This window comes from Stegostoma tigrinum, chromosome 14, assembly GCF_030684315.1.
Source record: "Stegostoma tigrinum isolate sSteTig4 chromosome 14, sSteTig4.hap1, whole genome shotgun sequence".
Taxonomy (NCBI): Eukaryota; Metazoa; Chordata; class Chondrichthyes; order Orectolobiformes; family Stegostomatidae; genus Stegostoma; species Stegostoma tigrinum.
In genome coordinates, this window is record NC_081367.1 from 19,162,260 (window position 1) to 19,306,438 (window position 144,179).

The 144,179-nt window shown below is 42.6% G+C and overlaps 4 protein-coding genes and 4 non-coding genes across 12 annotated transcripts; 2 read left to right on the forward strand and 6 right to left on the reverse strand.

Moving 5' to 3' along the window:
• Window positions 1-20,262: 20,262 nt before the first annotated feature.
• On the reverse strand, window positions 20,263-26,429 carry LOC125457839 (uncharacterized). Of its 5 annotated transcripts, none has more exons than XM_059651037.1 (9): window positions 26,313-26,429; window positions 24,447-24,517; window positions 23,986-24,102; window positions 23,458-23,514; window positions 23,190-23,245; window positions 22,759-22,869; window positions 22,076-22,329; window positions 21,663-21,819; window positions 20,263-21,574 (listed from the first exon to the last, which is right to left on the reverse strand). In XM_059651037.1, the coding sequence occupies exons 7-9, from the start codon at window positions 22,322-22,324 to the stop codon at window positions 20,550-20,552; spliced, it is 1,431 nt and encodes a 476-aa protein (XP_059507020.1). In that variant the 5' UTR covers window positions 22,325-22,329; window positions 22,759-22,869; window positions 23,190-23,245; window positions 23,458-23,514; window positions 23,986-24,102; window positions 24,447-24,517; window positions 26,313-26,429; the 3' UTR covers window positions 20,263-20,549. The 5 variants fall into 5 exon arrangements, with proteins under 5 accessions (XP_059507020.1, XP_059507022.1, XP_048398463.2 ...); XM_059651039.1 differs by having other exon boundaries at window positions 22,719-22,869; XM_048542506.2 differs by adding an exon at window positions 24,947-24,972 and having other exon boundaries at window positions 22,076-22,869; window positions 23,986-24,064; window positions 26,313-26,407.
• On the reverse strand, window positions 23,317-23,389 carry LOC125458055 (small nucleolar RNA SNORD49). Its single transcript, XR_007248735.1, has one exon. It is a non-coding gene; the product is annotated as a small nucleolar RNA SNORD49 (small nucleolar RNA).
• LOC125458061 (small nucleolar RNA SNORD65) lies at window positions 23,584-23,653 on the reverse strand. The gene has a single exon (XR_007248740.1). It is a non-coding gene; the product is annotated as a small nucleolar RNA SNORD65 (small nucleolar RNA).
• Window positions 24,181-24,252, reverse strand: LOC125458059 (small nucleolar RNA SNORD65). The gene has a single exon (XR_007248739.1). It is a non-coding gene; the product is annotated as a small nucleolar RNA SNORD65 (small nucleolar RNA).
• LOC125458056 (small nucleolar RNA SNORD49) lies at window positions 25,043-25,111 on the reverse strand. Its single transcript, XR_007248736.1, has one exon. It is a non-coding gene; the product is annotated as a small nucleolar RNA SNORD49 (small nucleolar RNA).
• A 9,253-nt stretch (window positions 26,430-35,682) lies between the features above and the next one.
• Window positions 35,683-81,599, reverse strand: LOC125457850 (ubl carboxyl-terminal hydrolase 18-like). Its single transcript, XM_048542540.2, has 12 exons — window positions 81,070-81,599; window positions 72,736-72,877; window positions 69,495-69,591; window positions 56,792-56,937; window positions 56,132-56,211; window positions 54,326-54,475; window positions 47,772-47,867; window positions 47,014-47,172; window positions 43,340-43,471; window positions 42,556-42,617; window positions 37,513-37,564; window positions 35,683-35,797 (listed from the first exon to the last, which is right to left on the reverse strand). The coding sequence occupies exons 1-11, from the start codon at window positions 81,322-81,324 to the stop codon at window positions 37,522-37,524; spliced, it is 1,362 nt and encodes a 453-aa protein (XP_048398497.1). The 5' UTR covers window positions 81,325-81,599; the 3' UTR covers window positions 35,683-35,797; window positions 37,513-37,521.
• A 2,773-nt stretch (window positions 81,600-84,372) lies between these two features.
• Window positions 84,373-85,817, forward strand: LOC125457925 (uncharacterized). Its single transcript, XM_048542722.2, has 2 exons — window positions 84,373-84,796; window positions 85,397-85,817. The coding sequence occupies exons 1-2, from the start codon at window positions 84,562-84,564 to the stop codon at window positions 85,567-85,569; spliced, it is 408 nt and encodes a 135-aa protein (XP_048398679.1). The 5' UTR covers window positions 84,373-84,561; the 3' UTR covers window positions 85,570-85,817.
• A 7,358-nt stretch (window positions 85,818-93,175) lies between these two features.
• LOC132210505 (uncharacterized) lies at window positions 93,176-94,530 on the forward strand. The gene is made up of 2 exons (XM_059650865.1): window positions 93,176-93,598; window positions 94,199-94,530. The coding sequence occupies exons 1-2, from the start codon at window positions 93,364-93,366 to the stop codon at window positions 94,369-94,371; spliced, it is 408 nt and encodes a 135-aa protein (XP_059506848.1). The 5' UTR covers window positions 93,176-93,363; the 3' UTR covers window positions 94,372-94,530.
• Window positions 94,531-144,179: the final 49,649 nt, after the last annotated feature.

Genomic DNA, 144,179 nt, shown 5'->3' on the forward strand with positions numbered 1-144,179 from the left:
GGACCCCACTGATGTGCACGAGGGCCAGGCCGTGCAGGAGGGCCCAGCCCTGCAGGATGGGCCCGAGGCCAGCAAAACACCCCTGCAGGCTCCGACAACCCCCGACAACCCAGAGCCAATGGAGGCGGCGACAGGCACCCCAGGGGAGTGGACAACAGTCCGGAAAGCGAGGAGGAAGGTGCGTCGACGGGCCCAGGAACCGCAACCATCAGGCGGGGAGAGGCAGCTACAGGGGGGCTATAAGAGCTCCTCTGACGAGGAGGATTCGGAGAGGGCCCACCCGAAGCAGAAGTTAAATGTCTCGAGGGGGAAGGAAAGCAGCACCCCGCTTCCAGGTGACGGAAGGCGTCCTGAGGCTCCCTCCGACACCCAGTCAAGTGCCGCTGGAGCACTGGAGGGCCCCCCAGAACTTCCAGGCGGGAAGGAGGAAACAGCGCGTCCCCAGCCTGACCCAGAGCCGGACCCTCCTGCTTTCGCACCCCTGACGGGGGGATGCCACCCGGAAGGCAGGACGGACGGTTTCCTGAGCCTGGAGAGCATCCAGCAGTTAGCCCGGGCAATGGGCGTGAAGGGACAGATGGAGGGGCTGGACCTTGGACTTGGGGAGGGTACTGCGGTCACTGCCCACAATGGGGGTACGAGTTGCGACCATTAATGTGAGCAGCGTCAAGTCAACTGCGAGATGTGTGTCCACGTTGGCCTACCTGACCACCATCGAGGTGGACCTCCTGTTTCCGCAGGAGTGCGGGATACCGCACCTCAGCAGGTATGGGAAATGGTCCGGCGCCTGGACCTGTGGGCCTTCGATCTGGTCGGGGCGTAACGACTGTCGCTCCTTGGGCCTGGCTATTCTGCTGCGGGGGCGCGACTTCACCATCTCTCAAGTTCAGTAGGTGGTGGAGGGGTGCCTCCTAGTGGCTGACATCACCTACAGGAATGATCCCCTGAGGCTGATCAACGTGTACGCCCCAGCGGTACGGAGTGAGCGGTTGGCCGTCCTGCAGCGGCTTCCACCCCTGCTGGCTACGTCCAGGCCGGTCATCCTAGGCGGAGACTTCAACTGCATCATTGATGCAGATGGAAGATCCGGCGTGGGGACAGCGGGTGGGGGGATTCAACTGGGCACGGTGAAGGACGCCAAGCTGCTCGACGTCTTCAGCACCCCTGCAGACGGAGCGCAGCAGAGGTACACCTGGTCGCGGCCAGATGGGTCTATCCGCTCAAGGATAGACTTCCTGTTTGTGTCACGGACGTTCTCGGTCAGGTCCACCGGCGTCGAGCCGGTGTTCTTCTCTGGCCACTGCCTCCTGCTGGCCGACTCACTTACAGGACGACCAGCCGGCCGGCAAGGGGACGTGGAAGCTCAACACGACTCTGTTGACCCCAGAGAACGTCGAGGAGCTTAAGAGGGAGTACGCCGGTTGGAGAACCGTGAAACCCCTCTTTGAGTCTCCAGGCGACTGGTGGGAGATGGTGAAGGAGAACATCAAAAGGTTCTTTGTCCTCAAGGGTGTTCAGAAGGCAAGAGAGAGGCGGGGAAAGCTGTCGCGACTCCAGAAAAGGGTGCAGAACCTGCTCCTTCTGCAGTTGATGTGGGTCGATGTCACGGAGGACCTCCGCGAGGTGAGGGGCCAGCAAGCCTCGCTCTTCGCCGCGGAGGCCTCCCGGATAATCTTCCGGTCCAGGGTCCGCTCCGTGGAGCAGGACAAGACGTGCTCGCGTTTCTTCTTTCAGAAGGTGCACAAAGAGAGCTCTGTGCTTTAGCCGGCTGAAGGAGGACCATGGCTCGGTGACGTCATCTCGGCCCGACATTTTAAGGATCAGCAGATCCTTCTATGCCGGACTGTACGACACGAAGCCCACGGACAGCACGGCCTCCGAGTCGTTCCTGTCGTCTATCACGGAGGTCTTAGACGACGGCACGAGGGAGTGGCTGGACCGACCGATATCCCTGGACGAGCTGGCCAGAGCCCTCAAGTCCTTGCAGAGGAATAGGACTCCCGGAAGCGATGGCTTACCGGTCGAGCTGTATTCCGCTCTGTGGGGCCTGGTCAGCCAGGACCTGCTGGAGGTGTACGATAGTGCGCTTCCGGCAGGGGAAATGTGCAAGTCCATGAGGAAGGGCATCATCACCCTCATTTACAAGAGGAAGGGGGAGAGGGAAGAAATTAAGAATTGGCGTCCCATTTCACTTTTGAACGTGGACTACAAAATCCTGGCCAAGGTCATAGCCAACCGGGTCAGGTCTGTCCTGGAGTCAGTGATTCACCCTGACCAAACCTGAGGTGTGCCGGGCAGGAAGATCGCTGAGAGCCTCGCGCTCATCAAGGATACGATCACCTACGTACAGGACAGGCGGGTGGACACCTGCCTCGTCAGCCTGGACCAGGAGAAGGCCTTCGACAGGGTCTCTCATGCTTACATGAGGGACGTCCTCTCCAAATTGGGGTTCGGGGAGGGCATCCGCAATTGGATCCGGCTGCTCTATGCCAACATCGTTAGCGCAGTCTCGATCAACAGGTGGGAATCAGACAGTTTTCCTGTCAGATCTGGAGTCAGGCAGGGCTGCCTGCGCTCTCCTGCCTTGTTCATGTGCTGTGTGGAGCCCTTCGCCGCATCCATCAGGAAGGACGTGAGACTGAAGGGCGTGACTATCCCAGGCAGCGGAGGCCTTCAGGTCAAGACCTCCCTGTACATGGACGATGTCGCCGTCTTCTGCACCGATCGTCGGTCGGTGAGTAGACTATTGGACATCTGCGGCCAGTTTGAACTGGCCTCGGGTGCCAAAGCCAATAGGGGTAAGAGCAAGGTCATGTTCTTCGGGAACTGGGACGACCGCTCCTTCATCCCCTTCACCGTCAGGACAGACTACCTGAAGGTGCTGGGTGTTTGGTTTGGTGGAGCTGGGGCGTGCACTAAGACTTGGGAGGAGCGTATCGCCACATTGAAGCAGAAGCTGGGCAGGTGGATGCTCCGGTCCCTCTCCATCGCGGGTAAGAACCTGGTTGTCAGGTGCGAGGGGCTTTCAGTACTGTTGTATGTGGCGCAGGCCTGGCCTATTCCCTGGACCTGCACCGCTGTGGTCAACCGGGCCATCTTCCACTTCATTTGGGGGTCGAGGATGGACCGGGTCCGCAGAGACACCATGTACAAAGACCTGGGAAATGGGGGAAAGGGCGTACCGAACGCCACCCTCGCCCTGACGGCTACCTTTGTGTGCGGCTGCATCAAGCTGTGCGTAGATCCTCAGTACGCAAACACCAAATGTCACTGCTTACTGAGGTTCTACCTGTCCCCGGTGTTGCGAACGATGGGCCTGGCCTCGTTGCCGCGGAACGCTCCGAGTAGTTGGACCATTCCGTACCACCTGTCCTTCGTGGAGAAATTTTTGAAAGGAAACACCTTTGACCACAAGGCCGTCAGGCAGTGGTCAGCACGTAGTATCCTCGGGACCCTTCGGGAAAAGGAGAGGGTGGATCCCGTCATGTGGTTCCCCACGCAGACTGCCAAAGTCATTTGGCAGAATGCTTCATCGCCAGAACTTTCAAACAAGCACAAGGACATTGCTTGGCTGGCGGTGAGGGGGGGTCTGCCAGTGAGATCCTTTATGCATGCCCGGAATCTCTGCACCACCGCACGCTGCCCTCGAGGTGGCTGCGGGGGGGAGGAGACTGTCGATCACCTCCTTCTGGAGTGTGCCTATGCGCAGGAGGTCTGGAGGGGGATGCAGTGGTATTTGTCGAGGTTCGCCCCAAGCAGCTCCGTGACGCGGGACTCCGTGCTCTACGGGCTGTTTCCGGGGACGCACACCGAGACCAACATCAACTGTGCCTGGAGGACCATCAATGCGGTGAAAGACGCTCTTTGGTCTGCCCGCAACTTGCTGGTCTGCCAGCTGAAAGAACTGACCCCGACCGAGTGTTGCAGACTGGCGCACTCCAAGGTCCAGGACTACGTGCTGAGGGACGCGCTAAAGCTTGGGGCAGCCGCCGCCAAGGCGCGGTGGGGAAAGACCACCGTATGAGCCCCCTCATCCAGAAAAGGAAAAAGAACCCTATCTGGTAACTGGGCCCAGCTGACGCCTTCCCCAACTGGTCAGGGGGCCAAATGGGACTGTGCGGGGTGACGACTGCCGGGGTGGTTTCTTTGCTTTGTTTTTTTTCCTTTAGTTGGTGTATGTACCCCCTGGGTAATCCGGAGTGGCTTGCATGACGGGGTAGGTGTGTAAATATGTTTTATTTTTTGTACATCTTACGAATAAAGTATATTTTTTCAAATAAAACAAAAGGTGACAAAACATCTGGGAACACACCTTCAAGCTCAGTGAACCAGCTTACATCTGGAACAAAATAAAGACCCACTCTCTTGTGGACCGAGAGGAGGAGAGTGCTGGGTTGGAGGTCAAAGGAAGACATCGGGTTGGCTGTGCACCCTTGCAGCCAGTGGATCTTAATGCTGGCTTTGGCCTAATGCTGGTTCAGGGGAGCAGCTAACCCGCAACAATAGCTGCGGCAAGTGCTCGTGCCCCAGGTCAGGGGGTGCAGAACACCATCCGTGTTTCTGTGAAGAAGGTGGATGAAGGTGCACCTGTGGACTGCACCTTCTTTGTGAAGAGGGTCCTGTTGGACTGTTGTGGGTTCGCTGCTGCAGACATTTACTGCCTGCAGGATTTCCCCGGAGGAGGTTTTTACAATGTGACCTTCAGGACTGTCAAGCTTTGCGAGCGCTTCCTGGAGGTTTTCAAGGAGAAAGGAGGTGAGGGCCCCCTCTCTGTATTGACTGCTGTCCCGCTGTTTGTGATGCCAGTGCAGAGGAGCCGTATGGTGACTGTACATATGTACAACCCACATGTGCCTGCAGTTGATGTCCTGACCTTCCTTGGAAGGTATGTGAAGGTGGAAGGGGACCTAACTGACATCGTGGACCCCTTTGGCATCTGGACCAGTAAGAGGCAGGTCAAGGTGACGCTGAGGATGGGCGCGGATGGGAACGTCGTACACCCACCGTCCAGCTTCGCGATCGGTGGGAGCAAGGGCTACCTGACCTATGCAGGGCAACCTAAAGTCTGCCATGCCTGTGGTAGGTCAGGTCACGTGACGGCCGACTCCAAAGCCACCATCTGCAGGGAGGAGGGACACCTTGCAAAGGATTGCCCACAAGAGAAAAGCTGCAACCTTTGCGGGGAAGTGGGCCACCTCTATAGGGCATGCCCACAGCGGGGGACCACCTACGCCCAGGTCGCCGGCAGGGGCAAAGTGGGGCCAGCCACCGCTCCCCCCCCCCCCCCCCCCCCCCCGGAGGAGAGGAAGGCACCAGGGCCCTGCAAGGACCCCACTAATGTGCAGGAGGGCCAGGTCGTGCAGGAGGGCCCAGCCCCGCAGGATGGGTCCGAGGCTAGCAAAGCGCCCCTGCAGGCTCCGCTCCCCGGAGTCAATGGAGGCGGCGACAGGCGACCCAGGGGAGTGGACGACGGTCCAGAAAGTGAGGAGGAAGGTGCGTCAGCGGGCCCAGGAACCGCAACTATCAGGTGGGAAGAGGCAGCTACAGGGGGGACTATAAGAGCTCCTCTGACGAGGGGAATTCAGAGGGCCCACCCGAAGCAGAAGTTAAAGATCTCAAGGGAGAAGGAAAGCAGCACCACGCTTCCAGGTGACAGGAGGCGTCCTGTGGCTCCCTCCGACACCCAGTCATGTGCCGCTGGGGCACTGGAGGGCACCCCGGAACTTCCAGGCGGGAAAGAGGAAACAGCGCGTCCCCAGCCTGACCCAGAGCCGGACTCTCCTGCCTCCGTACCCCCGACGGGGGGATGCCACCCGGAAGGCAGCACGGACGGTTTCCTGAGCCCGGAGAGCGTCCAGCAGTTAGCCTGGGCAATGGGCATGAAGGGACAGATGGAGGAGCTGGACCTTGGACTTGGAGAGGGTACTGTGGTCACTACCCACAATGGGGGTACGAGTTGCGAGCATTAATGTGCGCAGCGTCAAGTCCACCGCAAGATGTGTGTCCACATTGGCCTACCTGACCACCATCAGGGTGGACCTCCTGTTTCCGCAGGAGTGCGGGATACCGCACCTTGGCAGGTACGGGAAATGGTCCGGCGCCTGGACGTATGGGCCTTCGATCTGGTCGGGGGGGTAACGACTGTCGCTTCTCGGGGCCTGGCTATTCTGCTGCGGGGGTGCGACTTCACCATCTCTCAAGTTCAGGAGGTGGTTGGGGGGTGCCTCCTAGTGTCTGACGTCACCTACAGGAACGCTCCCCTGAGGCTGATCAACGTGTACGCCCCAGCGGTACGGAGTGAGCGGTTGGCCGTCCTGCAGCGGCTTACACCCCTGCTGGCTACGTCCAGGCCGGTCATCCTAGGCGGAGACTTCAACTGCATCATCGATGTAGACGGAAGATCCGGCGTGGGGACAGCGGGTGGGGAACTGGGATGACTGCTCCTTCATCCCCTTCACCGTCAGGACAGACTACCTGAAGGTGCTGGGTGTTTGGTTTGGTGGAGCTGGGGCGTGCACTAAGACTTGGGAGGAACGTATGACCAAATTGAAGCAGAAGCTGGGCAGGTGGATGCTCTGGTCCCTCTCCATCGCGGGTAAGAAACTGGTTGTCAGGTGCGAGGGGCTTTTGGTACTGTTGTATGTGGCACAGGCCTGGCCTATTCCCTGGACCTGCGCCGCTGCGGTCACCCGGGCCATCCTCCACTTCCTTTGGGGGTCGCGGATCGGCCGGGTCCGCAAGGACACCACATACAAAGACCTGGAAAATGGGGGGGGAAAGGGCGTACCGAACGCCACCCTCGCCCTGACGGCTACCTTTGTGTGCGGCTGCATCAAGCTGTGTGTAGATCCTCAGTACGCAAACACCAAGTGTCACTACTTACTGAGGTTCTACCTGTCCCCGGTGTTGCGAAGGATGGGCCTGGCCTCATTGCCGCGGAACGCTCCGAGTAGTTGGACCATCCCGTACTACCTGTCCTTCGTGGAGAAATTGTTGAAGGGCAACACCTTTGACCACAAGGCTGTCAGGCAGTGGTCAGCATGTAGTATCCTTGAGACCTTTTGGGAAAAGGAGAGGGTGGATCCCGTCATGTGGTTCCCCACGCAGACTGCCAAAGTCGTTTGGCAGAATGCCTCATCGCCAGAACTTTCAAACAAGCACAAGGACATTGCTTGGCTGCCGGTGAGAGGGGCTCTGCCAGTGAGATCCCTTATGCGTGCCCAGAATCTCTACGCCACCGCACGCTGCCCTCGAGGCGGCTGCAGGGGGGACGAGACTGTCGATCACCTCCTTCTGGAGTGTGCCTATGCGCAGGAGGTCTGGAGGGGGATGCAGTGGTATTTGTTGAGGTTGATCCCAAGCAGCTCCGTGACGCGGGACTCCGTGCTCTACGGGCTGTTTCCCAGGATGCACACCGAGACCAACATCAACTGCGCCTGGAGGACCATCAATGCGGTGAAAGGCGCTCTTTGGTCTGCCCGCAACTTGCTGGTCTGCCAGCTGAAAGAACTGACCCTGACCAAATGTTGCAGACTGGCGCACTCCAAGGTCCAGGACTACGTGCTGAGGGACGCGCTAAAGCTTGGGGCAGCCGCCGCCAAGGCGCGGTGGGGAAAGACCACCGTACGAAACCCCTCGTCCAGAATGGAAAAAAGGGCCCTATCTGGTAACTGGGCCCAGCTGGCGCCTTCCCCAACTCGTCAGGGGGCTAACGGGGACTGTGCGGGGTGATGACTGCCGGGGTATTTTCTTTGCTTTGTTTTTTCTCTTCTTTGTTTTTTTTTCCCTTTTTAGTTGGTGTACGTACCCCCTGGGTAACCCAGAGCGGCTTGCATGACTGGGTAGGTGTATAAATATGTTTTTATTTTTTGTACATCTTATGAATAAAGTATATTTTTTTCAAATTTAAAAAATGTGACGAAACGTCTGAAAACTAACCTCCCAGCTCAGCGAGCAAACTCCCACCCAGAGCCCATGTCATGACAGAGCCTGGGGTTTGGGGATTGGTAAAGGACTTGGAAGAAAGTGTTTGGGTTACAAAATTATTGAATTTGATATTGAGCACAACACTGCTCCAGTGAGGCACAGTGCGAGCAACACAATCTATTTCTCTGCTCAGGGATCCTGTAGCCTGTAGGAGTCAATATTGAGTTCAAAAATTTGCGTTTGGATGTACTGTGAAGTCAGGTGTCAGGTTTGAGGGAGGTAGGATTGTGATTAGAGATCAGCTTTATTATTGCTGGGTCATAACAGGTTTATATCCTGCTAATGTTTTCTGGCTAACTACTAAAGTAAGCGAGACATACAAACAAGAAGCACACGTTAGTCATTCAGCTCCTTGAGCCTGAGCCTCACTTAAATAGATCCTGCTGATCTGATTGTAACCTCAACCCCATCCCTGTCTACTGTTGTCAATATTTCACCATTTGCTTGCCAAGAACCTATCCACCTCTATCTCAAAAATATTAAAAGACTCTGGGTAGAATTTTCCATCTAAGTGGGTATAGACAATGGTGAGAAAATTAGGTAAATATGGAGAAAATGATGAAATTGAATTCTTAAAGTCAAGGAATATAGTTCAGGTTTTCCCAATAAGGTTTAGACAATGAGTTCTGGAACTTATAATGAGCGGCAACCACTTGATTTCTTTTGTATTTGTTATATGTCATTATTAGATAATCCCACCTCATTTCTACACAGCTTCCTATTATCCCCTCCCAACCTGACAAACTAGACAAACTTCCTGGCATAAAGGTCAAAGCAAATACCTGCTGGCTGTAGCTCACTTTATCATAGAATCCCTACAGTGGGGAAACAGGCCATTCAGCCCAACAACGCCACACCAACTCTCCAGACCATCCCATGAGGACTAACCCCATCCCTGCATTTACCATGGGTAATCCACACACCCCTGGACACTAGGAGCAATTTAGCATGACCAATCCACCTAACCTACACATCTTTGGACTGGGGGAGAAAACCAGAGCACCCCAAGGAAACCCACACAAACACAGGGAGACATACACACTCCACACAGTCGTCTGAGGCTGGTATTGAACCCAGGTCCCTGGCACTATGAAGCAGCAGTGCTAACCACTGAGCCACCATGCTAGCTAGCTAATTCTAGGCCCATAGCATCATACACCTAACAAAACCAGCTTTTGCTTTCCACAATAACCTTTGATGTAATATTTTATCAAATGGCTTTTTGAAATCTAAGTACGCCTAACAATTTCCCTTTATCCACAGGAGGTTGAACTTCCTCAAAGAATTGTGCAAAAATAATAGCAGCATTGACTTAGCCTGATTATCTTAAATAAAGGTTATGGTCTGCTATAATGGAGCACAGAAAAGTACAGCATAGGAACAGGCCCTTCAGCCCACTATACTTCTTGCCATTCTAAACCAATCTCAATTACCTGCAAATGGTCCACATCTCTACTCCCTGCCCGTTCAGGTGCCTGCCTAAAAGCCTCTTAAATGTTGCTATTGCATCTGCTTCTACCATTTTCCTTGCAGCATGTTCCAGGAACGTACTACAGACTCTGTAAAAGCCTTGCCTTCCCCTATTATTTGACATTTCCACACTGAGGAAAAAGATTTGGACTATCCATGCCGCTCATAATTTTATACACTTCTATCAGGTCACCCTCAGCTTCTGACGCCCTAGCAAAAGCGATCCAAGTTTGTCCAATATCTCATTATAACTAATAGACTCCAATCGAGACAACATTCTGGTAAACCTCCTTTGCACCCTCTCCAAAGCCTTCACATTCTTTCTGTAGTGTGGAGACCAGAACTGCACACAATACTCCAAATGTGACCTGACTAAAGCTTTATACAGCTCTAACATGACTTGCCAACTTTTATACCCATGCCCTGATTGTTGAAGGCAAGCATGCTGAACATCTTCCTTACAATGTTATCCATTTGTGCTGCCACTTTCAGGGAGCTATGGACTTGCACCCCATGATTTCTCTATGTCAATGCTCCTAAGGATCCTGCCATTTACTTTTCTCCTTGCATTTGACCACCCAAAATGATTGGCACTTGTCTAGATTGAAATCCCTCTAGATTTGACATCTTTCTGCCCAGCTCTCCAACATTAGATCTATAACCTGCTCTATCATTTGATAACCTTCCTCACCATCTACAACTCTACCAATTTTCATTTCATCTGCAGATTTACTAATCAGATCAACAACATTCATTAATAGCTTCTAATACTTTCATTATGACAAATATTAAACTGACACACATGTTCTTGTTTTCTGTCTCCCTCCCTTTTTGATCATAGGAGTTGCTTTTTATCATCTTCCAACCTAATGGTACTTTCTCCACATTAAGGGAGCTTTGGAAAATTGCACCAGGTACCTCTCTAGCCAGTTCATTTAAGCCCCTAGGACATTGGTCAGCCTGCAGCTTCTACAATTTATTCAGCATTAGTTCTCGTGATTTTTGAATTCTCCCTCCCTTTTATTCCTGATTTATAGCGGCTTCTGTGATGATACATATAACCTCTATAGTGAAGACCAAGACAAATACCTGTTCAATTCATCAAATCTCTCATTTTTCTTTAATTCTACAGATTTATCCTTCATTTTAACTTTTCATTTTCAAATGTTTGTGGAAATTGTTTTGATTTCTCTACATAGCTTTTCTCCCATATTCTAATGTTTCCCTCCTTATTCATTATTTGCTATTTATTATCCTCTGTCCACTTTTCAGACATGCCGTCTAACTTTGCAATTATTTGTTTTTTCTTAATTTGAGAATGTTTTAGCCTCTAAATTAACCATGTATGGTAAGGCTGTGGATTTTTTTTTCACTCTTTGGAACGTATCTTGTTGAATAGTGGAAGGTAGTTGAGATAGACAAATGGAGCAGAAGTTGGGGATGGTCCAACACAAGTTTATTGAACGCTTTATCAAGGAAAAATGATATTTATCAAATTCTACTACTGTGCTTTAATTAAACAATATCAATCACTTCACAGGACTCCAGTAAACAGTCTTAGATTTCTAAGTAAACATCTCAAATCTACATTAGCGATGTACTTCTGACACGCACTTCCACAGATTTGCCTAACTTATCCACAGGTCCCTACTTCTGTATTTGAAATAGTAGTCTGAAAAGACTAATCATAGCTTTCAATAATGCTGGGAGAGGCTGTTCCTCTGTCTTTAAGGAATGGCTGATGTTTCAGGATCTGCAGTTGAGATTTGGGATTCCCCTCTCATCTAGGGCTGGCTCTAGTCTTTGGGTCTCACTAAGGTGGCCTTCTCTGAAGATGCTGTTGAAGAAACTGCAAAATGCAGTTTGAGCTGGGGCTCCAGGTTTCCCCTTTTTTTTCGCAACATTCTTAAATGATTCTATGGCCTGTATCTGATACTAGCATCAGGCAGGGGTGGGAAGATCCAATGAGGCCACCATTTTCTATATTTGGAGGTAGCAGAATAAAGTTTTGAACCTTCAACTGTCAAGAGCTCTCCTTGTCACACTATGTTTCTGAACTTCTACTGAGCTGGGGGCCATCAAATCCATACAGCATTTTTATAACAAAGCAGGTTCAGTGGCAATATAAACAACAATTCGTTCTAAAAACAAAATGGCCGTTAGTACTTGGCCAGGCAGTTCCAGGCCTGACTTGTTTTAAAAGAAAGTTGCTTGTTCAATGCTTGGCTGCATAAATACTATCTGTTCCAGCTCTGTGGTTTGCACATTGTAGACCCTGGTTAGGTTAAAATTTGGCTTCCACATTTCAAGTTTTTATCCATGCTATTGAAAATATGTCAAAATTTCGGTAACAACCCTGGATGTCACAGGTTGACTGATCACAATCTGCATTCTGAAATATCCCCTTTTAAATATCTGTCAATGTATCTCTACCAACCTATCCTTTAAACTATTTTTTCCAGTTCTCTTTAAAAAAGTAGTCTTGGACCAACCCTCTCCCTCAAATTGAATATATGACTCAATCATATTATGGACCTTTGTTGATTAGGGGTGCCTTCACTACAAGGTCATTAACTAATCCTATTACATTGTGCAATATCCAGTCTAGTGTAGCATATTGTCTGGTAGGTTCCAAAACATGTTGTTCTAAAAATATCTGAAAAACATTTGAGGAACTCATCTAGGCTAGCTTTACCCATCTGTCTTCCTGCTATATGCATAATTAAAATTCCCTATGATTTTGCTTTCCATTTCTGACAAGCTCACATTATTTTTTCCATTACACTCCACATACCATGTTTTTACTGTTAGGAAGTTTGTACAAGTGATATCTTGCCTTTATACTTTCTCATCTTTACTTAAAAATTCCATATCCCATTTGCTGAATGTAGGTTGATTCTTCTCTAATGTTCTATGATCAGCAAAGCCATCCATCTACATGTGGCTTAGCCTCCTCTCCTTCTAAAATATCCTGTCCTCTCCAATCATCAGTTTCCAGGTGAGTCAGAACTCCTTGGGTCTCCAAATCAGACTGAGAGTTGGGGAATTTTTCTGAACATCAGTAATTACCCATTGAAGTTTCAACTTCCCAGACAGGCAATTCCCAAAGTTAGCTATATGAGGATGTCCATGTGGTCCAACACATAATTTCGGTCGATGCTTCAGCAATGGCTACCTTTCTATCCGGAGATTTGGGACAAAGTGGCTGAAGAGGGAATACTGTTTTGTGATGGGGTTACTTCTTTGAATGCAATCTTTAGATATTCACATTTTACTGAAACCTGAAGATGCTCTACAATTCAGTCATACATAACTGCAAGTATTAGTATTCTTACAACTCAACCAATCTGTTAAAATATACTGTGTGGTGTACTGAGTATCATATATACGGATGATACCCCTTACAGTGGGATTGTTGATGATAAATGTACAACCTTTGGGTGGTAAAAATGCAAAGTAATACTAGTAAGAATTGAAACACATTTAATACTTTGAAGACAGCTAAAATCAGCCAAGCTTCCATTGAGGTATTAGATAGGCTGCCTATGCTTAAAGGTTCATAATGGACTGGTACAAAATGAGATGCATCCAAGGATAATGAAATAATTGCAGAGGCGCTGGCCTTAATTTTCCAATTTCCCTTAAACTCAGGTTGGATAATCAGTCATACCAGTGGTGGACAAAAAGGAATAAAATAATAAACTCAGGTTGACAAGGGCTCCTGTGATGCAGTGATAACGTCACCGCCTATGGACCAGCTTTGAGTCCCACCTCCTCCTGAGGTGTTTGAAATAACACTTCTGAACAGGTTGTTTGGAAATATATTGTGGTGTAGAGATAGTGTTTCCAGAAGATCTATGTTCAAATCCAGCTGTTCCAGAGGTGTGTTATAACACATCTGAGCGGATTAATTAAAAATATCGAAACTCAGGTTGGCGCAGAAGGCGCAATATCAAAATTTGTGGATAAAAATTGGGAAACATTGTGAACTGAGGAGGAAAATGCTAAATATTTAAAAAACATTGACGTGTTGGTGGAATAGGTGATACGTAGCAAATGAAGTTCAACATAGAAGAAAATGATTCATTTTGGCACAATATGGGAAATGGAGTACAAATTTAAAAAGTGCAGAAGAGATCTGGATGTAAATGTACGTTATTAAAGGATACAGAACAGGTCAAATCACTAATAAGGTGTCCAGTATCGTAGGATAGAATCGGAATTCATAGGCTTCATTAATGGGGGATAGACAGTATAAGAGCAAGACGGTCGTGCTAAACTTGTAAATTATATATTTTGTAATTCTAGATAATGGACGTTTGGAAAAATGTTAAGATATTGGAGAGAATCAAAAGAATGGTTCCAGGGGTGAGGAACTTCATCGATACATATAGTTGGAGAATTTGGGAGTGTCATCCTTGAAGAAATGTGGAGACTTGATGGAAGTATTCAGAAATCATGACCGGTCTGGGCAGAGCAGATAAGTGTCAGTTCCTCCCTGTCAATGGCTTTAGAATGCAAAAGCTGATTTGAAGTAACTGATAAAAACAGAGGTAGCTTGAGGAAAAGCTTTTTCACACATAAGAACTAGTAGGAGTAGCCAATTCTGCCCCCTCAAGCCTGTTCTCCATTACGATCTCATCTTATCCTTGACTCCACTTGCTGCCCGCTCCCTACAACCCTTTATTCCATTAGTAATTCAAAATCTATTTGCTCCTTTTTTTTGTCAATGTCCCAGAGTATACTGTACTCCAGTATATCTTTATCATGGAGCAATACACTAGTTTGAATAAAGGATTAGCTAACATCAAGCAGAGATCAGGAATCAATTTCTAGCTGGCAAGCTGTAACTGATGGCGCACCTGCGGGTTCAGCACTTGGGGGCACTGGAGTGAATTCCTGATTCATGATCATTTGAGAGAATTCATCTGTTAATTCTGCTACACCACATTCTTTGCCTAAAACTCTGACATCTTGTTATAGGTTGCCCCACAAAAGGCAACATTTACTCATCTACTTCATTAATACTGTTTTGCATCTTGTATACCTCAATTAGATCTCCTCACATCGTTCTAAACTAGCAAGCATAGGCTCATAAAACAAGCCTTTTATTTTTAGATTAATTCAATGAACCTTCTCTGAAATACCTCCAATACAATTACATCCATCCTCAAGTAAGGGGGCCAAAACCATACACAGTACTTGATTGAATCTTACCCATTTTGTCCAATTACAACTTTCCTACTTTTTTAATTCTGTTCCTTGAGCAATAAATATCAATATTCCATTAGTCCTCCTTATTACCTGTAATTCCTGAAAACTAGCTTTCTGCAAATCATGCAAGAGAACACCTAGATCCCTCAGCAATGAAAAGTTTTAAAGTTTCTCTCCATTTAGATAATAATTTGCCTTTATATTCTTCTGACAAAAATGGATAAACTCACTCTTCCACATTTAACTCCACCTGCTAAATTTTGGTCCATTCAACTAACCTATCCATACCTATTTGTAAATTCCTCATTTCATCTTTACTATTGTTTTTGTGTTATCTATAAATTTAGCTCCACAAAGTCTACCTTACCTCCAAGTCATTCAAGTAGATTGTAATTATTTAGGGAACCCGAGTACTGAACCCGCAGGCACGCCATGAGTTATAGCTTACCAACTAGAAAAAGACCCATTGATTCCTGATCTCTGCATGATGTTAGCTAATCCTCTATTCAAACTAATTTACTGACCCACAATAAAGGTCTACATTACAGTGCCTGAGTGTGTGGTGGAGGCAATAACAAGCCAGGCATTCAACAGGGAATTAGACTTACCTGCAAAATCATCTTGAATGATTATGATGTGGTAGGCATCACAGAGACATGGTTGCAGGGGATTCAGGACTGGCAGTTAAACATCCAAAGATTTACAACTTATCGAAAATACAGGGAGGTGGGCAGAGGTGGTGGGGTTGCCTTGTTAGTTAAGAATGAAATTAAATCTATGGCACTGAATGACATAGGGTCAGAGGATGTGGAGTCTGTGTGGGTGGAGTTGAGGAACCACAAAAGCAAAAATAAACATAATGGGAGTTATGTACAGACCTCCTAACAATGATCAGGACCAGGGACGCAAGATACACCAGGAAATAGACAGGACATGTCAGAAAGGCAAGATCACGGGAGACTTCAATATGCAGGTGGATTGGGTGAATAATGTTGCCGGTGGATTCAAAGAAAGGGAATTCATGGAACGTTTACAGGATGGCTTTTTGGAGCAGCTTGTGATGGAGCCCACAAGGGAGCAGGCTATTCTGGACTTAGTGCTATGTAATGAGCCTGACTTTATAAACGATCATAAAGTAAGGGAACACTTAGGAGGCAGCAATCATAATATGGTATAGTTCAATCTGCAGTTTGAAAGAGAAAAGGCAAAATTGGATGTAATGGTGTTACAGTTAAATAGAGGTAATTACAGGAGCGTGAGTGGAACTGACGAAAATCGACTGGAAGTGGAGCCTAGCGAGGAAGACAGTAGAGTAACAATGGCAGGAGTTTCTGAGTGTAATTGAGGACACAGTACAGAGGTTCATCCCAAAGAAAAGAAAGATTATTCCGGAGGTGGGGTAGGGGGAGTGGGGTGGGATTAGACAGCCATGGCTGACAAAGGAAGTCAGGAAATGTATCAAAGAAAAAGAGACGGCCTATAAAATGGCCAAGAGCACTAGGAAGTCAGAAGATTGGGAAGGCTACAAAAACAAAGAGGATAAAGAGAGAAATAAGGGTGAAGATCGAATATGAAGGTAGGTTAGTCAGTAATATTACAAATGATAGTAAAAGTTTCTTTCAATACATAAGAAACAAACGAGAGGCAAAAGTAGACATTGGGCTGCTCCAAATCGATACTAGAAGGCTAGTGATGGGAGATAAGGAAATAGCTGAAGAACTGAATAATTGCTTTGCGTCAGTCTTCACAGTGGAAGATATGAGTAGTATCCCAACAATTAAGGAAAGTCAGGGGGCAGAGTTGAGTATGGTAGGCATTACAAAAGAGAAAGTGCTAGAAAAGCTAAAAGGTATAAAAATTGATAAATCTCCTGGCCCTGATGGGCAACATCTTAGAGTTCTGAGGGAGGTGGCTGAGGAAATAGCGGAAGCTTTGGTTGTGATCTTTCAAGTCACTGGAGTCTAGGAAAGTCCCAGATGATTGGAAAATCGCTGTTATAACCCCCTCGTTTAAGAAAAGATCAAGACAAATGATGGAAAATTATAGGCCGATTAGCCTAACCTCGGTTGTTGGTAAAATTCTAGAATCCATCGTCAAGGATGAGATTTCTAAATTCTTGCAAGTGCAGGGTCAGATTAGAACAAGTCAGCATGGACTTAATAAGGGGAGGTCATGCCTGACAAACCTGCTGGAATTCTTTGAAGGGGTAACAAGTAGGTTAGACCAGGGAAACCCAGTGGATGTTATCTTTCCAGACTTCCAAAAGGCCTTTGATAAGGTGCCTCACGGGAGGTTGCTGAGTAAGATGAGTGCCCATGGTATTCGAGGTGAGCTACTGGCTTGGATTGAGGATTGGCTGTCTGACAGAAGGCAGAGAGTTGGGATAAAAGGCTCTTTTTCAGAATGGCAACTGGTGACCAATGGTGTCCCGCAGGGTTGGGGCCGCAGCTGTTCACGTTATATATTAATGATCTGGATGAAGGGTCTGGGGGCATTCTGGCGAAGTTTGCTGATGATATGAAGATAGGTGGACAGGCAGGTAGTACTGAAGAGGTGGGGGAAGCTTCAGAAAGATTTAGACAGTTTAGGAGGGTGGTCCAAGAAATGGCTGATGAAATTCAACATGAGCAAATACGAGGTCTTGCACTTTGGAGAAAATACAGGCATGGACTATTTTCTAAATGGCGAGAAAATTCATAAAAGCAGAAGTACAAACGGATCTGGGAGTGTCGCTCCAGGATTCTCTAAAGGTTAACTTGCAGGTAGAGTCCGTGATTAAGTAAGCAAATGTAATGTTGTTTCTCTCAAGAGGGCTGGAATATAAAAGCAGTGATGTGCTTCTGAGACTTTATAAAGCTCTAGTTAGGCCCCATTTATAAAACTGTGTCCAATTTTGGGCCCCACACCTCAGGAAGGACATACTGGCACTGGAGTGTGTCCAGCGGACATTCACACGGATGATCCCTGGAATGGTAGATTTAACGTATGATGAACAGCTGAGGATCCTGGGATTGTATTCATTGGAGTTTAGAAGGTTGAAGGGAGGTCTAATAGAAACTTACAAGATAACGTACAGCTTAAAAAGGGTGGATGCTGGGAAGTTGTTTCTGTTAGGTAGGGAGACTAGGACCTGTGGGCACAGCCTTAGAATTAGAGGGGGTAAATTTAAAACGGAAATGAGGAGACAATTCTTCAGCCAGAGTGGTGGGCCTGTGGAATTCATTGCCACAGACAGCAGTGGAGGCCAGGACATTAAATGTCTTCACAGCAGAGATTGATAAATTCTTGATCTCACAAGGAATTAAGGGCTACAGGGAGAATGCAGAGAAGTGGAGTTAAAATGCCGATCAGCCATGATTAAATTGTGGTGGAGTCGGTGGGCCAAATGGCCTTACTTCCACTCCTATGTCTTATGATCTAAAAGAAGAATATGCAGTGATGAAGGGTCTAGGCCCAAAACGTCAGCTTTTGTGCTCCTGAGATGCTGCTTGGCCTGCTGTTCATCCAGCTTCACAATTTGTTGTTATCTTATATGCAGAGTGGAGCTACTAGAAAAGGCAGGGAATGAAACTAGGTGAACTGGTCACTACCAACAGCAATTGAAAAACAGCTCTTTAACACTAGAGAGAGATCTGGAAATAACAGCAAAGATTATGTAAATAAGTTAATACAAAAATGTACAAACAGTTTATTGAATTTCCTTAAGTTACTGGTGGTAGTTAATAGCTAAAAAACAAGGCATGGTGATGGATAAGAAGTCCAGTTCTGTGTAAGAACACTGATAAAAGAACAATAAAAATTGCTGCCATGGGGCTCTTATGGTAAGGCCCTTCCCTCTGTACCAGGAGGCCTAAGTTCAAGTTTCACCTTCTCCCAAGGTATGTAATGTTTATAAACAGGTTATTAGAAAATATGAGTTGCTGGCATGGGTTATAAGTCCATATAAGTAAAACAAACAGAATACTGACTGTAGCAACAGTGATGATACCACTTGCCTGGCATATGTATCTCAAAAACAGTGGAGTATGAAGTGACCTGTAAAAGCCTAGCTGTATGTTGGTATTGATAAAGAACTGGCTAATAGGCAGAAAATAGTAAGTGAGGAGTCAGAGTTCAGAGTTGTACAGCATAGAAACAGGCCTTTCAGTCCAACTCATCCATGCCAACCAGATATCCTAAATTAATCTAAACCCATTTGCCAGCATTTGGACCATTGCCCTCTAAACCATTCCTATTTACATACCAATCCAGGTACAGGGATCAGTGCTGGGACTGTAATGGTTTATAATATATAATACTGACTGGGAAGGTAGCAAATGTGTTGTAGCCAAATTTGCAAAAGACAAAAATAGATGTTCTGGCAAATTTCAAAGGCAATACAAAGTTTACAAGATATCAGTTAAGTGGGCACAATGTGAAAGATGGAGTATAACGTGAGAAAATGTGAAGTCATTCACAGGGGGAACAAAAGAACAGCATTCTTTTAGTGAGAAATCTGCCAAAACCAGCACCAAAGGGATTTTGGGTACTTGTGCATGACAACACAAAAGGTAGCACACCGGTGCAGCAGGTAATCTGGAAGGCAAATGAAATGCTGGCTTTATTTTAAGGGAACAGAGTATGAAAGTCTTACAACAGTATGGAGTATTGAGAGCTTTGGTCCCCTTAGAATAGAATCCCCATTGTGGAAACAGGCCCCTCGGCCCACGAAGTCCACACCGACGCTCAGAGCATCGCACCCAGATCCATCACCTCTAACCCACGTAACCTAGGCATCTCTGAATACTACAGGCAAATTAGCACAGCCAACCCATCTGGCCTGCACATCTTTGGACTGAGAGAACATCAGAGAACCCAGAGGAATCCTACACAAACAGTTGCCAGAGGATGGAAAGGAACCCAGGACCCTGGCATTGCGAGAAGAAATGTATTATTCACTTGAGCAAGTTCAGATAAGGCTTGAAGATGATTCCTGATAAAGGAGGGTTTGTCTCATGAGAAAATATTGAACAAGACTTGGGCTCTACTTTTTGGAATTTAAGAGAGGTGATCTCATTGAAACATGCCAAAACTTTTAAGGGATTCATAGGCTAAATGCAGAGAGGACATCTCCATTCATGGGAGTCTAATCTCAGGCTGAAGGGGGTGCCAATTTCAGGCTGAAATCAGGAGGAATTTCTTATGATTCATTGCCTTCAGAACTCCTTGGCACAAAGCTACAGGGGCAGTCTGTGTGTATACTTGAGGGGTTGAAAGGACTATCCCTGTTCTTACTTAGTCATAATCCTCAGCATTAGCCCAAGGGGAAAACATGGGTATATATGTTTTGTCCTTAACATCACACTTCTCAGCAAACCTACACCCAACAGAGGTTACACCAACTTCACAGCCACAATTAGTAATAAGCAATACTGGCTTAACACCACCCACAGCTCAGAAACAAAAGCAGAAAATAAAAATCTCTCCAATTTACAAAACAAGATTGTAGCATCCTTTAAAGTAATTCAAATGCATATGGCTCATGAAGTTCTGCCATTCAACTTAGGAACTGTGCAAGACCCCAGGATATCAGATAAATACACAGCAGAAATGTAAAATAAAACAAGTGACATTTTATTCCAGCAGTGAAAATTCATTGCAGAACATTTGAGGTAGTTAAGACAGAACAATGCCAACTTCAGCTGCTTAGTGCAAGACTTGATTAGTCTTTAAAATGCTTCTTGCTAATCCAAATGTTTAGAATTACCTCACATTACTGTATGTTGCAAGTCTATGCATTAAATTATAAATATTACTCAATAATTATAATTGTCATTTGCGGCATGGGGTCGCTATCATAAACATGTATTTAAAACAAAAGCAGTCCACTCAGCCAGCATCTAACGCCTCCTGCGTCTTCCTCGTACCCGTGACCTGGCCCCTCTGGTGCCAAGGACACGTCCAGAAACAGATAGCCCATTGCCTGAATGCTGCTGCCCTGAAATTGCATCTAGCTCTTGGGGCTGAACTGTTTCAGTATGCAGAGCTGTCAAGAATGGTTCTACTGGGTTCATGTGTGTCACTTCTGTACCATCTGCACGAACCTCAAGTTTTTGTGTTGTTATCTGATTGAGGTCACTCGCAGCATCTTGCTGATGCTGAATCTCCTTTGTAGCAGTCAATGCCTCAGTAAGTTTTTGAATTGAAAGCGACAGCTGCTGACAAAGACTTGTCTTCAACTCCCTCACCTCCTGACAAAGGCTCATTTTTAAGTCTCTAACTTCCTGACAAAGACCTGTCTTCAACTCCCTCAGCTCTTGACAAAGACCTGTCATCTCCTGTCTGATCAAGTCCAGAGAGTCTAACTGCCTGTCATGTTGAGCAACCAGTATGTCTCTCAATCCTGTAACAAAGAGCTCTTCCACCTCTTCTACTGAAGTGTCAGAGGGTTGATGTGGTCCTCGTATCACTGAGGACAATGGATCACTTGCTGGAGCTGCTGGACCCTCCCCACTCGACATTTCAGACCGTTCTATCACATATCCTCCTCCTGATCCCACTGCATCAGCATCATAGCTGCTTGAAGGACATCCAGCTGTGCCTCGTTCAGAGCAAGAAGGGCCAGGAGACAGAGACGGGGTGATCTGAATGTTGTCCCAGGATTGTAGCCCTGACACATCAGCATCCTGTAGATGCAATGTGGGAACTGGAGTAACAGTATCACTTTGCTTGCCCTCCCAGCCAGTGTGTGCCACCTCCTGATCCTCTGGAGGCCACTCAACTTCTTCCTTTAGTTCGATTACATTTACAGGTTCCTCCACTTTCACCAGTGGCTCTGTTCCCTCTCCAGGCCTCCTTTCAACAACATTGGCTGCTGTTGCTGGCCCACTATCTCCAGCTGATACATCCAAAGATGGCTGTGCACCTGTCAGAACAAAACACTGATGCATGTTCATGGCATATCACAGGAGTCCACATGCAGACATGGTTTAAAAGGTTCAGTTGGCACTCACCTCTCCCCATTCCAATGTCTCCTTGACTACCAGACACTGAACTACAGATTCCCACCAGCTGCCTGGCCCTCTCTTCATATTCATTTAGATCCTTGAGAAACGCCACACCACCATCCCTGGTTAGTAAACGTTCACGGGCATTATGAGCCATCTTAATCTGTTTAAACAGACATGCATAATAATTACTTTGTGCTACCTTGCTGGCTTGGGTTTGACTCACTTCATGGTTTGGAGACAGTTAACATTCACTAAGCATTATCACCTCACCATTCCAAGGGATTCTTACAAGTTGTCAAATGCCTGGCCTCCAAGAGTAACAGAACCGTACAAACCCTTCAAGTATCTGTCTCAATCAGTCCATAAACCCTTCACTTCATAAACTGTTAAATCCTAAATGAAAGAGTTCAACAAACCCTGGCAGACCGTGTTAAATCATTTAGTTTCTTGCGACATTGCTCCGCAGTCCGTGGAATAGTGCTGTTAGCAGTCACTGTTTCTGCAACCTCCTTCCACGCCAAGATGCTAACTTTTCTAGGTGCCCTGCGCTTTTCATATCCAAGAAGCCTGTGTCGCTTTGCCTCCACCTCGTTAAGGAGCGTGTCAAGGTCTTCATCACTAAAATTATGACATTTCTTCCTCTCATCAGTTTTCTGTACTGCCATTGTTTCTGCAAAAAAGTATTTTTCAAATAACCTTTATTACAAGTAGCTGGTCTCTTTATAAACTGCTCACGTGCTTTCCAAGTTAAAAGTTCAGGGTGGAATGCAGCATGTAAGAGACGAAGAGAGTGGAATGGAGGACTACAACATATGCTTGGAAAGAAAGGAATGAGATATGGCATGAGCAGACCAGCAAAGGAACAACAGAATGACAGATTAGAAGTGATACAATAAAAGGTGTTAGCATCACATGCTCTTTCAAATGTTTGTAATTCTTCATTGGTATTAAAACAATTCACAAAATGCTCTTTATTCATGTCTTCATTAAATTGTTATTCCTTTACACAGGTTTATTTACAATGAAAAATTACAACTGTTAAAAACAATTTACACTCACACGCATGAACAACACAGATAGTCAATACAATAGTAGAAACCTCAGTGGCTGAGAATGGTGGATTTCAGTTGTCAGAGGATCCACAAGAAAAAATGGTCAATAGGTGTTTAAGATTTGTGCAGAGTATATTTTCAATAACTCTTCATTTGCACTGCAAAAAAATGAGAACAAGTATCAGCAAACAGCTGAGGAAATGATACCCTTCAATGCTTAAGGACATCAAGATATGACAATTGAGACTTGAATTAATAGCACTTGTTCTTTTCACTTCTTTCAACCAAACAAGGTCACTCCAAAATTTTAATCAAATTGCACTGAAAGCTTGATCCAAGCAGGTTAACAGTCACCAATTACAACCCATAAGTCAGAGAATCCTGAATTGGCCTTAACTAGGAGCATATATTAACATTTACAATACAGTAACAAAATGGCCAAATGTTGAAAAATTAAAATTAAACCAATGTCACTTACCAGTTTTGATCCAATATTTGACAAACAACATTGCAAGATTTCTTCAATGCCAGTTACTGAAACAAAAATAAAATTATGTCAAAATGCATAATAGGCAGTAAAAAAGTTAACATGTGTCTCTACCTGAAGTCAGAAATGAAATACAGCATCATCAGTTCTCGCATCTGACGGCACTTCCTATTTGTATTATCATCATTCAGCAGTGGAAGAATGAACTTTTCATACAGAAATGTGAATGCACTGCCATGTTAACCTCATGAAAACTCACCTGTCAATTAATTCTCCACAGGTATATCCAAGCATTCTGTACTGCCACCATTACCATCTATGGAGATGAGAAATGTGTTTAAAGTGATCAGTTCTTATTATATTTAACTCAAGAACCCAATGCTGTGATCAGAGAACCAATACTCAACACTGTTCACTCTGACGGTAATTCCAGCTTTGAGTAGTTATCATCATCCACAGATGAAATTTGCTAAAACTTAGATTTACTTCAGATCTTGTTATTATATTTAATACACATTTAATATAATTAAATGCTCCAAAGCAGAAAAGCAATAAAACTATTACGGCATTGTGCCCCACTGGGACAATAAGTACACCTGCAAAATTATGATACAAGCAGAAGATTTTAAGCATGGATTTAGGGAAAAGCCATCTCAAGGCCAGACAGCTTAACTGCAAATGAAGATACTAAAACAAAGGGAGATGTGCCAAGAGGTGAGATCTGAGTACCCAGAAATGCTTCAGGGAATGTGACTACAATCCACCGAGAGAAAAATCAAGGTCCTACCTTCACCACTGACAACAGCCAAATCACAACTGAGGTTAAATCAGCACAGTTTAGCCATCTTCCATCACAACAATAGGCTCTTGGGTCCAAAGGAAAATACCAGACATGAACGTTCTGCTGCTTTCAAAAAGAAAGCAACATTTTAAGATCAAATAAACCAACATATGCATTTACATTGAAGAGATCTTACAACACTATCAGAAAACCATTACTCAACACTTTCCAATCTGACGGTAATTCCAGCTTTTGAGTTTGGTTTCATCATACAGGTCTTTTGAGAATGATTTTTCACACACAATTACTTCAGTACAGGCACTCATCATAACACTACTGGAAGGTGTGAAAGCTCTTAAACAACCAACTGTATGTTTTACAAGGTGACAAAGCTAGGCTCAAAATCAGTACCAACTCAAAAAACTTATGGCACAATGTGTTGAATTTTAGCGACAACATGAGCTGACCTGTTAGAGCAAACAGCCTGTAGTGGATCTATCCAGTTCCCATTCCACAGATATGAAAACAGGCAACTGCACTGAAAAAAATAATTAGAAAAGACATTAAAATTCAGTACTTCCAACATTAAGGCCATCTGATAACAATTCTAGCCATTTTGAATCTGGTTTCTTCATCTGTATTTTCTACAGTAAAATTTGCTACCAAATTACCATACAAGAAACATGCTTATATAAGACATGCTATTTACAATTGTTAAATAAAATCAAAACCTTAACAGTGCTTTTTCTCAGATTGTTGCAGGTTCTGGTATTCTACTAACCAGACTGAAGCTTTGAGCACTTAAGTACATTGCATGCATGAGAATACACTGACACAAGCAATCCTGTTATTTGATAAGTCAACAGTTTAAGGACCCAGTTCTTCAAAAGTTGATCATAACATTAGAAATCATGGACACTGTATCCACTTGATGTAGTCTTGAAATACAATATTTAACTAAACTCACCTGTTAACATATTCCACCAACACCAACTGTTAAAATAAAATAATAATCAGTAATCTCACTACTCAACTCATTAAAAAAGACATTGCATTTTTAAAAAGTCAGAATTAGAACAGGATCATCAATTTTCGAATCTGACGGCACTTCCTATTCAGTTTCATCACTGACACAGCAGAAATACAAGGGTTTTTATTTTGAATGCAAGGAGCACCTCTACATCGACAAAACATCCTGTGTATTTTAATTTTAATCACGTGCAGAAGGACACAGAAACAAATATGATTAATCATACCCACTGCAGTTTAATACTAATCAAGAATGATTACAAACATGAAAACATAGAAGCAAAGTTTAAAAAGGGAAATACAAATGCTAGAAATCTGTAGTGTGCTGGAGTAACTCAGGTCTGGTAGCATCTGTGGCGAGAAGGCAGTGATGCTATCTCTGACAACAGGTCGCTGGACCTCAAACATGAGCCGATTTTCTTTCTACAGATGCTGCTAGACCTGCTGAAGTGTTCCAACACTTTATAAAATGGCTATTCATTCAAGGGTCCACAAATAGTTCTCCAAAACCCAGTTAACACATTTTAAGTCCTCAGCCTCAAGATATACCATACTAGGCCCAGATAAGAGTGCAAGCCAACATCTTCGATGCTGCTTGGCCTGCTGTGTTCATCTAGCTCCACACTTATCTCGGATTCTCCAGCATCTGTAGTTTCCATTATCTCTCCCATACTAGGCCCAACCGGGATTAGAAGGCCTGTTTGTTGCTTGTGTGGGAGCCCAGGCCATCCTCATGTTACCCAGTGAAAGAGAAAGTGCTTCTGCCAGGTCGTGCGGTGGGTGAATACCAGGATCCAAGGCCGCTCATACGTGACCCTCTTTAAGCAGCCTGGGCCGCCATATTGTCTGACAAGAACACGTGCGACCGAAATCGGTCTCCACGACGTCAAGGAATTTGACACGGAACTCAGGCAGAAATTCCGGCGAACTAGCGCCCGGAAGTCAGTAGCTACTGTGAGAAGAGGGGTAAAGTTGCGGCTAGTGAACACACACACACGCGGAGGGAACGAACGGCGCAGGGTCGATACACACGCAAAGGGACGGAACGGCGCAGGCGCTGGTCCGGCAGACGGAGGGAAGATGGAAAACGGCGCAGGCGCCAGAAGGGAGATGAGAAACAGCGCAGGCGCCGTACCGGCATTAGCGCGCGGACCACCACACGCAGTCCGGTAAAAAGTACTAGCGCTCCTTTCACCGTGAACCAGCAGCAACCTCCCTCACGGCCAAGCGGAAATAATAAAAGTTTACGCAGCTCGATCGATTTGCTGAGAATATCTTTCGATAGTTATTTATTAATGAATTACCGTCATGAGAGTCGCTTGTAAATCGAGCAGCTTCAAAGACGTGATACAAAGCATCCGCTCACAGCTAGTGCCACCGTCAGAGAGAGTGCCAATGAGCCTTGTTCCTCTTCTTATAGGCTCGGCCAGGACCGCTCAGTGACGTCACAACAGAACTTCATATGAAACCCATAATTGTCAGCAAGTAGCAGCCCAGGGATGTACTTTAAAATAAAAACACTACACTGTTATAAAGGTCGATATCTGCTCCACTTTCAATGTGGATTTATGAATGGGTCTATGGCTGAAACGTCATTTCCGCTGTTTAAGTTGGGCGCGCGGGTTGTGTGTCTGACGTTTCTCAATAGCGCACGTTTGGGCTAAAAATGGCAAGGGCTCGGCCTCCTTTTCTAACTGTTGCTTGACTGAGTTCCAGAACACGTACAGGGTACGTAATTATTTTCCGACCTCAGATTCCTCCAGAATTACCTCAAGAAGGTTTTGGTTCTGCTATAATAAAATGTGAGGCTGGATGAACACAGCAGGCCAAGCAGCATTTCAGGAGCACAAAAGCTGACGTTTCGGGCCTAGACCCTTCATCAGAGTCTAGGCCCGAAACGTCAGCTTTTGTGCTCCTGAGATGCTGCTTGGCCTGCTGTGTTCATCCAGCCTCACATTTTATTATCTTGGAATCTCCAGCATCTGCAGTTCCCATTATCTTTGGTTCTGCAATGTTTTGCTGCCACCAGGTTTTAAATTCAGAAATGGGAATTTTCTTTTTGCCAACTGAAGTCGTTTCAAAATTAAACTCCTGGAGCTTTTCAAGACTTCTGGAAATCCTAAAGTGCTTTACAACAAGGCATAGACGTCTTGAAGTGTCGCCCCTAAGCTTAATGTTGTGTAAAACATTATGCCAAGCTATCGTTTATATCTGTCTGAGTTGTTCCAAATTTAGCTTGGATTACTATATCATCTGGGACGTTGGTATTGGTGGCTGTGCCTCGTCTTAGTGTCCATCCCTAACTGCCCTCCAGAAGGTGATAGTGAGCTACCTTCTCAAATTACTACAGTCCATTAGGTGTAGGTATGTACAGTCCTGTTAGGGCTGAGTGTTGCAAGATTTTTGACCCAGCACAACTGAAGGAAGGACAAGATGATAATATGTGAGGCTGGACGAACACAGCAGGCCAAGCAGCATCTCAGGAGCACAAAAGCTGACGTTTTGGGCCTAGACCCTTCATCAGAGAGGGGGATGGGGAGAGGGAACTGGAATAAATAGGGAGAGAGGGGGAGGCGGACCGAAGATGGAGAGTAAAGAAGATAGGTGGAGAGGGTGTAGGTGGGGAGGTAGGGAGGGGATAGGTCAGTCCAGGGAAGACGGACAGGTCAAGGAGGTGGGATGAGGTTAGTAGGTAGATGGGGGTGCGGCTTGGGGTGGGAGGAAGGGATGGGTGAGAGGAAGAACAGGTTAGGGAGGCAGAGACAGGCTGGGCTGGTTTTGGAATGCAGTGGGGGGAGGGGAAGAGCTGGGCTGGTTTTGGGATACGGTGGGGGAAGAGGAGATTTTGAAGCTGGTGAAGTCCACATTGATACCATTGGGCTGCAGGGTTCCCAAGTGGAATATGAGTTGCTGTTCCTGCAACCTTCGGGTAGCATCATTGTGGCACTGCAGGAGGCCCATGATGGACATGTCATCTAAAGAATGGGAGGGGGAGTTGAAATGGTTCGCAACTGGGAGGTGCAGTTGTTTATTGCGAACCAAGCGGAGGTGTTCTGCAAAACGGTCCCCAAGCCTCCACTTGGTTTTCCCAATGTAGAGGAAGCCACACCGGGTACAGTGGATGCAGTAAACCACATTGGCAGATGTACAGGTGAACCTCTGCTTAATATGGAAAGTCATCTTGGCGCCTGGGATAGGGGTGAGGGAGGAGGTGTGGGGGCAAGTGTAGCATTTCCTGCGGTTGCAGGGGAAGGTGCCGGGTGTGGTGGGGTTGGAGGGCAGTGTGGAGCGAACAAGGGAGTCACGGAGGGAGTGGTCTCTCCGGAAAGCAGACAAGGGTGGGGATGGAAAAATGTCTTGGGTGATGGGGTCGGATTGTAGATGGCGGAAGTGTCGGAGGATGATGCGTTGTATCCGGAGGTTGGTGGGGTGGTGTGTGAGAACGAGGGAGATCCTCTTGGGGTGGTTGTGGCGGGGGCGGGGTGTGAGGGATGTGTTGTGGGAAATGCGGGAGATGCGGTCAAGGGTGTTCTCGACCACTGTGGGGGGAAAGTTGCGGTCCTTGAAGAACTTGGAAATCTGGGATGTGCGGGAGTGGAATGCCTCATCGTGGGAGCAGATGAGGCGGAGGAATTGGGAATGGGGATGGAATTTTTGCAGGAGGGTGGGCGGGAGGAGGTGTATTCTAGGTAGCTGTGGGAGTCGGTGGGCTTGAAATGGACATCAGTTACAAGCTAATAAAATGTGAGGCTGGATGAACACAGCAGGCCCAGCAGCATCTCAGGAGCACAAAAGCCTACGTTTCGGGCCTAGACCCTTCATCTGCAGTTCCCATTATCACATCAGTTACAAGCTGGTTGCCTGAGATGGAGACTGAGAGGTCCAGGAAGGTGAGGGATGTGCTGGGGATACTATTGTGCTGTAGTGAACATACAATCCCAAAACAAATGGACAGCTATTGCTATAGGAAAAAGTCAATTATTTCAGATTGCGGAGATAATGGGAACTGCAGATGCTGGAGAATTCCAAGATAATAAAATGTGAGGCTGGATGAACACAGCAGGCCAAGCAGCATCTCAGGAGCACAAAAGCTGACGTTTCGGGCCTAGACCCTTCATCAGAGAGGGGGATGGGGAGAGGGAACTGGAATAAATAGGGAGAGAGGGGGAGGCGGACCGAAGATGGAGAGTAAAGAAGATAGGTGGAGAGAGTGTAGGTGGGGAGGTAGGGAGGGGATAGGTCAGTCCAGGGAAGACGTACAGGTCAAGGAGGTGGGATGAGGTTAGTAGGTAGCTTGGGGTGGGAGGAAGGGATGGGTGAGAGGAAGAACCGGTTAGGGAGGCAGAGACAGGTTGGACTGGTTTTGGGATGCAGTGGGTGGGGGGGAAGAGCTGGGCTGGTTGTGTGGTGCAGTGGGGGGAGGGAACGAACTGGGCTGGTTTAGGGATGCAGTAGGGGAAGGGGAGATTTTGAAACTGGTGAAGTCCACATTGATACCATATGGCTGCAGGGTTCCCAGGCGGAATATGAGTTGCTGTTCCTGCAACCTTCGGGTGGCATCATTGTGGCACTGCAGGAGGCCCATGATGGACATGTCATCTAGAGAATGGGAGGGGGAGTGGAAATGGTTTGCGAATGGGAGGTGCAGTTGTTTGTTGCGAACTGAGCGGAGGTGTTCTGCAAAGCGGTCCCCAAGCCTCCGCTTGATTTCCCCAATGTAGAGGAAGCCGCACCGGGTACAGTGGATGCAGTATACCACATTGGCAGATGTGCAGGTGAACCTCTGCTTAATGTGGAATGTCATCTTGGGGCCTGGGATGGGGGTGAGGGAGGAGGTGTGGGGACAAGTGTAGCATTTCCTGCAGTTGCAGGGGAAGGTGCCGGGTGTGGTGGGGTTGGAGGGCAGTGTGGAGCGAACAAGGGAGTCACGGAGAGAGTGGTCTCTCCGGAAAGCTGACAGGGGAGGGGATGGAAAAATGTCTTGGGTGGTGGGGTCGGATTGTAAATGGCAGAAGTGTCGGAGGATAATGCGTTGTATCCGGAGGTTGGTAGGGTGGTGTGTGAGAACGAGGGGGATCCTCTGGGGCGGTTGTGGCGGGGGCGGGGTGTGAGGGATGTGTTGCGGGAAATACGGGAGACGCGGTCAAGGGCGTTCTCGATCACTGTGGGGGGAAAGTTGCGGTCCTTAAAGAACTTGGACATCTGGGATGTGCGGGAGTGGAATGTCTTATCGTGGGAGCAGATGCGGCGGAGGAATTGGGAATAGGGGATGGAATTTTTGCAGGAGGGTGGGTGGGAGGAGGTGTATCCTAGGTAGCTGTGGGAGTCGGTGGGCTTGAAATGGACATCAGTTACAAGCTGGTTGCCTGAGATGGAGACTGAGAGGTCCAGGAAGGTGAGGGATGTGCTGGAGATGGCCCAGGTGAACTGAAGGTTGGGGTGGAAGGTGTTGGTGAAGTGGATGAACTGTTCGAGCTCCTCTGGGGAGCAAGAGGCGGTGCCGATACTGTCATCAATGTACCGGAGGAAGAGGTGGGGTTTGGGGCCTGTGTAGGTGCGGAAGAGGGACTGTTCCACGTAACCTACAAAGAGGCAGGCATAGCTGGGGCCCATGCGGGTGCCCATGGCCACCCCCTTAGTCTGTAGGAAGTGGGAGGAGTCAAAAGAGAAGTTGTTGAGTGTGAGGACGAGTTCAGCTAGGCGGATGAGAGTGTCGGTGGAGGGGGACTGGTCGGGCCTGCGGGACAGGAAGAAGCAGAGGGCCTTGAGGCCGTCTCCATGCGGAATGCAGGTGTACAGGGACTGGACGTCCATGGTGAATATGAGGTGTTGGGGGCCAGGGAATTGGAAGTCCTGGAGGAGGTGGAGGGCGTGGGTGGTGTCACAGACGTAGGTGGGGAGTTCCTGGACCAAAGGGGAGAAAATGGAGTCCAGATAGGTGGAGATGAGTTCGGTGGGGCAGGAGCAGGCTGAGACGATGGGTCGACCAGGGCAGGCAGGTTTGTGGATTTTGGGAAGGAGATAGAAACGGGCCGTGCGGGGTTGGGGAACAATGAGGTTGGAGGCTGTGGGTGGGAGGTCCCCTGTGGTGATGAGGTCGTGAATGGTGTCGGAGATGATGGTTTGGTGCTCGGGTGTGGGGTCATGATCGAGGAGGCGGTAGGAGGTGGTGTCGGAGAGTTGGCGTCTGGCCTCGGCGATGTAGAGGTCAGTGCGCCATACTCCCACTGCGCCACCCTTGTCTGCGGGTTTGATGGTGAGGTTGGGGTTGGAGCGGAGGGAGCGGAGGGCTGCCCGTTCTGCGGGGGAGAGGTTGGAGTGGGTGAGAGGGGTGGAGAGGTTGAGGCGGTTAATGTCTCGACGGCAGTTGGAGATGAAGAGGTCGAGGGAGGGTGGGATTTTATGCCCACTTCGGCCTTCCACTGCTTGAGGCAGCAGCACTTCAAGAAGGCAGCTTGTTAATGTTTTCAGGTAAGTGACCTTTTTTCAGAACCATTCTGTTCTGAAGGGTCACTGGACTTGAAAACAGTATCTCAGTTCTCCTCCACGGATGCTGCCAGACCTGCTGAATTTCTCCAACATTTTCTGTTTTTTGTTTTTGGACAAAGCAGTCTGTGTCACTGGCACCACATCCACAACATTCCCTCCTACCCCCTCCTGATGAACAATCAAACCAGAGATACCATTTAGAAGATGCACTGCAGAAATTCACCAAGGTTCCTTAAACAGCCAGTTCCAAACCCATGACCACGACATTTCAAAGGACAAGGGCAGCAGATATATAGGAACACTGCCATCTGCAAGTTTCCCTTCAAGCAACTCACCATCCTCAGTTGAAAATAGTAGGCTCTCTGTTGTGGTATACAGTTTACCATCAATCACTAGATAGATCCAAGACAAAGGAGGACTGGTGACAATGAACTATCTCAAACAATCCTTAACTAGTGGTAGAGGTGGCAGATAGCAAAAGATATCAGGAGTGGTCGTCTGTGAAAATGCCAGAAAATATACTATCCTATTTTATGTCTACGTTATAGCAAAATGATATTCCAATCACCAGTAAACCAATTTCATCAGAAATCACATTCAGATAAATCATTTTAATCCATTGGTATGAACGTGCACAATTATACAAGGATTAGCAAAAGAAGTAAAATCAACAAAATATGTAATGTTTGCAAGTTTCTTTTGAATGTAATAAAATGGCCTGCGATACCATGAGCTGCAGTGGCAATTTCAGTTTAACATTTTTACAATGCTACTGTTAATTTTTATCTTGATTATTTATCACACTTTCACCCCCCCAACTCTGTTTAATTCAAATTTTGTATTTCTTTCCATTTTAAAATCAATTTGATTAATTCCATTACAGCCATTTATGTTCTGAAAGTCTTTGCACACATGTCCCTTTTGGACAGGTTGCTAAATTAACTCAAGATAGCATTTTTGGTAGTGCCAGCAGCAGAGTACAAACAGGCACATATTACGACAGTGTGGCATTCAGTAGCAAATATACAGTTGTTTGAGAGTTAAGAAATGGATCAAGTTTCAGTTTGTTGCCTTGGGCAAATATATTATTCCCCAACAACTCAAACTAAAGCACAAAGTGCTGGAGATGTTCTGCAGGTCTGGCAGCATCTGTGGAGAAAGAAACTGGAGTTCTGAAAAAGAGTCATACCAGACTCACAGCATTAACTCTGCTTCTCTCTCCATAGATGTTGCCAGACTGCTGTTTTTCTCCAGCGTGCATTTAGTTTGGATTTCCAGTACTCAGTATTTTGTTTTTACTTAAATGGAAACTAACCCAATAGAGTTTTTTACAAAACAGAAGGTAGACATTCAACTCTGAGTCCGTCATCTGAATATAAACTAAAACAACTGTGGATGCTCTAAATCTAGAACAAAAGCAGAAGTTGCTGGAAAAACTCAGCAGGTCTGGCAGCAACAGTGAAGTAAAATCAGAGCTAACGTTTTAGGACCAATGATCCTTCCTCAAACTGTTTTGAGGAAGGGTCAGCAGACCCGAAACATTAATTTTGATTTTTCTTCACAGATGCTGCCAGATCTGCTGAGCCTTTCCAGCAATATCTGTTTTTGAGTCCATCATCTGGTTCAAATCAAGAAAATTCAGAAAGATTTAATCATACAATAGCAATTTATATTTATGTAGGGCTTTATCATCATGAAACAAACCAAGGGCATGATGTCAGAGCATTATGAAAGAAATCATGACACTGAACCACATGAAGTGATATTTGGTCAGATGAACAAATAATCGATTAAAAAGAGTAAAAATTAAGGAGTGTCTTTAAGGAGGATGAAAGGGAGTTAGTGAGACAGAAAGGTGTAAGTAGAGGTTCAGAATTTGGGACTTAGACAACTCTACACACAGCTACCAATGATGGAGTTATTTTCAGCTGGAACACATATGAGGAAAGAATCAGAGTTTAGATATCTGAACTGGGTTGGAGGAAATTATAATCTAGGGAAGGGCAAAGTCGAAGAAAAGAATTTTAAAATCAAGACACCAATTGATCAAGAATTATTGAAGGCTAGCAAGCATAGGGAAATGGACTTGCAGCTCTTTAAGGTATTGACAATATAGTTACAGAGCCTCAAATTTACTGATTATAGAATGTGGGAGACAACCTAGAAGTAGTTGCAACAGGGCTGACAAAGGCATGAATGAAGGTTTCAGCAGCCGGTAAACATGAATCAAAGGCGAGGCCAAGTGGTAGTACAGAGGTTTACAAAAGCCATTTTAGTGATGGCACGAATATAATGTTGGAAACTCACCTCACAGTCAATGGCATATCAAGGAGTGAACAGACAGACTTCAATTCAGACTGTTCAGGGGGAGGGTTAGAATTGGTAGTCATGGAATGGAATTTGGAGCAGGGACCGAAAACAATGCCTTCAATCTTCCAATATTTAACAGGAAGGAAATTTCTGCCCATCCAGTACAAGGCGTTAAATAAGCAGATTGATAATTTAGCAACAGTAGATGGTGGTAAGGTTGAGCTAGCTGTTGCCATCATATCACTAAAAACTAATGTCAAGCCTTTGGGTGCTGTTACCTCAGGTCAATATGTTGATGAGAGTAGGAGGGGGATAACTTATGATACCAGGGGATGGCATCAGAGCAGGAGCAGAAAGAGAAACTACTATACATGTTTCTCTGGCTGTGATTATAGACATAAGGATGGAGCCTCATGCGAGCAATCCCACCAGCCAAGTGATAATGGGAACACATTGGAGGAGGATGGAGTTGTCAAATATGTCAAAAATTGCAGACAGGTCAAGAACAGTGAGAAGGGAAAGTTTACCAATGTCACAGACACAGAACACATTTGTAACTTTGGTAAGAGCCATTTTGGGACTGCGACTGAAGTAGAAACTTGTCATTCAATGATTTGCAGTGAGTAAACAAAAGAAAACTAACATTACAGCAAAAAAAATTAAGAAATGTAACAAGCACTGCTTTACTTTGCTTAAATGTGTTACTATATTTAACAGATCTTAACACAAGATTATAGAATCCCTACAGTGTGGTCCATCGAGTCCATACTGACTGTCCAAAGACCATCCCACACACCTGCTACAGTATCCCTGTAAACCTGCATTTCCCATGGCTAACCCACCTAGCCTGCACATCCCTGGACACTATGGGCAATTCAACATGGCCAATCCACCTAGCCTGCATATTTTTGGACTGTGGAAGGAAACCAGAGCACCAGGAAGAAATCCGCGCAGACGCAAGGGAGAATGTGTGACACAGACAGTTGCCAGAGGGTGGAATTGAGCCCAGGTCCCTGGCACTGTGAGGTAGCAATGCTAACCACGGAGCCACCCTATAACAACACAAAATACAAAGTCTATTCATTCACTTTTCATATAGTTTTCTAATCCTTCTCATAATCTAACAAATCAGCAATGCTTTTTGTGTTGACAATCCATGTCCAATTTTTAAAAATTAAATGACAGGCTTCACCCAAAAGTCCAATTATTACTGGTTACATTAAACAGTGATTGTTCACCGATATGTCAGGGTGTCAGAACCAAGTCCAACATGACTATCCATTCTAGCAGTTTATTTCAGTATGACTTACTTTGAAGCTTGCCTGCAGCGGAACTCACTCTTCTCAAGTCTGAAGACTGAAGCCAGTTGACTTTTCTGGTTCAGCAGATTCCATTTGGAGCCTGTGGTGGATTCTCTCATAGAGACATTTTATGACAAGCTGGTTTAGAATTTTAATATTTAATTCAGGTATTTTTAAAAAAGGGGGGAAAACTAACAAGGCATGGATATTTGGAAGTATTTTCAATATCTCTGATGCTTGGGTAAGTTTGATTCTCAATCTTTGGTAATCAATACAGAATAGTTTCATTATAAATTGCAAGTAAAAGTCTTGCAAATTTCATATTTGTATGACCTTTTTCAGACTGAGTCAAAGTTAACAATTTTTATTTGGAATATGATTTGAGAACCAGTTTACTCTTCATGGTTTCAGTAGCATTTTCCCATCTTTTTGGTAATGCAAAACTATTTTTAACAAACCAATGTTTCAAAATTGGAAAATGTTTTGAACTCACTTGGCATTCAGATTTAGTAAGATTATTTTTCTGATTTCCAGCCGCATCCTCGTGATTTAATTAGAAAATATTAATATCTCCAAGCAGGTAATACATTTTATTGAGAAGCTATGATAAAATGATAAAGTTATAGTAATGCATTGAAGAATGAAGAAGGGTGCTGATCCCCAGCTGGATGACAGCAAAGTCTGTGTTCCTACAATTAAGGGAAATGAGAGTTATTGGTCCCAATTAGTTGATATTTGCAAATACAATCGATATTAAGGATGCAGAAATAAAAGTAAATGCTATATGATTCCTATAAAGAAATTTCATTTGTTTGGACCCATGGAAGTTTTCTTCTATTTTCTATTTATGCGTGTATGAGAACACACAGAAGCTGAGTTCTGAAACATCATTGATTGTTGGTATATAAGAGATGGGCCTTGGGCTCAACATTCACAAGACAAAGGTCCTTCACCAGCCTGCTCCCACTGCACAACACTATTCCCATGACAGGCGTCCGTACAATGTAGATCAATCCCTGTTTCTTGGGAGTTTCATCTCAATGAGAGCAGACATTCATAATGAAATTCAGAATGCCTCCAATGTGACAATACAGGCTTTGGCTTTCTGAGGAACAGAGTGGTTGCTAATAAGGACCACAAATCCTGCAACAAGCTCATAAACAGAAAACGTATTGGTGTAATGTAAACCCAGATCGTTTGCCAAGTGTGGCTACATACAACTTTATTACTTTGACTGAATGCATTCAATGGATTTTCCCATTTAACAAGTACTAATAATTAACAGTAATAAAGATACAAACTTTAGATATAAACACTTATAGTTGGCACTTAATATTTAATGACCTATAATGCTCTTTAGAAAGTGTCTCATAATAATTGGTTTGATTTAACTTATTGGTAGAAATAAGGCAGATTTGAAAACAATGCACATCTGCTAATGTGGTATTCTGTATCCGCCTTTCTCGTTGTGGCATCCTCTACATCAGGGAAACCAAGTGGAGGCTTGGGGACCGCTTTGCGGAACACCTACACTTGACTCACAGCAAACAACTACACCTCCCAGTTGCGAATCATTTCAACTCCCCCTCCCACTCTTTGGATGACATCTCCATCCTAGGCCTCCTGCATTGCCACAATGATGCCACCTGAAAGCTGCAGGAACAGCATCTCTCATTCCGCTTGGGAACACTGCAGCCGAAGGGTATCAATGTGAACTTCACAAGCTTCAAAATCTGCCCTCCCCCGACTGCATCCCAAAACAAGCCCAGCTCGTCCCCACCTCCCTAACCATTCCTCCCACCTCAAGCCCCACCCCCATCTCCTATCCACTAACCTCATCCTGCCTCCTGGACCTGTCCATCCTCCCTGGACTGACGTAACCTTCCCTAACTCCCCACCTACACTCTCCTTTACTGGCTCCAACCCCACCTCTTTGACCTGTCTGTCTCCTCTCCACCTATCTTCTCCTTTATCCATCTCTATCCACCTCCGGCTCGCTCCCTATTTATTTCAGAATCCCCTTCCCCTCCCCCATTTCTGAAGAAGGGTCTCAAACCGAAACATTAGCTTTCCTGCTCCTCTGATGCTGCTTGGCCTGCTGTGTTCATCCAGCTCTACACCTTGTTATCCCATTTTACAGATTGCCTTGTTTTGTGCTCCAGGTTGGTCGTGTTAAAACCAGTGCCAAAAGTGATATTCCATGTCCAATTCTGCAACACTAAGAAACTGATCACTTTTGTGTGTTTATACTATGAAGATAACAATTGGATTACAATTCCTGCACCCAGAGGTTGGGCAAAAAAGTACCAAAAATCTCAGTGAGTAACTTTTCAAAATGGTTTTGAAACCAGGATTTACGCTGTAAACATGTCATAAATATTTCAATAAGTTATGGATGACTAACCTGAAACGATCAATCCATCCTTTTGTAAAACAGAAGATAAGCTATTCCGCTCCTAAACAGAATGAAAATTGTTAAACTATGATAGTATATAGGATGTGCATATGTTTACATGCAGCCAGAAGCAGTGCACTACTGTTAATTATGGATCCAATGTACAGAGAAGACATTTTGCTGATAATATTACGGAAAAGCTCGAGCATCAGTTTAGCAATTTTACCACGGCCCAGAGCTGGCAATGAGATGCTACGTCTGCGAGCAGATGAAAGCAATGAATAAAAAGTAGAAAAGTGGGTAGTCGTTACATAGTTGTTTCTCATGTATTAATCACCAGTTGGAGACTGGTTTCTAAACACTAAAATCACCACACGTGATGTCTGCCATGCCGACATCAACACTGGGCAAGTCATGCAGCATTATTGATTTGATCATTAGTACTGCACCAGGAGTTCTGGAACGTTAAATTGAAATTCGTTTTGCCTGCCATAGCAAGGCCATTGATAGGCAACAAAATCTAGCCTGATGATAGTCCAGACACACACATGGCTGAGTGGACAAATTCCACCCCGACTCCATCTACAAGTTTGCTGATGATACCACTGTTGTAGTTCAGATCTCAAGCAATGACAAGACACAATACAGGAAAGAGATCGCTTGCTTAACAGTATGGTGTAAAGACAACAATCAGACCTCAATGTCAGCAAAATGAGGGAGCTGGTCATTAACTTCAGCAAGTGAAGTGGAGGGCACAACCCTGTCTGTATCACTGGAGCTGAGGTGGAGATGGCTGAGCGTGTCACATTCCTGGGAGTAATGATCACCAACAACCTGTACCGGTCCAATCATCTCACGTTTATGGTATACAGCAACGTCTCTACTTTCTCCAGGGGTGCAGGAAGTTCAGCATGTCCATAAAGACTCCTACAAATTTTTATAGATGTGCCACAGAAAGCATCCTATCTGGATGCATCACAGCTTGGTAAAGCAACTGCTCTTGCTAAGACTGCAAGAAATTACAGAGAATCAAGAACAGGCCCAGTCCATCACACAAGCCAATATTCTATCTACTGACTTGATCTATACTTCCCACTGCATCAGGAAAGCAGCCAACATAATCAAAGACCCCTCCCTCCCCAGTTATACTCTCTTCCACCCTCTTAAGTCAGGCAGAAAATATGAACATTTGTATAAAAATACAAATAGATTCAAGAACGGCTTCTTCCCCACTATTATCAGACTTTTGAATGGACGGCCTTAATATTAATATTGATCTCTCTCTGCACCTTTTCAGCAGCCATAACAATGTATCTGCACTCTGTTTAGATTAGATTCCCTACAGTGTGGAAACAGGACCTTCGGCCCATCAAGTCCACACCACACCTTGGGGCATCCCACCCAGATCCATCCCCCCATAACCCACACACCCCAGAACACTACAGGCAATTTAGCATGGCCGATCTACCTAGCCTGCACATCTTTGGACTCTGGGAGGAAACCGGAGCACCCAGAAGAAACCCACGCAGACAGGGGGAGAATGTGTAAACTCCACACAGACAGTTACCCGAGGCTGGAATCAAACCCGGGTCCCTGTTTTGAGGCTGTGAGGCTGTAGTGCTAACCACTGAGCCACCGTGCTGCTGTTCTATTACCCTGGTGCACTTGTATAGTATGATCTGCCCGTAAAGCATGTAAGACAACATTTTCCACTGTACCTTGGTACACATGACAATAATAAATCAAATCAAACTTGGCAGATGTCAAGCCTGAAGTATTACATTGAACTTCATATATAGCCTATTATTGAAATCATTTGTGTAAGGGTGCACTGCATGCATTGCTGCATTTGAGTCTTCTCTTCCCCTACTTTAGAATTTTGTTGGCCTGTAATGACCCTCACAGATGAGTCCCAACACTCTACATCATGGTAGCACTTTCATCAACTAGGGAGATTTTCATAATATTTCTTAGATAATGAGAAGATCAATATATTGTTAATTGGTTAATTATTTCACCTGTAGGGAATTATCCTAAACCTCTGGATTATTTCTGTCACCCTCAAAAAGCATCAAATTAGTTCACTATTAGAACGTCCCTTTGTATTAGGTTTAAATTGCTGAGCGAATGATAACAATTGAAATCCAATCTAACCCCTTGTTAACAACAAGACAATTGCATTCTACACATTAAATCACCTAAATCTGTCAATTCAGTATAAACTTTTTTTTGTGTTTCTTTCCTTGCACTTAGCTGTGCAGCAGCTCTCTTGTCTGAACTACTCCCCGAAGAAATTAAAAAGTAGATGTGAGTGGCTACGCTTTCTCAAATATTTACAGAAGCAGTTACAATTACAGACTTTTTTGGATTAATTTTAAAATACCTACATACATATAATAGACTAAAACTTTGTGGAGTGATCAACAATGCTGATCATGGACAGAAAGCATCCCCAAGATTTTATGATGCGACACTTGGTGAAAAGGGTGGAAAATAAGGGAGTGTATCCTCAGAGTGACTGAAGGCCCCACAGATATGCACTCAGTAGAAGAAAGTCAACAGAACAATAGAAGCCAATGCCAAGAGTTGTATATAGAACATAGAACAGTACAGCACAGTGCAGACCCTTCGGCCCACTATGATGTGCCAACCTATTATCCTCCTAAGATCAATCTACAGTGCATACTCTACATTTTATTATCCTCCATGTGCCTATCCAAGAGTCGCTTAAAAGTCTCTAAAGTATCTGACTCCACTGCTGGCAGCGCATTCCACACACCCACCACTCTCTGTGTAAAGAACCTAAAATTATGCCGCCTCAAAATAATCATTTCCATCCTCGGAAAAAGTCTCTGACTATCCACTCTATCCATACCTCTCATCATCTTGTATGCCTCTATCAAAGTCACCTCTCATTTCTCTCCGCTCCAGTGAAAAAAGCCCTAGCTCCCTCAACCTTTCCGCATAAGACCTGTTCTCCAGTCCAGGAAGCATCCTGGTAAATCTCTTCTGCACCCTCTCTAAAGCTTCCACGTCTTTCCTGTAATGAAGTAAGTAGAACTGAACACAACATTCCAAGTATGGTCAAACCAGAGTTTTATAGAGCTGCTGCACAACCTCACAGCTCTTGAACTCAATTCCCCTGCCAATGAAAATCAACACACCATTTGCCTTTTTTACAACCCTTTCAACTTGAGTAGCAACTTTGAGGATCTATGGACATGGACCCCAAGATCCCTCTGTTCCTCCACACCACCAAGAATCCTGCTATTAACCCTGTATTCTGCATTCAAATTCGACCTTTCAAAATAAATCACTTCACACTTTTCTGAGTTGAATTCTATCTGCCACATCGATGCCCAGCTCTGCATCCGGTCAATGTCCTGTTGTAACCTACAACTGCCTCCACGCTGTCCACAACTCCACCAATCTTCGTGTCATTGGCAAACTTACTAAACCGCCCCTCCACTTCCTCATCCAACACATTAATAAAGATCATAAAGAGCAGAGGTCCCAGAACAGATCCCCGCAGAACGCCACTGGTCACCGAGCTCCAGGCTGAATACTTTCCATCCACTGCCACCTTCTGATTTCTACTAGACAGCCAGTTTTGTATCCAGACAGCCAAATTTCCCTGAGTCTCATGCCACCTTACTTCCTGAATGAGCCTACCATGTGGAACCTTAACAAGTGCAGGAAGGGATTTCAAGATCTCACACAAGTGGTCAAGGTCAATGAGTGTTTTGTCAAACGGCATGTCTGGTCAATCCATCACCATCCTCAGCAATTGCTCAATTCCTCTTCATTCACCTAGTTTAAATCTATAAACACACTGACAGTTAACCAATGCAACCTGTCAAATATACTTACAATGCTTGCTAACGGTTCCAACTTGCTTGCAGGAGGTGATGCATAACAAGAGACAGCATCAGTTAAAAGCACAGGCATACCCCATGTATATTTCAACTCTTATGCAGGAAAGGACGATGTACTGGTTGAGATGAATGGCATCATTTTGTGCCACTTGTCCTATGTAATTGTTGCTAATAAGTTTAAAAGTTTAGTGAATTGGCGCTGTAGCACCCATTTCTTAAACTACAAAAATAGCATCTTCGATATGCATGTGAACCTCTGATGGGATGTACGCAGGATCACATATTTTATAAAGGTGTTTCCACAAGGATCTAGAGTGCAAGGCATAGAAACTGCCCAGCTCAACCAGTGCATGCAAATGTTTCTCTAATCCCCTTGAATTTCCTTCCTTATTTTCTCTTCGAAATCTATCATCATAACCAACTATTTTCTTCTCCCTCGCATATTTGTCTAGCTTTCCATTAAATGTATTGATACTATTCACCTCAGCTACTTACTAGTGGTTGTGACTTCCTTGTTCTCACCATATTGTGGGTAAAGATTTGAAAATACATCCCTGAAACTAAAATGTTGCGACAATGTATTCACTCTTATTTGCAATATTTGTATGATGTATGTATTTACCCTAATTTAAACATTTTTGAGCATTTCCATTTTGATGCTTTTGTTTGAAAACAATTTTGCAGAATCCCTACAGTGTGGAAACAGGCACTTCGGTCCAACAAGTCTGCACCAAACCTCCAAACAGCATCCCGCCCATACCCATCTCTACCCCTTTCCTCTGTAAACCACCTAACCTAAACACATCCCTGAAAACTATGGGCAATTTGGCATGGCCAAAACATCTAGCCTGCACATCTTTGGACAGTGGGAGGAAACCAGAGCACCCGGAGGAAACCCACGCAGACACAGAGAGAATGCGCAAACTCAGTCGTCTAAGGTGGGAATCAAACCTGAATCTCTAGTGCTGTGAGGCAGCGATGCTAACCAATGAGCCACCTTGTGAATACATTTGACTTAAAAGCACAGTCTTAAAAATGTTCTAATTCCTACATTCCAATCCCATTGTTTGCAAAAGATGCTTTTTAAAAACCCTGAATTTTAGCTTTACTATTAAAGTTGACAATAATCACCTTATACATTCAGCAAAGTTAATGGAATGTATTACAATAACCTTACATTTGAGATTGACCTGGTGAGGAGCTGGATCCAAAAGTCTTTTTAACATCTTCCCATGTTGCCTAAAAAAAGCAGAGATCTACAGTGTTCATTATATAATTGAACTGATACAATCTGAAAATTCACATACAACAGTATTATTAGTCAAATAACACAGGTTTTTGAGAGACCTTGTGTTTCTCCTGACTTCTATAATCCATGCGCAATACAATTTTGATCAAAATGCACTTGTGTGTGACACCAACTCCACAAAAGTAATTATTAACTGAACAAAAAAAAACTTAAAAATTTGGATTTCACTTAAATGTCACAAATCAGTATTTTTGGTACAGTGGTGGGAGTTTCACAGAACTGATGTATAGTTTGAGATTTTAATTATGTCCTAAGAGTTTTTCAGAGTGTTTAAATAGTTTTGATTGTAAGTATTTCAAGCAAAGAGAAGAAATACATTTTAATCAATCAAGTGAATAAACTAACTCGTATTTTGGAACAAGGAAGCGCAATTTTGACAGTGTATATTAAAGCATGATGCACAGATAAATTAATTAGCTAAAATTGCATAGAACATCAAAAAATCATCTGCCTCATAATGTGTGACTTCTGCTTCGGATTTATTTCTTCCAGCTAATATGTAAACAAGATTGGCAGACTGTACTTCAGGTAGTCAGGCAAAGTTTATAAATAACCAGTCTCAAGTAGCCCATAACAGAAACAACTGTATGATCTGAACAATGGGAGTAGTATTTAGTTTAAGTGGTCTTATCTTAAATATATGAATACTTACTCCCGTAACATGTTCATCATTGAAACAGTACCACTCTATTTCCTGAATATTCCTTATATAAGCATAATAATGGCCAAAGGATGCAATATCCTGATGAACAATCACAGAGATGAGTTCGTATTGTGGGATATTCTGCAATGGGTAAAGCAAATTATTTAGTAACAATAGATGTATAACACATTTAACATTTAAAAAATGATCCAAGCTACAGAAGGCATAAGTAAGAGTGATGCTGATTCAGGGTAGGGGAATTGAGAAAGAGCAATCAAAGTTGAAAAATTGTTTCCTTTTAACATTGGAGAGAACAAAAATGGCAAGATTGAGTTCTCTCCCAAAATTACTCAATCAAAAGAGTTGCCTTCAATCATGGGAAAATATGTAAGGCTAGATCAGAGAAACTGCATTCAGAAAAACAGGAAGAGATTGCAGAGTACGAGGAGACTAGGGCATCAGGCAATTTATGAATGACTTAAAAAATTTCAATTTATTACATTGGAGAAAGGGGGCACTAGTTTAGATGAACAAGACTAGGATGGTAGATTTGTGGGATTCAGAATGGAAGTGGATTTATGGGGCCAGGGTTTTGTATAATCTAGAAATATAGTGGGTGAGAAAAGCCTCTCCACTGCATCTTGGCGGCAGCCACCCCAAGCTTTAGTGTGTCCCTCAGCACATAATCCTGGATCTTGGAGTGCACCAGTCCGTGACATTCTGTTGATGTCAATCTTTGCACTGGAATACCAATTATTTTTGGGCAGACTTTCACTGAGTTGATTATTCTCTGGATGTAGTTGATGATTTTCTTGGGAACAGGGAACAGCCCATAGAGCACAGAGTCCTGTGTCACAGAGCAGCTCAGGATGGATCTTGATAATAACTACTGTCTCACTCCTTAAGCCTTCTTTGAATTGGAGCTGTGTAACAATCTCTTCCCCACCACAGTCATCTCGAGGGTAGTAAGCGTGAAGGATATGAAAGATAATGGTCCGAGAAGTAGTTGATGCATTGGTGATCATCTTTCAAGATTCTATAGAGTCTGGAACAGTTCCTGTACATTGACTGGTAGCGAATGTAACCCTAATGCTTTAAAAAAATGGGAGGTATAGAGAAAACAGAATTGTTGACTGTTAGCCCAACGTTGATGGTCGATACAATGCTAAAGTCGATTACAAAAGATTAACCAGCAGAGCACATGGAAAACAGTGACAAAATCGGACAGAGTCAGCACAGATTTACAAAAGGAAAATCATGCTTGACAAATCTGGAATTTTTCAAGCATGTGAAGTTTATAAGACCAATAGATGTAGTTTACTTAGACTTCCAGAAGGTTTTGATAAGGTCCCACATAAAAGATTAGCTTGTAAAATTAAAGCGCATGGGATTGGGGGTACTGTACTGACATGGATAGAGAACTGGTTGACATACAGGAAACAAACAGTAGAAATAAATGGGGCTTAAGTAGCAGGTAGTGACTAGTGGGGGTACAGCAGGAATTATACTTAGACCCCAACTATTTACAATATAAATAATTTAGATGAGGGAACTAAATGTAACATCTCCAAATTTGCAGATCGCACAAAACTGGATGGAAGGCAGAACTGTGAGGGTGATGCTAAGATGCTTCAGTGTGATTTGGGCAAGTTGAATGAGTGGGTGAATGCATAGCAGATGATGTCCAGTGAAATATAGGAACAAAAACAAAGTTGCTGGAAAATCTCAGCAGCACTGTAAGCATCTGTGAAGAAAAAAACAGACTTAACGTTTCGGATCCAGTGACCCTTCCTCAGAATGGGTTCTGGGGAAGGGGCAACTGACCCGAAATGTTAACTCTGTTTTCTCCTTCACAGATGCTGCCAGACCTGCTGAGCTTTTCCAGCAACTTTGTTTTTGTTCCTGATTTACAGCATCCTGTAGTTCTTTCAGTCTTTATACAGTGAAATATAGTGTGGATGAATGTGAACTTGTATACTTTGATAGCAAAAACAGGCAGGCAGATTACCTGAATGATAATTGACGGGAAAGGGGGAGGTGCAACAAGACCTTGGTATCCTGTACACCATTCACTGAAAGTAAGCATGACGGTGGGGTAGGTGATGAAAAAGGCATATGGTATGCCAGGCCTCATAGCGTGTAGATTCAAGCACAAGAGAAGGGATGTTTGCTGCAATTATACGTAGCCTTAGTGAGACCATACTTGGGTACTGCGTGCAGTTTTTTTCTCCTTATCTGAGAAAGGATGTTTTGGCTATGGAGGAAGTGTAACAAAGGTTTCCCAGACAGATTCCTGGGATGGCAGGACTGAGGTATCAAAAAAGGTTGGATTGGTGAGGACGATATTCTCTAGAGTTTCGAACTATGAAGTGAACCTCATGGAATCCCATGAAATTCTAACAGGGCAAGAGGGGGTAACACAAGAAAGATGCTACCAATGATCAGGGGGTGCAGAATCAGGTTCACAGACTTAGGAAATGGGCTAAAACATTAAGGGCTGAGATGAGGAGATATGATTTTACCCAGACAGTGGTGAGCCTGTGGAATTGAACTTCTAAGGAAATAGTTGACACTAAAATGCCGAGTGTTTTCAAGAAGAAGTTAGATATTAGGGTTAAAGGCATTAAAGGGTATAGGAGAAAGCAGGAACAGAGTGGTGAGTTAGATGATCAGCCACGAGTAGACTCAAATGTCGTCGTGGCCTACTTCTGCTCCTATTTTCTATGTTTCTTTGGTTGCTTCTTATCCAACAGAGAGCCCTCTAGAGGTAACAAAGTGTGGAGCTGGATGAACACCGCAGGCCAAGCAGCATCTCAGGAGCACAAAAGCTGACGTTTCGGGCCTAGACCCTTCATCAGAGAGGGGGATGAGGAGAGGGTTCTGAAATAAATAGGGAGAGAGGGGGAGGCAGACCGAAGATGGAGAGAAAAGAAGATAGGTGGAGAGGAGAGTATAGGTGGGGAGGTAGGGAGGGATAGGTCAGTCTAGGGAGGACGGACAGGTCCAGGAGGCGGGATGAGGTTAGTAGGTAGGAAATGGAGGTGCCGCTTGAGGTGGGAGGAGGGGATAGGTGAGAGGAAGAACAGGTTAGGGAGGCGGGGACAAGCTGGGCTGGTTTTGGGATGCAGTGGGCGAAGGAGAGATTTTGAAGCTTGCGAAGTCCACATTGATACCATTGAGCTGCAGGGCTCCCAAGCCCTCTAGAGGTAATGGTCACTCCTGCGGCTACGTCACTATAGTTCGAAGGTGATCTTCCTCCTGATTACTGCGGCCTGCTTAACTGACTGTTTAAATTAAACTTAGTGTGTTTTTTTAGGGTGAGTCATTCATTTTTCATTTAGCAGCAGCAATGATGACAGCCTATAATGGTGGCTTTGTCAAGGCTGCAATGTTTCTGGCTGCTTAACTATGTTGGCAGCACTGGCAAGTAAGATATCGCTCTCGTTCACTTGCCGTTCATGGTGACAGCCTTTAACTAGGCCAGAACTGGTAAAATGCCACCCTAGGCTCCTGACAATGGCCTGTGCTGGGTTTGACCCAGATTGTGGTCCCGGCGACAGAGCTTCTCAACTTGAGAAAAGTCAGCCCTTTGTCAATGTTTGAATAGGTTGAAATGGAAGGTCAGTCACTGTGATCTGGAGAATGGAAAAATTCACACACTGCCTGCATGCCTAAAAACACACCTTGAGGTTAGGAAATTCTTTTTTGCAATTCTCCGAGTTGATGCTTTCTGGAAATTCCATATAATTATTGTTTTTGACCACTTTCCTCAAGCTTGCAGCAAAGCCAAAGTGTTTTAGCTGTAGACATAGTATTTGTGGCCAAGAACGCACTCTGTAGCCCTGTTGAAGAGAAAACAATTGTCAGAAAAGAAGCATTTAAAATAATTTTCATACTAGACTAAGCATTACTGAAATTAAAAGAAAGCCAAAAAACACCAAGTCTAGTTGTAAGTTGTATCCTACATCACTGGGAAGCTAGTGGTATAATGGCAATGGTACTGGACCAAGCTAACATTCCGGAGACATGGGTTCAATTGTCATCTTGGCAGCTGGCGAAATAGGATTTCGATAGAAAATGGTGAATCGTAAAAACAAGCCTAATGCTGACTGTATAATCACTACTGATTGTCACAAAATCAGGTCTGGTTCACTCATGTCTTTTACGGAAGAAAAATCTGCCTTCCCTACCCAGTCTGGTCTACATGTATTTTCAGATCCTCAGCAATATGGTTGACTCTTAGCTGCTCTCTTGAGCAGTTAGGGATGGGCTATAAATGATGACCATCAATAAATGATGGCTATAAATAAATGATGTATGCTCACATCCCAAAAAAGATTTTTTAAATTACTTTTCAAATACAGAAATGGCAAATGCCATACTGACTGTTTGACATAAATCTAAATTGAAATATTCATCTATTTCTTAAGTCAGTACTTACATGTTGTGTCGTTGTCTTTTCTCCACATTGGTCACAATAGCATTTGTTATCACCATCTAAATTTTGTGATTGAAAGAAGCCATTCAGGGAATTCATCTAGTTAAACATAAATGTTTTCAATGTTAAACCAGCAAAAAAAATCTGGTTTACATATTCTGGACAGGGACATTAATGCAATCTAACTTTAAACATATTATGGATAGAAGAGACAATTTGTCAAATTATCAAACATAATTTATATTTCAAAGTGAATTATTCCCAGATACTGTTGATTCCATGGCCAGTTTCACAATAGTTATGATATTGGGCACTTTGATAGTTATGCCTACAAACATCTAACATTATAGATCAAAAACTCTATTTGTTGGAGAAAAAAGTACTTTTTTCACCCCATACACTTGTTTAGTGATTTGGTGATGCTAGGTATTAAGACCATAAGATACTACAGCGGAATTAGGTCATTCAGCCCATCAAGTCTGTTCTGTCATTTGATCACGGCTAATTATGTTTCTCAACTCCATTTTTTTTACCTTCTCCCTGTAACCTTTGATCACCATAGGTGATCAAGAACCTATCTGTCACTGTCTGAAATACACACAGTGACTTGGCCTCCATAGCCTTCTGTGGAAACGAGTTCTATGGATTGATTAACCTTTGGCTGAAGAAATTATTACACATCTCAGTTCTGAAGCTCGTGCAATCTCTGAGGCTGTGCCCTCAGGTCCTAGCCTGCCTGGCTAGTGAAAACATCTTCACGACCACTCTATCTAGGCCTCACAGTGTTCTGCACATTTCAATGAAATACCCCGTCATGTTACTAAAGCCCATCAAGTACAGACCCAGAGTCCTCAAATGACAAGCCCATCATCCCTTGTGACCAGACTTGTAAATCTCCTCTGGGCCCCCTCTGTGGCCAGCAATTCCTTCTTTAGACATGGCACCCAAAAACTGCTCACAATATTTTCAAATGCAGTCTGAGCACACCTTTATACAGCCTCAGCAGTACATCCTGTTCTTGTATTCTAGCCCTCTTGAAATAAATGCTAACGTTGCATTTCCTTTCCCAACTGCCACTGAACTTGCTTGTTAACCTTAAGATAATCCTGAACTAGAAGTCTTTAAGTCACTTTGTGCTTCAGATTTCTGAAGACATTCCACATTTAGAAAATAGTCCATGGCTCTATTTTCATACCAAAGTACATAGCTCATACTTTCCCACATTGTATTTTGTCCAGTACTTCTTTGCCAGCTCTCTAGCCCATCCAAGTCCTTATGTAGACTCCCACCTCCTCAAAACTACCTGTCTTTCTACTTGACTTTGTGTCAACAGCAAAATTAGCAACGATGCCCGCAGTTGCTTCATCCATATTGTTAATGTATAACATGAATAGCTATGGTTCCAAAACTGAACCCTGTGGAACTCCACCAGTCAGATTGCCAACCTGAAAAAAGGCCCTTTCATTCCCACTATCTGCACTTTGTCAATCAACCAATACTCTAACCATGCCAGTATCCTGTCCTGACATGGGCCCTTACCTTTATTTAACAGCCTCCTGTGTGGCACTTTATCAAAAGCCTCTGGGAATCTAAATAAGTCATGTCTATTGGCTATCCTTGATATAACTCACTCGTTAGCTCCTCAAAGAATTTCAACATAATTACGTGAATAAAGTTTAATAAATAGAGTATGACATATGAAAACATGAAATTGTTTATTTTGGTAGCTTGAATAAAAAAGAAGCATATTACATAAATGATGAGAGATTGCAATGCTCTGAGATACAGAAATCTACCACGTTAAAAATATTCACAGACCCTTCTTTAATTGCACTTTCAGGAAACAAATTGCAAAGACTCAGAAATTTCTGTTTGGAAAATTATGCCATGTTGCATGAATCACAAAAGGGTATTACGCAGGTAAAGTAAGTAATTAGGATCACAAAATCCCTAAAGTGTGGAGAAAGGCCATTCGGCCAATCAAGTCTGCAGTGACCTCCAAGGGGCATCCCAACCAGCCCCATCCCTTCGCCCTATCCTCACATTTCCCATGGCTAATCCACCTGCACATCCCTAGAGACTATGCAGCAATTTTGTTTTTTAGCATGGTGAATCCTCCGAATCAGCACATCTTTGGATTGTGAGAGGAAATTCACACAGACATGGGGAGAATGTGCAAAGTCCACACAGTCACCCGAGGATGGAATCGAACCCAATACTCTGTCATTGTGAGGCAGCAGTGCTAGTCACTGGACCATATTGTCATTAGAATCCGTACAGTGTGGAAAGAGGCCATTTGGCCCATTGAGACAGTACCTATTAGGAGTGCTAATAAAATGTTATAATTTGTGGTTAAGGGAATTGAATACAGAAGGAGGTTATGTTTCAGTTAAACAGAACACTGGTAAGACCAGATCTAAAGAACTTTGCACAGTATTGGTCACCCTACTGAGAGAAGGATGTAAGTGCATTGGAAACAGTTCAAAGGCTATTTATCAGATTAATACTTGGAATGGATGGATTGTCTAATATGGAAAGGTTTGACAGGCTAGGTTTGTAGCTGCTGGAGCTTAGAAAAGCAAGTGGCAACTTGACTGAAAAACAAAAGATCCAGATAAGTCTTTTCAGGGTGAATATGGAGAGGATGTTTCCTCTTAAAGGAGACCCTAAAACTAGGATTCATGGTTTAAAAATAAATTCTTTAAATTTAGTTGTTTGCCCATTTAAAATGAAAATGAGGCATAATTTCCAAGGACATTTTGGAGAGGGTGCAGAATATTCTCAAAGAGGACAGGGACCAGCAGGATGTCATTGTACACGTTGGAATTAATGATCGAGGAACAGAAATGGATGAAATTCTGAGGAGAGGGATAGTGAAGAAAGAGATCAGTCTGAGACCGGTACAGTTGGGAAAAGGAGCAAGTCAAACAGTCATACAGCGAGGAACAAAGCAAAGAATGAGGCAGGACTGATAAATTAAACTACATTTATTTCAATGCAAGAGGCCGGACAGGTAAGGCAGGTGAACTCAGGGCATGGTTAGGAACAATGGACTGGAATATGCAGCAATTACAGAGATGTGGCTCAGGGATGAACAGGGTTGGCAGCTTAATGTTCCAGGGTATGGATGCTATAGGAAGTATAGAAAGCGGGGCAAGAAAGGAGGGGGAGTGGCATTTTGATTAGGGATAACATCACAGCTGTACTTAGGGAGGATATTCCTGGGAATACGTCCAATGAAGTTATTTGGGTGGAAATGAGAAATAAAAAAGGGATGATGGCCTTATTGGGATTCTAATATAGAACCCCCAACAGTCAGCAGGAAATTGAGAAACAAATTTGTAAGGAGATTTCAGTTATTTGTAAGAGTACTAGGGGTGGTTATGGTAGGGATTTTAACTTTCCAGACATAAGCTGGCACCACAGTAGTGTTAAGGACTTGGATGGAAAGGACTTTTTTTAAGAGTGTACAAGAAAATTTTCTGATTCAGTATGAGGATGTACCAACTGGAGAAGGTGCAAAACTTGATCTACTCTAGGGAAATAAGGCAGGACAGGTGACTGAGGTCTCAGTGGGGGAGCACTTTGAGGCCAGTGACCATAATTCTATTAGTTTTAAAACAGTGATGGAAAAGGATAGACCGGACCCAAAAGTTAAATTTCTAAACTGGGGGAAGGCTAATGTTGATGGTATTAGGCAAGAACTTTCAGAAATTGATTGGGGGTGGATGTTTGTCGGTAAAGGGACTCCTGGAAAGTGGGAAGCCTTCAAAAGTGAGATAACAAAAGTTGCAGAGACAATATGTTCATCTTTGGATGAAGAGTAAGGCTGGTAGGTGTAGGTAATATTGGATGACCAGAGAAATTGAGGTTTTGGTCAAGAATAAGAAGGAAGCATGTGTCAGGTATAAACATGAGAAAGCGAGTGAATCTCTAGAAGAGTATAAATGCAGTAGGAGTATACTTAAGAGGGAAACCAGGAGTGCAACTAGGAGACATGAGATAGCTTTGGCAAATCGGGTTAAGGAGCATTCAAAGGGATTCCACACATATGTTTACAACAAAAGGAGTGAAAAGGACCCCTTAAAGATTACCTACATGTGGAACCGTAGGAGACGGGGAGATACTAAATGAGCATTTTGCATCAGTGTTTACTGTGGAGAAGAACATGGAAGACAGAGAAGGTGGGGAAATAAATAGCGACATCTTGAAAAATATCCATATTATAGAGGAGGAGGCCCTGACGTCTTTAAATGCATAAAGGTAGATAAATCCCTGGCACATGATAGGCATGCCCTAAATCTCTGTGGGAAGCTAGGAAAGCGATTGCTGGGCCCTTTGCTGAGATATTTGTATCATCAACAGCTGCAGGTGAGGTGCCGGAAGACTGGAGGTTGGCTAATATGGTGCCACTATTTAAGAAAGGTGATAAGGAAAAGCCAGGCTGCTGAGCTTGACATCAGTGATGTGCATGTTGTGGCGGGAGACAGGATTTACATGTATTTGGAAAGGCAAGGACTGATTAGGGATATTCAATATGGCTTTGTGCTTGGGAAATCGCATCTCGCTAATTTGATTTTTGAAGCAGTATTGAGGAGGATTGGTGAGGGCAGTGGACATGATCTATATGGACGTCAGTAAGGTGTTCAAGAGGTTCCTCATGGAAGGCTGGGTAGCAAGGTTAGATCACATGGAATACAGGGAGAACTAGCTACCTGTATACAGAACTGACTTGAAGGTAGAAGACAGAGGTTGGTGGTGGGGTGTTGCTTTCCAGGTTGGAGCCCTGTGACCAGCAGTGTGCCACAAGGATCAGTGCTGGGTCCACTGCTTTTCATCATTAATATAAATGATTTGGATGAGAATATATGAAGTATGGCTAGTAAGTTTGTCAATGACACCAAAGTTGGAGGTGTAGTGGACATCAAAGATGGTTACCTCAGAGCATAATAGGATCTTAATCAGATGGATCAATGGGCTGAAGAGTGGCAGATGGAGTTTAACTTTGCAAAATGCAGCACCTCACATTTGACTAAGGCAAATCAGGACAGGACTTATACACTGAATGATAAAGCCCTGGGGAGTGTTGCTGAATGAAGAGACCTTGGAATGTAGGTTCATATCTCCTTGATAGTGGAGTTGCAGGTAGATAGGACAGTGAAGAAGCCATTTGGCATGCTTGTCTTTATGATTCAATGTTTTGTAAAACATCTTCTGGAAGTCCAAGTGTAACACATCTACTGGTTCCTTTCTATTCTTTCTGGTTCAGATTTCCTTGAAAATCTTTAATAAGTTGGCTAGCCACAATTTCCCTTTCATGGAGCTTTGCCCACTCCACTTGATTAAGCTATAATTTTCCAAATGTACTGCTATTACTTCATTAATAATTGGTTCCAATATTTTTTCAACAATAGATGTTAGACTAATTGATTGATGGTCTCCCTCCATTTATGAATGCGTGTTCACTATCTACAAGGCAAAATTCTTAGGTGTGATGGGACACTTCCCTGGAAGGTTACAACTCCAACAACACTCAAGAAGTCTAACATCATCAAGGACGAAGCAACCTGCTGGATGGTCACTTCAAGCACCACCTTAATACTTCCCTCCTTTTAATGCCAATGCACAGTGGTAGTGGTGTGCAACATCACCGAGGATCCTTCGACAACTTCTTCCAAATCTGCAACATCTACCACTTTTAAAGACAAGGGAAGCAGACACGTGAGAACATCATTACCTGCAAGTTTCTCTCCAAGCTACTCAACATTCACATTTGGAGCTATGTTGTTATTTCTTCACTATCGCTGCATCATCATTCGGAACTCCCTTACAAACAGCAGTGTGGACAAACCTATACTCCAAGAATTGCAACAGTTCAAAAAGACAACTCACTATCACTTTCTTGAGGGCATTTAATAATGAGCAATAAATACTGGCCCAGCAGGCAAAATCCACATCACATGACCAAATAATAAAATAAAACTTCAAACACAAAAATTTTTAAGTTCCTAAATTAATATTGAATACATGCTGTCTACAGGCACACTGTAGGATAGCCATCAATGAATCTTATACCTGTCTAGATTAATAAAAACTCAGCAACAAGCTATTTCCTTGCTTTGTTTTAATTTTCAATATCAATCAGTAAGGAGAAAGGGTTCACATTCTGAGATATTGGTTCTTTCCTAACACTTATATAATGATGTGATTGGCATTAGATGGTTTAGCTTTGCAGAAAGTATGCATAAGTTTACTTAAGCTTGTGTAAATATTGATTTTGTGATCAACAAACAGATTACAGAACTAATTGAAACCTTTAGCTAAATTCAATTATTAATCATTTCTGCTAAACTGTGTCATGTTGCCTGGGTATTGAAAAATTTCCTAGAATTGTCAAAGTTATGGGAAATTGTGCTAACTAAAATGACTTTCAAGATTGAAATTTAGAATTAGGTTCAATATCCAAACATCAGATCAAACATGAAAGGACAAATCCACATCTGACTCCTAGAATATTTCAAGTTTAATCAAAATGAGTTTTAAAATGTTACACTTACTACATTCTGATAACATTTCTCCGATGAAGGCTCATAAAGTGAAAGAGGAATAGTGAGCATGTGTCCAAACTGCTGGAATTCATTTTGGCATTTTAAACATTTTCTATATTCCTCAGTGGTTAGCACATGCAAATCCTCAACAAATCTGTTCTGCAGAAAATTAAACAGAAAAGTATTAACATACATAATTTTTCAATTCTCTTCCAGAGCATTGCAACATTGGTACTATGGTCCAGAATTTGTGCTCAATGGCGAAGTGAGATCAAATGCTTTGTATCTGCAAGAAAGCTAAATCACAAGATCTCGTGGTCTACAAGGCGAGAGATTTAGCTCTCTTGATTTCCAATTGATAGTAGTGTTCTCCTCTGGGAGTTTCCACTGTTAAGTTGCAGTGATGACATCAGGTTCCAGAAACAGCTGATCATACAAATACATTTCACAGACAGCAAATCAGTAAATGAAAAGCAGTAATACCAAATCTGTTTTTACATAGAAATAAATATTGATACTGATATGACTTAACATGGATGCTGAAAAATCATGAACAAAATTTCATTTTTGTTGATAATTATTTTAAAAATCTGAAAATTACAACATTTAAAAGGCATTTGGATAGGTATATGATTAGGAAAGGTTTAGAAAGGATATCGGCCAAATGGGTCTAGATTTATTTAGGATATCTGGTCAGCATAGACAAGTTGGACTGAAGGGTCTGTTTCTATGCTGTACATCTTTATGACTCTTGACTTTAATGAACAACGGAGCCATGTACACATTTTTTTTTGAGATTCACCAGGGTTTATTGAAGACCCCCTTCCAAACCTACAACTGTTACCTCATTGAATGATAAGTTCAACAGAGATAAGGGAAGACTATCCACTGCAAGTTCCCTTCCAAGCCACTCACCATCTTGACTTGGAAATGTATCACCGTTCCTTCAGTGTCACGGGGTCAGAAGCCTGGTACTCCCTTCCTAACATCATTGTTGGCGTCCCTACACCACCCAAACTGTGGCTGTTCAAGAAAGGATATCAGCAGCACCTTCTCCAGGGGCTACTAGGGATGGGCAACAAATACTGGCCCAGCCAGTGACACCCCCATCCCAAAAAAGAAATTATATTTGGAAAGAATATTTGGTACTCTGAGTGCCAATAAAGGTCCAGGGACAGACCTTCTGGTCAGCAGCGATCACTGACTGAGAACATATTATATTCAGTATCTGTGATGTGTTTTCTATCCTTGCAGCTGGATCTTCCTGTACCAGTTGCAGTAGTGAGCTCTCATCCTAACCATTCAAGTCAAGCAATGATGAAGACATGTGATGGAGAGTCCACCTCAACTTTTTAATGACAACATTTGCTGTGTTGAGTAAAGTTTTTATAAGGGTTGTAACAGGGGACTAACTGAACATTGGTGGGTAGGTTAGTGGTGGAGTCACGGTGGGGGCAGGGAGAGGGGTGGGGTTACTCCACCAGAAACGACAGCAAAGTAATACAAGAGAAAATACTGGGGTAATTTTTCTCACACAAGGTCCAAGAGCCTACTTGCAAATAGCAGATCCAACAGATGAAAATAGTATTGTGATAGAAGTTATGTCCTCCACAGATGAGTAACTTACTGGCACTCACTCATTTGGATGATGTCAAGTTAGACTGTCTAATACCTAATAAGATGAATCTTTACCACAGCAGAGGAATCTTTGGATCTTTGGTGTACACCGCTAAATATATTCACTTGATCATTCCCTACAACTTGATGCAATGGTATAATAGAAGGATAAAGTAATAATATTTTTCCCATACTTACAAACATGGTCTTCTTCAACTGGTCTTGTAATAAATTACAGAGTGAACGGAAAAGTTCCTCAGCATCCGATTGACTCCCCACTTAAAATAAACGTAGAAACAAAATACTTAAACATTTGTGAACATTATACGTTAATTGTTTGAGTATTTGAAAATTACTATGTCCTATAAAAATGACTTTAAAAGGCTAATCTAATAATAAAGCTGCTGATTTGTATTGAGGACTGATGTGCGTCTGGGAGGAACATCTCCTCTGATTGTACACAATGTTGCTCTGTATCAAAGCCTCAATGGTAATGTTTCTGTGAAGTGACTTGAGACTTTTTCTTCCATTAAAGGTACAATAGAAATGTTAGTTACTAGTGAACAAAGATGAGGTTAGGAATTTGATAGATAGAAAATCGTGTGTTTGGGAGCAAGGTGGGTGGGATGAGGAGCAATAACAACATATCCCTTGATGCCACCTCAGAAACTATTAGTACATCAGTGTGCTTCAGTTTCCCCCTAGACATTATTACCAATAAGACAGTATTTCAATTGAAACTTAATGTATTGTATTTCTTTCCATTTCTTAAACCAGTTTCATCAGTTCTTTTGCACACTCCTTGTTCATAGATAAAGTTACATTAAATATTCTAACTGAAATGGATAGCGTACCTACCATTAATTTGGTTTAACACCAAGCACTGAATAAATTTATCAGGCGATACAATACTCTTAGTTTTGTTGTGCAGGTGCTGAAATACTTTGCCAAGGTGATATAGAATGTCGTTATTGGCTTTTATCAGAAGGTCTTTCTGTTGGCAACTGTAATAAAGAAACAAATGAACCTAAATCTAACAGAACAGAATTCTGCTCAATATCGTAAACAGGGATAGACAAAATAAAACTGAGAGGCCATGATATTGGTGAAAATTGGCCTGTTTTGTTCCAGAACAGAACTATTGGATCAAAAATTATAATTAGAAACAATATAAAGAATCTTGGCACTTTAAATAGCAAGGTAATATCACAGCAAATAGTTTCTGTTAGTTACAATGGTAATTTCCTTTACATTCAGTTTTTCCTGAATCATGGGCATTGCTTGACAGTCAACAAGATGAAGAATTAATTGCAAGGCCATATCAAGCACTTTACAGCTGCTAAATAATGCACAGGCACTTTGCTTCAGTTCTGTACAAGCTGATAGCAGCAGAGTGTGGTTAGGGGAACAGACAGGCTGCAGGCCAAGAATATAAATCCTACCTATGAATGAATTTATTTTGTTAAGTATCAATTGTCCTCTACTGAAGGGCTGAAATACATGCTGTGCATAGGAACCCTCTGGCAATGTGCTGAACTTCCTTATATTAGCTCCAGTGCTGACAGCAAGGTACATCGCAGCTAGACTGATCCTTTAGCCGATCAACATCCACATACTAGAATAGTAACACAATCAGGCCTTGCTGATTTCTCAAAAAGTTCTCCAAATGTCTAAGATGTCTGAGCATTTATGTTGCACCTTTACTGTGCCCGATTGAGGTTCATTAATTCAAACAAGTTTCAGAACAAAAGCCTGGAGATTGCTCGTCTGTACTGTGTGGTACTGGGTGCCATATTTGTCAAACAATTGTGGAAACTCTTGGCATATACAACAGTACTCAACATATCTTGCTATTCCCTTCCATTTGTAATGCTTCACATAGTTGGTGATTGCAATATGAGCACCAAAATCAGATAACTGGCTACTTTCAATATGTTTTCTCATTAATGGAATTGTGCAAACTGATTTAACCTGAATCTGTAACTTGAAGTGAATCAGAAAATGACAGGTCACTGAAAACTCCTGTATTGTTCTTTATACAAAGACTGGAATCCCTCCCTAACAGCACTATGGGTATACGTGGACTGCAGTAGTTCCAGAGGGCGACAATGAATTTTGGCCCAGCCAGAAACACCCACAATCCCATGTGTCAGAGATAATGGGAACTGCAGATGCTGGAGAATTCCAAGATAATAAAATGTGAGGCTGGATGAACACAGCAGGCCAAGCAGCATCTCGGGAGCACAAAAGCTGACGTTTCGGGCCTAGACCCTTCATCAGAGAGGGGGATGGGGAGAGGGAACTGGAATAAATAGGGAGAGAGGGGGAGGCGGACCGAAGATGGAGAGTAAAGAAGATAGGTGGAGAGGAGAGTATAGGTGGGGAGGTAGGGAGGGGATAGGTGAGTCCAGGGAAGACGGACAGGTCAAGGAGGTGGGATGAGGTTAGTAGGTAGATGAGGGTGCGGCTTGGGGTGGGAGGAAGGGATAGGTGAGAGGAAGAGCCGGTTAGGGAGGCAGAGACAGGTTGGACTGGTTTTGGGATGCAGTGGGTGGGGGGGAAGAGCTGGGCTGGTTATGTGGTGCTGTGGGGGGAGGGGATGAACTGGGCTGGTTTAGGGATGCAGTAGGGGAAGGGGAGATTTTGAAACTGGTGAAGTCCACATTGATACCATGAGGCTGCAGGGTTCCCAGGCGGAATATGAGTTGCTGTTCCTGCAACTTTCGGGTGGCATCATTGTGGCAGTGCAGGAGGCCCATGATGGACATGTCATCTAGAGAATGGGAGGGGGAGTGGAAATGGTTTGCGACTGGGAGGTGCAGTTGTTTGTTGCGAACTGAGCGGAGGTGTTCTGCAAAGCGGTCTCCAAGCCTCCGCTTGGTTTCCCCAATGTAGAGGAAGCCACACCGGGTACAGTGGATGCAGTATACCACATTGGCAGATGTGCAGGTGAACCTCTGCTTAATGTGGAATGTCATCTTGGGGCCTGGGATAGGGGTGAGGGAGGAGGTGTGGGGGCAAGTGTAGCATTTCCTGCGGTTGCAGGGGAAGGTGCTGGGTGTGGTGGGGTTGGAGGGCAGTGTGGAGCGAACAAGGGAGTCACGGAGAGAGTGGTCTCTCCGGAAAGCAGACAGGGGTGGGGATGGAAAAATGTCTTGGGTGGTGGGGTCGGATTGTAAATGGCGAAAGTGTCGGAGGATGATGCGTTGTATCCGGAGGTTGGTAGGGTGGTGTGTGAGAACGAGGGGGATCCTCTTAGGGCGGTTGTGGCGGGGGCGGGGTGTGAGGGATGTGTTGCGGGAAATACGGGAGACGCAATCAAGGGCGTTCTCGATCACTGTGGGGGGAAAGTTGCGGTCCTTGAAGAACTTGGACATCTGGGATGTGCGGGAGTGGAATGTCTTATCGTGGGAGCAGATGCGGCGGAGGCGGAGGAATTGAGAATAGGGAATGGAATTTTTGCAGGAGGGTGGGTGGGAGGAGGCGTATTCTAGGTAGCTGTGGGAGTCGGTGGGCTTGAAATGGACATCAGTTACAAGCTGGTTGCCTGAGATGGAGACTGAGAGGTCCAGGAAGGTGAGGGTTGCGCTGGAGATGGCCCAGGTGAACTGAAGGTTGGGGTGGAAGGTGTTGGTGAAGTGGATGAACTGTTCGAGCTCCTCTGGGGAGCAAGAGGCGGCGCCGATACAGTAATCAATGTACCGGAGGAAGAAGTGGGGTTTGGGCCTGTGTAGGTGCGGAAGAGGGAAGAGCTCGAACAGTTCATCCACTTCACCAACACCTTCCTGGACCTCTCAGTCTCCATCTCAGGCAACCAGCTTGTAACTGATGTCCATTTCAAGCCCACCGACTCTCACAGCTACCTAGAATACACCTCCTCCCAACCACCCTCCTGCAAAAATTCCATTCCCTATTCTCAATTCCTCCGCCTCCGTCGCATCTGCTCCCACGATAAGACATTCCACTCCCGCACATCCCAGATGTCCAAGTTCTTCAAGGACCGCAACTTTCCCCCCACAGTGATCGAGAACGCCCTTGACCGCGTCTCCCGTATTTCCCGCAACACATCCCTCACACCCCACCCCCGCCACAACCGCCCTAAGAGGATCCCCCTCGTTCTCACACACCACCCTACCAACCTCCGGATACAACGCATCATCCTCCGACACTTTCGCCATTTACAATCCGACCCCACCACCCAAGACATTTTTCCATCCCCACCCCTGTCTGCTTTCCGGAGAGACCACTCTCTCCGTGACTCCCTTGTTCGCTCCACACTGCCCTCCAACCCCACCACACCCAGCACCTTCCCCTGCAACCGCAGGAAATGCTACACTTGCCCCCACACCTCCTCCCTCACCCCTATCCCAGGCCCCAAGATGACATTCCACATTAAGCAGAGGTTCACCTGCACATCTGCCAATGTGGTACACTGCATCCACTGTACCCGGTGTGGCTTCCTCTACATTGGGGAAACCAAGCGGAGGCTTGGAGACCGCTTTGCAGAACACCTCCGCTCAGTTCGCAACAAACAACTGCACCTCCCAGTCGCAAACCATTTCCACTCCCCCTCCCATTCTCTAGATGACATGTCCATCATGGGCCTCCTGCACTGCCACAATGATGCCACCTGTAGGTTGCAGGAACAGCAACTCATATTCCGCCTGGGAACCCTGCAGCCTAATGGTATCAATGTGGACTTCACCAGTTTCAAAATCTCCCCTTCCCCTACTGCATCCCTAAACCAGCCCAGTTCGTCCCCTCCCCCCACTGCACCACACAACCAGCCCAGCTCTTCCCCCCCACCCACTGCATCCCAAAATCAGTCCAACCTGTCTCTGCCTCCCTAACCGGTTCTTCCTCTCACCCATCCCTTCCTCCCACCCCAAGCCGCACCCCCATCTACCTACTAACCTCATTCCACCTCCTTGACCTGTCCGTCTTCCCTGGACTGACCTATCCCCTCCCTACCTCCCCACCTACACTCTCTCCACCTATCTTCTTTACTCTCCATCTTCGGTCCGCCTCCCCCTCTCTCCCTATTTATTCCAGTTCCCTCTCCCCATCCCCCTCTCTGATGAAGTGTCTAGGCCCGAAACGTCAGCTTTTGTGCTCCTGAGATGCTGCTTGGCCTGCTGTGTTCATCCAGCCTCACATTTTATTATCTCACAATCCCATGTGTGACTATTTGTAGGAACCTGCCAGTAGATGGCACTGCTACCTAACAACTGACAAAACTGCAGCATGTAGTCTCAGTTGGCAACCACCTTATCATCAATCTCCATTTCAGAAACTAAGTCATCAACACACTTTGCAAGTAACACACAATCGACCGTGAAATCAGTAAAACATCCCAACTGATAAATGGAATGTACCCTGACTCCATTTACCTACCTTTGTTTTGAATCCCTTGATATTCTAATTTAAACAACTGTTTAATAATATCAATCTTGAAGACCTCACTAGACTCTATTTTTTGGGGGGTGTTTAAAATTTCCAGTAGCTTCTGTGTAAGAAAAAACAATATTTCTTCCTGATTTTAAGATTTAATCCCTGAAATGTCCTACCAAATAAATAGTTTTCTGAATCAGCTTCCAAAGACCTCAGTTTGATCTCTTCTCCAACATCTCAACATAAATAAACAGAAGCCAAATTCATGCAACTTATCTTCATGACTTAACCTCCTAAATTGTGGTATCTTGCTGATAAAAGCATGTGTAACCCACTGTAAGGCCACTGTATATTTAAAAATATCTATGAAAAGCCCTGTGCCTCTGTTACATTAATCACTGTGAAGGCTATCTCTGATCAATACTTTACATCATTCTCCACCCACAACTCTTTCCCCATACCAACCCTACACTTTTTTTCCATCTTAATCCTGTTCCCAATAAACTGCTGATCACCTAACTTTGCCTCCCTCATGTTAGCTGACGTTGTCAAATCTTTTAAATCTAACCCTGTTACCTCTTCCAAAAATTCAACTATCCTTGCAAATTACAGTCCCATCTCCAACCTCCTCTTGCTCTTCATAGTCATTGAAGGTGTTGACACCTCCCAAATCCATTCCAGACTTCCGTGGAACTTTGAATCTCTGCAAAGTGTCCTTTCCTCCTCCCACAGTACCTCTTATCAAAGTCACAGCTAAAATCCACTGTAATTGGCAAAGTTTCTGTCCTTCTGTGCCTGTTTGCAGCCTTTAACACAGGTGACCACTCCAACCTCCTCGAATGCCTCTCCTTTGCTGTCCATGGTATGACTTCTCTGATCTCGTTACCGATCTAACAATATCCAGAGAATCTCCGCATTCGCATCTGTAGTGCCTCCCAAGGACATATCCTTGGCCTCTTTCAATTTCTAATTACTCCTCTGAGCAATAGCTTTGAGTTAGCTTTTAAATGTACAATGGCAACAAACACTGTTGTTAAATTATCAGACTGCTTGTCCAATATCCAGGCTCAGATGAGCGGAAATTTCCCGCAATTAAATAATGCAAAGGCTTATGATTATTTTCAGTCCCCACTCTTAAACTCCATTCCCCAGCTAACTCGTTACATTTTTCACAATCGCAATTGTCTGAGGTGAAGCCAGCTTTTTTGGAACCTTAGTGTCACATTTGATCCTGAGATGAGATTTCAACCTGGTATGCCATTGGTAAGACCACCTATTTCTGTCTATGAACATCAACTGACTTGTTCGTGTGCCAGTTCATGGTGAAACTCTCGTACCAACCTTCATCACTTCAAGACTTGACTATTCCAACAGATCCCTAGTCAGTGTTTACATTCTACCTACATAAAGCTACGATAATCCAAAACTCTGCTGCCTGTGTCTCAACTGGTAGCAAATTCCATTCCAATATCACTCCTACATTTGTTGATATACTGGCACTCAGTCGAGCAATATCTGGATTTAAAATTCTCATCTTTGGGTACAAATCACTTCATGGTCTCAACCCTCTCTCCGTCTCTGCAATCTCTTCCAGTTTGATAATCCTCCAAGGATCCTATGCTGATCTAAATCTGAGCTGTTGTCCATTCCTGCCTTTTGGTGCTTTACCATCAGATTCATCCTTTCAGTGGCTGTGGCTCTGGGACTCCTGAAGATCTGAAAATTCTCCCCTAAACTTCTCTGTTTCTCAACTTCACTCCCCACCTTTAGATTACTTCTGAAAACTTCATTCTTTGACCATACTTTTGGTTATCTGCCTTAATATCTCCATGTGTGGCTGACTTTGATACGTTATTTTACAACACTTCCAAGATGTTTAATTGTGTTGAATGCACTCTATAAACATAAATTTTTGTTGTATCCACCCTTTGAAGAACTCCCTCTCAATTAATTTACAATTACTCACTTACCAATACATTTTCAAAATCCTAACAATAGAAACATACAAAATGGGAGTGTGACTTGGATAGAGCATTTGAATAGAATATCCTTTATTGTCTCTTTTACTACAATACAGAAGTATAGGACTACAGTGAAAAGTTTTTTCAAGGCTGCCTTTTAATAGCGCCATCTCAGGAGCAAGTACCTCAGTACAAATCTTACAGGGTACAAAAAGTATATTAGTCTTGCACAAAGAAGATTAAAGAAAAGCATGGGTATTACTTACAGAGGTAGTTACAACATAGTGGAAAGGTTTTAAATTACAGTCCAATGCAGAAGCTTGAACACGCGTATCAGTAAGTCCAGGAACAGCTTCTTCCCAGCCGTTATTAAACTGATGAATGGAGTCCTGAACTTCAAATAATGCTGATCTTGCTAATGTTGATCTCACCTAGCGCACGCCATGTGCAATATAACATATATGCCTCTGACCAATTGCCTTCTACACTATGATCTGTATGATCTTGCTCGCTATGATCAGTATGTGGCACCAGGCCCGAGTCCAGCAATTATCCTGCATTGCTCCAGCCTCCAGTCCGCTCCTCATCGGGACTCAGTAGCAACTAGGTAAGTCGTACTGTACTGGGATTCAAACCGCAGCCACCGCCACACCCCACACCCCCACTCCTCCTGCGCCCCCCGCCCCCCCACCCGCCACCACTGGTCCGGGGACCTGGTCCCTCTGGCACCACCTCGGGTTGCCTACTCCCACCAGTTTGTGCTCATCGCCTGTGTGATGCTCCAGGGCTCTTCCACATGCTGCTCTCTGGGGCTCACAACCCATGTGCTGCTGCAGGGCTCGCTGCTCACTGTGTTCCAGGGCACGAGGGCTCACTGCTCTGGGCTTGCTGCATTGGCTTCGCTGCTGAGGGCAGAGAAGAAAATAGAAGGAAAATGGGGAAAAGGAGGAAAAAGAACAGGCTCCTACTTTGTTGCCAGGAGAAATCTTAAGAGGCTATTCAGCCCTTCAGCATGTTCTGCCAATCATATGATCATGGATTGCTCATCCAACTCAGTATGCTGTTTCTGCTTTTTCTCAATTTGGTGTGATGCATTTAATCATTAGAACTGGATCCTCCTCTTCCTTGAAAACATTTAATGTTTTGGCTTCAACCACTTTCTGTGGCAGAAAATTCCACAGGTCACCTCTGTCTGGATGAAGCAATTTCTCCTCATCTTAGTCAGAAAAGGCTTATCCCATAAACCATGACTCCTGAGACGCTGCTTGGCCTGCTGTGTTCATCCAGCTACACACTTTGTTATGTTGGATTCTCCAGCATCTGCAGTTCCCATTATCTCTGACCCCTGGTTCTGGACTCTTTGGTCATTGGGAACATCCTTCTTGCATTTACACTGTCTAGCCCTATCATAAGTTTACAAATTTCCATGAAAATCCCCCTCATTCCTCTGAACTCCAGTAAATATTGTCCTAACTGATCAAGTCTCTCTTCGTACATCAGGTCTGCTAGCCCAGCAATCAATCTGGTAAACCATCCATAATTCTATAATTTCCTGTTTTCTTTCTACCTCTTTTTTTAATTTATAGGGTTACGTTAGCTACCCTTCAATCCAAAGTCTGTAGGCCATCTACAGAAAGCTGACCACCAAAACATCCAGCATTTCCAGGGCCACTTCATTAACTACTCTTGGGTTTAGATTTGATTTGATTTATTTTTTGTCACGTGTGCCTAAGTATAGTGAAAAGCTTTGTTTACGAGCAGTACAGGCAGATCATAGTGAGCAAGATCATTCAGATCATAGGGTACAGGGCAATTAATCAGAGGTGTCCAGATTATATCGTATATGGCCTGCGCTAAGCAAGATCAACATTAGCAAGATCAGCATTATTTGAAGGTCGGGACTCCATTCATCAGTTTAATAACAGCTGGGAAGAAGCTGTTCTTGGACCTGCTGGTACGTGTGTTCAAGCTTCTGTATCTTCTGAAGGAAGAGGTTATAGGACAGCATTACTAGTAATGGATCTTTCACGATGTTGGCAGCCTTTCTGTGGCAGTGAGCTAGTGTAAATTGTGTCCGTGGATGGAAGGTTGGCTTCCGTGATGGTCTGGGCTGCGCACACCACCTTCTGTAGTTTCTTCCGGTCCTGGGCAGAGCAGTCGTCATGCCAGGCTGTTATATACTTTAATGGTGTGCTTGCAATGGTGCATCAGTAGAAGTTGGTGAAGGACCTTATGAACATGCCAAATTTGCCAAGCCGCCTGAGGAAGAAGAGGCATTGTTGTACCTTGTTGACTGTCTTACCTATGTGGCAAGTCCAAGTTGTCAGTTATCGTCATTGCTAGGAACTTGATGCTCTTCACCCTCACAACCTTGGTTTGGTTGATGGAGGCGTGTTCTCCTCCTTTCTTTCTGAAGTCAGTGATCAGTTCTTTAGTTTTGCTGATGTCGAGAGAGAGGTTGTTCTCACTGCATCACATCATCAAGCCTGCTGTGTCCTTTCTGTATTCTGACTCGACATTATTAGATGTCCGTTCTACCACAGTGGTGTCATCAGCAAACTTATAAATGGTGTTTGTTTGGAATTTGGAAACACAGTTGTGGGTGTACAGGGAGTACAGTAGGAGGCTGAGGACTAATCCTTGGTGGGGGGGGGGGGCTCCTGTGTTGGGTGTTATTGTGGAGGAGGTGCAGTTGTCCATCTTCACTTATTGCAGTTCGTGGGTCAGAAAGCTGAGGTACTGGTTGCAAAGGTTGGAGCCAAGACCAAGGTCTCAGAGTTTTGTGATTAGTCTGGAGGGCAAGTGGTGTTGAAGACAGAGCTGTACTCGACTTGCACAAGTCTGGCATAGGTGTCCTTGTTGTCCAGGTGTTCCAGGGATAAGTGAAGGGCTAGGGAAAAGGCCTCTGCTGTGCATCAGTAGGCAAATTGTAGGGGATTGAGGCAGGCTGGGAGACAAGGGTTGATGTGGGCAATGGCCAGCCTCTCGAAACATTTCATGATTATCAGTTCGTGGAGATTTTTCAGCCTTTAGTTTCATCAATTTTCCCAACACCAATTCCTTACTAATACTGATACCTTCAGTTCCTCACTCTCGCTAAACTCTCCATTCCCAAACATTTTTGGGACATTATTTGTGTCCTTCTTTAAGAAGACAAAACCAAAACATCTATTTAATTGGTCTGCCATTGTAATCCATTATAACTTGCCCTGTCTCTGACTGTAAGGGACTTATATTTGTCTTCACTGATCCTTTTCTCTTCACATAACAATTGAAGTTTTTACAATCAGTTAGTATATTCCCCATAAGCTGACTCTCATATTCTATTGTTCCTGTCTTAGTAAATCCTCTTATCCTTCTTTGCTCAAATCTCAACTGCTGCCAATCCTCAGGTTTGCTGATTTTTTTGGCCAAGTTGGATGTTCCTTCTTGGATTTAAAACTATCCCGAGTTTCCCTAGCTAGCCATGGTCAAGCTATGTTTTCAGTTTTATTTTTGTGTCAGGCAGGGATAAATAATTAAGGCAGTTGCTCCATGCACTTTTTAAATGCTTGCTACTGCTTATGCATCATTATGTCTTTTTTCCAAAGTAACATTTTATCATAGTTATCTCTCGCTTCCTAACATCATTGTTTCCTTTATTTAGATTCAGGACCCTAGTCTTAGAATCAACTGCATCACGCCCGTTTAAGAGAAAAGATTCTGTTTTATTATGGCCAGTCTTCTTCCAAGTGGCCTTGCATTACTAGATTGCTAATTATTCCTTTCTTGTTGCACAGTACCAAGTATAGGATGACCTCTTCTCTGGTTGGTTCTTCAACAGATTGATCTGGAAAAACCATTAAGTACACACGTTAAACCAGATAACATCTGTTCGTCACTTTACTTCAACATCTCTGCAGCTACTAATTTGTCAAACTTCAGCGTAATTTCCATCTTTTGATGCTCTACTCCCCATTCAAATTATTGTAACTATTCAATGCAGCTTTGCTCACTGAAGACTTCCAACATGAATGGATGTGGCTGTTTGCTGTTCACTGCCACAACTTGCTGAACACACAAAGCACTATTGCATTAAGTTTTTGTTCGTTAGAAGTGCTCATTATTCCAGTTTTTGTCCTGGAATGAAAAAATAACCTCTGGCTTCTTCTCTCTACAATAACCCATCTTCTTGAAACCTTCTCCCATCTACTCTACATTCACTTCCATCAAAATGTGCAAGGAATTCATAGATATATTTATCACTAGAAGTGAATCCATACAATCTACAGCATTTATTGTTTTTCCCTTCTTCACCAGCCCACCAAAGCTAAATTTCATTAAAGCTCCCTGTGATTTAGCCCTGAATTCAAATAGTTTCTTAAAATTTGTTTATTTCCTATTCTCTCTGAGTTCATATCGTCTTTGAAACACACAACTTGTTCCTTTGATTTGTTCCAACTAACCCTCTGACTGCTCAACATCCCCTTCTGTCGGCCTTTTCTGTAAATTAATCTTTCTTCAGATGCTGTCCTTCTCTCTTTTAAACATAATGTCATCTTTCCTCTTCTGGAAAACCAATCCTTTATGAAATCCTTGCAAACTACCATTCCAAATCTTTTACTCTTCCCCAATTTGTACCCTTGTTTCCTGAAATTTCATTTTTGAATCCTTCTAAACAAGTTTCTGCCCCTGTCACTTACAGAAAGTACTTTCAAACTCTGCTCCTTAGCTACTGACTCCATCACTTTGCCTGGTAACTGCGTGAGGCTGATGTGTTCATACCTTTGGTGTCACATTTAACCCTGAAGTAAGCTTTTGTCCATATAACTGTGCCATCACGAAGGAGATAATTTATTTCCATCAATATGCCTTCACTGTATCTCAGCTCATCTGCATCTGAAATCATTGCTCATATCTATGTTCCTTCTAGACCCAACCATTCTGTGCACTCCAAACTAATCTTCTCCATTTTACCCTTTGCAGATTCAGGGTCATTCAAAACTTTGGCGCCCAAATCCTATTTTTATTCATTGATGGTCTATTGCCAGTGGCTGGGCCAGTATTTATTATTCATCATTAATTGCCTTTGAGAAGGTGGTGATGAGCAGGAATTTCCTCCAATTAAATTCTTCTTGAACTGCTTAAGTTCATTTGGTGTAAATAGAACAACAATACTGTTAGGGAGGGAGGTCCAAGATTTTGACCCAACAACAGTGAATAAACTATGATTTGTTCACCACATAACTGCTGCTCTTGTCCTTCTAAATGATAGCAGTAACGGGTTTTTGAACATGTTTTCAAAAGTTGCTGTTGCCTATGCACCACCATGTCTTTCCTCCAAAGTAAAATTCGCAATTTATCATAGATTTTTCATGCTTCCTAAAATTTATAATTCGCAGCTAGTCCTGTTCACCCATCACTCCTCTGCTCATTAACTACACTAGGTTATTTTAAATACTCCTGCTTAGTCTCAATTACCTTCATGCCCTCCCTCCTCCACATCTCTGAAATTTCCTCCAGTCCCACAACCCTATGACATATCCCTAAACGTGGCCTATTTTAATTGTTCCAGCTGCCAAGGTCCTAAGTTATGAAATTTACACTCTTAATCTCTCATTTATCTTTCATTTTTTAAGATACTCCTTGTTAAACCACTTTGATTGACCATTTGATTATCTGCCCAATATCTCCTTATGTAATCCAGTATCAGTGTTCTGTTATAATGTCTATGTGAAACCCTTTGAAACACCATTCTAGTAATTAAAAGTTTTGGTCGTCTGAACTAAAATCTCCTTATGTTTGCTGCTGTTACATTTTAATGTACATATTATGTATATATTATATATATAATGCTTCTGTCTTGAGATGTTTCAGTATGTTAAAAACACTGTATAAATATAAATTATTGCTGTGTTTCATTGTTGTCAACTGAATCCAATATCTGCATGCATTCTGACTGAAAGTTCTACATAACTGAAGCATGGTTTCCTCATTAAGCCAAAATTCAATCTGGTTACCTCTGAATGAGTTACATAGGAATCAATAAAAAGAGCCATCAGTTAGGCGAAGGTAGAAATGTTTGACCATGTGTAAAATATGAAAAAGGCGTTTCTTGAGTAACGTAAATTTTGCAAAATCTGCTAAAAGAAAAATTGAGTGATATAAAAATAATCTTACTTAGTTATAAATCTGAATAATGTAAGTAAATCAGCAAAACTAGAACTTACTTTGAAAGTAGACAGCTATATTCTGGAATCATAAACAAGGTTTGCAGAAGGGCATTTACACAACAGTTGTTGCTTGTATTGGCGAGTCTCACAAATACTATGAAAAGAAATAATATATTACCCACATTTTTGAGATAACCTTTACATTCAATGAACTGCAGCTTCAAGCTTCCAGTATGCATAATTGATTTGGATGGCCACTACACGTTTCTAACAAATTATACTGTGAATTTTCTCCCAAGTTATTTCCTCTACTCAGGGAATAAGCCAGTAAAGAGAAAAGCAATTTCACATTTATATCTATCACAAACAACTGATTCCAATTTTGAGGCCCCCACCCCCACCCCAATGAGTATTAATCAGAATCATCACAGAGTTCCTACACTATGGAAGCAGGCCGTTTAGCCCTTCAAGTCCACACCAACCGCTCCAAAGAGCATCCCGACCATACTCATTCTTCTACCCTATCCCTGTAACCCTGAGTTCCCCCTCCACTTTGCCTGCACATCCCTGGACACTATGGGTAATTTAGCATGGGCAATCCAACTAACCTGCACGTCTTTGGATTGTGGCAGGAAACCAGAGCACCCGGGGAAACCCACACAGACATGGGGAGAATGTGTAAACTCCACACAGAAACAAATCCACTGAACCACCATGCCGCCCTATAGAACTTGAATCACAGTTATCAATCTGAACAAGTCTCCACAAACAACAATGGAATAGATTATTTAAATTTATTTATTTAATTTATTCATCTGTTTAAATTGTACAGCTTGACTCACAAGGTAGAAACTTTAAATTTGTTATTGTACCCGTGTAATTGTTTTTATCTTCTGCACAAGTACATAAGTTTAATTTCTTTGGCAATGTACTTCTTCAGTGCTTCAATGGAGCATTAGGTTAATTTATATCAATAAATCCCACTGTTGGACAACCATTTGACTCAGATTTGAGCAGTACTACTGAGACAAACTCGTGCTTCGACCATCAGTTCTACATGGAGCATTCCCACATCCCAAGAGCATTAGAACCAGAAAATTCCACAGAGCATTTTGTATATCTTTCCTGCAGAAGCCTGCAACTGTTCAAGTGCAATACAAATGATTGAGAGGCCAGAAATACAGGCACAACAACTGAAATAAACAGGGCATTAAAATTGGCCAACAAGCAAAGTATGCTGGGAATGCCTGAGCCAAGACAGATACAAAAGACAATTCTGCCTCAGATGAAGTCCTTACAAGATCCAAGCCCAAACAACTGAAACCAGAGAGGTACCACAACACCATCAGAAGTTGCTGGAAAAGCTCAGCAGGTCTGGCAGCATCTGTGAAGAAAAAAATCAGACTAATGTTTCGGGTCCGGTTACCCTTCCTCAGAACTAAGAACTGAGGTTCTGAGGAAGGGTCACCAGGCCTAAAATGTTAACTCTGACTTTTTCTTCACAGATGCTGCCAGACCTGCTGAGCTTTTTCAACAACTTCTGTTTTTGTTCCTCATTTACAGCATCCACAGTTCTTTTGGTTTTTGTTAGGTACCACAACACATCAGGAAGTGTGCAAAGGCAACTCAACCTTTCCTGACAAACAAGTACGAGATGCATGAGGCAGAGATGCCTCAGTAAGACAAAATAGCAAGTGTATATTCTGTGATAATGGGAACTGCAGATGCTGGAGAATCCAAAATAATAAAATGTGAGGCTGGATGAACACAGCAGGCCCAGCAGCATCTCAGCAGTGTATATTCTGATATGAAGCCAGACTTCCAGGCCCAACAGCCGACACAGCAAAGGGGTCACTGTTAAACAAGCCATCGAGAGCCATTAGCAGCATTTCAAGGTGATAAAGCCAACTAATTTGATGCCTCTGATTGGTCAAGTCCTTTGAAAGTTCCAGAAGGTAACCAGCAGGGTATAAACACCCAGCCCGCAGGACTTGGGTACCCCCAAACTCTCCAGCCTACCGAGAGGCACTTCATGATACAGCACTGAACACAGCAGCTCACCCTCTGACCAGAGAGAGAATCAGCCCATGAAGAGAGGAACAGAGCAAACAATTGCACAAATCAACAAAGTTACAATTATCTGTTAAGTATTTCCAGTTTCTAAAGAATTGGATAGTTAGCAATAGAATTGTTAGAAGTGTAAAATTTAATGTTTAACTTTTGTCTTCAAATAAAGTTGTGACCTAGTTCACTGACACCAAACTCTTGCTGTTAGTCCTTTCCCGATACATGCTAAGATGCCTGGGTAAATTAATATTGTGTACGCTGACTGAGGAGTCTGCGGGGTCTTAGAGATACTCTGCTCCAGTCAACATTACCCAAACAGATGAGAGAAACATTAGGAGCTAAAGATGATGCATGCTGTACCAGACGCACATGCTAACACTCTGGTGATAGAGGGAATAATCACTGAAAATAAAACCAATATGGAATAGGCTATTCCAGCTTACTCCATAGGCAATACAAACTCTCATCTGGGATAAGACCCCATGGGACTAAACTAATAAAGACATATTTTTCTTATCACAACTGCTATATAAGTTGGCCACAGGTATTGTTTTGCCTGTTTTGAAGTGATCATATTAGACTAGAACTGTTTGTCTTAACAGTTACCATCAAACCTACTGAATTTTTCCAATATTTTCTGCTTTTACTTTTGATCTTCAGTATCCTAATATTTTGTTTCTATTTGAATGTCTTTGTCCACTTATCTTTAACAATTTATCTTAAAATTAAGGGACAGATTTCAACAAAATCTGGTATTGAGATATAGTATGAGCCATGGAAGATCAGATTAATATTCGGTTAATTTGTAGATCTGTAATTTGTTTAAGGGAGTGGTCAATGTTGGAGGATTGGAGGAATTAGCCTTTTTTTAACAACATTTGCATTATTATTGGCGTACTAGCATTGTTAACTGTTTTCGAACGGTTGTCTCAGCCACTGAGGTGCAATTTGTACACAGGTGTCAAAATGTTTTTTTTAAGAGCTTGAATGCAAATTGGCTTGAAGCTTCATCAATGAGACAGAAGCTCTTAATAAGGAGGGTTTTTTTCATATTTTCAGGAGCATCAACGAGGTAAGGAAAAGCCTCAAGGAAGATTTGTGTAATTGTAATGGGCCACTCTACTGAGCATTCTCTTCAATTGTTGTAGTCAGTTATTCACCATAAGATTCACTTGGTTATATCTTTAACATTTTTTTCCAAAAATATATGTTATTCATAAAATGGACTTACTTTGATTGCTGCAAGAAATTCTGGAAAGCATTTGTTGGTAGTCTGGGTTAACAGTGTTTTGTTTGTGGTTACCATAATATGTAACACGATTTATTGTGTTTTCTGAAGAAAGCAGCCTTGCATCACTTTTTCGTTTTCTTTCCTGAAACAGATAGATGTGGAGTTGGGTCATCCTTTACACAAATTCATTCCAAGCCTTGCAGCTTGTGAATGATAGAATACTGCTAATAAGCATTTCCATGAAAAATAAAGTGGAGATTATAGCTGTTGAGCAATAAATTCATTTGTACATGCTCAGATATTAGGATTGTGAGGGATAGTACAACCAGATTAGACAAATGTACAATACATCAAATAGTGATGTATACATGATTTTACATATTCTAATATAGGCTTAACATAGCAATAAGTGGTTACTGTTAATGTGTTGACACCCTATTTCAGGAAATTATTAAGATCATCAAAAAGGTTTGTGTGCAAACCAAATATTGATGTTTGATTGAAAAATGACATATCCATTATAATTTGGAGATAGCAAGAACTGCAGTTGCTGGAGTCAGAGACAAATATTGTGTGGAGCTGGAGGAACACAGCAGGCCAGGCAGCATTAGAAGAACAGGAAAGTTGATGTTTCGGGTCAAGGGTGCTGACCTGAAACATCAACTTTTCTGCTCATCTGTTGCTGTCTCTCCTGCTGTGTTCCTCCAGCTCCACACTGTGTTGTTTTATGTCCATTATTATTGCTGGCTTGGAGCTTTTAAACTTCAAGTCTGGTTTGCTGGCTGTGCAAGCATTTATTGCCCATCCCTAATTACCCTTGAGAAAGTGACGGTGAGCTTCCTTCTTGAACTGCTGAAATGCATTTCGCTCAGACAGACCAATAATACCATCATGGGGGAAGATATATTTCCAAGTCAAAATAGTGAGGAACTTTGAAGAGATATTGCAGATGGTAGCATTCCCAGGTATCTGCTGCCCTTGACCTTCTAGATGATCATTGTTGTGGATTTGGAAGGTACTATGTATGGAGCTATGGTGAATTTTTGAATTGCATCTTGTAGAAAGCGCTGAGTGTTGGTGGTGGAGTCAATGAATGTCTGTGCATGTGATAAAAATCAAGCAGGCTAGTCGGTCTTGTATAGCAGCAAGTTCCTCGAGTGTTGTGGTTTGGGGGCTCAGGAGATGAGTCGCTACAGGATTCTTAGTCTCTGACTTGGTCCTGTAGCCACTGTATATATACATATATATATGACAGCTCAGTTTCTGAACTAATACTTTGTACAAACCCAACTGAAACACTGACTTATACATGCCTCTCAGTTCTCCTGGTACTCAAAAAGGTCAAAGGCAAGAAAGAGAAGATCTTATCCTTACCAAAGCATTTGCAAGCTGAGGCTGATTTAAACAGCATTCTAGATGCTGGGCTATACATCAATGAACACCAAGAGGGGGATGGCAGCATTGTAAGGAACTCTGCTTCAGAATTTGGTAGGTACAGAGTGACTCTAAATTTGAATTGTTAAGAAGTCTACCAGTTAAGGAAGCTAATGGCAAAGAGATGAAACTTGGGAAAGGGATGCTGGCAACTGCAGATGCTGGAGAATCCAAGATAACAAAGTGTGGAGCTGGATGAACACAGCAGGCCAAGCAGCATCTTAGGAGCACAAAAGCTGATGTTTCGGGCCTAGACCCTTCATTAGAGAGAAAGGGTCTGGGCCCGAAACGTCAGCTTTTGTGCTCCTAAGATGCTGCTTGCCCTGCTGTGTTCATCCAGCTCCACACTTTGTTATCTTGAAACTTGGGAAAGCTACTTTTGGACAATGACAGATAATCACACATCAGCTAATCCCTTTAAGATGCTGTATCATTCACTCATGAACATGCCAACAGCCTTACAGCTATTTTGATAGCATACTCTGGCTGACTTTTATGAAGACAACATGAAAATCCAGGTCTATTTTCACTGGAGCAGAGGAGCCCAAGAAAGGAATTAATATAGATTCACTTAATCGTAAGAGTTGTTGATCGCGTAAAGAAAGACAAACCCAATATATTTCCTCTGCTTAGGGAGGCAAGAACAGAAGATAATTAATTTCAAACTCTCTTTTAAAAAGTTCCTTCATTATGTCATGATGGCAGATCAAAAGTTTGAGGTTCTTATGGAATTATTAAACTTTTAATTCCAGCATGTGTTTTCATTAAATGAGGGCACTACAGTTGATAGTAAAGGATAACTAGAATGATTGTCTTGCAGAGTGTTGTACAGACCCTTGGAATGTCCACACTTGAAGAGAGTTAGGAAAACTTCAAAAAAGACTGAAAAGGGAATCGATTACAAGAAGCTGATTCCCTCTGGTTATGTTTCACCTTTGTGGGGATTAAAAACCAACTGCAACCCTTGTTCTGCACATGTTCGAGGCCTGACCTACAAGTGTGTGGAATCATGTGCTGTGAAGCTGACAGTGTGAGAACAGCCATTATGCACTTGTATACTGCAGGTAAAGGGAAAAAAATACTCTCTAACTTTAGAAAATACTTCCTAACATTAAGAAAATACTCTCTAATTTTAAGTGCTGGCTGCCAGCCACTGTTGAAAGGAACCAGGAAAAATAATTGTATTCAAACTGTAAACACAAACCGACAATTAAATGTTCAACTATCAGTGTCAACACTATCAGTACCACCTCATGTTACAGCTACAACTTAATACTATCCCCTCTTCACAAATGACTCAGACTTAATTTGAAAGAAAAATCAGATTTGCATCTTGGCCCTAATCTGCGTACATGTGTTGAATTATTGTTTCTTTTTGTGTTTAGAAACTAATAAACTCAGTATTTTATTAACTTAAGAAAGCCTGGTAATTTGACTCCTTTTAAAACATTAGCTTGGTTGGGGAGAAAGATGTCCACAAAGAGAAAGGTCCTTTTTAAATTAACCTTGATGCGATTAACCAGAGTCAGTCATTCTTCCTCACCCAAGACGTTAATAATTTGGAGCATCTCATCTGAAACACTAATAAATGGGGCTTGCTCATAACAACAGTCACAGTGGCAAAGTCCTGGAGCTTCCTTCCTAGCAGCACTGAGTATATATCTACATCCAGCATCTACAGTGGTACGTGAAGGCAGCTCACCATCGCATTCTCCAGGACAATTGGGAATGGACAATAAATGCTAGTCAAGCAGCAATGACCACATTTCATGAATGAAATTTTAAAAATGATTAAAAACTTCTTTTTAAGATTGTTAGGAAATGGGATATTTAATCACAGAGAATAGAGGAAACTGGAATTTTCAAAACTAAATGTTGGATAAATATTTGAAAGCAAAGGGAGATTCAAGGCACTGAGAGAAAACAAGATTAGTTTTCAACTACTCCAATAATGAACATATTGCATCTGTGGGGTGCCTGTGTTGCAAATGCTTAGGAATCTATCTGGTTGATTGCAACTTTGTGATTTATGTGTGGTTCAGTATTAGAAGCAGAAAGGAGATGTATTTGATAAGGGATCATAAAACTTGCCTTTTGTTATGGCATGGAGACAGACAGACAAATAAAATGAGCCTTTCTATCTCTGTATTCGTAATTAATTAATACTTCTAGTAAGTAATAAGTAAAATTAATACTTTCAAAAACCAACAAAATTGATCCTAATGGTTTCTAACCAAATTTTTGAATAATGTTTCCCAGATTCTGTGAATAACCAATTCCAGACACCAGTTGCTGTCTTAATCAAAATCTTGGCAGCTTATTACCAATTATAGTGTTCAGCAGAGCAAAACGTAAACCTGGGTTTCCAGCCCTACTCACACAAAAGGCAGACAGAAAACACAGTTTAGGGATAAATCAAAGAAAATAACAAAACTAGCCAGATTAGCTAGAAATGATTTTCATGATGTATTGTTCCACAGGCATAGATGATGGTTTCTTCAACAATTTTCTGAAGATGTCCACCAGGGTCACATTTACAGTTCATTCAGGCAGTAATAACTGTGATTTAGTTTTTTTATTCTCTGAGCTTCCAAGAACTGCTAAGGGGAGGTAGGCAGGGAGCTGTGAAATCTTGATGCTGTAGTATTAGTGGCTCTTTTATCGTAAACCCAGGCCAAAAACCCAACTCAAACTCTGATCATTTCCTGACAGACTGACAGTCTCCTGTACAGTTACCATCCCACATATGCCACCTACTTGAGCAAAAGGTCTTTTCCAGATTTGCTGCAACCAATTCTGAAGTATAGATCTAATTAATTGCCATCTTCTGTTATCTGGTTAAACATAATGCTCTTCCCCAGTGATGAAGCATCTGCCAAATCTTTCGACCAGGAACCAACCAGCAATTAATTTCCAGGCCTCGTCATCCAATTAAACAAAGTCTTTTTTGATCTATAACAAAGTGTGGAGCTGGATGAACACAGGAGGCCAAGCAGCATCTTGTGCTGCTTGGCCTGCTGTATTCATCCAGCTCCACACTTTGTTAACTCGGACTCTCCAGCAACTGCAGTTCCCATTAGCTCTTGTTTGATCTATTTTCCTTTTAATACCAACTGTTATCCTGCAATCAAAAGTCACCGTTACCAGTTTACAGCTCCAAACCAAAATTAATAAAAGTATAAAATAAAAATAATGTGACGGCTCCAACACTTCTCAAGAAGTAGAACTTCTTTGACATGGTTGAACAATTTATAAATACCTCAAGTAAGCAATTCTTGAATGCACTGATGAGATTAGTACTTTTGATACATTTAAGATTGCTTCAACATATGTTTCATTCACCTTTCTTGAATGTGTGGAACTTGAATTCGTTTCAGAAAAAATCTTATGTAAAATAATATTTTCTATTAAGTTGGAAGCATATTGCTTCTTCATAAGTCAATCCACTACTATGGATTTAATAAACCTAACTTCTCCAAGAATTAACACAGCAATGTAAAGCACAGACAGTCCTTGCAACAAGATGTCATTTTTCAAATAAATGTATGAAAAAAAGTGAAAATGTATATTTTTTATTCATTCCGTCAATTTTAAAAATTGTTCATGCTTACTGTGGATTCCTTTCTGGGACCTTTGTTTATTCCATGACACTTATTTTGATTGTACATTTCATGTCTGAAAACTCAAGATCAGATTTCTCTCCTGTTTGTTTCATTGTATGACCTATCTGGAAGTCTTTGCTTTTAATCAACAGAGCATATATCAGGTCAATTGAATATACTGTGATATAGAGTGAATCCATTATAAAATTTCAGCTATTTCATTAGTCTATATTCTGCTGCGATAGATCTTTTAAACAAAAACAAATAAGATCTGTAAACTTGTCAGCAATGTATTTATGAAATAAGTAAAGGAAAAGAAAATTTAGTAGGGAAGTCTTACATACTTTTAGAAGCTTTTTTTGCAACAAATCAGTCTATAAATTGTCGATATATGAGATAAAGCAACTCTTAGGAGTGTTTTAAATGTGTTCTAACCACAAGCAGAATATTTAGATTTACTTGCCAAACCAAGTTATTAGACTGACGTTGGTGTAACATGTTAGGCCTCTTAGGTCCCTGACCCTGTGCCCTTCAGCTATTGTCCTGGAGTACTCTGCTACTTTAGACTTTTAAACAAAAACAAACATGATTAATAAATTTACCAAAAATGTAGCTAGTTGACAAATCTGAGGTGATACATTTTGGGTCGAAGAATGAGGGAAATCTAAAGAGGCCACAGAAAGCGAGAGATGTGGGTGAAAATGCATACAAATGGTGGCAAGGTAGGCTGAGAAATTAGTCAACATGAATATGGGATCTGGGCTTTATAAAGGCATAAAATACAATAGTATGGAAGATAAGATGAACCTTTAGAAGACACTGGTTCAATCTTAATGGAAGCATTGTGTCTGATTCTGGGGCCACACTGTTGAAAGTTTGGCAATGGGGAAGGGAGCGGAAGAGAACATATAAAATTGTTTCAGAAATGATGGACTTTACTTCCATTGACAGATTGAGGTAACTGTGATTGCTATCCTTAGAAGTTATGAGAGATGTGTGGCTGAATTACGGAAGATTTTCTTTAAATGTTGAGAACTTTGGCGTTGGAACTAAACTGTTTGGCAAAAAAAAACAAAGGCAACATGAAGAAAAATGCTATTTTTACAAAAGAGAATTTGGTAAGATGCTGACAAGAAAATATTTGGAAGGAAGGAGAGGAAGTAGGATGAGATAAATTGTTCTTGCAGGGAAGTGGACAAACTTGATGGACCATTTTGTCTCCTTCTGTGCTATAAACATTCTATGATTTTGTAAGACACAAAAACAAAAGTGCTGCAGAAACACAGCAGGTCTGACAACATCTGTATTTTTTTAAAAAGTTAAAATACTGCTGATTTGTGTCTTCTGTGTCAGCATTCAGGTTTGGATATGAAAACAAGTTTAAGAAAAAATATGAAGAATAATTTTGAAGACAGTAATCTTGAGCATAATTTGTTCCAAAATCAGCAACCAGGCACAAAGTTTCCACTGTATAAAACCATCACCTCTTCAACATTGTCATGGACCAGACTAGAACCCTCAAAATATATTAAGAAAGAAGCCTAGATCCTAATTTTGTATTTTTTTAAGGTAAATGTGAGATGCTGTGTTCCAGATGTAATTTGAACGGTCAAACTACTTGATGTTAAGCAAAACACAGTTTATTGAAACACAACTGAAAAAATTCCATCCACCTGTCTTTGTATTCATTTTTATTGTAGAAGGCTGTTTTGGAAAATGGTGTGCAACTCTCGTCTCCCTGCTGAAGGAAGGATGTTGTGAAACTTGAAAAAGCTCAGAAAAAATTTACAACAATGTTGTCAGGGCTCGAGGGATTGAACTATTGAGAAAGGCTGAACAGCTGGGACTATTTTCCCTGGAGCAATGGAGGCTGAGGAGTGACCTTATGGAGGTTTATAAAATCATGAGGGGCATGGATAGGGTAAATAGACAAGGTCTTTTTCCACAGAATATGGGGATCCAAAACTAGAGGTTTTGTATCCAAAAATGGATACAAAGACAAGTTGATGAAATTTACTCGGTCCAGTCAAACTGCAATTCCAGTTATCAATCACATTAAACGAGGAGTATCAATATGATGAAATATTTTAATCTTGTGATGATGTGTGGCTTTAAGTGGTTGTTTTGTCCTTTTTCTTTGAAAAGCGAAGTTTTAACACAGAGTTTACAGAGCTGTCTAGTGAGAGGGGCAAGATTTAAAAGGGACCAAAGGAACAACTTTTTCACACAGAGGGTGGTGTGTGTATGAAAGAAGCTGCCAGGCAAAGTGGTGGAGGTTGGTACAATTTCAACATTTAAAGGACATCTGGAGGGGTAAAAAAGGTTTACAAGGATAAGGGCTTAATGCTGGCAAATAGAATTAGATCTAGGATATTTGGCCCGGAAGGATGAGTTGGACTAAAGATCTGTTTCCCGGCAGTACATTTCTAAGACAGTTTAAATATACCATATAACATGGTAATTACAACATTTCAAGATATTGTTTATATGAAGTGTGCGTTGAAACATCTCCGAAATCATGAGATGAAAATGTCCTCTATTCTATCACTGGCAGCTGGGCCTCATGAGAATTTTCTAAATTTTGAATTTCATGAGACAAGCAAGAAATTTCCTGTGCCTCTCAAGGTGAACAATTAGCTGCCTGTGGAAATCAAAATGCTGCAGCACATTCTTGCACACACGCAAATCCCTGGCCATGTAAAATCCAGTGCAATGGCAATCAGGTGCTGTCAGCGGCACTAATTCAACCCAGCAACTCTTGTTATTTTCTAATCAATCTGTTCAGCACGTGGACTCCTGGCTCAAAGGTAGGGACAGTACCACTGCATCACAAACGCCTTCCCATCAACCCGTAATCTGTGCTTGTCTATTAAACTGGAGAACTGTTTCACCCGTGGGCGGCAGTGTGTTTTGATTCCCGTCATGCCCACCCTATAAGAACGGCGTGCATTGTTATAGTGCCTTTTACAATGTGAAACATTCCAAGCATGCTGTCAAACAAAATTTGGCAGAGGGATTACCAATGCAGAATGCCTTTCTGAGTGTATCTTTACAGACAGGATTCCAGATTTTGAATAAATGCCGAGCCTTAGATGTTGTCAAAATGCAAGATTATACCAGTAAATCATTTGTCTTTAGTGTTCTATGACAAGTAACAAAGAGAATTGGCGGTGGCGAGAGGAGTAAATATACTTGGGGGCAGTTGGGGCGAAGGACATAAACTCACAAATATCCTTTCCTTTGCAGAACTCTAGTAATTAGCAGGAGACACGGTAGCAGGGATGTGTTCCGTTATTACCTGTGTTGTTCGCGTCTTCATGAGCTGTGTCTGCACGGACAATGACGGGGCGCCGTCCCGGTTTACAGAGGAGCCGGGCCTCGTCGCTGTGACCTGGAGCTCGGAGCTCACTGTAGCTCGGCTCTGCTCTGTCCTCCCGACATTCTTCTTGCTGTGCTCCCAAGTATGGGATACCTCTGTTGCAGACCTGGGACTTCTCTGACACGACCTTGCAGGTTCGGAGCGACGACAATCGGTGACTTTCCAGGATGCCATAACTGCAGCTCTGAAATATTTACAGAAGCTGCGGTCTTTGTCATCGTTTCAGAACAGGGAGAGAAAGCGAAACTCTCCGTTCCTGTTGCTTGGCACAACTGAAGCTTAGCGACACGCACCACTGCAAATGCAACCTCCAGAAATGCACACCATTCACTGATTTACTTTATTGTCACATTTCCAGCAACCTTTTTTATCGCCTAAAAAAACTTCGCAAACAGGGCAAGATTTCGAACTAAAGCTAAGGAAATTAGTACTGTAGGGCTGACTGCTTGTTTTGGCGCGGGAGGGTACACTGATTGTGATTGCCAGAACTAACGTGACCCACACAGTAACGTTACTTACTTACAGAAGTTTGCTTGGTTTTTAAGGCTGACGAAGTTGAGACAGAGTCCTAGAGTCACAGATCGGAATCAGTCACAGCACGGAAACACACCGTTCACTCCTATTCGTCCAAGCCGACTCTGTAGCCTAAATTACTCTAGTCCCATTTGCCAGCGTTTGGCCCTCATCCCTTCCTATTCATGTAAGTATCCAGATGTCTCTTAAATATTGAAATTGTACCAGCCTCCGCCACTTGCTCTGACATTTCGTTCCATAGAGGCACCACCCGCGGGAAAAAAAGTTGCCCCTTAGGTTCCTTTTAAATCTTGCCCATCTCACCATAAACCATACCCTCAGGTTTTGGATTCCTCTACCATGGAGGAAAAGGCCTTGGCTGTTCACTCTGCCCATGACCCTCGTGGTTTTAAAAACTGCTGTAAGGTCATCCTTCAGCCTTTGACACTCCAGGGAAAATAGCCCCAGCCTATTCAGCCTCTCCCTATAGCTCAAACCCTCCAACCCTGGCAGCATTCTTGTTAATCTTTTCTGAACCCTTTCAAGTTTCACAACATCCTTCCTATAGCAGGGAAACCAGAACTAAACAGAGTACTCCAAAGTGGCCTAACTAATGTACTGTACAGCCACAGCACGACCTCCCAACTGTTATACTCGCTGCACTGACCAACAAAGGCAAATGTACCAAATGCCTCAGATAACAAAGTGTGAAGCTGGATGAATTATCCCATTATCACTGTACTAAATGCCTTCTTCACTGTCCTGTCTACCTAGGACTCCACTTTCAAGGATCTATGAGCCTACATTCCAAGGTCTCTTTGTTTAGCAACACTCCCCAGGACCTTATTATTAAGTATATAAGCCCTCCCCTGATTTTCCTTTCTGAAATGCAGTACCTCTCATTCGTCAAAATTAAACTTCATCTGCCACTTCTCAGCCCATTGACCCATCTGATCAAGGTCCCATTGTGCTCTGAGATAACTTTCTTGGCCCTCCACTATACTACCAATTTTGGTGCCATCTGCAAACTTCCTAACCATACCTTCTACATTCACATCCAAATCATTTATATAAATGACAAAAAAGAGTAGACCCAGCACCAATCCTTGTGGCACACAGCTGGTCACAGACCTCCTGTCGAAAAAGCAACTCCACCACTTCTGTCTCCACCTGTCAAGCCAGTTATGCATCCAAATGGCTAGTTCTCCCTGGATCCCATGTAATCTAACCTTACTTATTGTAGGTGCACACACAATGACTGTAGAGCTCTTGTGGTACAGTGGTAATGTCCATATCTCTGAGCCAGATGGCCTGGGTTCAAGTACCACCTGTGTAAGACGTGTGTAATACTATTTCTGAATGGGTAGATTTTTAAAAATCTGCACCGTGCCTTTAGGAGAGAGTTCCAAGCATAGGACCGGTGATTGTATTTCAACATCAGGATGGTGGGAACTTGCATGTGGTGGTTTTGCCATGAATCTGCTGCTCCAGTCCTTCTGAATGGTAGTAATCATGTGTTTGGAAGATGCTGCTTAAAGAAAATTAAGGAGTTGTTGTAATTATCTTGTAGGTAGTACATGCTGCTGCCACTGTGCATCAGTGGTATATGGAGTAAATATTTGTGGATGTGGTGCCAGGGTGAAGTTGTGATCTAATGGTAATGTCACAGGACCAGTAATCTTAAACCCCAAGCTGAAGTTCTGGGGACCTACTTTCAAATCTCCCAGGGCAGATGATGAAATTTTAATTCTTTTAAGAGAACAAAGCCAGATTAATGGCAACTATGCAACCACTGCCAATTGTCACAAAAATACCTGTTTGGTTCACAGTGACCGATAGGTAAGGAACTCTACTATCCTCAACTGGTTAGGCCTATTTCTGACTCCAGACCCTCAGCAATGTGGTTAACTCTTAGGGATGGGCAACTGACCAGTGACACTATATTTTATGAATGAATAGAAGAAAAGTGTGAGGGGCAACCAAAGCTGGCCTTGAGGTGAATGAAGGGGGATCTCATAGACATTTAAAAAATTCTAATAGAATGAAACAGTTTAGATGTGGGAAGGATGTTCCCAATGTTGGGTGAGTCCAGAACCTGGGGTCATAGTTTAATAGTAAAAAGACTGAGAAAACATTTCTTCACCCAAAGAATAGTAAGCCTGTGGAATTCATTAACACCAAAAGTGATTGAGGGCAAAACATTCAGTTCTCAAGCATGAGGTAGATATAGCTCTTGTGGCGAAAGGGATCAAGTAATATGGGGCAGAGTGGGATTAGGGTACTGAGTTCCGTCGTCAACTATAATCATGTTGAATGGTTGAGCAAGCTAGAGGGGTCGAATGGCCTGCTCCTGGCTTGTATATTTTTTCTGTTTCAATGCCATACCACATTAAAGCATGAAATTACATACAAGTCAGCGCCAAGAGAATTAATAAAGTGTGTAACTACTGTCGCTATTGATATATATGTATAAACACCAATTGAACAAAACTCTCCCTTATATAGTCATAATGTTTTCCAATGTCAGCAGCTCCGAATCAAAATCCACAATAATAAAACTGTAAATAATCAAGCCACTATGCCTCAACCAGGGTTGCAGTGTGGAAAATACAGATTACCTTTCCAAACACGGCAATTTTTTTTTCTTTATTCACTTGTGTCAGTGAAAGCCATAGGCTGGGCCAGCATTTATTGTCAGTCACGAGTTGCCCTTCAGAAGGCGGTGGTGTGCAATATTTTATTGTGTTATGAGATGGCCTTAATGCTGTAAAGCACTTCTCAATTTATTAAGGGGATTTGACATGGAGCAAATTGAGGAAGTTGTTTTCAGTCGCAAGCCAATGAGTTCGTTTAGTACTTTTCTTCAATCAGGCTGACCAAAATCAAAAGTGAAACTGAATGCACCAACGGTATTTGCAATTGATCTTGAAAACTACGCACCAAATAGATTGCAAGTTCCAGTCTATACAGACAGATACAGGCCGGAAAATGGGGAAAATCTATGAAGTATTTGTGCTGGGATTGAAAGGGGAAAGAATAACTGTTGATGTTTCACAATCTGAGACAGAATTTCACGCAATGCCCGTTCACAAGTTTAAGGAGCTCTTGCTGAAGAAAATCCCTGGAGGAACAGGTACATGGGCAATAATTGCATAAAAGAGTAGCCTTGTCAAATTCGTAACAATAATCAGCTAAAGAATCGAATGGTTAATCACATCGCCTGGTGGTACGGGTTGAAAATTAAACTGCATGATACCGATTCAAATCGGTGGATTTTTAAGCGTCTACTCCAAACATTAGAATTTAGCTTTCCGGAGGGATGCGGGGTCTAAATCTATTTAAATTTAACATTGGAATAAGAACTAACCATAGTGTGTACTGGTGATAATGGAAACTGCAGATGCTGGAGAATCCAAGATAATGAATCCAGCATCTGCAGGTCCCATTATCACTGATTCCAGCATCTGCAGTTCCCATTATCACTGATTCTTGGATTCTCCAGCATCTGCAGTTCCCACTATCACTGATACAATTTTAACCACACTGCGAAGACTCTTCCAGGGATGCACCCTCTCAGATGAAGGGTCTAGGCCCGAAACGTCAGCTTTTGTGCTCCTGAGATGCTGCTGGACCTGCTGTGTTCATCCAGCCTCACATTTCATTATAGTATGTACTGAGTTTTTTTTCAGATTTGTTTATTCTTCTCCGTTTCTCTTTGTGTTTTATGGATTAGCCGGGGCAAACGAATTGCGCCTTCTTTTTGCCGAAAAACATTTGGAGGATAACAAAACATTCTCTGACTACAACATCAAGGATCAATCAACAATCCTTTTGGTGTTACGTCTGCCCGGTGGAGTGGTACAGAGAGAAGGTTTCGGAGGCCTTATCATACTGCTTAAAAAATGACATTCCAATTACCTGATGGATCTGTCCAATCGAACTCTGAAAACCCGAAATCGCTATGTTATTCGAGGAAGCTGACATTACCGAAATGTTAACGTCACTGCGTGTTAATTACTTTAGAAATATCTTTCATAGCATTAGTACGTATGTGCTATGATAAATCACAACTTGTATTTTAACATTGAGCCTGTAGAAGAGCTTGTTTATTTGTTCTCTCCTCATAAGTGATCTTTTGTATTCCTAATAAATTTCACACATTGGCAATTTATATAATTATGATGATTTGTTTTAGTTTTACAGTGTTGGGTAGTGGCTCAGTGGCTTGTCCAGCCTTTATGGAGGGTCAGTTAAGAAACAATCTAAGTTATCTGGTTCTGGAGTGATATGTAAAGGCAGGCACTTTTCCTTTCTAAATGTTGACTGAAAGAGATGGCTTTTTAAAAAAAAGTTGACAGTTTTATGGTGACCGTTGCTAAAACTGACGTTTAATTCCAGATTCATAATGAATGTTCCAAATTTAAGCTCATCATATGTGATTAACATACAAGTAGATTGGCTGGCAGCAGAAAACAAAGAGTATGCATAAACCAGAGATCAGCAAGATGTGATGTGTGGGGTCCTGCAATTATCTACGCTGAGCCGTTTTCACAACCTCAATCAGTGATATAGTTGGGGATTGAAGGAATAGTGGCAGATGACATAAAGCAAACGAGGAAAGCATATTGTGAAGAGGTAATAGGAACTGCAAATGCTGGCGAATCTGAGATAACAAGGTGTAGAGCTGGATGAACACAGCAGGCCAAGCAGCATCTTAGGAGCAGGAAGCTGATGTTTCGGGCGGAGACCCTTCATCAGAAATGGGGGAGGGGAAGGGGGTTGTGAAATAAATAGGGAGAGAGGGAGATGAGGATTGAAGATGGCATAACAAGGCTGCAGAGGCTGTATATAAGTTGAGCAAATGAGCAAAAAATTGGCAAATACAGTATAATGTAAATATAATAGAAAAATATGAAGTTGTTCATTTGGGAAAAATGAATGTAAATGCGTGTATAATTATATATTATATAAATGGAGAACTGCGCACAATTACAAGTTACAGAGGGACCTAGATGTTCTTGACATGTCACAAAAAGTTTGTATGCAAGTAGAGCACGTGATTAAGAAAGTTAATAGAATGATATTCTTCATTATGAAAAAATTTGAACATAAGGCTAAAGATGTGATGTTTCAGTCATACAGAGCATTAACAAAGCATCATCTCAAACTCTGTGAGGTTTCCGTCTCCTTACTCAAAGACGGATGCAAATGCATTTGGAGGCAGGTCAGAAAAGGTTTATTAATTTGAGACCTGGAAAGAGCAGGTTATCTTATCGGAAAGATTTGGCAGATTGGCTTCTTTTCACTAGAAATTAAAACAGTGAGGGATGATTTGATTGAAGTCTTTAAGATCCTGGATGATCTTGACAAGGTGGCCAGGAAAGGATTTTGTAGGTGAGTGCAGAACTAGGGGACACTGTTTAAAATTAGGGCTTGATCTTTGAGGACAGGGATGAGGAGAATTTTTTTCTCTCAGAATGTTCTCAGACTTTTGAACACATTATCTCAGGAGGTGGTGGAAGTGTGTCATTGAATATTGTTAAGACAGATATGGATAGATCCATGTTAGGCAAGGTATCAGTGGTTATTGGAATAAATGGAAATGTGGAATTTGGATCATGAATGGATCAACTACAATCTGTTAATGGTAGAGCAGCTTGAAGGATTGATGTCTACTTCTGTTCCTGTTTGGTATCTTTGTACGTATATTCGTACTTTGATTTATACTTCCGTCCCACACATTTGCTTGAACATTAAGAATACTAGTCCAGTGGCATTTGCACTACACTACAGCTGATGAAAATGATGATAACAGTCTATAGCATTTTGAGATTCTAAAATCCAACTGCAAAGTGCACAGACTTAGACTCAAGAAAGGAACGGTTCATATTGCATGAAACCTAAATCCTAAATACTGACTTTGTCACGGAATAAGTTCAGTGATTAGAAAGTTGTTTTCTTTGATATATGCCAGAATCATAACTAGCAAGTCTTCAGGAAAGAAAATCTGGATCTTCGGGGAGCAGCAATCATCATTAAATTTCAGCTCCACTCAAACTTATACCCTGATTCAATGTTGCTTTGAGTTTCTTGCCACGTCTTGTGTGACCACCTTTCCGAGAAATGCAGAAAGCAACAACTTCTCAGAGAGCTCAGTCACAGTGGAATAGAGTTTGCTCCTCTTTTAATGCTCTGCTGGAATGGGTGCAAGGATAAATACATGAACATGAATAGGTAAGATAGATAAATGAGTATGATAAGTGGTCAACTTGGTGAATTAAGTAGGTAGGTGGATTGGTAATGGCTGGGTAGGCAGATGTTTAAGGTGTTAGGCAAGTGGAGTGCCTAGGTCAAGGGTCAGTCAGACACAGGGAGAAGGTGCAAACACCACACAGACAGTTGCCCAAGAGTGGAATTGAACCCAAGTCCTTGGTGCTGTGAGGCAACAGTGCTAAACACTGAGCCACTGTGAAGAAGCACAAGCAACAGAGACATTCAACAGTTCAGACTACATCTGCTGAGAAATTAGTCAAGTATAATGCACTGCATGTTGTATTTTGGAATAGATTCCAGATATGACAACTTTGTATCATTAAGACAGGTATATGACATCATAACATATGTCCTTCTGGAGTAAAAATGCAGGCCTCACTTTCACATTCTTTCTATATAATGGAGTTATTGTAGTCAATTAGTTATGTGTGTGTATGTGTACTGTAGTAACATCAACAAACACAGAACTTCAGATTTATTTGCACATCTGTGATATTATTAGCCTGTCAAAAGATAATGTAAATAAACTTAAAGATATCTCGCTCAACAGAATCTGTTTATCGGTGGTTTATAGTACGCAGGGTAACATAAACTGAAAAGTACAAATAGCATCTTTGCTTATAATAATTTTGTCAACTGACTAATCATGATCTATCAATTGTTGCTCTTTTATCTGATGAATGTCTCTGTCATCTCTGTTTTTTCCTTTTGAATAATTGGCTATGATATTGACAAAGATGCATTTCCTGACCAGAGGGTTGGAGTTTTAGTCAACGCATCGGCACACATTTTTAAAAATGGGATGCCAATCAAGATGTCAGTGTAGAGGGGTGGTTTGAAGCAAACTACTGCTGATGCTAGCGTTCCAGGTCCCGAACCATGCAACTCCATGGTGGGGTTTGGGAAGGACGTTGAACTGATGCTTGACATTGCAATGAGTCAGATCAAAGGATGATGTCCGAATTCTGACTGACGAGTGGGTGCAACTACTGAGTGTTTGTGGAGGTGTTTTGGATGGAGTACTTCAATATGGGAGGGATGTTATGGGGTCTATACAAGGGAAGCAGGTAGTTTGGAGCATCAAGAGGGTACACCTGCTGGCCGTGCTGTAAAAGCAGTTATGTCTTCCCCAAAACTGTCTTTTCCTTCCAAGATCTAGGGAACTTGAATGGTCAGGATTCAATCTGCAAATGGAAGTTACCATATGATTGCAACCTCATTATTTCAATGACAACTCGCTTCCAGGGAGTGGGTTAGCTGCTCTCCATCTTGTGTTTTGCCTCAATTAAACCCAAAATAAATGGTTGTTTCATCATCAGAGAAGAACAATTTAAAGACCATTATCCTCAAATTCCTCAGCTCATGGAAGAGTTGAGTGTAGTTATTCACTTCAAGGATGTTGATGTTACTGGCAACGGCAGCCTTTATTGGCTCCCTCCTCATTTAAAATGTTCTGGTAGCCTTCTCTGTTGAACAGTTCCTGTGGTGTAGCTATCTTCACAGAGCTGTTGTGGAGAGTTTTGCTAGATTTCTATTAAGTTCAGATGAAGAAACAATGATTTATGCCCAAATCAGGACATAATGTAACTCGAAGAGGAATTTCGAGTGGTGAATATACCTATGCCCATCCAGAAGGGCTATTCTCCTGTTTTTATATATTTACATAGAATGGACTCAGAACAACCCCCAACCCAACCCTTACATTTCCCTGGCCCTACTATCCCTATTCAGCTTCACTTGTACAATGACCATGTGTTGTTAGCCACAGCACAGTTTTATTTCATTCTCTGCAATGTTTGATGCATTGTAGCAACACATAGGCTTTATGGTCGATGGACTGCAATGACCAATACTATGGGTTATCTCCTAACTTACCAGGATTCCAAAAGTATTGCCACTGAATTTCTAGGTTACTGCCATTTAAAATAAAACACACAAAATGAGGAGGAAATGTATAAGCCAATGTAATTTAATATATCCCTGTTAATTGAAGTGAACTTTGAAATCAGGAACAGGGGAAAAAGAACTATGAAACAAATGCTATATGGGTGTAATCTTCATATCAAACAATCTCCAATTTCCATAAACACCAACTCTTACTGGAAAACAAAACCAGAGTAAGAGTGCCATTTCAAGTATTGTAGTCCTAGCTGAGAGTAATACTGCAGAAGTCAGCTGTCAAAGTAAAACCTGGCATACATTACAAGTTTCATTTTTAATTTGTTTACTGTGGAGGTCAGTTCCTGTACATATTTATAAGGGGATGCCAATGTACTTTTAAAAAGAGAACATAAGCATTTACTACAGTACAAAGAAAAAAAATCTTAAACTTCAGTACTCAAGTCAACAACAATTAGAATGATCTCATCACTTTAATATCAGCAATATCCTGACAAAAACTCAAACCTCAGTGAAAGGCTACTTTTATCACCCTGCTAAACCTTCTTGCTCAGTTGGCAGAGCTGCAGTTGTTTTCCACACAGCAAATTTCAGCAGTTATGCCTCTTCCCCCTGCATCAAATTGCTTTCAGTTTCTTTTCTCTCTCACTGGTGCAAGTAAAATTAAAGTATAGAAACACACAAAAAATTAGCTCCAAGCTGGCTTGCTGGTCATTTAGCAAATATCACATGACTTCTTGCTAATGCTGTTTCAAAATCAATGTTTTTAATTGGCTGAACATTTTGTAAAAAGTCAGATCTTCACAGAACTGGAATCAAAAATCCATTTTCCCCATTTTAGAATCCAAGTTCTTAGATATTATGAAGCTTCATAAGTGCCTGTTTAATGGCTGACACAGTCTGCACAGGTATGCACACACAGCAGAGGTAGACGTCACATGACTACAGAAAACCAACCATACACCAAGTAAAAGATAATAAAATGTGAGGCTGGATGAACACAGCAGGCCCAGCAGCATCTCAGGAGCACAAAAGCTGACGTTTCGGGCCTAGACCCTTCATCAGAGAGGGGGATGGGGAGAAGGTTCTGGAATAAATAGGGAGAGAGGGGGAGGCGGACCGAAGATGGAGAGAAAAGAAGATAGGTGGAGAGGAGAGTATAGGTGGGGAGGTAGGGAGGCGATAGGTCAGTCCAGGGAAGACAGACAGTTCAAGGAGGCGGGATGAGGTGGTAGGTAGGAACTGGAGGTGCGGCTTGAGGTGGGAGGAAGGGATGGGTGAGAGGAAGAACAGGTTAGGGAAGCAGAGGCAGACTGGGCTGGTTTTGGGATGCAGTGGGGGGAGGGGAAGAACTGGGCTGGTTTTGGGATGCAGTGGGGGAAGGGGAGATTTTGAAGCTTGTGAAGTCCACATTGATACCATTGGGCTGCAGGGTTCCCAAGCGGAATATGAGTTGCTGTTCCTGCAACCACGAAGTAAAAACGCATTTCTCTGATCATCGCTCTTTTTGTAAATGTACGAGAAATTGCATGGGCTATTATTTATATTTATTAAGCTCTTCCAAGTAAGTATTATAATTGATCAAAAGAAAATTATAATTCATTAATCAAACTGTGTGTAAACACTTGCCATTCCATTCCATGGTCTCTGTCTATGCATTACATACATAGTCCATAGATCACACAAACGACTTAAATCCTAACTGAGCACGTGCACATTGTTATTAGCTGTTCACCTGTTAACAACTCCTCAGTCCTTGGGTAGTGTGCTGTCGCTGGGGAGTGTCACTCTTGTGGAAAGTGTTGTTGCCATGGTCACTGGGGTTGCCGATCCAATTCTATTGTTCCATGTAATCTAACCTTACTAATTGTAGGTGCACACACAATGACTGTAGAGCTCTTGTGGTACAGTGGTAATATCCATATCTCTGAGCCAGATGGCCTGGGTTCAAGTACCACCTGTGTAAGACGTGTGTAATACTATTTCTGAATGGGTAGATTTTTAAAAATCTGCACCGTGCCTTTAGGAGAGAGTTCCAAGCATAGGACCGGTGATTGTATTTCAACATCAGGATGGTGGGAACTTGCATGTGGTGGTTTTGCCATGAATCTGCTGCTCAAGTCCTTCTGAATGGTAGTAATCATGTGTTTGGAAGATGCTGCTTAAAGAAAATTAAGGAGTTGTTGTAATTATCTTGTAGGTAGTACATGCTGCTGCCACTGTGCATCAGTGGTATATGGAGTAAATATTTGTGGATGTGGTGCCAGGGTGAAGTTGTGATCTAATGGTAATGTCACAGGACCAGTAATCTTAAACCCCAAGCTGAAGTTCTGGGGACCTACTTTCAAATCTCCCAGGGCAGATGATGAAATTTTAATTCTTTTAAGAGAACAAAGCCAGATTAATGGCAACTATGCAACCACTGCCAATTGTCACAAAAATACCTGTTTGGTTCACAGTGACCTGTAGGTAAGGAACTCTACTATCCTCAACTGGTTAGGCCTATTTCTGACTCCAGACCCTCAGCAATGTGGTTAACTCTTAGGGATGGGCAACTGACCAGTGACACTATATTTTATGAATGAATAGAAGAAAAGTGTGAGGGGCAACCAAAGCTGGCCTTGAGGTGAATGAAGGGGGATCTCATAGACATTTAAAAAATTCTAATAGAATGAAACAGTTTAGATGTGGGAAGGATGTTCCCAATGTTGGGTGAGTCCAGAACCTGGGGTCATAGTTTAATAGTAAAAAGACTGAGAAAACATTTCTTCACCCAAAGAATAGTAAGCCTGTGGAATTCATTAACACCAAAAGTGATTGAGGGCAAAACATTCAGTTCTCAAGAATGAGGTAGATATAGCTCTTGTGGCGAAAGGGATCAAGTAATATGGGGCAGAGTGGGATTAGGGTACTGAGTTCCGTCGTCAACTATAATCATGTTGAATGGTTGAGCAAGCTAGAGGGGTCGAATGGCCTGCTCCTGGCTTGTATATTTTTTCTGTTTCAATGCCATACCACATTAAAGCATGAAATTACATACAAGTCAGCGCCAAGAGAATTAATAAAGTGTGTAACTACTGTCGCTATTGATATATATGTATAAACACCAATTGAACAAAACTCTCCCTTATATAGTCATAATGTTTTCCAATGTCAGCAGCTCCGAATCAAAATCCACAATAATAAAACTGTAAATAATCAAGCCACTATGCCTCAACCAGGGTTGCAGTGTGGAAAATACAGATTACCTTTCCAAACACGGCAATTTTTTTTTCTTTATTCACTTGTGTCAGTGAAAGCCATAGGCTGGGCCAGCATTTATTGTCAGTCACGAGTTGCCCTTCAGAAGGCGGTGGTGTGCAATATTTTATTGTGTTATGAGATGGCCTTAATGCTGTAAAGCACTTCTCAATTTATTAAGGGGATTTGACATGGAGCAAATTGAGGAAGTTGTTTTCAGTCGCAAGCCAATGAGTTCGTTTAGTACTTTTCTTCAATCAGGCTGACCAAAATCAAAAGTGAAACTGAATGCACCAATGGTATTTGCAATTGATCTTGAAAACTACGCACCAAATAGATTGCAAGTTCCAGTCTATACAGACAGATACAGGCCGGAAAATGGGGAAAATCTATGAAGTATTTGTGCTGGGATTGAAAGGGGAAAGACTAACTGTTGATGTTTCACAATCTGAGACAGAATTTCACGCAATGCCCGTTCACAAGTTTAAGGAGCTCTTGCTGAAGAAAATCCCTGGAGGAACAGGTACATGGGCAATAATTGCATAAAAGAGTAGCCTTGTCAAATTCGTAACAATAATCAGCTAAAGAATCGAATGGTTAATCACATCGCCTGGTGGTACGGGTTGAAAATTAAACTGCATGATACCGATTCAAATCGGTGGATTTTTAAGCGTCTACTCCAAACATTAGAATTTAGCTTTCCGGAGGGATGCGGGGTCTAAATCTATTTAAATTTAACATTGGAATAAGAACTAACCATAGTGTGTACTGGTGATAATGGGAACTGCAGATGCTGGAGAATCCAAGATAATGAATCCAGCATCTGCAGGTCCCATTATCACTGATTCCAGCATCTGCAGTTCCCATTATCACTGATTCTTGGATTCTCCAGCATCTGCAGTTCCCACTATCACTGATACAATTTTAACCACACTGCGAAGACTCTTCCAGGGATGCACCCTCTCAGATGAAGGGTCTAGGCCCGAAACGTCAGCTTTTGTGCTCCTGAGATGCTGCTGGACCTGCTGTGTTCATCCAGCCTCACATTTCATTATAGTATGTACTGAGTTTTTTTTCAGATTTGTTTATTCTTCTCCGTTTCTCTTTGTGTTTTATGGATTAGCCGGGGCAAACGAATTGCGCCTTCTTTTTGCCGAAAAACATTTGGAGGATAACAAAACATTCTCTGACTACAACATCAAGGATCAATCAACAATCCTTTTGGTGTTACGTCTGCCCGGTGGAGTGGTACAGAGAGAAGGTTTCGGAGGCCTTATCATACTGCTTAAAAAATGACATTCCAATTACCTGATGGATCTGTCCAATCGAACTCTGAAAACCCGAAATCGCTATGTTATTCGAGGAAGCTGACATTACCGAAATGTTAACGTCACTGCGTGTTAATTACTTTAGAAATATCTTTCATAGCATTAGTACGTATGTGCTATGATAAATCACAACTTGTATTTTAACATTTAGCCTGTAGAAGAGCTTGTTTATTTGTTCTCTCCTCATAAGTGATCTTTTGTATTCCTAATAAATTTCACACATTGGCAATTTATATAATTATGATGATTTGTTTTAGTTTTACAGTGTTGGGTAGTGGCTCAGTGGCTTGTCCAGCCTTTATGGAGGGTCAGTTAAGAAACAATCTAAGTTATCTGTTTCTGGAGTGATATGTAAAGGCAGGCACTTTTCCTTTCTAAATGTTGACTGAAAGAGATGGCTTTTTAAAAAAAAGTTGACAGTTTTATGGTGACCGTTGCTAAAACTGACGTTTAATTCCAGATTCATAATGAATGTTCCAAATTTAAGCTCATCATATGTGATTAACATACAAGTAGATTGGCTGGCAGCAGAAAACAAAGAGTATGCATAAACCAGAGATCAGCAAGATGTGATGTGTGGGGTCCTGCAATTATCTACGCTGAGCCGTTTTCACAACCTCAATCAGTGATATAGTTGGGGATTGAAGGAATAGTGGCAGATGACATAAAGCAAACGAGGAAAGCATATTGTGAAGAGGTAATAGGAACTGCAAATGCTGGCGAATCTGAGATAACAAGGTGTAGAGCTGGATGAACACAGCAGGCCAAGCAGCATCTTAGGAGCAGGAAGCTGATGTTTCGGGCGGAGACCCTTCATCAGAAATGGGGGAGGGGAAGGGGGTTGTGAAATAAATAGGGAGAGAGGGAGACGAGGATTGAAGATGGCATAAAAAGGCTGCAGAGGCTGTACATAAGTTGAGCAAATGAGCAAAAAATTGGCAAATACAGTATAATGTAAATATAATAGAAAAATATGAAGTTGTTCATTTGGGAAAAATGAATGTAAATGCGTGTATAATTATATATTATATAAATGGAGAACTGCGCACAATTACAAGTTACAGAGGGACCTAGATGTTCTTGACATGTCACAAAAAGTTTGTATGCAAGTAGAGCACGTGATTAAGAAAGTTAATAGAATGATATTCTTCATTATGAAAAAATTTGAACATAAGGCTAAAGATGTGATGTTTCAGTCATACAGAGCATTAACAAAGCATCATCTCAAACTCTGTGAGGTTTCCGTCTCCTTACTCAAAGACGGATGCAAATGCATTTGGAGGCAGGTCAGAAAAGGTTTATTAATTTGAGACCTGGAAAGAGCAGGTTATCTTATCGGAAAGATTTGGCAGATTGGCTTCTTTTCACTAGAAATTAAAACAGTGAGGGATGATTTGATTGAAGTCTTTAAGATCCTGGATGATCTTGACAAGGTGGCCAGGAAAGGATTTTGTAGGTGAGTGCAGAACTAGGGGACACTGTTTAAAATTAGGGCTTGATCTTTGAGGACAGGGATGAGGAGAATTTTTTTCTCTCAGAATGTTCTCAGACTTTTGAACACATTATCTCAGGAGGTGGTGGAAGTGTGTCATTGAATATTGTTAAGACAGATATGGATAGATCCATGTTAGGCAAGGTATCAGTGGTTATTGGAATAAATGGAAATGTGGAATTTGGATCATGAATGGATCAACTACAATCTGTTAATGGTAGAGCAGCTTGAAGGATTGATGTCTACTTCTGTTCCTGTTTGGTATCTTTGTACGTATATTCGTACTTTGATTTATACTTCCGTCCCACACATTTGCTTGAACATTAAGAATACTAGTCCAGTGGCATTTGCACTACACTACAGCTGATGAAAATGATGATAACAGTCTATAGCATTTTGAGATTCTAAAATCCAACTGCAAAGTGCACAGACTTAGACTCAAGAAAGGAACGGTTCATATTGCATGAAACCTAAATCCTAAATACTGACTTTGTCACGGAATAAGTTCAGTGATTAGAAAGTTGTTTTCTTTGATATATGCCAGAATCATAACTAGCAAGTCTTCAGGAAAGAAAATCTGGATCTTCGGGGAGCAGCAATCATCATTAAATTTCAGCTCCACTCAAACTTATACCCTGATTCAATGTTGCTTTGAGTTTCTTGCCACGTCTTGTGTGACCACCTTTCCGAGAAATGCAGAAAGCAACAACTTCTCAGAGAGCTCAGTCACAGTGGAATAGAGTTTGCTCCTCTTTTAATGCTCTGCTGGAATGGGTGCAAGGATAAATACATGAACATGAATAGGTAAGATAGATAAATGAGTATGATAAGTGGTCAACTTGGTGAATTAAGTAGGTAGGTGGATTGGTAATGGCTGGGTAGGCAGATGTTTAAGGTGTTAGGCAAGTGGAGTGCCTAGGTCAAGGGTCAGTCAGACACAGGGAGAAGGTGCAAACACCACACAGACAGTTGCCCAAGAGTGGAATTGAACCCAAGTCCTTGGTGCTGTGAGGCAACAGTGCTAAACACTGAGCCACTGTGAAGAAGCACAAGCAACAGAGACATTCAACAGTTCAGACTACATCTGCTGAGAAATTAGTCAAGTATAATGCACTGCATGTTGTATTTTGGAATAGATTCCAGATATGACAACTTTGTATCATTAAGACAGGTATATGACATCATAACATATGTCCTTCTGGAGTAAAAATGCAGGCCTCACTTTCACATTCTTTCTATATAATGGAGTTATTGTAGTCAATTAGTTATGTGTGTGTATGTGTACTGTAGTAACATCAACAAACACAGAACTTCAGATTTATTTGCACATCTGTGATATTATTAGCCTGTCAAAAGATAATGTAAATAAACTTAAAGATATCTCGCTCAACAGAATCTGTTTATCGGTGGTTTATAGTACGCAGGGTAACGTAAACTGAAAAGTACAAATAGCATCTTTGCTTATAATAATTTTGTCAACTGACTAATCATGATCTATCAATTGTTGCTCTTTTATCTGATGAATGTCTCTGTCATCTCTGTTTTTTCCTTTTGAATAATTGGCTATGATATTGACAAAGATGCATTTCCTGACCAGAGGGTTGGAGTTTTAGTCAACGCATCGGCACACATTTTTAAAAATGGGATGCCAATCAAGATGTCAGTGTAGAGGGGTGGTTTGAAGCAAACTACTGCTGATGCTAGCGTTCCAGGTCCCGAACCATGCAACTCCATGGTGGGGTTTGGGAAGGACGTTGAACTGATGCTTGACATTGCAATGAGTCAGATCAAAGGATGATGTCCGAATTCTGACTGACGAGTGGGTGCAACCACTGAGTGTTTGTGGAGGTGTTTTGGATGGAGTACTTCAATATGGGAGGGATGTTATGGGGTCTATACAAGGGAAGCAGGTAGTTTGGAGCATCAAGAGGGTACACCTGCTGGCCGTGCTGTAAAAGCAGTTATGTCTTCCCCAAAACTGTCTTTTCCTTCCAAGATCTAGGGAACTTGAATGGTCAGGATTCAATCTGCAAATGGAAGTTACCATATGATTGCAACCTCATTATTTCAATGACAACTCGCTTCCAGGGAGTGGGTTAGCTGCTCTCCATCTTGTGTTTTGCCTCAATTAAACCCAAAATAAATGGTTGTTTCATCATCAGAGAAGAACAATTTAAAGACCATTATCCTCAAATTCCTCAGCTCATGGAAGAGTTGAGTGTAGTTATTCACTTCAAGGATGTTGATGTTACTGGCAACGGCAGCCTTTATTGGCTCCCTCCTCATTTAAAATGTTCTGGTAGCCTTCTCTGTTGAACAGTTCCTGTGGTGTAGCTATCTTCACAGAGCTGTTGTGGAGAGTTTTGCTAGATTTCTATTAAGTTCAGATGAAGAAACAATGATTTATGCCCAAATCAGGACATAATGTAACTCGAAGAGGAATTTCGAGTGGTGAATATACCTATGCCCATCCAGAAGGGCTATTCTCCTGTTTTTATATATTTACATAGAATGGACTCAGAACAACCCCCAACCCAACCCTTACATTTCCCTGGCCCTACTATCCCTCATTCAGCTTCACTTGTACAATGACCATGTGTTGTTAGCCACAGCACAGTTTTATTTCATTCTCTGCAATGTTTGTTGCATTGTAGCAACACATAGGCTTTATGGTCGATGGACTGCAATGACCAATACTATGGGTTATCTCCTAACTTACCAGGATTCCAAAAGTATTGCCACTGAATTTCTAGGTTACTGCCATTTAAAATAAAACACACAAAATGAGGAGGAAATGTATAAGCCAATGTAATTTAATATATCCCTGTTAATTGAAGTGAACTTTGAAATCAGGAACAGGGGAAAAAGAACTATGAAACAAATGCTATATGGGTGTAATCTTCATATCAAACAATCTCCAATTTCCATAAACACCAACTCTTACTGGAAAACAAAACCAGAGTAAGAGTGCCATTTCAAGTATTGTAGTCCTAGCTGAGAGTAATACTGCAGAAGTCAGCTGTCAAAGTAAAACCTGGCATACATTACAAGTTTCATTTTTAATTTGTTTACTGTGGAGGTCAGTTCCTGTACATATTTATAAGGGGATGCCAATGTACTTTTAAAAAGAGAACATAAGCATTTACTACAGTACAAAGAAAAAAAATCTTAAACTTCAGTACTCAAGTCAACAACAATTAGAATGATCTCATCACTTTAATATCAGCAATATCCTGACAAAAACTCAAACCTCAGTGAAAGGCTACTTTTATCACCCTGCTAAACCTTCTTGCTCAGTTGGCAGAGCTGCAGTTGTTTTCCACACAGCAAATTTCAGCAGTTATGCCTCTTCCCCCTGCATCAAATTGCTTTCAGTTTCTTTTCTCTCTCACTGGTGCAAGTAAAATTAAAGTAAAGAAACACACAAAAAATTAGCTCCAAGTTGGCTTGCTGGTCATTTAGCAAATATCACATGACTTCTTGCTAATGCTGTTTCAAAATCAATGTTTTTAATTGGCTGAACATTTTGTAAAAAGTCAGATCTTCACAGAACTGGAATCAAAAATCCATTTTCCCCATTTTAGAATCCAAGTTCTTAGATATTATGAAGCTTCATAAGTGCCTGTTTAATGGCTGACACAGTCTGCACAGGTATGCACACACAGCAGAGGTAGAGGTCACATGACTACAGAAAACCAACCATACACCAAGTAAAAGATAATAAAATGTGAGGCTGGATGAACACAGCAGGCCCAGCAGCATCTCAGGAGCACAAAAGCTGACGTTTCGGGCCTAGACCCTTCATCAGAGAGGGGGATGGGGAGAAGGTTCTGGAATAAATAGGGAGAGAGGGGGAGGCGGACCGAAGATGGAGAGAAAAGAAGATAGGTGGAGAGGAGAGTATAAGTGGGGAGGTAGGGAGGCGATAGGTCAGTCCAGGGAAGACAGACAGTTCAAGGAGGCGGGATGAGGTGGTAGGTAGGAACTGGAGGTGCGGCTTGAGGTGGGAGGAAGGGATGGGTGAGAGGAAGAACAGGTTAGGGAAGCAGAGGCAGACTGGGCTGGTTTTGGGATGCAGTGGGGGGAGCGGAAGAACTGGGTTGGTTTTGGGATGCAGTGGGGGGAGGGGAAGAACTGGGCTGGTTTTGGGATGCAGTGGGGGAAGGGGAGATTTTGAAGCTTGTGAAGTCCACATTGATACCATTGGGCTGCAGGGTTCCCAAGCGGAATATGAGTTGCTGTTCCTGCAACCACGAAGTAAAAACGCATTTCTCTGATCATCGCTCTTTTTGTAAATGTACGAGAAATTGCATGGGCTATTATTTATATTTATTAAGCTCTTCCAAGTAAGTATTATAATTGATCAAAAGAAAATTATAATTCATTAATCAAACTGTGTGTAAACACTTGCCATTCCATTCCATGGTCTCTGTCTATGCATTACATACATAGTCCATAGATCACACAAACGACTTAAATCCTAACTGAGCACGTGCACATTGTTATTAGCTGTTCACCTGTTAACAACTCCTCAGTCCTTGGGTAGTGTGCTGTCGCTGGGGAGTGTCACTCTTGTGGAAAGTGTTGTTGCCATGGTCACTGGGGTTGCCGATCCAATTCTATTGTTAGGAAATGATGGACTGCTGAAGCTGATGGTCATTCTGTACTCAGTGCAAGTGGTGTGACGAAGCCTTCCTGATGCGTTGCCGAGATCAAAGGCACAGCTTCTTTTGATGAGGATAGATGCCTGCAATTGTCTGGATATATCATAATTATTCAATTATGGGTGACAACTGGACTAAATGGTCAAATGTTGCCATGTGGTCTGCTTTTTGGTGAGATATTTCAAAGTTTATTCAGTAAATGTCACCATAAACCCATAAGACTTCTCTTCCATTGAGGAAGATGGCTGGTGGTGGCTTAACCTGAGGGGCAGCACACTGCAGGCAAGGGGAGAGGTTGAGAAGGAAGAACCTTAATTGTAACCACAGCTGGCGCAGGACTTGAACTCATGCTGTTGGTATGACTTATTATGCGACCCCTAGCTACACGCTGACTGTCTCACTGATGCTGAGGTCTGATGACTTGGCAGTTTTATCAAAGTAAAACTTGGCTTACTGTCATTTTGCTGATTTTGTCACTCATGCCCATTACCACTTCCGGCTTCAGCCATTTCACTTTATAGGAAGTGTAATTTGAGGGAATCTTTGAATTGGACTACTTTCCATACCTACAGTAGATATCTTTCTCCACTCAATTATTTCGCTCAAGTCTGTGCTGCATTTGCTTGATTTCTTCATGATTCTGCGAGAAATTTCACTGTCATCTGAGAGTTTCAATTTGACCGGAGACAGAGCAGAGATGATGCAGTGTTGAATTTCCCAGTTCTTTATGAAGCAGCTGAATGCTTCATTCACCCTTGCCACTCACCACAATGTCTGGAATGTTGTACTGACCGAAGCGTTCTTTTAGGCATTTATAATCTTACTGGTAGAGATTGACAGCAACTAGTCCAATTGCAAATATTCAGATTATTAACTAATTCTGACAAGATAACCAGTTTCTGCAGGAGTGAGCAAGACTACTCTCAGCTTCATCCATGCTCTATCTGCAATACCATGTGTCATAAGAGGTTCTTTAACTTGCTTAACTTGGTATTTGTTCCAAGCACTGCATTGACTAATGTGATGCTTAATCTCATCACTTCTGTTTGGCTAGTTAAATATTTCTTTTCCCTTCCTTAGATCAGACTCAGTTCTTTGAAGGCTTCAGATGCACTTCAGCAACTCTTCTTATTTTCTTGGAATAATGATTCTATTTCCATACGTAAGTCCTTTTTGAAAACATTCATTATTTTTGGCCTTAGCAGCATTCTGCAGCACAGAATTTACCTGATCACCACTCTATTGGTAAAGGAAGTTCACTTCTTTTCAATACTAATTGACCTATCCCATTTCTTTAGACTGTGGCTCCTGGCTCTGGACTTGAATCCTCTCACTATGAAGGTCCACATACTATTTGCTTCTTCTCCGCCTGTTGGACCTGCATATTTATTTTCAGTGGCTGGTGTACAAGGATACTGTATCTCTCACCTTATCCAATTTATCATCATTCAAATAATAATCTGTCTCCCTCTTTTTGGTTGCAAAATTGATAACCTCAAATTTATCAACATTATACTTAGTCTGCCATACATTTGCTCACTCACACTGTAGTACCTCTGCCTCCTCGTCACTGTTCACCCTCCCACCCCTGTTCTCTAATTGTCTCCTTGACATAGTAATGCAGAAAGCAATTTGTACTTACCAAGAATTCCTCCTTTACGGTATTACTGATTTGATGCGAATCTATTGAAGCTAATGTCCATTTTGACTACCAAGAAATAACAACAAGATGGCTGAAAAACCTGCTATCAGTATGTTAGTAGTCATCGTTGACTGAAAGTTTAACTGGACCTGCCATATTAAAACTGTGGCTCCAAAGGCAGTGCAGAAACTGGGGGCTTGAGGACAAATAGTTCACACCCTGACTTTTTGAAGTCTTTTCAAACCTTGGAAAGTTCAAGTCAGGAAGATGGGGAGAAACCACAGGATGGAATCCTGTGGTTTCTCCCCATCTTCCTGACTTGAAGATGGATGTATCTGTTGCAACAGACTCAAACTCTACAGCATAATTGTGACAAAAGCTTGTTTAATTGTTACCTCTACTACCAAGTGGAAAAGTCATTCCCTGAATTAGCAGCATTTCGTGCCTGTAGTGTGCATGACAGTGTAGACTGCAACAATTTACTCAACATGCAAAGCAATATCCTCACCAATAGACTCTATCATTCAGAAGGATACAGGCAGATTTTATGTAGAATCACCATAACCTCCAAGTTTTTCATTATATTGAAATGGGCATATATGAACATTTCTTTAATGTCATGGGCCAGTATCCTGGAATCTAACACCATTTTGGGAGCACTGACCTATTAAGGAATGCAACAGATTAAAAAAAGCCCATCATCGCCAACCTTTTAATGAAACTAGTGATGTATAATAAACACATTTCGGCAGTTTGTCAGCACCCCAATGTCAAATATAAAAAAAATCAAAAAGTGTTTCCTGAACTTATGTGTTCAGCATTGTCTGCAAAAGCTATTATGCTAAGGATAATTTGTTACTTCTCGTCCGCTGCTATTTAATAAATGGTAACATTATATACAGAGAAATGGTATGCGACTTCTATTGAGGTTGGCTTATCATTTTCAAAATATGGTAAGAATTGTGTTGCGCAATATCATTTAATTAGCAGCAAGCGTTATCTTCCAGCAGAGCCTGCTGGAGGGGACTTCCAGTCAAGTTTATATTCAGTGTTTCCACTCAAAGATCACACTTCGCAGCTGTGAGATGTCAACAGAACAACAACAAACTGAAAAGCGTTACGATCTAGATGATCGTACGCTGAAATTTGTGAAAAGGGAAGATGAGATCACAGGTAAGTTAAAATATCTACGTTCCGTTATATGCATGATTATGTTTTGAACCAGCAACAGAATTTAGTGTTGGAATTTTTATTCGCTAATTCATGATTTTAGACTCGCGTGATAAATGACTTTTTCAAAGGTCTTTAAAAATCTTTTGATTTTTCTTTGAGAAGGTTGTGTCCTTTCAGATCAGGGTGGTGTGACTTCCTCTGATTATATCAGAGCTGATTTAAGTGCAAGTAAACTGACATTGCTGCTACACTGAGGTATAGTTATGAAATAAAGACTGAACGTCTCAATACTTTGTCTTGTGTACAAGTGATCAAATTTGAAACATTTACTTTGGCAGTACAATCGCGGTGCATTCAGTTTCACATTCCCAGATATCGATTGAGAACATAGAACATAGAACAGTACAGCACAGAACAGGCCCTTCAGCCCACGATGTTGTGCCGACCATTGATCCTCATGTATGCACCCTCAAATTTCTGTGACCATATGCATGTCCAGCAGTCTCTTAAATGACCCCAATGACCTTGCTTCCACAACTGCTGCTGGCAACGCATTCCATGCTCTCACAACTCTCTGTGTAAAAGAAGTGAGAGTAAAGTTGCCATTTTCCCACTGTCTCAGTAAAGTCAAATAGCCGATAGTGATTTAACCCTAGAGTTACAACACCTCAAGTGAGGAGACAGATTGAGGAGGCCAGTCCTTCTCAGTAAACGCAGCCAATGCAGGAACTGAATCAATGCAGTTGTCATCACTTTTAATCATAAATTAGCCATCCAATCCAATTATAGTGATCATTGTCAGAGTTCCCCAAATATCCGTTAATATGTATGGGTGGTGAGGTAGGGAAGGTTTCAATCTACCTCATTGCATAACAACATTTGGGGGCTGTTGTCCTGCAGTGGTAATGTGCCTACTTCTGCACCAGGAGACCCAAGTTTAAAACCCACCTGCTCTAGAATTGTGTTACAACGTGTCTGAACAGAACAATACATAAAAAAAAGCAACTGGAGGATGATTGTTGTTTCAGTTATACCTGAAATGCGGATGTCTCTTCCTCGTAGGAATTTGAAGATCTGTGTGAGACATATATTTCAGTTAATGAATTTTAATGTCTAGATCATTATCCCTCGGATCATGTTTTCAGTTTCAAAGTGGTGGTCGGATGCGGAAATTTAAATGGAACAAAAGTTGCTTTGCCTGGTTACTTAGACACACCTTTTTAAATTCCTGTTGAACTCAGCAACTTTCACGTCCAGTAATTTTAGAGCTATTTTAATTTGTTGCAGCTTAATATAATTATTTCTTCTCAAACTAAGTACCAAAGATTTACTTTTAAAAAATAATTTAATTTTGAAGATATTTAAAGATTAATGGTCTGTATTTTACATCACCAAAAGACCTTGATTAAGCCTGTCAAATACTATTATCCAATCTTGAATATTATAATAACCAATAAGCAAAAGTGTTCAAAGAAGTGAGGAGTGAAACATTTCTTCAATGTACATTAATTTACTCTGGCTTGTTCACAGCAAATGCGCAGAGGAAATACCATGTGAAGCTGGAGGAACACAGCAGGCAAGCCAGCATCAGGGGAGCAGGAAAGTCAAAGTTTCTGCTTTACACACTTCATCAGGATCTGCAGCTTCTTACTATCTCCTCATGCTCAGAATCCTTAATTCTTTGTAGGACAATCTTGGAAGGTTGGCAACAATAATCTCTCCTACTTGAAGGTCTGCCTGGGTAGCTTGTATATTTTAGAAATTACATCAGGAAAATTGGAAAAAGACATGTTTTTAATTGCATATTTTCTTTTAGAGTATGGGCGGGCATTTTAAAAGATTAGATACCATTTTAAAGTAGGGATGAGCATTAACACAAATAAATTCAGCAGATCATTTCATCTTATGTTTTATTGTTTACAGCCATCATCACGTTAAGATTTTCATCAAATAGGAGTCTCTGGGTCAAATGCTGTTTCAACCTGTGCTTCTGCTACTGGTAGTTAACATTTCCTGATTCCCAAATAGCACTCTTTCAAAAGTGACTGTGTTTCTTGCCATTTCAGGAGACGATGATCCCAATATTTTGCAATCATGCAGTTGATCCAAACGCACTGACTAATTGGTGTCGAAGCCTTCTAGATCAGGTCAGCATTTTTAGCTTTTAAACTGAGCCTGTTGAATTTAAAGAAGTTATACAAATATGCAAAAATGTAACAAATTTTTACTCTACCTGCAGTGGTGTATTTTATAGATTTCAAATTTGAATTTTGTCAGGACAATTGAATCATTGTTTTCCCTATTCTCCAGGACAATAAAATATGCTGTAATGAATACATCAAAGGATACCAGGCAACATTCTTCCCAGAAAATAGGACAGGTTTCAAGTAGCTTGGAATTTATAACCCTTGTTAAAAATGATGTTCTCAACACCTGGGCCTTGTAACAAGACCTGTATTTATTGTTCATCAAAATAAGTCACTGCACACTGTGCTGTATGAAGTTATTCTGGTTCTCACAATTGTTTCAAATATGGCATTTTATTCATGTTGTAATCTTTAGATCTACCTTTAACAATTAAAAATAAAAACAAATGCAGTTTATTGATCTGTTTGACCATATTGAATCCATTTGAATAAGTTGGAACTCAGTTAGGGAGTTGTAACTGAATGTTATAGTCCTCTCTGCCGCACACATGATGATCACTCAATTAAGTTTGAAGTCTTCATTTTCATTTAATTTTGGAACCATAAGGTCAGGATAAATTTTTCTGCCCAGCACTAAAGGAGGGAACTACTGAAAAATGTGGACGAGAATGGCCCTATGATGAAGTTCGCAAACTGGCAGTTCTGACCACAGAGGAGCAACAATATTTTGAGGAAACTGTTGCTATGTTGGCTGCAGCTGAGTACTGTGAATACAAATCAGTAAGTTCATAACAGAAGTAGCAACGCAAGATAACTGTCACATTACATATAGACATATTTAAGTGTTTAAGATTTAAGTCAATGAAGTAAACTGTACAAAGTTGAAGCCCCAACACAGATTTCTACACACACCACCAGTTTACACATGTTCTCTATTTCCTATCACCTGGCAAATCTTTCATCAATACTATTATATTATCCCTTACTCCATGAGCTTCCATTTTACACAATAGCCTTTGATATGGCAACTTGTCAAATGCCTTCTGGAAATCTGAGTAGAATATGTCTGCTGATTCCCCTTAATCCTTAGCACAGATTACTCCTTTAAGGAACTCCAATAAATTGGTGAACACGATTTCTCTTTAACAAAACCATGTTGACCCTGCCCAGTTACCTTGAACTTTTCTAAGTATGCAGTTGTAATCACCTTAGTCATTAGTGCTTATACCTTGCCCACACCAGACATCAAGTGAACTTGCCTGTAGTTTCCCATTTTGTGCTCAACTCCCTTCATGAATAGAATGGTCACTTCCCAGTCCAATGGAACCTTTCTTGAATGTAAGGATGTTTAGAAACCTATCACCAATGCATTTACTTGCTGATTAGCCACCTCTTTTATGATCCTAGGTTGAAGTTTGCCTGGAGCCAGAGACTTGTCTGCCCAAAGCTCCATCAGTTTGCTTAATAAAGCTTTCCTCGTGGTTCTAATGTTCCCCTCTCCCTTTCATCTCCTGATTTGCAGCTGTTACTGGCATGTTCATTTACTATTGTCTATGATGAAAACAGGACCAAAATATTTGTTATTTCATCCTTCAGTTCTTTATTATCTCCCCTTAACTCCCCATTCTCATGCTCCAGGGATCCAATGATCACTTTGCTTATTCTTTTACTTTTCCGATACCTATCGAAGAGCTTGTTGTCCAGTTTTACTTTCCTAGCTAGCTTCTTCTCATAATTCTTTTTTTTTTCTAAGAGTTATACAGCACAGAAACAGGCACTGTGGTCCAACTCAGGGGGTGGCATAGTGGCACGGTGCTCAGCACTGCTGCCATACAGCACCAGGGACCCAGGTTCAATGCCAGCCTTGGGCGACTGTCTGTGTGGAGTTTGCACATTCTCGTCACGTCTGCGTGGGTTTCCTCCGGGTGCTCTGGTTTCCTCCCATAGTCCAAGGATGTGCAGGTTAGGTTGATTGGCCATGCTAAATTGCCCATAGTGCTCAGGGATGTGTAGATTAAGTGAGTGATAGGGGAATGGGTGTGGGTAGGATGCTCTGAGGTTTGGTGTGGACTTGTTGGGCCAAAGGGCCGTGTTTCCACACTGTAAGGATTATATGATCTATGATCATCCATGCCGACTAATTTCCAAAACTAAACTAGTCCCATTTACCTGCATTTCCCACATCCCTCTAAATCTCACCTATCCATGTACCTCTCCAAATGTCTTTTAAATATTGTAACTGTACCTAAATCTATCACTTCTTCTGGCAGTTCATTCCACATATGAACCACCCTTTGTGTGAAAAGTCGCCTCTCCGGTCTCCTCTAAATCTTTCTCCTCTCACCTTGAAAATATGCCCTCTAGTTTTGAACTCCCCTACCCTAGGGAAGACACGTTTGCTATTCACCTTATCTCTGCCTTTCATGATTTTATAAACCTCTAAGGCCAACCCTCAATGTCTTGTGCTCCAGAAGAAGAAGTTCCAGCCTATCCAGCCTATCCTTATAACTCAAACTCTCCAGTCCCAATAACATGCTTATAAATTGTTTCTGCACCCTCTCCAATTTAATAATATTGTTCCTATAGCAGAGCAACCAGAGCTGTACACAGTATTCCAAAAATGGCCTCAACAATGTCCTGTACAACTGCAAATGATATCCAACTCCTATACTCAATGGTCTGAGCAATGAAAGCAAACATGCCAAATGTCTTCTTGATCATCCTGTCTACCTGTGGTGCAACTTTCAGATAACTATGTACCTGAACCCCTAATTCTTCTGTTCAACTGCAATTCCCAAGGCCCTGCCATTAACTGTATAAGTCCTGCTCTTGTTTGTTTTAGATTATTAGATGTGCTAGGTGCCAAGTTGAATTTTGCTTTGTCTGCCTTGAGCCAACAGTTATTTGCCAGGCAACCAGACAAGAGTCATGGTATGGTCTTTGTGCAAAAGAGATGGCGCCAAGGCAAAATTCAATACCAGTCTGGAAACAAAGAAGTTCTCACTAGATGTATTGCTGATGATGTTCCCAATAACATAACGCAGTGTGTTGTTTACATGTAATGTTGATGAAATCTGAGCTAGCTTATGTGGTGAAACGTTTGATTATGCTTGCCTGGGGTGATGATTTGAATTGTCATCGCTTGAAATATGCATGTTGAGCCTTACATTTCAAAGCATGTGGGAATGTCAGTGATTGGCATTTAAAAGAAGAGCTTTTCCTCCATCATTTATGTTAAATAAAAAGCTGTATGAAGGAATTGGAATCTTCAAACCAAATAAAGGTAACTTTACATTATAAATCATACTTGCTGTTTCACTACAAAATGTCTGTTTATAATCAAATAAATTAATGTGGTACAATAACGTACAAAGTATAGTTTTGATTCTTTGAGGTCAAATTTAATTAACAGTAACTTCTTCAATCCTGCCAGGTGAAGATACCTCAACTGCAGACAGATTTGGTCCCAGTAAAGCCCAACATAATTGTAATAACACTAAATGACTACAAAAGTAAAGTTTAACGCATCTTAACTTTTGATCATCGGCAACAAAATGGCAATTGTGCTATACGCACGCACCCTTCCACATGTTGCACTTCGACACATATTAGTGGGGGCTCAGGAAAGAACCAGGAGACAGTGCTGCAAGAAATGCACAATGGAAGTAGATGGTCAGTGTGTAATGCTGAATTGATAACCTTGCCGCCATTTTGAACATCATTCCTTTAATTAACACCTTCTTTTAAACATATCCAACTAACTGCTTTCAACAGCTGGTTAGCGTTCCTCTGATTCCGCCCGAGTAAGTTAATTAAAGGGATCATCACTATTCTCTGTTTAGTTGTGCAACAAACTCTAACGATCTCTGAGTTTGTGGAAACAGCGTTTTCTTGCACTTGTTTAAAGTTGGTATGGAGTGGAGCTGCACATGGTGATGACTTCAGTTCTGACGTCCAGGATTCTGGTTAGACCATTTGTCTCCAGTTATGGCTTTCTGAAATTACATTGAGGGGAAAATGAATGACCACAAGTTGCCTGTAAAGTTGTCTATTATTATTATCAATGTTATTATTATTATTATTATTATTATTATTATTATTAGTTTGTTATTAACTACATTTGATTGACTTTTCCTGTGAGGTTTTTCATTCATTTTGCATCAGCAGTGGCTCAATTATTTGGTGGCATTCATCTTCAGATTCAGAAGATGTCGCTTCCAACCCCATTGCAGAGATTTGATGGCAAAAATCCAGGCTGACAGTCCAGTGCAGAACTTGGAGACAGATATACTGTTGGAGGGGTCATACTTCAGACAAGGTATTAAACTGAAGCTCTGTTGCCCTCCCCCTAAAAGCTCCCAAACAAATATTTCAAAGACCCACAAAGAAAATTCAATTGAACTGGTAGGAAAGTAACCAGTGTCTTTCCCACTCTAAACAGAATAGCCAGTCTTTATTTGAAGCTACTGGAAGAACCAAAAATTCATAGAAGGCATAAATTTATGTCTGGAACACCGAGAGACTTCAGCTGTCAAAGTTTGTGATTTAGAATTAGAATCAGATTTTTATTGTCACATGAGCTTGAGTGTAGTGAAAAGTGGACAATGTGACCATTCCCGGTATCATCTTAGGTACAAAGGTACTCAGGTAAAAAAGTAGAAAAATAAGGACGCATAGTTAAAAGTATAATACTGCCTTCTTTCCTAAAAGCTTAGCCATGCTGGGCTCACGCTCCCTACAAGGGTTCAATCTCTGTGTTGGGCTCGATCTCTCAACACTCACCATGACAGAGGCCAGGAGACCTTGAGTTGCCTGCTCTCGCAGCTGACACTTTTATTGCTGCCACGCTGAGCTCGATCTCCTCCATGCCGGGCTCACCTTCCTCCACATTGAGCTTGCTTTCTCGCTTTCCCCGGACTCTCTCACTGTCTCTCACATTGGCTTGATCGCTCCACAGGAGGCAAGCAGATTAAAGTAAGAGAAAAAAAGTGAGGGATGAAAATAAAGAAAGAGTGGGCAGAGCAGATGAGGTCCAGGCATGAGCCCTTATCAACAGTAACCTGTGACCTGGGAAGCTTCATTTAGACATTGCCTGGTCATTCCTCATATGTGCGCAAGCCGACGGAGGCACTGAAGATTGCTAAAGTAGACATTCCTCTACGCAAATTACAAACAGTAGATGGCTGCAGCACATCTGAAAGCAGAAGAGATGGCAGAGATAACTTTTACCTTCTCACTGGTGTAAAGTCAGAATGCAATTACTCTGATCTATGATTGTGAATTTAATAAATATGCATTTGATGTGAAAACCCCAAATTTTGAGCTTATTGATTTCCTGGGCTTCAAGGTGTAGTTTTCTGTATGATTGTGCCTGAGTATTGTATCAGTCAACCACATTTTAAGAACAAAAATGAATAAATCAGCATTTTCCTCAGCCTTGCATATTATACTTTGGCTCAATTTTGCAATGGCAAGAGCTGGCTAACCTGTTTGTAGTTTGGCAGCAAGTACACATCCAAATTTGTCGGGTTGTTTCCATATCAGATTTAACCATACAATCACAGAGCTGTCCATCTTATTCCAGCTGCTGTTCAGTATCCAGCTTAACAATGGCAGCTGAGGACAGGCCGCAGGCAGCAGAGAAATGTTAAAATAAATTGATAGCTCAGCAAGTTAGAGTGACAGTAAATTTAGGGAATGCTGCAATGGTGACAAGGTGACTGTCAGGCGCAAAATCTCTGAAATCACTCATTTGCTGGAACAAACATTTGCCCGCTAACAGAATCATACCTGTAAGATTGGTGCATGCATGCTATTATTCCTCATTTACTTTTTCCCATAAAGCAACCTTGTGCGGACAATGTCATGAGACAATTAAGTGGAGAGATGCATTATTCCTTTTAAAATGCATTGTGCCAAAAAATCTGGAAAGGTTGTACACAACTAAACATTTCGAATTGAAAATTGCACAAGATGCAACAACAGTACACTTGTCATATGCACACATGGGTGTCGAAATATTCTATTTGAGGGCCACACGATTTAGAAAAACCACCATATACCTTCTGTCTGCAATCTCAGTTTTCACAAAGCTACGCACTGTTTCTTCTGGACATAGAGTAGGCAATCCAAGGAAATGTCTTTGCAAAGCCATAGGTGCACACAGCAACCAGTTACACCATCTTGGAAATGGATGAATTTACAAATTTTATGTCATGTCCTCAGAACATAAAAATCTTTTGCAGGTCACCAATTTGCTGATTTCCAAGCAGAACAAGGATTTCAAAGTGTCAGCTCTGTATTTTGGTACACAGAAAAGTATGCCATCCTTTCGGACCCTGTGGTGCACAAGGGCTAAGTTGTTCTTGTCGACTTTATGATCCAATGCAACTCAAGCACAATCTCCTTGTGCAAAGAACATCCACAAATGACCCTTACCTCTGGTTTCTAACTACCCTAAGAGTGTCCCTTACCTTTTCCTCAGGTGCAACATATCATTTCTCTACCTTCTCACGAAGGAAAAATGTACAAAATTATCCATTTTCAACAGCAAGTTTACACAAAAGCGATTATCCCTATTAATACTTGTGAGTTGTTGTTTTGATGTATCGACTGCATCACTAAAAGCAGAAGCTTGAATGGTTCAGAAAGATTATGGCTTCTTCATGCTCTTGGGGAGATGTGAAAATGAGTGCACATGGCATTGCTTTAGCACCACACATTATATTCAGCTGTTGACAGATGAGCTCATCACTACATCATGTTGAATGACCTCATCAGGCGTCATTGAGTGACTTCACCCCAGGGAGTACAAAGGCACTTCAAGAAGCAATCTTTTTGATTACAGGGTTGGAGGTAACGTTTTAAAAAACATTTTTGACAGAGATTCAGAAACTTACATGGTGCAATGGTGAAAAAGATGAAAATTTACAGCAACGATTGGAAAAATCAGATTCACACCAACCTCACAAATAAGTGGTGATTAACTTATTTCACTGCATTTTCATTTTATTGTCAGCTCAACTTGTCTCAGTTCTATGCAATTCCTAATTCTCTTCTTCCCCAACAAATTAGAGTGCACCAATTCCCAACATGAAAGTCAGAGCAGTTACTGATGGCATGAGCTGACCACATTTTTCTGACGACTTCTGTCTCTGCTACTATGTCCCTGCAGTTTTATGCATAACATTCTTCTCCATCCATGCAAGTTGGCCTCATCACGCCACTAGTCTCACCATATTATCATGCTTGCTTTCAGACCACTTTAGTCCTCCGGGACTTCACATTGGAGTTGAACGGCACTTTCGACTTGCATCATTCTGCAAATTCATTTTGCTTCAAAGACAGCCACCCATCTTATGCATCTACACAGGATGAATCTTATGCCTATTAGCTTTCTTTCTTAGTGCTCTTTTATTTTGCACTGAGAAGGTGTCAGCCTTTGGGGCTTGTATTGCTTTTTAACCCAGAGGGAGCAGCAGGCTTATCACAGATCAGACCACTGGATGGTCAACAAGCTTCAGATATTATGCTGAAACTGTATAAAAAGCTGATTAGGTCACAGCTAGAGTATCGTGTGTAGTTTGGAATCTACAATGGAGGCAATGGCCTAGTGGTATTATTGCTGGGCTGTTAATCCAGAGAACCAGACAACATTCTGGGGACCCAGCTTCGAATTCTGCCATGGCAGATGGTGGAATTTGAATCCAATAAAATATCTGGAATTGAGAATCTAATGATGACCATGAACCCTACCCATCTGGTTCATTAATGTCCTTTCGGGAAGGAAAGTGTGATCCTTACCTGATCTGTCCTACATGTGATTCTAGACTCACAGCAATGCGGTTGACTCTAAACTGTCTTCTGTGCAATTAGGAATGGGCGATAAATGCTGCCTGGTCAGTGACACCTTCATCCCATGAATGAATAAAGGCAAAACACAAAATTGTAATACTGATGCGATTGCAGTGGAGAGGGTACAGAGCTTTACCAGGATGTTGCCCGACATGGAGACCTTTAGTTATGAACAGAGATTGGGTGGACTGGGGTTGTTTTTGAACAGAGGAGACCAAGACATGATTGAGATGTATAAAATTATGATGGACATAGACAGGGGATACAGAAAGAAACATTTCCTCGTGGTAGAGGGATATTTGGCCAGATGGCTCAGATTTAGGATAGGAAGTTTAAAGGGGATATGAGGACTTTTTTTTCACTACCTGTAAATCATTTTCCTGTTGCCTATGAGATAGCGTCTCTGCTTTTGGAAAAGCTGGTATCCAATCTTCTGTCTCAGCGTGGATTATTGAATCTTTGCCATGGCTCTGCAGTGTCACGTTGGTAACATACTGAACCACATGATCCACATAACACGTCCTACACTGTCAGGGGATGTATGATCCACTAAGGTCTGGGACCTTGTTCACCTTTTCTCGACGACTGGTCTATGGATTGTTTTCTTCTCACTTGATCACGAGATGGCATTCAAAAGGATTCATCGTGATATTTTATTCAGGACATAGTAAGTGCACCATAAGCTATTTTTCAGATTGGAAGGATACACAATGACAGTTCCATAAGATTTAGCAACAGGTCCACTATTATTTTTGATATGTATTAATGACTTGGAAATGTTGATATAGGGAAGATTTTTGTTTTGATATCGCAGTAGTCTGAAATTGGGAAACATTTTGAGTTTGGCAGGTTTTTTTGCCCAGATCCTGCATTTGTATGTTGCCACAGTGTGCCGAATAGGATTGACAGCTACTTGATGGTGTCCTTTCACTTTAGCAGAAGAGTGTGCCAAGACATGACAAGAAAGTTAGAAAACTGCAGCAAAGTGGAACAAATTAGCGTCCTAAAATTGAGGAAAAATTGCTGATTTTCTCATGAGGTTTTGAAGCATGTTAGTGAACAAAGACTACATTATTTCCATGCATTTACATCTCAAGATTAACTAAATTCACCCCATTTCCACGCAGCTCCCAATCTTCTCTCCATGCTCAAAAAACTAGATTGTGACAATTCCTGACATAAACGTCAGAATGGCTAATTTGCTGTTTACTTCTCCAGGCCGTCAAACCACTCTGTGTTCAAAAGTGCACCTTCATGCCCATGCACACTGTCATTTTCTGCCTCTCATTCATGGAAGTGGGCATTGCCAAACGACATCACCACATCATCATGACTTTTTCAAACCACCACTTACACTATTTTCATCCAACAGAGCTTCAATTTGGAACCCAGCTACACATAGAACTTACATCCTTCTGCCAGGTTGCTCCTCATGTAGAGAGGTTAAGTACTGACACAGAGTGCCTTGGTTTGGAGTGAGATCTTTGCAAGTCGGCTGAGAATAGGATTTGGTGAGAAGAAGGAATATCTCTTTTCTTTTTCTACATTTTTTCTTCAATAATAAGGACACCAGGAGTTGAAAAGTTGTGATATCATAGCAGAAATGCAGGTAGAAAAAATAGATTGATTAAGTTTGGACTGTTCTCCTTGGAAAGAAGAAAGCTGAGAGACGATAGGGGTTTTCAAAATCATGAATGATTTGTATAGTGTAGATATGGAAAAACTATTCCCCTCAGAAAAGGAACAGGAATGAAAAGGCAAAATAAGCATGAGTGATGTGAGAAAGAAACTCGTTCACGCAGTTACTTGTTAGGGTGTGGAACGTACCTTTATAAAAAAGATGGTACAACAATCAGAAATGTGTAAACTTATACGTTTCTATGAAGTTATGACAAATGCTGATGAATAAAATGAAAAATTATTCTTGTCTAAAACTTTCAAATGACAGTTGATAGAGTGTTAGATGTTAGACTTGAAAGCAAATGTGAAGCCTCAGAATAAAGGAGAATGTAGCAGCATGACTACAAAGTTAGCTCGGGGCTTGTGGGTACATGGTTATCTTTCAGATTGAACAAATATAAGGGGAGAGTTCCACAAGATTTAGCAGCAGGACCACAATTTTTTTGATATGCAAGAATGACTTGGATTTGTAGGACATTACAACATTATCTAAAGTAAAAGAAAACAGTGAATATAATTGTTATTAAAAGATACATAGTCTGGTTGAATGGGCAATACATGGCAAATGAAATTGAGCTCAGAAGTATAAGGTTGTACATATGTTTTGGTCAGAAGAATGAGGTGAGAATATATACTAAATGGTACAATGCTAAAGAGTGTGCAAGTAAAGGCAGACATACAGTTTATGTGCACAAACTTTTAAAAGTGGCAAGATACTTTAACAAAGCTGTTAATGAAATAAATGGGATTTGGGCTTTATAAATAGAGGCCCAGAATATACAAAGCTCATAAATTGTGCAAATCCTTTATAAATTACTATTTTAGCCCAAGTTGTTCTCCATTCTAGATACCACACTTTAGGATGGCAGTGGAGGCTTTGGAGTGAAAACAGAAGAGATTTTCTGTAATGACTGCAGAGGCTATGGAATTATAGCTGTTCAGAATACTGAAATGTTGAAGCAGTTTTCCTGACATTAGAATAGGCTTAAAGAAATTTAAAAGAAGCAGATATACCGCCTGTATGTCTCTCTTTCTGTTGCTCCTCATTGGGAAAGCTGAAAAGTATGAAACCGGATGGGAAAGAGTGTGGCTGAGATTACCTGACATTTCCATTCTTCTTCTCTCAGTGCGACCACAATGTAAAACTTATGACCTCAATTTCGGCTTGCATTACAGCCTTTGTTTGGCCTTTACATTTGTTCAATCTGAAAGATAACCATGTAACCACATGCCCCTAGCTAATTTTGTACTCATGCTGCTACATTTCTTTCCTTTACTTGGAAGACCTTTGTTGCAACCTCACTTATTTTTAGCACCAAGCTCTCTCTTACTAAAGACATCTGTTGCTTTCATGATTGAATAGCCAACACTAAAGAAAATGCATTGGGGTTCTGGCAGATACAAATTTTTAATGTATTTAACAGTTGGTCACTTTAGTTCTCTCTGAATAAGTAGTTTCATACACACACAAAGCATAGAAAAAGCAACGTCAAAGTTATTCAAATCATTCTTATTTATGTTACTTCTTTATTTCAAAAATTTCAGGAAAAACAATGGTGAAGGAACACAGATGTGTATAACTGGATAGCAAAGTCCCACATATCTTCTACAGAATAAAATTTACATATGTAATTGCAATTAATCAGGTTGCAGATCAAGATATCAGACAGGAAGCACCACTATGTCCCTAAAAGATACACAAAGATCTAAATTTGACACTATGCTGGGAGTGGATCATTTATTTAGTTTGTCCTACCTTTGAGAACAAGGGCAATTGACTGCCATATAGGATATTTTAGAATCAGCAACCTCCTAAATCTTAAACAATTAATTTCTTTCTTCCTCTGTTTTTTTGTCATCCACTATAATCCTTTCATTTTGGCTGTCTACTACAAAGGTCTCGAATAAGAGGGACAGGATTTACATGCATTTGGAAAGGCAAGGACTCTTTAGGGATAGTCAATAAGGCTTTGTGCATGGGAAATTGTGTCTCACTAACTTGACATAGTTTTTTGAAGAGGTGACAAAGAAGATTGATGAAGAGTGATGGAAGTTGTCCATATGTACTTCAGCAAGGCATTCATCAAGGTGCTGCAAGGTAGACTGGTTGACAAGGTTAGATCACATAGAATCCAGGGAAAGCTAGACAATTAAAAATAAAGTTGGCTTGAAGGTAGGAGACAGAGGATGGTGATAGAAGGCTGGTTTTTCAGACTGGAGGCCTTTGACCAGGAGTGTGCCACAAGGATTTGTGCTGGGTCCAGTACTTTTTGTCGTGATTTTGATGTGAATACAGGAGGTGTGGTTAGTAAGTATGCGGATGACAGCAAAATTAGTGGTAGAGTTAACAGTGAAGAAGGTTATCCCAGAGTACAAAGAGACCTTGATCACATGGGTCAATGGACCAAGGAATGGCAGATGAAGTTTAATGTAGGTAAATGTAAGGTGTTCCATTTTGGTAAGGCAAACCAGGGCAGGAATTATACATTTAATGGTCGGGGTTTGGGGGTATTGCCGAACTAAGAGACAGAGGGGTGCAGATGCATAGTTCCTTGAAATCGGAGTCACAAGTAGAAGACTCCCGCCACTCCATTCGCTCCACCCAAGACACCATCAAAGACACCAAGGTAGAAGAGGATGAAATAATGGTCTCCTTTGACGTAACAGCCCTGTTCACATCCATCAACATCAACCTGGCCAAAGAAACACTGACTACACTATTAGAAGAACCGAAGACACATACACCAGACACCACTAACCTCATCAGCAAGGACAACATCATCAAGCTAGTGGACCTATGCCTTACCACCCACTTCACTTTCAATAACAAAACCTACAGACAAACCAACGGTACACCCATGGGATCTCCGACATGAGGGTTCTTAGCAGAGGCAGTAACGCAGAGACTCAAACAAACAGCTCTGCCAATCATCCAACCCAAACTTTGGGTCCACTACGTGGATGGCACCTTTGTCATCACTAAGCAAAACAAATTAGAGGAAACCTTCAAGACCATCAATAATACCCTCACTGGCATAACATTCACAAAAGAGGGAGGAAAACAACAACAAACTGCCATTCCTAGATGTCACAGTAGAGCAAACAGCCAACGGGGAACTTCAAACCAGCGTCTACAGGAAAACAACACATACGGACCAAATACTGAACTACAGGAGCAACCATCCCAACACCCACAAACGAAGCTGCATTAGAACATTATTCCAACGAGCCACCACACACTGCAGCACAGAGGAACTACGCAGAGCAGAGGAAAATCACCTATACAGCGTATTCAAAAAGAATGGGTACCTAATGAACACAGTCCGCCGATTTCTCAGCAACAAACCCAAACAAACAGACAAAACGGGCCCAGAAACCATAACCACTCTCCCCCACATCAAAGACATTTCCGAAATGACTGCCAGACTATCGGACCTCTTGGCATCAGGGCAGCCCACAAAGCCACCAACACACTAAAACCGCAGCTAATGAACTTAAAGGACCCAATACAGACAAGCAAAACAAACGTCAAAATACCTTGCAAGAACTGTGACAAACACTACACATTAGATAAATAGGCAGAAAGCTAGCCACCAGAATACATGAACATCAACTAGCCACAAAATGACATGACCCACTATCACTAGTATTCTGACAGACAGATGAGGAAGGACACCACTTTGATTGGGACAACACATCCATCCTAGGACAAGCCAAACAGAGACACGCACGAGAATTCCTAGAAGCATGGCATTCCAACCGGAACTCCATCAACAAACACATTGATTTGGAGCCAATCTACCATCCTCTGAGAAAAAGAACAGGAAATGACATCACCAATGCAGGAAATGACATCACCAACCCATGGAAACCTAAACAGATAAATAGAAAGCGGGGCATAACACCAGCGCTTCGTCGGAGGCTCACTGTTGATGTTACCTAGAATGGTGACAAAACATCTGGGAACAAACTTCCAGCTCAGTGAACCAGCTTACATCCGGAACAAAATAAAGACCCACTCTTTTGTGGACCGAGAGGAGGAGAGTGCTGTGTTGGAGGTGGAAGGAAGACGTCAGGTTGGCTGTGCACCCTTGCAACCGGTGGATCTTAATGCTGGCTTCGGCCTAACGCTGGTTCAGGGGAGCAGCTAACCTGCAACGATGGCTGCGGCAAGTGCTCGTGCCCCAGGTCAGGGGGTGCAGAACACCATCCGTGTTTCTGTGAAGAAGGTGGATGAAGGTGCACCTGTGGACCGCACCTTCTTCGTGAAGAGGGTCCTGTTGGACTGTTGTGGGTTCGCTGCTGCGGACATTTACTGCCTGCAGGATTTCCCCGGAGGAGGTTTTTATGATGTAACCTTCAGGAGGGCCAAGCTTTGCAAGCGCTTCCTGGAGGTTTTCAAGGAGAAAGGAGGTGAGGGCCCCCTCTCTGTATTGACCGCTGTCCCGCTGTTTGTGATGCCAGTGCAGAGGAGCCGTATGGTGACTGTACACATGTACAACCCGCATGTGCCAGCAGTTGATGTCCTGGTCTTCCTTGGAAGGTATGTGAAGGTGGAAGGGGACCTAACCGACATCATGGACCCCTTTGGCATCTGGACCGGTAAGAGGCAGGACAAGGTGATGCTGAGGATGGGCGCGGACGGGAACATTGTACACCCACCATCCAGCTTTGCGATCGGCGGGAGCAAGGGCTACCTGACCTACGCAGGGCAATCTAAAGTCTGCCATGTCTGTGGTAGGTCAGGTCACATGGCAGCCGACTGCAAAGCCACCATCTGCAGGGAGGAGGGACACCTTGCAAAGGATTGCCCGCAAGAAAAAAGCTGCAACCTTTGCGGGGAAGCGGGCCACGTCTATAGGGTATGCCCGCGGCGGGGGACCACCTATGGCCAGGTCGCTGGCAGGGACAATGCGGGGCCAGCGCCCCCGCCCCCCACCCCCGGAGGAGAGGAAGGCATCAGGGCCCTGCAAGGACCCCACTAATGTGCAGGAGGGCCAGGTCGTGCAGGAGGGCCCAGCCCCACGGGATGGGACCGAGACCAGCAAAGCGCCCCTCCAGGCTCCTCTTCCCCCCCACCCCGACGACCCGGACTCGATGGAGGAGGCGACAGGTGACCCAGGGGAGTGGACGATGGTCTGGAAAGTGAGGAGGAAGGCGCATCGGCGGGCCCAGGAACTGCAACCATCAGGCGGGAAGAGGCAGCTACAGGGGGGGCTATAAGAGCTCCTCTGACGAGGGAGATTTGGAGAGGGCCCGCCCAAACCAGAAGCTAAAGATCTCAAGGGAGAAGGAAAGCAGCACCACGCTTCCAGGTGACGGGAGGCATCCTGAGTCTCCCTCCGACACCCAGTCACGTGCCGCTGGGGCACTGGAGGGCACCCCGGAACTTCCAGGCGGGAAGGAGGAAACAGCACGTCCCCAGCCTGACCCAGAGCCGGACTCTCCTGCCTCCGTACCCCCGACCGGGGGATGCCACCCGGAAGGCAGCACGGATGGTTTCCTGAGCCTGGAGAGCGTCCAGCAGTTAGCCAGGCCAATGGGCATGAAGGGACAGATGGGGGGGCTGGACCTTGGACTTGGGGAGGGTACTGCAGTCACTGCCCACATTGGGGGTACGAGTTGCGAGCATTAACGTGCACAGCATCAAGTCCACCGCAAGATGTGTGTCCACATTGGCCTACCTGACCACCATCAAGGCGGACCTCATGTTTCTGCAGGAGTGCGGGATACCGCACCTCATCAGGTACGGGAAATGGTCCGGCGCCTGGACGTATGGGCCTTCAATCTGGTCGGAGGATAACGACTGTCGCTCCTTGGGGCCTGGCTATTCTGCTGCAGGGGCGCGACTTCACCATCTCTCAAGTTCAGGAGGTGGTCGGGGGGTGCCTCCTCGTGGCTGACGTCACCTACAGGAACACTCCCCTGAGGCTGATCAACATGTACGCCCCAGCAGTACGGAGTGAGCGGTTGGCCGTCCTGCAGCGGCTTCCACCCCTGCTGGCTACGTCCAGGCTGGTCATCCTAGGCGGAGACTTCAACTGCATCATCGATGCAGACGGAAGATCCGGCGTGGGGACAACGGGTGGGGAACTGGGATGACCGCTCTTTCATCCCCTTCACCGACAGGACAGACTACCTGAAGGTGCTGGGTGTTTGGTTTGGTGGAGCTGGGGCGTGCACTAAGACTTGGAAGGAGCGTATGACCAAACTAAAGCAGACGCTGGGCAGGTGGATGCTCCGGTCCCTCTCCATCGCGGGTAAGAACCTGGTTGTCAGGTGCGAGGGGCTTTCAGTACTGCTGTATGTGGCACAGGCCTGGCCTATTCCCTGGACCTGCGCCACTGCAGTCACCCGGGCCATCCTCCACTTCATTTGGGGGTCGAGGATGGACCGGGTCCGCAGGGACACCATGTACAAAGACCTGGAAAATGGGGGAAAGGGCGTACCGAACGCCACCCTCGCCCTGATGGCTACCTTTGTGTGCGGCTGCATCAAGCTGTGCGTAGATCCTCAGTACGCAAACACCAAGTGTCACTACTTACTGAGGTTCTACCTGTCCCCGGTGTTGCGAAGGATGGGCCTGGCCTCGTTGCCGCGGAACGCTCCGAGTAGTTGGACCGTCCCGTACCACCTGTCCTTCGTGGAGAAATTTTTGAAGGGAAACACCTTTGACCACAAGGCCGTCAGGTAGTGGTCAGCACGTAGTATCCTCGAGACCCTTCACGAAAAGGAGAGGGTGGATCCTGTCGTGTGGTTCCCCACGCAGACTGCCAAAGTCATTTGGCAGAATGCCTCATCGCCAGAACTTTCAAACAAGCACAAGGACATTGCTTGGCTGGCGGTGAGAGGGGGTCTGCCAGTGAGATCCTTTATGCATGCCCGGAATCTCTGCGCCACCGCATGCTGCCCTTGAGGCGGCTGCGGGGGCGGGGGGAGCGAAGAGACTGTCGATCACCTCCTTTTGGAGTGTGCCTATGCGCAGGAGGTCTGGAGGGGGATGCAGTGGTATTTGTTGAGGTTCGTCCCGAGCAGCTCCGTGACGCGGGACTCCGTGTTCTACGGGCTGTTTCCCGGGACGCACACCGAGACCAACATCAACTGCGCCTGGAGGACCATCAATGCGGTGAAAGACGCTCTTTGGTCTGCCCGCAACTTGCTGGTCTGCCAGCTGAAAGAACTGACCCTGACCAAATGTTGCAGACTGGCGCACTCCAAGGTCCAGGACTACGTGCTGAGGGACGCGCTAAAGCTTGGGGCAGCCGCTGCCTAGGCATGGTGGGGAAAGACCACCGTATGAAACCCCTCGTCCAGAATGGAAAAAAGGGCCCTACCTGGTAACTGGGCCCAGCTGGCGCCTTCCCCAACTGGTCAGGGGGCCAACTGGGACTGCGCGGGGTGACGACTGCCAGGGTATTTTCTTAGATAATAAAATGTGAGGCTGGATGAACACAGCAGGCCAAGCAGCATCTCAGGAGCACAAAAGCTGACGTTTCGGGCCTAGACCCTTCATCAGAGAGCTCTCTGATGAAGGGTCTAGGCCTGAAACGTCAGCTTTTGTGCTCCTGAGATGCTGCTTGGCCTGCTGTGTTCATCCAACCTCACATTTTATTATCTTGGAATTCTCCAGCATCTGCAGTTCCCATTATCTCAGGGTATTTTCTTTGTTGTTTTTCTTCTTTGTTTGTTTTTTTTCCCTTTAGTTGGTGTACGTACCCCCTGGGTAACCCGGAGCAGCTTGCATGACTGGGTAGGTATATAAATATGTTTTTTTTGTACATCTTATGAATAAAGTATATTTTTTCAAATAAAAAAAAGGTGACGAAACGTCTGAAAACTAACCTTCCAGCTCAGTGAGCAAACTCACATCCAGAACCTCAACCTGAGCTACAAATCTCCTCAAAACTCGCTAGTCATAAGTAGTCAGGGTGGTAAAGAAGGCATTTGGCACACTTGCCTCAATTGGTTAGTGCATTGAGCATACGTGTTGTACATGACATTGGTGAGGCCACTTTCAGAATACTGCAGTCAGTTCTGGTCTCCTGGCTAAAGGAAATATGTTGTAAAACTTGAAAGGATTCAGAAATGACTTACTAGGATGTTGCCAGGATTGGAATGTTTGAACTCTAGGGAGAGGCTGAATAGTCTAGGGATTTCTTCCATGGAACGTTGGAGACTGACAGGAGAGCTTACAGATGTTTATAAAATCATGAGGGGCATGGATAGGGTGAATAGCCAAGGTCATTCTGTTTCACCAGAGTCCAAATCTAGAGGGTGCAGGTTTAAAGTTAGAGGGGAAAGATTTAAAAGGGACCTAAACTGCAACTTTTTGAAACAGTGGGTGGTGCGCCAATGGAACAAGCTGCCAGAGGAAGTGGTAGAGGGTGGTACAATGACAACACTTAGAAGGCATCTGTATGGGTCTCTGAATAAGAAGGGTTTAGATGGATATGGGCCAAATGCTGGCAAATTGGGCCCGATTGGTTTCGGATATCTGATTGGCATTGCCAATTTGGACCAAAGAATCTGTTTCTGTGCTGTATAACTCTTTGACTCTGTTGTTCATTCAAGTATCTCCAGGTTGACTGGCACGAGTATGAATTTTGCAGATTTTATCATTTGAGATCAGAGTATTAATATGAGACAATTATTTCATTTTAATCAGTGCTTTTGCTTCCGATCAAACTTCCTTTCATTCAATTGTCGTTATTTGTGTCCTCACTAAAATGAGCTCAAGTAACTATAACAGAAATGATGAAATTGCAGTTTGAAGGTGCAGATTCATCACCGTAAACTTGAAATCTTGTTTCTGTGGTGTTTAGAGATGTCTTAGGCTAGATCTTGGCCCATTAAACCGCCCCCACACCCCCGACCCCGGAAAGCAGCTGAAATCTGAATAAAAAATAGGAAAGCTGACTGCCACTGGCCGCAAATTTCCTCCCCACTTTCTCTGCTCATCTGGTGTAGATATGGGACTGACAAACGTACACACTTCCCTGCTTACTGATTTTGATGATCTCTTCTCTTTCCCGCCCATTTGAAGTCCTCTCAGACATCCGTGCCCGAGTATAGCATCCTCGTACCCGTGACATTTGTGTGTGTGTGAGTATATGAGCGTGTTTTGGCGGGTAGGGAGCGGGTGCTTGGAAATGGATCTGGAGGCAATTTAAACGGGAATTAAATCAGGAGCTGAAATTTAGGGCAGCGTTTGCACTCACAGGATTAAAGTTTTCTTCTCCACTATCATCTGCTACGGGATGTAAATATTGCAAAAGTCTCAACAGCAATTTGTTCTAAAAGACATGCTGGAGGAGCAACAACAAAAAGATATCCGTCCAAAAGGATTTCCTGTCAAACCACTAGGTTCCGCACGTTAACATTGTTTCGATCAAGGGTACATTGCAGTAAAGTGAAACTTAAACTCCTGAACCCTTTTCCGCCAAAACGAAACCAGGCGAGCAGAATCGGAAGACTGCATCTCTGATGAAGGGTCTAGGCCCGAAACGTCAGCCTTTGTGCTCCCAAGATGCTGCTGGGCCTGCTGTGTTCATCCAGCCCCACACTCGGATTCTCCAGCGTCTGCAGTTCCCAGTATCTCTGATCACAAGTTTCTTCAGAGAGAAGCGTTTGGTGATGTGGTGGCTCAATTTAATTCAATGAGCAGCGAGACACCCGGTCACAGCCACTTGGTTTATTTTTTGATTTGGCAAGTCGTTTTTGTTCACCGTTTTCTCATTTGTGTTACGCATTATCGGCATTGGTCCCCGTGGAAACATCGGTAAGGAGCTAGGGTCATTTTTGCACTAGTGCCCCTCCCAATCAGATGAATCAATGTAGCAAATAACAAACAAGCATGCGGTTGTTTGCTTTTTCTGCAGTGTGTGTGCACAGCTACTCTTATTTTAATTGCAGCTACGCCGATGGGTAATTGCATAAAAAGAACAGGTAAGCTTCAAAGACCAAAAATAACATAAGAAAGAAAAGGAGAAAATTCGGCAAATACATGGTAAGATTTACTTGCCGAAGAAAATGTCTATTTTTTTGAAAGCTGAAACTGGAACGCACCATGTGGACACCTTCAGGTCACAAACTCTGCATCAAATCTCAAAACTGGATGATCCCTGAAACAAAGAAACGGGATCACCTTGAAGCTTCACCCGTGTTGCTTTCAATACGACCAACACACAAACTTTCTGGCGCCTGCCCATTTTAAAATTAGTGCAGCACTCCCACTGTAATTGAGAGGCAAACATGGAACATCAGTGTCCATCTTTCATTCTGTCACAGTCCGTGGCTGTAAAGTGCTTTGCCAACCTTTCGTGCCCATAACTTTTGAGCTGATGCTGAGCTGTCCTTTTGGAGCTCTACCCAGAATCTAGCTACCCATTTTCTGGGGCAGTTCCACTGAAAACCATTTCAGCCCAAACAATGTGAGACTTGAGATAACAACGTGTAGAGCTGGATGAACACAGCAGGCCAAGCAGCAGCAGAGGAGCAGGAAGGCTGACGTTTTGGGGTTGGACCCTTCTTCAGAAATGAAGGAGGGGAAGGCAAAAACTGCAGTTACTCACTGATCGAATTTCCTCACACACAGAGAGAAAGACTGGGTAGCAGTTCAATGACCCTTGTATGCAGGGTTTGTTGAGATGATCCTTTCCAGTCAGGTTCTGCTGCTCCTTAATCTTCCTTTTCCAGTACTTCCCCTTACTTGCAGTAAGCTTGGGGCGATGTGCCCACTTTTATAATGTCGCAGTTCTGAAGAATGGATACGGGATCTGAAATGTTAAGTCTGCTTTCTCACCACAGATGCTGCCTGACCTGCAAAGTTTCTCCGGCAATTTCTGTTTTTGTTTCAGATATCAAGCATCGTAGTTCTTTGGTTTATTTTATAACATATCGTGGTGTTGTCCAAGAGCCACAGCTTACGGCAACTGATGGAGAAAAGCAAATTGGCTTTCTTCAGGCTTAAGGTGGTTTTGACTGCAAAAGGATAACACTTTTTGAGAAAAGGATAACACTTTCCTTAGCATCTGCCAATCGACTTGTGCCAACCTGACTTGTTCAATTTATATGTAGACTAAAAACAGCCATGATTATCACTATACCTCTCTCACAACCTCCTGCTACTTTTTTTCCCTGTATACCTCATCCTTCAGTATAGTTACTGTGTAGGGACTATAAACTACATCCACAAGTAATTCCGTAACTTTACTGGATTTTTTTTCACCTCTGCCTGCCTCATGCTCCCACGAGGAGCTAGAACAGCTCATCCACTTTACTAACGCTTTCCACCCCAACCTTGAGTTCACCTGGACCATCTCTGATACCTGTCTCTCCTTCCTGGACCTCTCTGTCTCCATCTCTGGTAACCACCTGGAAACTGATATCTATTTCAAGCCCACCGACTCCCACAGCTACATAGACTGCACCTCCTCCCACCCACCTACCTGCAAGGATGAGATCCCTTATTCCCAATTCCTCCCCCTCCACCACATCTGCTCCCAAGATGAGATATTCCACTCCTGGACATCCCGCATGTCCTCTTTTCAAGGACTGCAATTTTCCCCCCACAGTGGGTGAAAATGCCCTTGACTGCATCTCTTGCGGTTCCCGTACCTCAGCCCTCACACCCACTTCCCGCAATAAAAACAAAGACAGAATTCTTCTGTCCTCACGTATCACCCCATTAACCTCTGAATGCATCGCATCATTCACCACTTCTGCCACCTGAAATCTGACCCCACTACAAAAGATATATTTCCCTCTCCACCCTTATCTCCCTTGCAGAGGGACCGCTCTCTCCGTGACTCCCTCGTCTGCTCCACACTCCTCACTAACCCCACCACCCCCGCCATCTTTCCCTTCAACTGCAGGAAGTGCTACACCTGCCCCTACACCTCCCCCCTCACCTCCATCCCAGGCCCCAAAAAAACCTTTCACATTAAACAGATGTTCATCTGCACCTGTACTAATGTGGTCTATTGTGTCCGCTGATCCCAGTGTGGCTTCCTTTACATCAGGGAGACAAAGTGGAGGCTTGGAGACCACTTTGTGGAACACCTACATTCATTTTGTGACAAACAACAACACCTCCCAGTTGTGAACCGCATCAACTCCCCCTCCCACTCCCTGGATGATATGTCCATCCTGGGCCTCCTCCAGTATCAAAATGATGCCACCCAAAACTGGAGGAACAGCACCTCATATTCTGCCTTGGAACCCTACAAATCAATGGTCTAAGTGTAGACTTTAAGAGCTTCAAAATCTCCCATCCCCAACCTCAATACCAGCCCTCCTCTCATCCCCGCCTCCTTGACCTGTCCGTCTTCTCTCCCACCTATCCGCTCCTCCCACCCTACTGACCAACCCCCTACCTCCACACACCTTTACTAGTTACATCCCCACCTCCTTGATCTGTCCGTCTTCTTTCCACCTATCTGCTCCATTATCCACCTTCTATCACCACCTCCCCCTCTCTATTTATTTCAGAATTCCCTTCCCCAACCCCATTTCTGAAGAAGGGTCCAGACCTGAAATGTCAGCTTTCGTCCTCCTCCGATGCTGCCTGAATCTCTGTGTTCATCCGTCTCCACATCCTGTTATCTCAGACTCCGGCATTGGCAGTTCCTACTATCTCTGATTCTATAATTTGATCTTTAGATCTATAGTTATGTCACTTCTCTGTCTTAATGACATCCTTACTGAACAGAGCTCCTCACCACCTCTTTCTAACTTGTCCTCCTCCTGGAATGACAAGTATAGTTGATTGCTCAGATTCATCCTTGGTCACCTGGCAGCCACATTTCTGTACTGGCTAATCAGATCGCACAAATTTCTCTTAGAGCTGATAATTCATCAATGATTTAAGTTTAATTTGATTGGCTGGATTATTGCCAAGACCTTTGAGGTGATAAGGATGAACTTTATTTTGAAGTACCCGATGGGACATCAAGTTATTTGACCAGAGTTTGGAATGATCATTCTGCCATTTCACATTAATCACCTGCCATTTCTCTTACAGGCGCATAGGAACAAGAGGAGGCCATTCAAGTCTGTTCACCATTCAGTGAAATCATTGGCTGATCTGTGGCCTGACTCCATATACCCACTTTTGGCGCATATCCCTTAATACTTTGATTTAACAAAAAGAATCCATCTTAGATTTAAATTAGTAACTAATCTGGTATCAGGGCCAGCACAGTGGTTCAGTGGTGCCTTCCAGCGCTAGAGACTTGGGTTCGATTCTAGCCTTGGGCGACTGTTCCTCTATTTTTCCTGCTAAAGTGCCTACCCTCACATTATCACATTTTATTCCATCTGCCAAGATTTTGCCCACTCACTTAACCTGTCTATATCACTCCGCAGGTTCTTTGTGTTATCTTTGCCACTGGCTTTCCCTTGAGAATCATTATCCAAATAGCTATCCCGTATTGCTGGCATAACTTCTTATGTTGTGAGCCTATATTTGCGTTTCCCAGCAACAGCCCCCACCCCGCCATTCCCAATTAGTTAAAACCTTCTGTACAGCCTTAGAAGCATCTCAGCATGGTTCTGTTGCCAATGTCCAATGAACTGAAACCCAGTCCACTCACACCAGTGTTTCAACCACACTTTTAACTCATTGATTTATCAGCGTAGGCCAGTTTGCCTGTGGTTCATGTAGCAATCCAAATATTATTACTGAGGAGGTTCTGCTTTTCAGTTTAGCTCCTCATTGCTCAAAAACTTTCAGTGAAACCCTCTTTCTTGTCCCACCAGTGACATTGGTAACAAGATGACAAAGCGTGGAACTGGATGAACACAGCAGGCCAAGCAGCATCTTAGGAGCACAAAAGCTGACGATTCGGGCCTAGACCCTTCATCAGAAAAGGGGGATGAGGAGAGGATTCTGAAATAAATAGGGAGAGAGGGGGAGGTGGACTGAAGATGGATAGAGGAGAAGATAGGTGGGGAGGAGAGTACGGGTGGGGAGGTAGGGAGGGGAGTACGGACCGGTCAAGGAGGCGGGATGAGGTTAGTAGGTGGGAAATGGAGGTGCGATTTGAGGTGGGAGGAGAGGATAGGTGAGATGAAGATCAGGTTAGGCAGGCAGGGACGAGCTGGGTTGGTTTTGGGATGCAGTGGGGGGAAGGGAGATATTAGGTTGCAGGAACAGCAACTCATATTCCGTTTGGAAACCCTGCAGCCGAATGGTATCAATGTGGATTTCACCAGGTTCAAAATCTCCCCTCCCCCCTACTGCATCCCAAACCAGCCCAGCTCGTCCTCACCTGCCTAACCTGTTCTTCATCTCACTTATCCTCTCCTCCCACCTCAAGCCGCACCTCCATTTCCCACCTACTAACCTCACCCCGCCGCCTTGACCTGCCCGTCTTCCCCGGACTGACCGATCGCCTCCCTACCTCCCCACCCATACTCTCCTCTCCACCTATCTTCTCCTCTATCCATCTTCAGTCTGCCTCCCCCTCTCTCCCTATTTATTTCAGAATCCTCTCCCCATCACCCTTTTCTGATGAAGGGTTTAGGCCTGAAACGTCTGCTTTTGTGCTCCTAAGATGCTGCTTGGCCTGCTGTGTTCATCCAGCTCCACACCCTGTTATCTCAGCTTCTCCAGCATCTGCAGTTCCCATTATGTTTGGTAACAAGATGGATCTGTCCCTTCCTACTCCAAGTTCTTTTCCAGTTTGGGGAGTTGTCCTCACTCCTGGCACTGGACAGGTACCACAGCTTTCAGGACTCCTATTCACTGCTGCAGAGAACAATACCTGTCTCACTAATTAATTACCACTACTACATTCCTGTTTCCTTCCCAAGGTTGAATAACTCCCTGTACCAAAGTGTCGTAGTCAGTTTGCTCAACTTTTCTACCTTCCCACTCTTGTCTGCACAGTTTGCAAGAACTTTGTACTGTTGAACTGTTGCAGGGGCCAAGATTTCTTAATTTTAACTCCTGGGTCCTCATACCTGCCTCATGTGCAGTCACACCCTCCTGATCCTGAAGAATCTCAACTGAAGGGTTGTGACCGCCCTCTGGACCTCAGGGTCCAGGTAATTTTGTTCCCCTAAGTGGTTCATTGTGTGCAGATCAGACCTCAGTTTCTGAACTTGGAGCCGCACTTCCTCCAGCTGCAAACACTTGCAATCACATGGTGCCCGACAGTTATTGCAACAGAAACATATCACCCATCCTGACACCACTGACATATTTGTTACAAATTTTCAGTTACAAATTAATTACTCACTATTCTTTGCTCTTTACACCTCACTGAATTGACATTGTTTCATAAACTAAAAGAGAAAAAAATCGGCAGTATCAATCTAATACTTAAGCTGTTATTTTTAAGAAAAGAAAATACTGGAACCCAAACACAAACTGAAGGACTCAATTATGCTTTGAAGGCTGGAAATATTCATTAATCATACTCTCCAATCAGCTTCATTCCCTGCACTCAGGACACTGGGGTTTATGACATCAATCCACCACTGGTCTCACTGTGGGGCAGACTCTCAATTAATGCCTTTTATCTTCTGACTTATAACTCACTCTGGAGAGTTTAGTTCTTGCAGGAAATTTCAGTTAAAGCAACAGCATCTTCCTTTGCACTGAGTTTCCACTTTGAACCTAATTTCCAATCATGTCCCGTAACTCAATCCACCTTCATCTCATTGATTCAGTTCCATATTGATTATGTGATTATGCTTCTTAGTATAGCTTCAAGCCCCTAGTGATCTATTCCAACTTTTTATTCAAATTCACCAACCTTATCTAAGAATAGAAAATTCTCTGGAATGGTTTGCGTGATGATGAAATTTTAGGAAATTGCTAACAAAAATGAATTTTAAAGACTAACCCATTCATTTATTATATTTCAAACTAATTTTATGCATGTGCAAATGTGTATTCAATTTTGAATTTATAACTATTTCTAATTTTTAACAGCCTTGTGCCTCCTGTATTTATTCAGTTTCAGAAAACACTTTGATATGTCTTGCTGTATGTGAGAAGCCCCTTATAAATGCAGGTTGTTGTCAAGAATGTCTAAGCAGAATAGCTACTGTCGTGTTTCTAATCAACGTTTCCCTTTAACGTTCATGTATTCATGCAGTTTCTGTGGGATTAGTCAATCAGGGAGCCACATGTTTTCTGAACACATTACTACAAACATGGTTCATGATCCTGGAAGTTAAAGACATCGTTCACAGGTAGGTATTAGGAGTGCTGATTCTACAAGTGTAAAGATTCAGTATTGGAAACATTTACAACTGAGAAGCTTGGTCAACTTCTGTTTGGAAATTGAAAAATAATTGTAAGATACAGAATGTGAGGCAAAAATTCACAATGTGAAGTGAATCATGACTAACTGAGATCTATAGGAGGTCAGTGCATTTTGAAACCATTGTGCCTTTTCAGTAGTCAGGGAGTTGGGTAAGTGGAGAAGTGAGTTGGGGAAGTGAAATGGCAGAGGAAAAATATGATGACAACAAGTTTATAGCCTCAAACGGCTTATCATTCCCTACTGATTACTATTCAAATTCGAAATGCCCTAAAATAAGAAATTAAATCAATTTTTAGGTGTAATGTTACTCTGAGTTTAAAGTACATTTTTGAATTAAGTAGTGAAATCATACTATATATCTAATTTGTCCCATTACGACACCTCACCACTCTTTGTTATCGAGTGTTAAAAATAGAGTGAGAGAATAATGCCTGCAGCACTTGATCACTTTCAAAAGTGCAAATATTATATAAATTGTGTTTTCCTTAATAGAACTTACAAATTAATTATTTTCAAACTTTAAAATTCAAAGAAATATCCATAAAATGCACAGAATAATCAACAATATAAAAAGGTGTACTGGACAGAACACTGGCTGGAGCATTGTTTCTGTTAAAATATACTACATTCCTGTTTATATACAAGCACGCCAGTTAACTCCAAAGATATCAATGAGTGGAAGCAAACTACATGACCAAAACTTTTGTGACTTCCTATTAAATGGCATAAAGTGTTAGCCTGCTTATTTGTAACAAATTTGTTTAGAGGTGAAATTCCTCAAAACAACAATTGGAATACAAGAAAGGATTCCTGATTTCCTACTTGTATGACTTTGCCACTGAAGTAATCAACAAAACAATGTTACTTCCTTTATTTGTGTGTCCAAGTAATTATTTCTATTTGCAACATGATTGAAAACCATTCATAAACTTTAAAGGATAATAACTTAATCTGTTAGGAAGTTCAAGATTAGTCAATTCTTTAGCTGCTAAAGGAATGAATTTTCCTAAATGTAAAATGCCATTTGTTTCAGGTTAAATTCAAATGTGGCATTTGTATGTGAGTTACAAAAGCTGTTCAATAAAATGGAAAGCAAAGAAGAAAAGTGTTTAAGGACGAATGAGTTGACCATGAGCTTGCAACTGAATGGTAAGCACTAGACAAAACCATTCATTCAACTTCCAATAATCTAAATCTACCTATTCATCCATCAAAAACTGTTTCTCCTCTTCTCAGTATTCTGCTGTCTGGCCCATTTGTTAATTTTCTGTGATTGAGGTGGTTCCTTAAGTCAGTAATAGAGACTCGTTAGTGGAAAAAAATGTTTAGCTTTCCAAAGACATTTCTCGTTGTTTAAAAATTGCAAAGGCCAAGCTGTGAATTCGTGTGGTATGCCATTAAAGAGACAGTGAGGACATCGCACTTGCGTGAACTATGGTAATTCAGTCCAATAATAGTTGCCATCAGTATGTTGAGGCTGTACTCTAAGGTTGTCACGATGTCTTGTGTTTTCTAAAACCTTGTCTTTCTTTTAGTTGTCAAAGGTGAACATCTGAACATACACCATTTCCTGAAATTCTAGTGCCAACCAACATACGGAAAATAATGGTTTTGTAAGAGCTTCCATACAATATATTTTACCATAGGGATAGTCAGGAACAAACAAGGCAAGCAAATGTCAGGAAATGGCGAGAGTTCGTTTCAAGGGTTTAGAGTGCCTTTCTTGCAATCAAAAGAAAATGGAAAGTAGAGTAAACTGAAAGCAATTGAACTGTCAGAGAAGGAACAGAAGAGGGAAAAGTGGGTAGAGGGAAAGGATCAAGAAGTGTGAGTGGGGGTGGGTAGGGATCATGTTCTGTTGACACAGAGTAATCTGTGCAGGTGCCTGTAAACCCAAGTTTAAAAAGTGGGAACTTGGTACAAAGATGGAATTTGGCTAAAAGGGGGAAGGTGGAGCTGCTTTTTGTTTACAGTTCATATTGCAGTATTTTTATTAAGTATATTTATCAACAACTTACACTAGATCAAGCTCTTGGCTAAAAGATCACAAATGCAAGCAAATTAAGTGCGCGATTCCATTCAAAACTATCATGACTAACCTTTGACGTCAACTCCACTTTTCTGCCCACTCCTCATTTCTCTTGATTCTCTGAGAGGCCAAGAATTTGTCAACACCTGCCTTAAATGTATTCAATAATGAAGCATACCCAACCTCCTTTGGAAGAGAATTCCAAATATTCAGAACCCTTTGACTGCAGCAATTTATTTTCATCTCAGATGATACTTAAAAGCGTCAGAATTATATATCAGGAAATCATTAACTGGCTGTGTGCCTTCTCCTTTGGGAGAAAAGGTGCTGAAGAATGACTTACAAGAGGTGTTTAAAATTATAAAAGGTAATGATTCAGTGGATTTAGAAAATAATACATCTTCTGTGAAGAGCATTACAGCGTTTCATCAAATAAGGTGGCCACCAAGAGTTCCTATAGGGAATTCAGAAGAAACCTCTTTATCCCAATGATAGTTGAATGTACATGTCACTACCACATGGCGTGGTTGAAGTGAATTGAATATTATAGATGAGAACATGAGAGAGAAAGGAATAGAGTGTTAAAAGAAAGGACGGAGAGACCTGGCAAGAAAGTAATGATCATGAGCTGATATGCTTGCATCCAGTTTTAAGGAAATAATAACAACAACTTAAAAATTGTGAAGCAATTTGTAGAATCAAAACAAAAGCAGTCTTCGTTTTGGTGTATTATATTTTAGGATAGTAGTTGCAAGTTGTGTGAAGAAGTTGAATACTTAGATTTTCAAAAGATATCAATCATGGAACCACATGAAAAATTGTTACACAAGATAAGGGTTCATTGGGTTGGGAATAATATTTTAATACTTATGAAAATATCTGTACAATATGTATGATTATTTTGGATTTTAAAACAGAGGCAGATGGTTACTTGCCAATTCTTCAGAATTTTTTTTTAAGTTAGGTTATTTGGATCAGTGGCATAACTAGTCATTTCCAAGAAAACATGTAGCTTTAGTGAAGTGCTTGGCCAGGGATTTAGTTATTAATAAATGAAATACTTATACTACTGAATTCAGGGAAGATCAGAGGACATTAGCTTTGATTTCAGAGCAGAAAGTTCAAGGTTTCAGTCAGGGGAATCGGTCACATTGGCAGAAGAGGTTTCAGTCTATGACCATCAATGTTGTGAGTGCATGTAGAAATATCACAGCTATCCAAACTGAAAATAGGTTTAGGCCATCCACATTGAAACATGTTCAAGCTAACAACTCTGAAAGAAATTGAAAACTTGTCAGTAGTCCAAGGAAAAGAACTGGGAAGAGTCACTTAAGTCATACATCAAAGAGTTGAGATGAGAGTGATAATTCTGTGGTAGTAAGATTCAGTAGAAAGATTGTACAGGGAATAGATTAAAACTTTGCTTTGCTGCTTATGTTAAGATCTTAACTGTCTTCTAGATTTTCTTGCTTCTTTCATTTGATAAATTTACATTCTGTTGTTGAAGAACATCTGTAGCCTTTGTGAATATGTTTCAATACTAACTGTCATGTTAACCAACTGGAAAAAGTTCCATCAAGCCAGGTTTCATTCTGGCATCTGGCTTGACCAGTATACCATCAGCTTGGATATAACAAAGTGGATTGGGGGATAATTAAAGTAAAGAAAACACTCACAACAAACAGATCATTTTCAAACCGGTACTCAATTGGCAAGGATTAGTGTTGGGTTCTCAAATATTTAAAATCTTCATTGGTGATTTAAATGAAGAGATTTTGTGCAATGTGTTTGCTGGTTATCTTAATGGGAATATAATTAACTCTAAATGCAAGTTTATTGGTTCAAGCCTACTCTAGTTCCAAACCAATATCTAGTTTAACGCTTTAGTGCATACTCCATTGAAGGATTAACAGCAAAATTCTATTTTGGGTGAAGTTTATACTTATTACCTTTCACTGATGCTAACATATCAGGAAGTCTCGGTCAGCATATTTTATGTATTGTTAATGCTTGTATTTTCGATTAATTATAACTTCTGAACATTCTTCCTTTTAAGTCTTTGAACAGCTTGATATTGAAGAATATTTTCGCAATCTGATTAACAAACTGAATACTGAAGTAGACCAAGGGCATAACATTCTGGAGGTAAAATTCATCTATGATATTTATGCACTATTTTTGAATTTGTCATTATTTATGTTGCCACCGTCCCAATTTTCTGTTCTTTTTTCTAGGCATACCCTCCTAATTGTCTTCAACTCTTCTTCCTCATTTTATCTTTGTCTTCATGTGCATCCTTTTGTCTGTTTGTTTATTGGTATTTCACCTACTCTCTCTATTTCACTCTGCCTCTCTCTCAGTATATCACTAACACATTTAAATTACTGTTCTCTTCATCTTTTTGCTATGAATATAAGTGTGTAGAAAATCAGTGTTAATAAAGATATCCTAATGATAATTTTGCTAGGACTACTTTTGCTAGAGAAAAGAGCACATGTGTCAGTGGATGTTCCCCTCACTTGAGTGACTCACTAGTACCCATGCCACTGGTGGCACATCTTGGATATCTGCTTGCCCCATAGTTTGAGAAGTCCAGTGACAAGTGCTAGATCTGGCAAGAACTAGGGTGGTCAGTTGATGGCCCTTTCTCTTGGGTGACAGCCAGTTTATTCATCAGCCCCCTTAATGAGAACATCATACCCTTCTCATAAATTTTTAAAGCTTCACCAGCCTAAAGAATGTTCCATACCTGCAAATCCAGGCAGGCCAGATGTTCATCAGGAAAGAGTTAGTATACCATTATTCACTTCGCAAACCAGTCTCTAAGACGCATGAAGGTTCTGTGTGGATGATTTCGCTGCACGAGCCATATTTCTTGATATTATGAAGACTGAGAAATTAGCTTCCCAGGACCTTCCCATTCACTGCACTTGTAAGAGTAAGCAGAGCCTTCCCCTTTACAGGAAATGCTGAAAGTGCCAGTAGTGCCAAGGATTTTTTAACCCTTCTGCTGCAGTCTTCGTAAGCCTACTGAGAGGGGGAGCACTAGAAGGGCCGAGGAATTTTATCCCTAAAGTAATTTATGTTGTTTCATTGCCCCGCCTCTTCAAAATATGTTGTACTGTTTTAGAAAGAAAGACTGACAGTTTTGTCAAACAAATCAATGAAGCACAAGGATTTTTTTTATGATAATAAAATGTGAGGCTGGATGAACACAGCAGGCCAAGCAGCATCTCAGGAGCACAAAAGCTGACGTTTCGGGCCTAGACCCTTCATCAGAGAGGGGGATGGGGGGAGGGAACTGGAATAAATAGGGAGAGAGGGGGAGGCGGACCGAAGATGGAGAGTAAAGAAGATAGGTGGAGAGAGTGTAGGTGGGGAGGTAGGGAGGGGATAGGTCAGTCCAGGGAAGACGGACAGGTCAAGGAGGTGGGATGAGGTTAGTAGGTAGCGGGGGGTGCGGCTTGGGGTGGGAGGAAGGGATGGGTGAGAGGAAGAACCGGTTAGGGAGGCAGAGACAGGTTGGACTGGTTTTGGGATGCAGTGGGTGGGGGGGAAGAGCTGGGCTGGTTGTGTGGTGCAGTGGGGGGAGGGGACGAACTGGGCTGGTTGAGGGATGCAGTAGGGGAAGGGGAGATTTTGAAACTGGTGAAGTCCACATTGATACCATATGGCTGCAGGGTTCCCAGGCGGAATATGAGTTGCTGTTCCTGCAACCTTCGGGTGGCATCATTGTGGCAGTGCAGGAGGCCCATGATGGACATGTCATCAAGAGAATGGGAGGGGGAGTGGAAATGGTTTGCGACTGGGAGGTGCACTTGTTTTTTGCGAACTGAGCGGAGGTGTTCTGCAAAGCGGTCCCCAAGCCTCCGCTTGGTTTCCCCAATGTAGAGGAAGCCGCACCGGGTACAGTGGATGCAGTATACCACATTGGCAGATGTGCAGGTGAACCTCTGCTTGATGTGGAATGTCATCTTGGGGCCTGGGATGGGGGTGAGGGAGGAGGTGTGGGGACAAGTGTAGCATTTCCTGCGGTTGCAGGGGAAGGTGCCGGGTGTGGTGGGGTTGGAGGGCAGTGTGGAGCGAACAAGGGAGTCACGGAGAGAGTGGTCTCTCCGGAAAGCAGACAGGGGAGGGGATGGAAAAATGTCTTGGGTGGTGGGGTCGGATTGTAAATGGCGGAAGTGTCGGAGGATAATGCGTTGTATCCGGAGGTTGGTAGGGTGGTGTGTGAGAACGAGGGGGATCCTCTTGGGGCGGTTGTGGCGGGGGCGAGGTGTGAGGGATGTGTCGCGGGAAATGCGACATTTCCCGCGACACATCCCTCACACCCCGCCCCCGCCACAACCGCCCCAAGAGGATCCCCCTCGTTCTCACACACCACCCTACCAACCTCCGGATACAACGCATTATCCTCCGACACTTCCGCCATTTACAATCCGACCCCACCACCCAAGACATTTTTCCATCCCCTCCCCTGTCTGCTTTCCGGAGAGACCACTCTCTCCGTGACTCCCTTGTTCGCTCCACACTGCCCTCCAACCCCACCACACCCGGCACCTTCCCCTGCAACCGCAGGAAATGCTACACTTGTCCCCACACCTCCTCCCTCACCCCCATCCCAGGCCCCAAGATGACATTCCACATCAAGCAGAGGTTCACCTGCACATCTGCCAATGTGGTATACTGCATCCACTGTACCCGGTGCGGCTTCCTCTACATTGGGGAAACCAAGCGGAGGCTTGGGGACCGCTTTGCAGAACACCTCCGCTCAGTTCGCAAAAAACAAGTGCACCTCCCAGTCGCAAACCATTTCCACTCCCCCTCCCATTCTCTTGATGACATGTCCATCATGGGCCTCCTGCACTGCCACAATGATGCCACCCGAAGGTTGCAGGAACAGCAACTCATATTCCGCCTGGGAACCCTGCAGCCATATGGTATCAATGTGGACTTCACCAGTTTCAAAATCTCCCCTTCCCCTACTGCATCCCTCAACCAGCCCAGTTCGTCCCCTCCCCCCACTGCACCACACAACCAGCCCAGCTCTTCCCCCCCACCCACTGCATCCCAAAACCAGTCCAACCTGTCTCTGCCTCCCTAACCGGTTCTTCCTCTCACCCATCCCTTCCTCCCACCCCAAGCCGCACCCCCCGCTACCTACTAACCTCATCCCACCTCCTTGACCTGTCCGTCTTCCCTGGACTGACCTATCCCCTCCCTACCTCCCCACCTACACTCTCTCCACCTATCTTCTTTACTCTCCATCTTCGGTCCGCCTCCCCCTCTCTCCCTATTTATTCCAGTTCCCTCCCCCCATCCCCCTCTCTGATGAAGGGTCTAGGCCCGAAACGTCAGCTTTTGTGCTCCTGAGATGCTGCTTGGCCTGCTGTGTTCATCCAGCCTCACATTTTATTATCTTGGAATCTCCAGCATCTGCAGTTCCCATTATCTCTGATAGGATTTTTTTTATTGTGAGATTTGAAATATTAGTTTTTTTAATATTACAATTAAATCCTGAATGGCAAATTGTGAGCTCTGTGTTCATTGGCTTTTATCTTATAGCTTTATCAGATCACAATGGTTCAATCTATGAAGTGTTCAACATATACACAGCCTGTTTTGGATGATTTTTTTTCTGGACCTGCCATTATCCATTTATACAGCTGACTCTTCAGAAATAAAATGTCTAGTAAGTTTATTTATTTGAAGTAAAAATTGAATTTAATATCATGTACTGATTTTGCAGAGTTGAGTATAACTGGCATTTGCGATATCCGTAGCCTCACCATATTAACACAAGGTAATTCACACTCTTGGAGAAAGAAAATGTTAAGCTAAATTGTATGAAGTTAGTCTTTCATCTTTTGATTTTCTTGGTTTCTCATTTCCACTGATCTCCAATGGAATGGTATTGGAAAACAAAAGAGGATACATCCGTTCTCATTGGCAGATATCCCAGGGTAGCAGTGCAAATTATAAGGTTGAAGCATTTTCCTTTAAGCCAGCAGTGTCAAAATAAATCTTGATTTCCTTCGGAGTTTCCCACCATTGCTGTGTTTAAGCATGTATGCATGTTGAATTGACAACATGTGCCTATGTTAAATGAGATATATCTGTTTGCAACTTCTTTCCTTTATTGAAAGAAGGGAGATATTGTCTTATATCTGACAGCAAATACATAATATATCTTTGAGGGACATGTCCCTGATATCATCATATCATCTGGCATTTGACCTAATGGTATAAAACTCTCAGTCTCCACCATGCTGAGCTCAGTTCATTTGTAGGATGACACACTGAGGGAAGCAGGTTGCAGTTTATCTAAATTATGTAGCTTGACTCCAGGCATGCATATGCCTGTAATTGTAATATACATGTGAAGGTACCAGTCCCTACAATAAAAGTTCATTAAATTCTTAAATAGTATGTGACCCATGTCTCAATCTAATGTCACTGTGTCATGGTGACAGATCGTCATATTATTAGCTACTACCTCATTCATACATCTCTTAATATTTACTTTTGCACTTTTAAGAGACTGATAAGTTAAAAGCTTACAGGGCAGATAATAGGAGCTGGAGTGACATCATGGGTACAACTCCATGTGTGTGATGATTTACAGTGTCATATTGCATTCAGCGTTGAAACCATTGTAAATGGCAACATACTAGTTAGTGCATTGCCTTAAATGTCATGTGGGACTTCTAGAAAAAATTAACCTGTTATTTTTTTCTCTAAAAGAAGTCGCTCTCCAAGTGTTTCTGAAGGTTGTTACCTTGGATAATGACAATGCACCTTACTGCAACACCCGTGACAAAAAGACTAAAACAGAAACAGTACGTTTTCCTCTGTCACCAATGACAGTTAATATAATTTCATCAGCAATCGGCAGTTGACAAAGTGGCATGATGATGAATGGAATGTAGAGGTTGAGTGCATAGACTTTGAGATCTCAGGGTTATTTGGACTGCACTTTGAGGATAATCAAGATGGGGTAGTGAGTAATCAGGTTCTGTTGGCATGGGTATGAACAAGTCATGTCACATGTGCATTTGTCATGTCTCAGTGTTGGTCAGGTCAGATCTCAGGTAGCGGTTGATGTAGTCCAGGCAGTGAGAGTGGTAAGGTTGAATCAGTAGCAAATACGGATTTGGATTGGGTCAGTGGGATGGTTATGGGATAATTGGTGAGTCCGGAGTGATGATAGTAGGTAGGCGTCAGAGGGAAATCAGTTGGAGAGTTGAGAGACCAGGTACTCATTTGTAAATTTACCCAGGAGTTAGAACTGGTTTTAATCTGTTTAACATTTCTGAATAATTACCAAGGTAGGTAAATCAGAATCCTCCAAAGTATCCATCTGTAACTCAGAGATGGAGGCTTTTTAAAAGAGTTCCTGCACTGGGAATTGACTATCCCATTCAATGGGGTGAATTTGAGGGACTGTTAAGGAGTCCTGAGATGCATCTTACATGGTATTCAAGTCTCCCTGGACAATGATTACTTTTCATATCTTACATGGTATTCGAGTCTCCCTGGACAATGACTACTTTTCACGTCTTGGCTTAATTATGGATGACTCTGAAAAAAGACACTATCTTAAATTTTCATAAGTCTCATTTTAAGATTTCTTTAAAGTAAATTAATCTTTTATTTTGCAGCGATCCTATTTTAAACAGTTGCCTCAACTTCTCACATTTCAAATAAAACGATTTGGAGTTGCCAGCAACGGGATGTATTACCAGAAAATTAATCTTCCAATTTCTATTCCGTTCACTTTGCAATTTAACAAATCTCTGGTAAGGGTACTTGCCAATACATTTAATGCTAATATTTTAATAGAGAGTAGTTTGTAGTATCTGTTTTGCTGGAGATTATTTTATGATAAATTCCAAAATATCATTTTTGCCATTACCTACTTTTATTATACTTAGGATTAAATCAGGAGCAGAAGTTTGAAAGTGCCATTATGTAGTGGTTTCTAGCAATGATCAACAGCAGTTGGCCTCTTGCCAAATTTCGATGCATCCATTTAATTTTCTACATCCCTTCACTCACAGCATTAGTATAATTAGTATAGTATAACACCGAAGAATGCAGGATTCATCACCTTGTTCATGTTTCCTCTGAAATCTTTGCCTGCCAGATGAGCTGTCTGTTGACTGGAGTTATGCCTGGCATGAAGGAAGATGGCAGAGGTTGTTGAGACTCAGTCATCTCAGCCAGAGGGCATTATTGCAGGAGTTCCTCAGAGAAGTCTTCTAGGCTGAAACATCTTCAACTGCTTCATAAATGACTATCCCTCTATGATGAGGAAGTTTACTCAAATAGGACCTCATATATTCAACACCATTTATGAATGTGCAGCTACTGAAACCACTGTGTTCATTGCAGGAAGAACTGGGCAATCTCCAGGCATTTGCAGATAAGCAGCACTTAACGCCCATCCCACAGATGTGCCAGGCAATGACCATCTCCAACAAGAGAGAATCTAACAATTGCCTCGTGACATTAAGTGGTTTTACCATCACTGAATTTTCCACTATCGATAACTTCTAGTTATCATTGACCAGAAACTGAACCAGACCAACCATAGAAGGGAGGTGACAATTGAGTAGTATCATTGGTGCATTGTTAATCCAGAGATCCAGCTAATGTTCTGTGGTTCCAGGTTCAAATCCCATCACAGCAGATGGTGGAATTCAAATTCAGTTTTTAACAAATGGAATTTCGAGTCTAATTATGACCATGAATCTATTGTTGATTTTCAGAAAAAACCCATCTGTTTCACTAATGACTTCTAGGGAAGGAAACTTCTGTCTTTACTTGACCCGGCCTACATGTGAATCCAGACCCTCTGGGCAATTACGGATAAGCAATAAATGCTAGCCTAGCCAGCAGTGTCCTAATACCATTAGTTAATAACAAAACAAATACTGTAGGTCAGAAACTGGGCATTATGTGAGGAGTAACCCATCTCCTGAACTTTCAAGGCAGTCAATTTTTTCCACTTTCTGTGGATAGGAGTGCTGTTCTCAACAAAGTACAGTCTACTTAATGAGACTACTTATTGTGATCTTCAATTGTAGACCATAATAAAGTATAGTCTACTTAAAGTTAGATGTGTTGACATGTTAGAATGGGTAAAGAATGACAGGTGGAAATGGGCCTTATGTTGGCATATGAAGTATGATGGGTCATGGGGAATTGGTAGATGGGCATAGAGTGATGTGGAAGGAATGAGTTGCCATAGGGAATGTGTGAGTAGAATGTGTGAGTAGTGAGGGCTGGATGGGGTGTTTTTGATTTCATGTTTTTTTTTTATTGATCTTCAAAACATTGCCAGAAGTAGGCATATGCCCAATTCACAGCTCTCAGCCTCCCCTGTTACTCTGCAGTTGTCTGCTCCATCCTTCATGAAACCCCACCACTCCAGAAAGAAAATCCACCAATCCAGGGCACTTTTGGCTGGTTGAGTTTGTGGAGCCAAAAATCCAGGCCATAATGTTTTCCTTTTGCTGATCCATTCTCTGTAACAACGTAATACAGCAAGGCTTCCAAAAGTGAAATTGAGCTGAAATGTTGAGGTTACAAGGGAACAATAGTAAATTTAAAATTCCAAGTGAATTCAGACAGGTATACTCGCATTCTAACACTTCCCATTTTCTCAACCTCATCCCCATCCCTCCTTTTACACGTCTCTCCCCTGCTCCAATTTTCTCAAATGTTTAGCCCTTCACAAATGGCCCCCAAATCACCACCACCTTTCAGTTCTCATTGAGTTTTCAAAGACTTGAAATAAGGTTACAATGGTTAAAAGAATGGGAGGCACCGCATTTGAAGCAACAGGTGGACCTGTCGGTCTCACATAAAGCATTTGAACTTAGTTTAGCTATATCTCTTTTGTTATATGTCTAACATATTTGCTCTTCTAATGATCTCCATCCTTGGACCAACATCAAATTTTCAATATATCTGAGGCAATCATGGACTGCAGTGATTCAAGAAGGCAGCTCATCACCATCTTCTCAAGGGCAACTAGGGATAGACAATAAATGCTGGCCCAGCCAATGAGAAACGTGTCATACCAGTGAATTGAAAGAAAAACTGGATGGACTTTTTTTTAAAGTTTTGACTGCAAATACTCTATCTAAGGCATACGTACAGTAAGAAAAGAAAGACTTGCATTTACACAGTACCTATCTTTACCTTGGTCTGGTTACTCTGAGGAGCAGACTCCAAGGGCTGAACGGCCTACACCTGCTCATATTTTCAATACTTCTTTTTAACCCAAGCCCAGAGCAATCTCTTTTAGCTGACTGGATAATTGCACACATTTAAAATTATAACATGAAACAAATATCCTGCAAGCCCTTAGTTTTGATATGTCTGGAAGAGTTTACTTGCTTTGTAGTTGGTCCCAGAAGTATCAATTGTAATCATTAGTGGAGAGTAATGAATGTGGTGGTGAAGATTCATATTTGGGACATCATAAATACAATTCCCATCCACACAGGCAATCTGAGATACAAGTTTAATGGAACGACTAAAAATTTGTTAGAAAACTTAGCGAATCTGCCAGGGACTTAGAGCATCGTATCAGCATTCAGATCAAAAAGCAAATTGTTTCAGTACTTATATTCCGTTTCTTAAAAGAGATGAATATGTTGCCTTTTCAACATGCCAGAGAAGAAAAGATGCCAATGTTGTTGCTGACCACTACCTGGAGGATCCAGATAAACCACTTGATAAACAGATTAAAAACGAATGGACCGTCTTGGTCAATGGAGGAGAAAAACTGCTGACAGTGGAAATAAC

What these genes read in the sequence shown, in the direction of transcription:
- LOC125457850 (XM_048542540.2), bottom strand. Translation starts at nt 81,324, where the DNA reads ATGGCATCCTGGAAAGTCACCGATTGTCGTCGCTCCGAACCTGCAAGG. An exon ending in TATAGCTGTCTACTTTCAAA is followed by an intron (nt 56,938 to 69,494) that starts GTAAGTTCTAGT and finishes TCTTTATTACAG; the next exon opens with TTGCCAACAGAAAGACCTTC. An exon ending in TCACCAGGTCAATCTCAAAT is followed by an intron (nt 37,565 to 42,555) that starts GTAAGGTTATTG and finishes CATTCTGTTTAG; the next exon opens with GAGCGGAATAGCTTATCTTC.
- LOC125457925 (XM_048542722.2), top strand. Translation starts at nt 84,562, where the DNA reads ATGCACCAACGGTATTTGCAATTGATCTTGAAAACTACGCACCAAATA. An exon ending in GAAAATCCCTGGAGGAACAG is followed by an intron (nt 84,797 to 85,396) that starts GTACATGGGCAA and finishes TTTATGGATTAG; the next exon opens with CCGGGGCAAACGAATTGCGC.
- LOC125457839 (XM_048542507.2), bottom strand. Translation starts at nt 22,324, where the DNA reads ATGGCAGTACAGAAAACTGATGAGAGGAAGAAATGTCATAATTTTAGT. An exon ending in ATTTAACACGGTCTGCCAGG is followed by an intron (nt 21,820 to 22,075) that starts GTTTGTTGAACT and finishes CTGTTTAAACAG; the next exon opens with ATTAAGATGGCTCATAATGC. An exon ending in AGACATTGGAATGGGGAGAG is followed by an intron (nt 21,575 to 21,662) that starts GTGAGTGCCAAC and finishes TTGTTCTGACAG; the next exon opens with GTGCACAGCCATCTTTGGAT.
- LOC132210505 (XM_059650865.1), top strand. Translation starts at nt 93,364, where the DNA reads ATGCACCAATGGTATTTGCAATTGATCTTGAAAACTACGCACCAAATA. An exon ending in GAAAATCCCTGGAGGAACAG is followed by an intron (nt 93,599 to 94,198) that starts GTACATGGGCAA and finishes TTTATGGATTAG; the next exon opens with CCGGGGCAAACGAATTGCGC.